The following is a 144,179-nucleotide window of genomic DNA, read 5'->3' on the forward strand; positions in this document are numbered from 1 at the left end:
ATGGCCCAGGCAGAAGGCTAACCATTGAACACAGCAGGGACACACTGGTATGAGAAAGGAAATAAAGTCAGGTGTGAAAGAAAGAGAACAGAGAACAATCAGTTGTGCTGAATGCCCTCTGACATTCCTCTGAAGTAAGATATGAGGTCATCGGTTTAGGGGGATTTGGATGAGAAGAATTGTTTGATGCTTGAGGAGGAAGAAGGTTTGGAATAGACATTGCAGGAACTCAATTGAGAGTAGACAACAGCAATCTCTCTCTATGCAGTGAGTGAGAAACGTCTGCGACCTCTGTTTTAGTCTGTTTGCTGTTACTGTAATGAAATGCTCGAGGCAGCCTACTTTGGAAGGAAAGAGGTTTATTTAACTCAGTTCTGGAGATTCAAGGGTATGGGACCAGCATCAGCTTGGTTCTACTGAGGACTTCATGGCGGATCATCATGGCGGGAGAGTGAGAGGGAGGATCACATAGCCAATTAGGAAGCAGGAGAGATATTCTGGAGTCAGGATTGGGCTCTCAGGACCTCTGGGGTTCCACAAGAACTATCTTAAAGAACTTCCAGAAATAGCACTACCAATGACCTAAAATACTTCACATTAGGCCCCATCTCTTAAAGGTTCTGCACCATGTTCCACAACCACAGTGGGAATCAAGCTTCTAGTACATAAGCCTTTGGGTACTGTATTTATTTATTTATTTATTTATTTATTTATTTATTTATTTATTTTTATTTATTGGGGGTACCGGGGTACTGGGGATGGTAACCAGGGGCTTTCTACCCCCGGGCTACCTCCCAGACCTATTTTATATTTTATTTGGAAACAGGGTCTCACTAAGTTGCTGAGAACCTCACTAAGTAGTTGAGGCTGACTTCGAACTTGTGGAACACTCCTGTCTCAGCCTCCCAAGTACTGGGATTACAAGTGTGTGTCACCATGGCCGGCTTAGCATCCTCCTTTAGCAGTCCTTAGTGATCAGAAGGCAAGGACGAGGGATTCAGTAGAAATGACCTGTGCACCCAGGTTGGTGTGAAGTCTTTAGCAGTAGGTTAAGAGTGTTGTGGTAGATTTAAGTGTTTCAGAGTGGCATTCAGGAAGGGATTCTAGAGGAGCCAGAAGGACCTTAGTGTGTTGAGTGGGGCTGAAGGGTTAGTTAGGTTCATGGTGTGGGGAGGATGCTGGGTAACTTTTGTTGCAGCATGATGACGTGGAAGTGTCACCCACAAGCCAGTGGCAGCCGCAGGAACACTGGGAGTCTGTTCGAAATGTGGAAGGAGGTTCGGCATACAGCTCAGTGGTACAGTACCTGCCTAGTGGGCATGAGGCCCTGGTCTCAACTCTAGAAAAAATGTAGACGCAGAGGTCTCAACCCAAAAATCCATCCAACTTGCATTTTAACTAGTTCCCGAGGCAACACAGTACACAGGTAAAGTTCTCGATACGCTGCTCTAGGGAACGAGGCTTTTGAAGGTTAAGCGTGTTTTGAAACCAGAACTGTCTATTTCTGCTGACGACCAGATCTTTTAGATTTATTTGATATATTTTTACTTTTAAACATATCTTTATGGTTTCCTGATTTTGTAAAAGAGCAACTTGCTTTAGAAGTGGAAAATAAAGACATTCATGAATAAGAGGTTAATTTTCAGTCATATTCTTAGGGTGTGTTACAAAACCAGCAGGAACAGCCTCCCAGAAGTTTAGTCTCTTCCAAGGAGTTATCACTGAGGCAGTTTGGCCACAGAGTAGTTCTTTGCTGAGCCAGTTACTTAACCTAGGCTCTGCTTCCTTCCTTCCTTCCTGTTGTGCTGGGGATTGGACCCAGGGGTATTCTATCTCTGAGTCACATCCCCAGCTCTATTTTAACTTTCTTTTGATACAAGGTCTCACTAGTTTGCTCAGGGCCTTGCTAGGTTGCTGAGGCTGGCCTTGAACCTGTGATTCTCCTGTGTCAGCCTCCCAAGTACTGGGATTACAGGCATGCACCAGAACTCCTGGCTGTGCTTCTTTATCAGGAAAACAGGCATTTAAATAATAATAGTTAGGGTTAATGTAATAATGGTGTTAATAATCCATGTAAATAGAACTATCCTGGCACATGATAAAATGTCAAAAATGCTCCTATTTATATTAGGATAGTATCAGGGTGAGGAAGTTCTAAGGAGGCAAACTTTTTTTTTTTTGGTACTCTTTTTTTGGTACTGGGGAATGAATGCAGGGGCATTCTACCTTTTAGCTATACCCTCAGGCTTGTTTGTTTATTTATTTATTTATTTATTTATTTATTTATTTATTTATTCTTTGTTTGTTTTGAGGTATTGGGATTGAACCCAGGGACATTCTACCTCCCAACTACACCCCCAGTCCTATATTTATTCTTTATTTTGAAACAGGATCTCACTAAGTTACAGAGGGCCTCACTAAGTAGCTGAGGCTGGCTATGAACCTGGGATCCTCCTATCTCAGCCTCACAAATACAGAGATGACAAGCATGCCTCACCATGCCTGGCAAAGGCAAGCTTTTAACACAGTGTAACAGCTGTCCCTACTTGTGGGTCTCTGGGCCACTACTGTCGTGAAGGTATTCACCAGCCATGACAGCTCAGGACGAGAACCTTGAAGGACTGCAGAGACAAGATACAACCCTGACTGGCAGTAGCTTGTCGAGAATGGAAGCTGAGGTCTAGGTAAAGGGGAGCAAGATGTGGAGACTTTGATGTAATTAGAAGCAATAGGGCAAAAGCCAGGTCTCGGGATGCAATACAAAGTTCTCCTGGGGCCTCTTATGGATGGAGGTTTTGTCTGCAATGTGTCTCAAGGTGTGGGCAAGGCTACATTCCTTGACAGAGCTCTAAGGAAGAATCCGTTTTCATGCCTTTTTGAGCGTCTAGAGGCTGCCCACATTCCTTAGCTAGGAGACCCCCTTCCATTTTCACAGCCAGCAATGGCCAGTTGGCACCATCTCCCTGGTTCTAGTTTTTCGGCCTCCCTTTACCCCATTTGAGGACTCTTTTAATTGATTACAGTGAGCCCATCTGAATAGCCAAGGTGATTTCCCTTTTAAATCTACAAATAGATACACAAAGGCCTTTTCCCTGCTATCTTAAAGTGGAAATTCTCCCCCCACCCCTAGTTTTACTCATCATCTTAATTCTTCAACAGGTTCTCATTGATAGCTTCCTCTTGGTAAGGCTGGAAAAACAATGCAAACTTGAACCACTAATCAAACACCTCACTTAACCACAGGGATGAGTTCTCAGAAATCTATTGGTAGGTGTGCTTTTGTCATTGCATAAACTTCATATATAGTATTTACACAAATGAAGACAGCTACAATGTCACTAGGCAATATAATCTTATGGTACCACCTCGGTGTATGTGGTCCGTTATTATCCAAAATATATTTGACACATGGCGACATAACCTATACGCAATTCTGCTTCCCTCCTATTGTTCCCCTTCAGGTTGGATTTTTAATATCAGGAAAGCAAGATAATAGCGCACATTCAAATGTTTGCCTGTACATTTTACCCACACTCCCTTGACTATCATTACACATTCATGCGTCTGTTGTGGTCATTCTCTCCCTACGCAGAGGTTTTCTCAGGGTCTGCTGTCTTGTCAGAAATTGGAAATTACCATAAAAACAGCTCTCTTCCCATTCTCTCCATCTTCCCTCTTTATTTGCATTTGCCTATGAAATTCTCATGTCAGCAAAGTTGTGAGTGTCCTTTTCTTTGGCTAGGTTTATATGTCTCAATGGCATACTGAACAAATGGATGCTGTTCCAAAGTCCATGGTCTCTGTGCATCAGGAAGGCACATGTGAGGGTGCACTTTTTATCTCTTCTACTCAATGTGGACACCTTCAGGTTGGCTACAAATGCTAATTTGTTGGGTGCTTTGGATACTTTCTCTTATAATGCCTGGGGATGTTTTTTTTTGTTTTTTTTTTTTTTTTGGTGGTACTGGGGTGGAACCCAGAGGCTTTCTACCTCCAGGCTATACTCCCAGACCTATTTTATACTTTATTTGGAAACAGGGTCTCACTAAGTTGCTGAGATCCTCACTAAGTAGCTGAGGCTGGCTTTGAACCTGTGTGATCTTCCTGTCTCAGGCTCCCAAGCCCAGGGATTACAAGTATGTGCCACCATGCCTGGCTGGGGATGTTTTATTTTTTATTTATTTTTCTTTCTTTATTTATTCTTTATTCTTTTGGTGTTATTGGGGTTCCTGGAAGCCCTTCTACCTCTGGGCTCCACTCCCAGACCTATTTTTATATTTTTATTTGGAAACAGGGTCTCTTAAGCCAGCAAGGCTGGCTTCCAACCTGTGTGATCCTCCTGTCTCCTCCACCTCCCAAGCACAGGGATTACAAGCATGAACCACCACGCCCAGCAAGCATGGGGGTGTTTTAAACCTGACATTTCTTAAATCAGTAAAACAATTTTAAAGCAAAGCTAAAAGATAAAATGAGATATACAGCATTGCTTGAGTGTATAACTAAAAAGATAACATTAAACATATTAAAATTTGAAGTAAATTTAGGCATTAGCATTATATTCCATTAATTATGATATATAAAAGGCTTTTTATATATCATAATTTTTATTTGGAAACAGGGTCTCTTAAGCCAGCGCAGCTGGCTTTGAACCTGCACGATCATCCTGTTTCCGCCTCCCAAGTGTGGCAATTACAAGCATGTGCCACCACGCGTGGCTAGCATATATATTTTTAATTCATTAAAAAATGAATCAATTGTTGGAAACTTTAGAAAGTTGTCACCGAAGGATATTTAGAAAATAAGATAAATATAGAAGCATATATGCTCCGATAATAGTTAATGTTAATTATGGACTCATTAGAAAACTCAAATTCTAAAACAGAATGTTCTGCAAGGATACAATATATAAAGGGCTTATTAAAGAATCACCAGGTGTACTCTGTTCTTATAAAGAATACTAAGGATATATACTGTACACTACATATAGCCCCATTGCTTAATTACCAGACAGTTTTACACTCTGCTTCTAGACTGGCTGTACAATGTCATACAGCAACTGAATAAATTAGTTGTACAAAGTGTTTAAGAGGTTTTATGAAAAAATTCAACTTAAAAAAATCAACTTGATTTATGCCATTTCGTTAGATAACAAGTAAGATTGAACCAAAGACTTGGTCTATTGATTGACATCTTAGTTTATCACATTTTAAATACACCCTCTACATGGTCATTCATAGGTAGTTATATAAATATGTTACATAATCTACTTATTCCTAGTGAAATTGTGTCTTGATGATACTGAACTGGCAACTAATAATCTGACCCACTTTGCTACACTGAAATGAGAATCCAAAAATAGAAATGATGATATGAGGTGTAATTGTGATCCTAAGGTCTCAACTTGAAAAAGTTCTCTGATCCTGAACTTTATGAAAACTTTTACCATGTAACTTGATAGCATAGAAAAAATGCTACAAATGGAAGTTACTAAAGTTCAACAAGATCATGACTAAAGAAGTAGGATTATTTTGGAAGAACAGAATTTTGTAAATATCTTAGTAATTGATTAGGGTAGATATAAAAACCAATGTGCAAAGATTGTGCCCATATTTGGAAGCACCAATATTTGTGAACAGCTGTTACCATTATAAATAAAAATAAATATCTCTCCTATGTAAAGGATTTAAGGATAATTTCTGTTGCAAACAGAAATATAACAAGAAATATAGGACCTGACAGTTACATTTTAGCAAGAGAGAAAATATGTGAGATTTTGGATCCAAATTAAAGAAGTAACACATTAAAAAAAGAAAATGTAACATAACAGAGAAGTGTCATTTTGCCTTTCTAAGTACATGACCACCTCCCTAGCCTCAAAGGAGATTTGGATCTGTTACAGAGACAATGTGGGAGTGAGAATAAGGTAATATTCCAATACTGACATTCTTTGACATTGGCAGCAAAACAATAGGTTTAAAATCCAGTCATTGGTGAGAAAGGGTTTTATTTTGGCCTGAAAACTCAGATTGTAGAGTCACTATAAAAAAAGACATTCCTTCTTCTGTGAGGGCTAGAGCACAGAGAGGGTGGAAATATACCCAGTCAAGTTCTGAGGTTGTGGGAAATTTGGAGAGAAAGAATCAGGAGAGACAGAAGAGAAAGGCACACCTGTGGAGACTGAGAAGAGTTGGACAAATGGAAGGGTAGTGGCTTTTCCTACTCACAGTTTGAGTTTATGGAGAAGGTTCTGCAGAGGCTCCATGCCAATGTGGGGTAAATCTGCACAGTTAGGAAGAGAGTTGAGCCTCACCTGGAAGAGAGTAGCTATTATTCTAGACTCCTAGCCTATCTCTATTTCATACTGAAAGCTAGAGGGCTTAGCATCTTGTAGTAACAGTTTGCTTCACAGTAGATCGTGGAGGAAGGCTGACTATCTATGGGACTGTGTGGACATATAAAGACCCAGGTTAATAGCAGGTAATCCCTAAGGATAGGCCTGATTAGCATGACAGTCCTCTCCCTGCCCATCCCCTCCCAAACTGCTGTGCCATTGAGAAGGGGCCATATACCTTAACAGTAGATGCCAGCAGAGAGCCCATACAGACCAGACAACCAGGCCTCAGCAGATGTAGAACCCTCAGATGCTCTGCTGCCTCAGACAGCAATGATCCAAGAACAGATGACTCATGACTTCTGGCACAAAATCACATGAGTCTTTCTGCCTCTTTTTGTCTGTTTATTTTTGGCAGTACTAGTGATTAAACCCAGGGCATCCTACCTCTGAGCTACACCATCTGCCCAATTTTATATTTTATTTTGAAACAGGGTCTTTCTAAGTTGCTGAGGTTTGTATTGAACCTGTATCCTCTTGTTTCAGCCTCTCAAGTACTGGGATTACAGGTGTGCACCACCACACCCAGCTGCCAAGGGCCATTTTGAATGGGAACAGGTTAAAATGCAGCAGAAATACAAGGCAATAAAAATCTTTTCTCAGCCAGTGGTGGTGGCGCATGCTTGTAATCCCAGCATTTGGGAAGCTGAGACAGGAGGATCGCGGTTTGTGGACAGCCTCAGCTAACTATTTAGTGACTTAGTGGGGCTCTTTGCAACTCAGTGAGACCCTGTTTCAAAGTAAGGAATAAAAAAATAGGGGCTGGGAGTGTAGTTTGGAGGTAGAATGCCCCTGGGTTCTATCCCTAATAACACCAAGGAAATATTTTCTCAAAAGTCTGATTTAATAGTACTTTATTATTGGATTTGTCTAAGATTTGAAATGAATTGCATAGTAAATCTTTTTTTCCTTTACTGAAACCCAGAGTTTGGTTCTTAGGAGGAACACCAGATAACTCAGATCAGCTAATAATACTTTCCTATGCATATTTAAGTTATGTAAGAAAACCTATCACAGTATTCAGGACAATAAATATTTATATTTTTTCAATTTGTGTCTCACTTCATTTCCAATATTATACAAGTATATATGAGGTTATACATTTATGCCATAGTTCAGTAAAAAATAAGGCAAGTTTGGATATGTCTTTGATTGGGCAATTTCTCTTACATACAGAAAGCTTCATTCCTACTACATTGCTGTTCTGGCTCCTGGAGGCATGGGGGTTATGCATTTCTGTATTTAAAGAATCAAATGATTCTTTAGGTATTCCTTGACACCGAAAACAAAAAGAGGAGAGCAAAGAAAACTCACATGCTAAACTCACATGCTAAAATAGTTTTAATTAATTCCATGAAAAATGGACACGGATCCAATAAAAATATGTAGAAGTAGGCTTGAGAAGAATGGGTTTACTACATTTTATAAGGTTTTGTGGGAAGTTTAGATATGATATGTGTGCTGTTATTGAAAAAATGCTCTGGTATAAACTCCCAATAAAAATATAAAAAGCAGGAGAAACACAGCTTTGTCTGTTACATTCCAAAATTCTCTTTCCCCTCTGCCCTTTACTATAATGTTAACCCATAGTAAGAGTGAAGAGACAATTAAACCCCTTGCCTTAGAAATAGTACAAGAAATTAAAGTTTTGAAGCCCTGCAAATATATAAAAACAAGTAAAAGTCCTAGAATCACAGTGACTCTGCCTGGCACATTTTACAGCCATAAAGATAGCAAAGGCCTTGTGCCTTCTTAAAGATTACACACAGCTACACTGGCTGTAATTAGTGCCTTTATTTTTCTCCTATTCTTTGGGACCCAGCCTTGGTATGGGGAATGTAAATTCCGAGTTTTACTTAAAAGGACCTATAGTTGATAGGCAAACAATACAGCTCAATACAACAGAGTTAAAACAAGATAGGTTATTAATCCTGGCACTTAGTAAGTTCATTGCCTGGAGATAAAAAGGCACCACCTGCTTAAGAAGTAAGTTACTAGCCCTTTGTCTTGGCAATGCTGTTAAGAACATACCAATAAGAAATCTGTATTTAAGGGTCAGGGCCAGAGAGGGGAGCAGAGTTCCAATTTCGGGCTCTCCAGTGTGTCTTTCACTGCTGCACTTCTTCTCTTTCCTTTCTATTTCAATCGAGGATAAGAGCCCACCTCATTGTTACGACTGTAACAATATGGTTCCTCAAAAAGTAAGTCTGAGTATTTCTTTGAGAGTATTCCCTTTTCCCTCTTTTTTCTCCTATACCTTGTGGGGAGCTATTAAGGTCATCCCCTTATCTTTACTAAAAGAATACTTCTGACTGTCCTTCTGCCCAGAGTCAACAAGGTTTGGGGTCATGGATGTTTCAAAGTAATTAAGACTCTCTCAGAACTAATGATGCTATTGTTCTGTCTGAGTTAAGATCAGGTTTGTGTTGTTTGTGTTGTACCAGAGTATTGTTTGACCTGCCCGTGGTGATGTGTGTACTTTGTACTTATCTTTCTTGTATTCCTGTACAACCCAAAGCTAGAAATGGTATAAATAACCACAGGAGAATAAACTTGGTCGTTGGCCAGTAGATATAATGACCCGGGAGTGGACTGGCAATCCTTCCATGCTTGAATTAAATTTTTTTGAATTAAATTCTTAGAATTGAATTCTTTCATCCTCACTCCTCTCTTCGGAACCCGTGCTTTTGCCAGCTGGCTCCGGCAATACCTGTCTTGTTTTCTTTCCTTCTATAAATAGGCACCAGGCCAGTACCAGGCACTGGGGATATGACGAACATGATGGCACCCCATAATACTTAAATATTAGGGAAGGAGATCAAGAGAAAACAAGTAGATAGAGACATATGGTAAAATAATTGCAATGTGTAGTAAGGCCTCCCTGTGAAGGAAACAGGATGTTGAAATGAGAGATAATGAGGGGTCTGGTGGGAAATCTCTTTGGATACAGCAGGTAAAGAATCTTACTGAGAAAATGAGACTTAAGCTGAGACTTGAAAGTAGATGATCACTTAAATCCAGTGTTCTCAAGACTTACTTTCTTGACTAAACCTCAAAGTCCTGTACCCCTAGAACCTTTTCAGTCCCAGAAAACTAAGATGGCCAGACACCCTTAGTGAAAGATGATAAAGAGCCAACATTGCAGATAGAGGAGCAGGCACCCTAGAAAGAAGAGGGAATGGCAGGTACAAAGGCTGTGAGGTGGGAAGCATGTCACAGCCAAGGAACTGGAGAGTTGGCCTGGAAGAGGAAGGGAGACAGGCAAGGGAGACAGGCAGGGCCAGGTCATACAGGGAGGCTCTTAGTCACTTGTATGCTAAAAAGCTATTGATGGTTTTTATAAAGGAGAGACCTGATCTGGTAATTTAAAAGATGATGTCAACTGCTATATAGAAATCAAAAAGAAGGGGTCAAGACTCAAAGAAAAGTTGGGATGACATCAGTAACTCAGGTAAAAGCAGTGAAATTGCTGAGAAGGAGGAAATATGGGACCAATAAGAGTCATACTTTGGGGGTAGAATGGACAGAAACTACTTGGGTGCCTCTTGGTTTCTGGTTTGATCAGTGGGCTACCTGGTTTACTTCAGTAGGGAAAAATGGAGGAAGAAGAGGCACTTTCTGCCTAAATCTCTACCTTTTGGTAAACTAGTCATATATAGTAAAGCTTTAGAATGTGTAACTCACTACAAAGAGACACTCGTTCCAGTACTAATTCAAATACGCTGCTGGTGTAAGGAGGAAGCTTACAGCCATGGGAAGCAGTTGTCAATCTTAAGTCTCCTGTATAACTAGTTATTTTTTTTTTCCTGGAGAAAAATACTGAAGGAGATGGACGTGGTGTTGCACGTGTGTAATCCCAGCATTCGAAAGGCTGAGACCTGAGGATTGCGGTTTGCGGACAGCCTCAGCTACTTAGTGAGGCCCTCTGCAACTTAGTGAGACCTTGTTTCAAAATAAGAAATAAAGAATAGGGCAGGGGGTGTAGCTCAGAGGTCAAATGCCCCTGTATTTCATCCCCAGACCTGCAAACAAACAAAGAAAAACAAACAAACAACAAAAAACACTGAAGGAGATGAATGATCTGATCTGCTAAGCAGAGCCAGAAAGGCAAATGCAGAGGGCTAGAGCAAGGCAAGTATCTAATGTTCCTATATGTGGTGTAGACTTGACTGTAGCCATGTTACTTGTTGATCCATAAGTCCTGCCCACCATTTATAGCTTGAGAGAAGAAGAAATGAAATAAGAAGAAAATATTTTGAAAAGTGCCGTGGGCAGAAGAAAGCACAATAAAAAAATGTGAAGAGAAATTTAAGTTAAAAAAAGGAACTGTAAATTACAGGAATTGAGCCAGTAACTCCAAAATTAAAGTAATAGATTTTGTTAGTAAAATAAAAAAAAATTTAAAAGAGACATGACTAGAAAGAAAAAAATACAGATTCAGGTTAAAAATTAGGGCTAAATAAAAAAGGATAAAATGTACATCATAAAGCTAAGAATAGACAAGGTGAAAAATAAAAACTGTAGATCACCCCCCAACTTGTCACAGTAAAATCATCACAAAGCTAAAATAAGCTAGAGAATAAACAAACACAGAGAACAAAAATAGAAAGGCGACAAAAGACTAAAAGAAGAAGTGCATAAAAGCAGTGTTAAAGCTTGCTGAAATTTAACTCTAAGTCCCCAAGTATTTATGGAGTGAAAGTCTGGAAAAATAGGCTGCCATAGTTAAAAAGAAATAAAGCTTTCAGGCCACCTGGGTTACTAAGCGCAATCTCTGGGCAGCACTATCGGCTCTCTTAGTGAGCTTCTTGGGAGACAGAGATGGCCTGAGATCTCTCGGCTGTCTCCTTAATGCCTGTAGTGGTCCCTCTGGTCAGCATAAGTAGTCTGCCTGAAGCATCACTACTAACTAGAGCCAACAATGTCTCTACTGATCTCTGTTTCCATTTCTTACTGCACAAAACTATGAAATACAAAAAGTATCAGAGGGAAAATGTCTCTTTAAGTATGAAAGTATTGTTAATGCCTTCTGCAAGTTTAGTGACAAAAGAGATAGACCCAGGGCGAGATTAGCAGGGAAGATGGCCTAGTCACTCAGAGTCTTTTCTTTTCTAACAGTATTCTCCCTCTTTCTTATGAAACATTCCAAAAGCTAAGGTAAGATTGAAACAAAACAAAGCAAAACGAAAACAAAAACAACTATCCTCCTGTGGTGCAGAATAGCTGAAAGAATATTATAAAAGAACACATTTAGAAGACTCTTATTTCCCCACTTTGACACCTAAGTCGGTGAGGTACTGGCATAAGGATCTGTATACCAATCAATAGAATCAAATTGAAATCCCAGAAATGACCCCACACATCTGTTGATTAGTTGATTTTTGACAAGGGTACTGAGATCATGCAAGGGGGAAAGAATGTTTTTTTTTTTTTTTCCTCCCAGGAAGTGGAGTTGGAATAACTGGAGAGCCACATGCAAAAGAAAAAAAAAATGCCTCACACCCTATATTAAATATGTACTCCAAACTAAAAATTAAATAAAGTATTCAGAATACACAAATCTATAGTAGATTAGTAATGGCTGAGGTGGGCATGTGGCGATGGGAGTAACTGCTAATCCTCACGACAGATACATTAGTAAGATACTTTTATTTATTTATTTATTTATTTATTTATTTATTTATTTATTTTTCAGGTCTGGGGATGGAACCCAGAGGCGTTCAACCTCAGAGCTACACCTCCCTGTCAAATTTTTTATTCTTTATTTTGAAACAGGGTCTCACTGAGTTGCGGAGGGCCTCACTAGGTAGCTGAGGCTGTCCACGAACCACGATCGTCAGGTCTCCACCTCCCGAATGCTGGGATTACACGCGTGCACCACCACGCCCAGCTAAGTAAGATACTTTTATAATCTTCATTTTACAGATGAAAATCTGAGGCACAGCTAATTTTCCCACACAGTTAATAATGGGCAGTTGTAAAAATGAAATCCCTCCAAGAGTTGTTGGGAGAATACCTTCGACATAACAAGCACATATGGATATTGATCTTGAATGATGACTTTTTTTTTTTTTGGTGGTGGTGGTACTGGGGTTCCTGGAAGCCCTTCTACCTCCGGGCTACACCTCCAGACCTAGTTTTACATTTTTATTTGGAAACAAGGTCTCCTAAGCCAGGTGCGGCTGGCTTCAAACCTGCGCGATCCTCCTGTCTCTGCCTCCCAAGCGCGGGGATTACAAGCGTGCGCCACCACGCCCCGCCAGAATGATGACTTTTAAATTACAGATACACTCTACTTTAGGCAGGGTCTGGAAAGTAGCATCCAAAGCTAAGTCTTACTGAAATTAAATTTTATATCATAGTTAGGCACATTTTTCTATATTGGGATATAAATGTTTAATATTTGTAGAGCATGTAATCCAGAGGATCAATTTCAAAATTTGTGACAAATTTAAGTGGAATTAAATCTTACAAGTGAGTTTTGATTATTTTGCTCAACTGGCAATGATCTTGTCCCAAGCTCATTTTTTTTTTCTGATGATCTGAGTTACAGAGAGAAAAAATAAAAACATAATTTTAAAAGAATTATTTTTATTTTCTTTTTTTGCAGTACGGGGTTTGGAACCCAAGGACACTCTGCCTCCAAGCTACAACCCCAGCCCTATTTCTTATTCTTTATTTTGAAACAGGGTCTCACTGAGTTGCAAAGGGCCTCACTAAGTAGCTAAGGCTGTCTTCGAATCATGATCCTCCTGTCTCAGCCTCCTGAATGCTGGGATTACAAGTGTGCACCACCATGCCTAGGTTTTTTTTATATTCCTTTTAATATAAGAGATTGGAATTTATCTACAATGTTGGTAAAAGAGTGAGAAATATTTTTTATATTTAAAGACTGTTAAACCAAAGATGTTGACTCTAAACCCTTGGAACTAACAACTTCAAAGTTCATATCTGTTAAGTTGATGTCATATCCTCACACTTAGAGCCCCACTTCATAAAACTAAGGAGTCAGTGGAATGAAGATTGGAGCACAAACCCATAAAATATGAAATAATACTTCCATAGAAAAACATCTGCACGGAATAATGATTTGCATTTAGGGAGGGCAAAAAAATGCAAAAACTGAATTTAAAAGTTCTTAAGTGTACCTTTGGAGATTAAAGTGGAAATCTATCCATCTTAAATCTCTAGCAAAAGAGGCTGTTTTCATTCTTGGGGTCTACCCTGTGTTCTCTTCTCGAAAATATCTCAGCACACTTTCGGTCCAACCCTCCACGCTGGGTTTCAGTTCTGTCGTTGGGACAAGTTCTGATTTTTGAGACTGTCCATGAGCAAACATGGCTGGAGTGAGGAAGCCAGTGCCCACGCAAGCGTTTTGACTGGGTTTCAATAGAAACGTTGCTCCCTCTGCTGGCAGGTGAGTAGCATTGACCAGATATCAAGGATGACGTGGCAGAGAAGGTCTCTCTTTCCTCCGTACACAAGTCATTTGACATGCTTTACTTCTATTCGTCTCCATGTTTGTATCTTTAAAATATTAATGTTAAAAATTACCTTTCAAGACTGATTCGAGTGGCAATCGTTCAGAACACAAACAACAACAAATGCTAGAGAGGATATGGAGAAGTGTTAACTCTAAAACTTTGTTGGTAGAATTGCAAATTAGTGCAACCACTTTGGAAAAGTATGGAGCATCCTCAGAAGAACAGGAACGAGCTTACCATTTGATCCAGAGGTATCTACCCAAAAGGAGGGAAACCAAACCACCAAACTAATGCATGTGTATCTATATTCATAGCTGCACAATTCACCATTGCCAAACTATGGAACCAGCCAAGATGTCCATCAACAGATGAATGGATTACAAAGTGGGATATGTACACAATGGAATTGTACTCAGCCACAAAGAAAAGCACAATTATATCATTTACAGGGAAGTGGATAGAACTGGAGGACATTATGCTAAGTGAGATTAGTCAGTCACAAAAAAATAAGAAATCGAATGCTTTCCCTAACATGCGAAAGCTAGGGAGAAATGGGCCATAGGAGGAACTCTAGATGAAGAAGGAGATTCTATAGAGGAGCAAATAAGACGACCTAACTGAGGGGATGGGAGGGGGTAAGAGGGAAACTCTCTAAAGCACACGATGTACTTAAACAAACATATCACTCTGGCCCTGACCCTGGGTGGGTGGGCAGGTGCTGGTGGGGAACCCCTAGGCAACCCCCTCCCCACCCGGAAGGACCCTGTGGTCCAGGCCTCTGGGCCTGACCCTGGGCAGGTGGGCAGGCGCTAGCGGGGCACCCCTAGGCGATCCCCTCTCCACCCGGAAAGACCCTGGGGCCCGGGCCTTTGGCCCCGACCCTGGGTGGGTGGGCAGGTGTTGGTGGGGCACCCCTAGGCGACCCTCTTTCCACCCGGAAGGACCCTGTAAAAAAGGAAAAGAAAAAGAAAAAAAGAAAATACTGGACAGGGGTCAAGGAGGCCGTGGCAGATGCCAGGATACTGGAGATGCAGACAAAACTTATGAAAATGACCTGGAATTATTGGAAAAATTCCCTGCTAAGGAGGACTGCTTCTTCTCTACATTGTTAAGAATCTTGGACATCACCTGTAAGGAGAGAGACTTTAGCGGAGACCAAGGAGAAAGGAGGTGCTGAAAGTGGTCTCTGCGTTGGCGGTGGAGACTTGTATTCAGGAGAAGCAGAAATTGGATCCTACCTACCAACCTCATTTTTTTTTTTTTTTGAGAAATTACACCAAAGGTCGAATGCTACCATCGCACATGCTCAGAAACACTGGAAAACATTCAGAGTGGAAAAAGAGCTTGGGAAAGATTTTAAATGGTGGAGGCAGTAGCAATGGCAATGGCCAGTACTCAGGGGAGGCAGAGATCTGATGCATTACACCTGGAACCTTTGAAGTAATGACCCCAGAAGCAGAATGCTACCACCACACACCCTCGAGAATGTGGGACAAATGGTTGGGCAAAGAGGGTGCTCAGATTAGAGCCTGCTGAGGGGTGAGGCTGGCGACGGACACAGCAAAGCTGGGATTGGAGCCTGTTGTGAGGCAAGGCTGGTGCTGGAGCCTCCGAGGCCAGGATCGGAGCCTGCTGAGGGGTTAGGCCGGTGCCAGGGCCAACGACCAGCATCAGAGCCTGCCATGAGGCAAGGACAGTGCTGGGGCCTCCGAGGCCAGGATCGGAGCCTGCTGAGGGGTCAGGCCAGTGCCAGGGCCAGCGTAGCTGGGATTGGAGCCTGCCGTGAGGCAAGGCCGGTGCTGGGGCCTCCGAGGCTGGGATCAAAGCCTGCTGAGGGGTTGGTTAGGCCGGTGCCGGGGCCAGCGGCTGGCATCGGAGCCTTCTGTGAGGCAAGGCCGCTATTGAGGCCTCTGAGGCTGGGATCGGAGCCTGTCGAGGGGTCAGGCTGGTGCCAGGGCCAGCGTAGCCGGGATCAGAGCCTGCCGTGAGGCAAGGCTGGTGCAGGGGCCTCCGAGGCCAGGATCAGAGCCTGCTGAGGGGTTAGCCGGTGCCGGGGCCAGCGGCCGGCATCAGAGCCTTCCGTGAAGCAAGGCCACTATTGAGGACTCCGAGGCCGGGATCGGAGCCTGCCGAGGGGTTAGGCTGGTGCTGGGGCCAGCGAGGCCGGGATCGGAGCCTGCCATGAGGCAAGGCTGGTGCTGGGGCCTCCGAGGCTGGGATCGGAGCCAGCTGAGGGGTTAGGCCAGTGTCGGGGCCAGTGAGACCAGAATTGGGGCCTCCCATGAGGCAAGGCCACTGCTTGAGCCAGCGAGGTCTGAATCAGTCCACCGGGTAGCCAGGCCATAAATGGGGCCATCAAGAGTGGAATCTGTATTTGCAACACGGCATGCACAGAGAAATATCACAGAAAATTAAAACCAGATGCTTCCCCTAATCAGCAATAACTAGGAGGAAAGAGGCAACAGAAAGTGGTCGAGCTATAGAAAGGGCCCCATAGTGAAGCAATTAAGGTGACCAATCAGAGGGTATGGAATAGGGGAGGATGGAGCCTCTTTAAAACGCAGGAGGTACATAAACATAGGTATTAAAGTTAATCACCAAACAATCATGGGATCGAGGGAGGGGGAGGGAATGGGATGGGGACTGGATGAGGGCTAATTGGATGATGTGTGCTTGTATATCCTCTCAAGTCTTGTATTCCAATGTGATATATGATTACAATCCACCAATAAAAATAAATAAAAAAAATCAAAGTCAATCACTAAGGCAAGCATAGGAAGTTGGGAGGGGAAGGGAATGGGGCAGGAATTGGGTAAGGGCTAATTAGGTGATGTGTGCATGTATGTCTACACAAGTCTTTTATCCCATTAAGAGTATAACCATATATATATATATATATATATATATATATATATATATATATATATATGACATATATATATATATGACATATATATATATATATGACAGAAAGGGAGAAAAATTGACTTTGTACAAAAAAGAGCCATATGCAATGTTTAAAAACAAGTTATAAACTGGGAGAAATAATAATTGCAATGTATATAATAGGTAAAGAGCTAATCTCTTTAACTTATAAAGCACTAAAAAATTTAGAAAAAATCTCATACACAAAACCAAAAATGTTTCTTAGTCATATTAACTTTATTTATGACAAGAGTGAATTAAACCTACAATGGGAATGTTCTTTTAATTTACCAGGTATTTGAAAAAGTTCATAAATCCTTGAAAAAACCACAATTTTATTTCTATCAGATTGGCATGCATTAAGAAGCTTGCAAAAACACTGTTGTGAAATTAATTGAGGGATAATTTTAATTTGGGGTGGGTATTAGATGGTACAATTGTTGTACAGAAGTTGTATTTCTTCTATTGTATTATGGTGCTGTGGTTATAGGCCCATATGGGTTCATGTTCTTAAGAAATACATGCATTGGTATTCAAGGATAAAATGTCATGAGGTTTGCAAAATTACTTTAAAATACTTTGGTTCAGTGAAATGTTATATAGTGGCTTTTTATTTTCTTCACTGTAGTTTAGATCAGTGGCTCTTAATGAGAATAATCCCTCAGCCCCACCCTCAGGGGACATTTGAAAAAAATCCAGAGACATTTTTGGTTGTCTTGGGAGAAAGTGCAACTGGCATGTAGTGGGTAGAAGTCGGGGATGCTCCTAAATAGTCTAAATAGTGTACAGAAGATTATGCAGCCCCCAAATGTCAATATGTGAAGGTTTAGAAGCTTGATATAGGCAGAGATAAAGCAAATATGGCTAAAGTTAACAATTAGTTAGCAGGTGAAGACATCATTATGCTATTCTTTCAACTTTTTATAAATTAAAATTGTTTTCAAGTAAAAGTTTTATGGAAAAAAGCAAATTAAGGGAGTCAGAGAGAAATAAATCTGAATTGATAAAATAGGAAAAATAATTTTTAAAGGTTCTTTTGTTTTAAACTAAAGACACTGTGCCCAGTCTATTCCTTGGGCACAATGAAATAGACAGACACAAAATAGCTGCAGAATTATATTGGAAGGTTTTCAAACATAATTTTTAGAATGCTTCTTTTATGATATTGTTATTCCTATTAAGCTTTACTATGTGATGATTAGACTGTATAATTATGTCATATTAAAACTAAATTAAAATGAGCAAATTGGGAAATGAGCAGTTGATTCCTTCTCTACAGGGCTCAGAAGACCCATAGATGAAAAACAGGCCTCAGAAAATGGTTATTAAAACTTTTTTTCCTTAACAAGTTAATGTTCATGATAACATTGCATAATTGGCATGATTTGTAAAACTCTAGTTTTATCTTATTGTTCATTCTGCCACAACCAGGCAAAGACTAGGAGGTGTTGGAAAATGAAGAATGGGTTTATTTAAAAAGCGAGTCGTATTTATAGTGGAGCTGGATACAAGGATTGCCGAGCTTTTATCAATAACCTGGCTTGCGTGCCTTGCTTAGCTTATTATATGCAGTAGTCTCATTCAGCCTCTACTATCCTTTATAGTTCTTAGTTTTTCTTCCTTTTCCAGTGTTATCGTAATTTATTATGAGTAATAATAAAATGGGTCAGTATTTTAAAATGTTTTTCACTGTATTTTTCATCCTCAGTGACTCTTATTTTTCTGTAGTTTGCCACCTGTGGGGAGGGAGAACACAGCTACACAGGAATCAGAGCTCAGTGCTGAATTTAAAGGAGAGAGAAACAAACAAACAAAGAGAACTCAGAGAAGAAACAGAAGTATTCATAGTCTGAATGAAAAGATCCAGGCACTTGAGGAAGAAGAGTCTTCCTAATTAAAAAAATTAAATCATCCAGAACAAATGCTTATTAAATGAGCAACCAAAAATAGGAAGTGGAAAAAGATAGACTAAATAGAACTACAGCAGTCCCACCCCAGTAAAAGCTGAGATGCTTGCATGTTGGGAGAAAAAAGAGGGCCAGAGGAGGCCTGAGGTGTCCCTGGGGGGTTCCTCTCTGGAACCCCCAGACATGCTTGAGGGTTTCATGACAGAACAGATGTCTGTTCTACATTTCACCTGGGACCTGGGAGAAGGAAGCCCTTCACCAGCACATCCAATTGCAGCAGAGCAGAAATAGGGAACGTTGTAGGGTGTTAGGACAGAATGGGTCTGAGAAGAGTCTGAGTTACCTTATAATGTCACCATTTTGCTCCCATTTTCTGTTCCAGGAGGAATGTGGAGTCCCGAAGAGGACACACTCTAAGATTTAACCTTGTCTGTGGGGAAAGTTCTCCTGACATTTCCATGTTGATTCACGCTCAGCACATTACTTGGTCTTGGGGGATTAGGCTTGCCAGGTAAAATACAAGATGCTCAGTTAAATTTATTTGTGGTGCTAAGGATTGAACCCAGGAGATTCCTGCCTCCAAGCTATACCCTCAGGCCTTTTTCTTAAAAAAGTATTATTATTATTATTATTATTATTAATTAATTAATTAATTAATTATTTTTTTGGTGGTACTAGGGGTGGAACCCAGAGGCTTTCTACCTCTGTGCTATACTCCCAGACCCATTTTATACTTTATTTGGAAACAGGGTCTAAGTTGCTGAGAGCCTCACCAAGTAGCTGAGGCTGGCTTCAAACCTGTGTGATCCTCCTTTCTCAGCCTCCCAAGCGTGGGAATTACAAGCGTGCACCACCACGCCCGGCATTATTATTATTTTTTGAAACAAGGTCTCACTACACTGCTGAGAGTCTAGAGTTGCTAAGGCTGGTCTTGAACCTGTGATCCTCCTGTCTCAGCCTCCAAAGTACTGGGATTACAGGTGTGTGCCACCATACACAGCACCAAATGTGTTTTACCTGAATTAAATTATGAAGAGAGACTCACACATCAATTACAGAAGATTCTATAAGATAAACTTTATTATATTATGGTTAAATATAGAATGTCCCCTGAAAGAGTGCAGGTAGATGGTCAGAACTGATATGGTTAAATCATGAGGACTATACTCCCAATTGGAGGATAAATCCATTGTAAAGCCCTTGATATCTCCAGAACCATGAACAAATAAAATCTTTCTTCTAAGTTGTGTGGTCAGGTTTATTGGGTCATAGCAATGAGAATGTTGATGGAAACATCCTTAATCTTTAAAAATTATGTATCAACATTCTGAAAAACAAAACTAAAGGCAGGAAGATGCTTCTTAAAAGAGACCAAGGAGACATAAAGAACTGAGTACATATGTAAATCTTTTTTGGCTCCTGAATTGAAGAAAGTCTGTAAGATATTTGGGGAGTTATTGAAAGAGTTACAAATGAATGATTAATTAGATGATATTGAATGTACAAACTTTTAGATGAGGTAATAATACTGCATGTAGGAGAATATAGTTAGGAGATACACACTGACATATTTAGGAGTGATGTATCACTATGCATGAAACTTACTTTCAAATGCTTAATAAAAATAAATAACAAAACAAATGTAGAAACACGTTAACAACTATGTCTAAGGTAGATGGTGTTAGTCCTACATTTTTACTTTTCTGTAGGTTTAAAAACTTGGGGGAACATTAGTTCCACTTGAATTAGCCAAAGTTTTAAAATTCACTCAGTTAACATTTACTGGGTGCCTTCTATGTATTCTATAGCCTTGCAGGTGCTGGAAAGTGGAGATTAATTAGATCCATAAGATCATTCTATTTTCAGTTTTCTTATTCATAAAATGGAGATGAAGTAAGAAAACACCCCATATAAACAATGTTTTATGCAGAGCCGGAACCCAGTGGATTTTAGCTATTATAATTAATCAATTTTTCCAGCTGTGGTGGCGCACGCTTGTAATCCCAGAACTTGGGAGGCGGAGACAGTAGGATGGTGCTGGTTCGAAACCAGCCTTGCTGGCTTAATAGACCCTATTTCCAAATAAAAAGTATAAAAAATAGGTCTGGGAGTGTAGCCCGGAGGTAGAAGGGTTTCCAGGAACCCCAGTACCACCAAAAAAAAAAAAAAAAAAAAAAAAAAAAATATATATATATATATATATATATATATAGCCATTGTTGATCTAATTTTATCCATTTGACACTTTTGGGCTTTCATATCTAATTTAAATAGAAATGCACCATATTCTGCTTTATATATTCTTCCTAAACTATTTCCTAATGTTATTGCTCATTTTATTTTTGCTATTATTAAAACTTTTTTTTTCAGTACTGGGGATAGAACCCAGGAGCATTCTACCTCTGGGCTACAAATCCAGCCCTATTTTTTATTCTTTATTTTGAAACAGGGTCTCACTGAGTTGCAAAGGGCCTCACTAAGTAGTAGCTGAGGCTGTCTGCAAATCATGATCCTCCTGTCTCAGCCTCCCAAATGCTGGGATTACAAGCATGCACCACCACGCTCAGCTTTATTATAACATTTCAAGTCTTGAAGATATATAAATTCAAAGCAAAGGTAAATTTAAAATGGTTATGAGAGTATATAATTCAGATTTGCTTATATATATGCAAGTATCTTAACATCTAATGTTTGTAATCATATAGATTTTATTGATAATTACATTCTGGTCTAATGCTGGGTCATAAACTAGAAGGCACTAAAGAAAAGTCTGTAAATTTGTTTTTAAATACTAAATCTTAAACTGATTAAAAATTTAAAAAGTTCATTACCACTAACTCCTAATGATCTTCCTTCTAACATGTTACTTTATCTAGAAATAGAGCACCCTTCCTTCCCCTCTGCTCCACCCACTCACGGTCTCAGATGCTAATGGCATGGTCTGATAAAGGCAGGATTCATCCTAAGCTTCTAACATACAACTTATCATTAAGTTCCAAGGCTTTATTTTGGTGTAAATTGTGACCATAGCTTATAATTTATTATACAAAGAGTTATTTTAAAGCATTATTACTATAAAAACCAAACCAAAAGCTATTCATCTAACTTATAAAGGTAATACTTAAAACTGACCGGATGACTCAATGCTATAAAATAATAAGTGACATTTTTGGTTAAATTCATTTTCAATTATTTATTAAAAAATAACAAAACACTTTACTTCTCTATTTTTCTCTTATACTTAGGAAAAGACTAGAACAATTATTCATATATTAACATTAATACCAAACATCTTATGTATTTTTAGAATTAAACATTACATTTTAAAACAATCTTATCCACTGACCATAGAGTAAATTTTTAACTATTATGATGCACATTTTAAATTATTTACAATGATGTAAATTTTATTATACATTCTAGGTAGGGTTATAATAAATAAATATAGAAATAAATTAACAAATCTTTATGAAGCACATATCATGTACCAGGTTTTGGAAACACAAATATAAGTTATAAATGGTCCCTGCCATTAAATTTGTCACAGTTTAAAGAAGCAGACAAATAAAACAGACAATTTAATGTTGCACAACAGCTTTGAAAGTGGTATAAACAAACAAACAAAAAAATACAGAAGTTTTATTGGGAGGGTCACTTAACCCAGGATGGTAGAAGTTAACATGGTCTCCAGGCCAAGTTTTACAAAAGATTTTGCCAAGAAAATAATTGATCATGGATGAGAAGAACAGGTAAGGTATTGCAAACTGCCTGTGGAAAGGCAGAGAACTGAGAGAATTTTCATGTTCAGGGAACTGCACACAGCTTGGAGTGACTGAAATAAAAGCTATATGATGGAAGAGTGGTATGAGAAGAGTCCCCAGAAGTAGGTGAGACCCCATCATTAAAAGCCTCACAGGCTTTGCTAAGGGATTTCGCCTCTACTTGAATGCAGTGAGACTAAACTCATGAGTGACATTCTAATTTGGGGGCTTTAGAAAGATTATACTGGTGACAGTAGAGGAAGGAACTAAAGGCAGGTGTACCAGTAAGAGGTTACTGAAGTAATTCCAGTTTCAAATAAGGACCAAAAGTAATAAAACAGAGATAAAGATGAAGAAGAGTAGGATTACTTAGACATTTGGATGATAAAGTCACTAAGCCTGGAGTCTTGACTGGACATGGAGAATGATGGCGAATATAACATTTCCCTAAGCAAGAGACTGGAGGAAGAACAACCAATTCTTTTGAGGTAATGAGTTTTGACTCAGGTATCTGAGACTTAGCTAAGACTCCAGCAGTAGCATATGTGTCTCTGGAGCATATGGACTTCAGCAGCACTAACAATGGTTAACTAACCCTGGAAGAATGGATGGTATCACCTAGAATGTCCAGAATATAAAGAGTTGAGGGTATAGTAGTCTGAACCTTAGGGAACACCAACAGGTAATGAAGGAAAAGTGAGTCTTCGAAAGAAACCGAGAAGACTCGGGGGCAGTAGGGAAAGAAAAATCCAAGAAATTCTACCCCAGACTTAGGAAGAGAGAGTTATAAGAACTGAGCATCTAGGTATGCCAAATATACCAACAACTAAAATGCATCCAATGGACTTGGCCATTAAATCACCTGTAACTTTGATAACAACACTTTCAACCATGTGCGGTGAAGGCCAGCTTATAGTGGATTGAGAAATGTATGACTGGTGAGGATATCAGAGGCAAGGCCCTATTTTTAGGAAAAAAAAAAAAGAGCAGTACTAACAATAAAGCAAGATTTGATATCCTAAAACTAAGGTACTAAAGTAAACCACAAATACCACATACTTGACAAATAGGCAAAGGATACTACATTGGGCAGGGCTTTTAGTGTGAAGGCTGAAAATCAGTAAGAATTAGTTTCGGTGAGCAGAAAGAGAATGACTAGAACCAGGGTTCTTAATACAAACAGGCCTCTCTCTCTGTAGAGTTTCTTTCTCCGGTTAGCTGCATAGTCTCTTCTGTTTCTTTGTGTGGCAGGAAACAGTTTCATCAGTAAAGAGGAAAGGGCTTCTGTCCTCCAGCTCATGAAAGAGGGTGGTTTGGGTTATGTTTACATTGCTAGACTTCCTACAGAGGGTTGGGGAGACAGGATACTGTAAATAGGAGCACGAGGAAGAAGTTAGAAGGCAAATCTCCCTATTAGGGTGCTCTCGATTAACAGACAAAAGTGAAAGACAGTAATGGGGTTGGACAAAGATAGCCTGCATCCACTACAAAAAATAAAAAACCAGATCATAATGCATTTGTACATATGTTGTTATATACTGTAAAATGCACTGCTTTAGTTTTTCCTATAATCTCAAAGTGCTTTCTTATTATCTCTTATTAAATAAGATTTGTAAGATATCTTCCTTTCTAATTACACTTTGTTAAGAGGGCGTGGCTGAAGACAATGTTGTTGGGTCTAGAAATCATATTCTCTGCCTAGCAGAGAGTACTGGCGGGGGGAGGCATAGGAAAAGACAGGTAAGCAGTCTTGAAATATTCAAGGGGCAATTAGAGAGAAGAATGAATTAGTTGAGTTCTAGAGGGCAGAACCAGGAATAGTAGGCAAATGTTATAGGCAGGTAGTATTCAGTTGAATGACAAATTCCTATGGATCAAAGCAACCCTAGAACATGACAGAACTGTTCTGATATTATAGAGATCCTATTAGTAGAAATATTTGAGCTTGGGTTGGCTGACTGACCTGGCTCAATGTAGAAAATTACTGCATACCCCTGGAAACTGGAAAGCCTAATTTCCAGGGTCTCTTCAAACTCTAAAAGTATTATAGGAGGTATCAGTCATCATTGGCTTGACCTAACAAAGGGAATTTGTACAGAGCGGGACATCTCTCTGAACGTTACCTACTTGTTAAATTCTGGTTTCCTGAGTCTAATTCTTTGTGCTATAGAACACACTTTAAGAAGAAAACCCTATACTAACTAAAATGTTTTGTAGATGCTTTTAACCATGGTGCTGACCTTACTGAATAGTCTAGTAAAGAGAGTACTATATTATCTGCTTTTATGAAAAAAAGAAACAAAAGTTGAAATAAAGTTTACTGCAAAGTTGTAAGCTTTAACAAAGTCAAATGTTCAATGGTTCTCTAGAATAATTTTTTCTTTTAAATATGGAGAAAAAAAGGAGTTTAAAGCTTTTTGTATCCATAAAGAACACACTAGATGGTGCTATAAGACTATCAGAAAGAATATATTCTAGAAACCTTCCACACATTTCAGCCCCTAAGAATAACCTTAGATTTTTAAGAAAGAAGTGAAAATTTTAATATGATGAGCTTTAGCTTTAAAATCAGATTAATTTTAAACTAGACCACAGGTTTAATATGTTTTAAAATAGTATGACTATTTGCCAATTCAATCTGATTCCACTGAAATGGAAAATTTAAAATTATTGAAGTATAAATGTATTAGTCATTTAAACATACTGATGTTATTTTCCCTTGGCTAGTCCTCCCACAAGCCAAGTTATGACTGTTCCTTTAAGTCAGTTTCTTCAAGTTGCTTTCTAAATTTTTGAGCTATCATTAAACAGAGAGTACCAATTCATGTAATATAATACAACATACTAAAGCAAACTCATGAAATAATACATATTAAATCATTCTAGCAGTATACCATTTCCTATAAGAATGACATTCCATGATTTTTTCACAGTACAATAAAACCCCAAAAAAAATTTTTACTAAAGTGCAAAATAAAAATAAAGCTTTCCTTTCCATGATATTTTCTTTTAAAATGTTAAATATTTTAAAAGTAGAGAAAAACATCCACAATAAAAATACACTTTGGGCAACCTGAGAGTCATTTTAGTTGTAAGGTCTGTTTGTTACTTTTCAACTTATCTTTCCAGTTCTGCTTCTAGAATTTCTCCCCATGTATCTGCATCCATCGGGCACATGATTTTTTCTGGAAGGCTAACAGGAGAACGTATGTTGCTATATCTGCCACTGAGCCATTCATGTTTCACTTTACTCTTCTGATAATTCCTCAGTAGTATTACCTAAAAGGGGTAAAACATCATTTGAAACATCATAACTTGAGACAAGCATAGGAGGTGGTTGGTTAGTAAGTTTGTTTAAAACTAAAGAAGCTGACTCACAAGAGTAAAGATTAAGTGCTTACATAGATCTAAACATTTATTAATAAATTAATCTGTGTGTGTTTATGTATATATGTATACACAGAGCGTGAGTCACAGAATTTAAAGGAGATTTTGGATAAGGTGAAGTGAAAAGTAGTCATCTTCCTTCCGGTTAACAGAAGAAAGTTCCTAAATTTAAGATTTGAGAAATGGCCGGGTGTGGTGGTCCATACTTTAATCCCAGCGCTTGGGAGGCTGAGACAGGAGGATTGAGCAGGTTCAAAGCCAGCCTCAGCTACTTAGTGAGGCTCTCAGCAACTTACTGAAAACCTGTTTCCAAATAAAATATAAAAATAGGTCTGGGAGTGTAGCTGAGAGGTAGAAAAGCCCCTGGGTTTCACCCCCAGTACCACTACCAAAAAAGAAAAAAAAAGGAGAGAAAATGTAAAATGGCATACAGGAGTGTGAATACTGTGTATTTAGCAGGAAAAGAATAAAAACTCAACTTTGACTCATTTTTTTTGTGGTCCACCCACTCTGTATGGTGTTCTGCATACGTAATTCCACTTCCTCCAAGCAAAAGTTGAAGTTGCCTCAAACCTGCTACTATGGCACTGTCAAAACCATGGTGGACTGCAAAGATTAAACTTACCCTCCAGGGATAACCGTTTTCTAGGTCATCGTCTATTTCTCTATGGCACACAGCTCTCAGGGCCAAGCAGTGAGGTTTCCATAAGGAGTCACTGTGTCTTATTGAATAATTCCAGCTCCTGCATGTCACCGAAGCTCTGCACAAACTCCGAATGTCCAGCTGACTGAAAATCTTAAAAGTGACTTCTAGAGGTAGCAGTTCAACAAAGTTATTTTGATGCTTGTTTTGTTGCTTGTCAGCATCCACTGAGTTCACATTAGAATTTTCCAGCATAGCTTGATGGTTTACTAAATTATCTTCATATGGAACCTAAAAGGCACAGTTAGATCATACTCAGTTTCTTCAGGTCAGACTGTAAGTCCTACTCTGAGTTAGATACTTCCTGGGGTATGATTTAAAGAGCTTTAACTGTCTTGACTTCAGCTTCTCAGTCTGTAATATGAGGTCAATGTTACGTGTCTCTGTCTCTCTCTCTCTCTCTCCCTCTTTCCAGTACTGGGGATGGAACCCAGGGACAATTTAAGATTTGAGAAATTTAAGATTCTCAAATTCTCTGAGAATTTGTAATTCTTAAACTAAATTTAAATATTTAATTTTAAATTTATAGTTCTTAAATTCAAATATTTAATCTTAAATTCAGATTTGAGAATTTAAGAGTCAAGAAGCTTAAATTTTTTTCACCCCAGCCCTATTTTTTATTCTTTTATTTTGAAACAGGGTCTCACTAAGTTGCAGAGGGCCTAAGTAGCTGAGGCTGGCTACAAACATGTATCCTCCTGTTTCAGCCTCCCAAGGACTGGGATTACAAGTGTGCGCCATCACACTCTGATGCTGCTTTTCTCTTGTATAATCTTGTAAAGACTGATGGGGGATAATATATAAAACAGGTAGCTTCACATCTGAATTGTACATGGAGGCATTCAACATATTAGTTTGCTTTATTTTTTGAACATTTTAAGTAAGTGGGTTTGTTTCTAAATGTTTTGTGTTTTATTTTGTTCGTAAAGAACATTATCTAAAAATGGGAAATGATTCTCCACATCTCAGATCATATTTATTAAGTTTCACAATAATGACTCTCAGAACACATTCAAGTATTTACTGAAAGTGTTTTTTAAACTCCTGAATATTTGTTTGTGGGAACTGTTGATTTGCCATAAGTACTTAATCTGAAATTTGTGATATAATCACGCTGCAGGACTTTCAGTGGTTTATATAAGAATTTATCTACTTGTACCTCCTGGACAAGGGAAATGGACAGGAGGGCAAGACCCAAGTTATAATGACACAAAGTGTCAAATAATCAATTCAGTTCTAAGATGAGTATTTTTAGAGATGACCCCTTGAAGATATTCTGTCTGCGGACAGGCATGGTGGCACACGCTTGTAATCCCAGTATTTGGGAGGTGGAGATCAGAAGATCACGGTTAGTGGATAGCTTCAGCTTTGCAACTCAGTGAGACTCTGTTTCAAAAAATAAAATACTAAAAAGTAGACCTGGGGGTGTGCCTCCGTGCCCCTGGGTTCCGTCCTCAGTACCGCAAAAAAAAAAAAAAAGAGAAAGATATTCTATCTGCAATTAATTATAAGCTAAGGATATGAGTCACTGAGGCCATTCAAGCAAGTGAGTAACAACTAAAAGAAAAATGTTTATAATTCATCTATGTAGAGCATGCGACTAAAGATTTAAAGCCTCATTTCAGCTACCTTGATTCAAGTACATGGTGTAAGCTTCTGAAATCAGTGGTAAACATGGAAGAGTCGATTACCATCCTTGAACTACTCTTGCATCTGTAAGACAGCTTGTATTTACCTAAAGTCAGTTTATTGGATTTTCACTTCCTTTTATAATAGGGGCAGGGATGTGGTAGGGGGAGTGTGATTTACGAACAAATACTTCTTTTAACTCAGCCAATAGCAACCCTTTTCTAGATGTGCTATGTAGCATTATGTTTCTGGATTTACCAAGATCACGGTGACTCCCATTCATTAGATTGTTTATGATCCAAATTAGTGGAGGTGGTTAATACTGCAATGCCTGCTGCATTCAACAGAGGGCTCCCTCGCGAGGATTTGGGGAAGTAAGAAACAATCTGACAAAAACAAGAGCAGTAGCCAAAGCCACCCCCCCCCGTGCACTTTCTCCTCCCCAACCATCAATATAAACCAAAGCCAAACCACGATGTTCTTAAAAATAATCTCGTAATAGGAGACTGTTACACTGCAGTTAAATGTTTGTTACTTCTCCCAGCATCTCCTGGGGGAATAAAATGTTTGCTGTCAAAGGAATTTCACAGGTGGTAGATGAAGGTTTTTATGTTTAACAGTCGGGGGTGCCTAAAATTTCACTCGGACTCTTTCTTTTCAATTCATTTTCACCCGGGTACCTGGAACACTAACCCATTTTTGCCCCCTCTCCTTGGCGAACCTAGCTTTGCTGAACCACCTCTCCAGGCACTTAAGAGCTGGTCACCCTTTCAGGTGTCACTTGGAGGGAAGGATGGGAGGGGCGGACGCTTCTCGGCTCAGACAAGGTGTCAGAGAGCCCGCACCCGGTCTGAACCCCACGATCGCGCTAACGACCGCGCGCCCCATCCGAGTCCCCCTCCTCGCGTGCTCTGCGAGGGTGCCGGTGCCCGAGTCCCAAGAACACGGAAAACTGACAAGTGAACAACAACCTCCGTCGGCACAGTCACCACGGCTCCAGGCCGCTGAGGGAAGGCTGCGCCGGCGCCAAGCGAGCAGGCCTAGCCTGAGGGAAGCAAAGGCCTCCTACCTACAGGTTCGCTGTAGCTGGTCCTCCCGCGATTTGAATCCTCCGGGATTCGGATCCTTCCCCATGGTCCTCGCACCCCGCCCACTCTGGCCCCGCCCACTCTGGGCCCGCCCCAGCCGCGCGCAGGCGCAGAAAGGCGCGCGCAGCCTTCTGGGATTAGTAGTTTTCCATGGCGCCTCAGCTCGCGAAAGGAGGCGAAGGAAGGCGCCAAGGACTACAAGGTCCAGCGTCCTCCGGGCCTGGTGGGCGGTGAGGAGGACTGCAGGGCGGGAGCGAAGCCGAGCTTTCAAACTCTCCTCCCCGCCACGGAGGTCTGCTGGGGGAATCCCCGCCTGCGTCACGGCGCGGGTGGAGGGCGGGACTCGGGAGCGGCCCTGGGCCCCACGCCCCTCGGCTGCTGTCGCTCCAGCCCAGCCTCCGTGCCCCGTCCCCGGGTGTTCTTCCCGGGCCTGGGAATGCCCCGCGAGTGTCTGTGCAAGGCGGAAACGGCTGCGGGACCCGTCTCCCCCGAAGGGGCTTAAATCCTCGTCCGCCATGTCCGGGGGCTTCGAGCTGCAGCCGCGGGACGGCGGCCCCCGGGTGGCCCTGGCGCCCGGGGAGACGGTGATCGGCCGCGGGCCGCTGCTGGGAGTAAGTGAGGGAGGGGACCCCGCGGACCCGGAGAGCCCTGCGAGGCCTTTGCTGGCCCCGGAGGCCTTCCTTCCCGCCGGGCTCCGTTCCCCAGCACGCCAGCCCTCCGGCCTGTCTGGATTGTAGAAGTTTGGGGCAGCACTCTTTTCAACCAACTTTAGTCAACTCACAAGCACTTCTTTATGTTGCCTTTAAGAAGCACAGACTGTATTGCCCTCATTATCGTCTTAACCACCATTATCGTAGGGCAGTGGGGATAAACTAAGAATAGGTCTTCAGTTTTAGTGTAAAATGTAAACAAACCAAAAACCTATTAGATTTCCAGGGTGAGTAAGATCCTTAGATCCTTAGAGCTTTAAGGATTGAGGACGTAGCTTCTTGGCCTGCAAAGCCTAAAATCTTTATGATAATGTTGTGCCTTTTACAAAAAGGTTTGTCAGTCCTCTGTGATCTTATCTTTCCTACACTATTTTTTTCTTAAGTTCTGGCGTCCTTTGTAGGGTTGGGTGGGCCTTACGTTTATTATGATAGCCCTCTTCAGTATAATATCAATAGCCAACCCTTAGGTTGTATGTGTAGTGTTCTAGTCATTGATTTAAGGAGACTATATATATCAACTAATTTAATCTTTCAAAACCCGGTGAGTTAGGTGCTTTTATCATCCTCCTAGTTCGGATAAGGGATTTGAGCCATAAATCATTTAAAGGTGTACATAAGCTTTGGGGTGCATATCGCCTCCAAGTTATATATTTATTCTATACCTTCATTGGGCAGATGAGAAAGAAAATTTGCAAATTTCATTGTGGAATTCTATAAATTACTATGTACATCTGTGATCCCCCCCCCACTTATAACATATCTTGTATAATGTCCACTGTGTGGGACATTTTTGTACCCTACCACTGTGGAACATACAAAGATGGGGCATAATTCTTGTAGGAGTTTTCTCTTGGTCTGGTGAAAGAGACTTGCCACACATCTAATACTAAGGAATAAGGAACGTTGAATATTATCTTGGTTAACTTCTGGTGTCAGAATCGAACTTTTTATGTTAGCTTTGGGGCACTTCTGGGAGTGGGAAAAGGAGTGGCAGTTTAAGGCTGTCTTGTAGAACTTGGTCCTAAAGGTGTTTGTGTGTGCATGCCTGTGTATAAATATATATGTAAGTTATTAAGAATACAGAAGTTCACATGTTTACTTTTATGGGGACAAGTGATTTAAATGTTTACATAATAACTTACTTTTCTTCATAGTTTATTATAAACACTTCAAGGCACTATCTGGGAGGATTTTTTCCCCTTTAAATATCAAGACTAGGAACTCATTTCTTTTTGTGCTTCATCTAGTTATCATATGTGTATTATTCTGAGTAAATTTTGACCTGCTTAAGGGATCAACTCACAAATACAGAATACTTTCCCCCATGTTTTATAATCTAGAACATAATCTAGAACAGATTAGAGGTTGTCAAGGGTTAAGGAAGTGAGTTGAGAAGCAGGAAGGAATTGAATATGGCTACAAAATAGCAGAGGGATTTTTGTAGTGATGGAAATGTTTTATATCCAGACTGTATCAATATCAGTGCCCTTGTTTGTTTTTGTACTATAGTTTTGTAACATGTTACTATTGGGGGAAGCTGGTTAAATGGTACAAGAGACCTTTCTGTTTTATACTTTTGTACTACATGTGAGTCTATAATTACTTAAAAAGAGTTTATATACAGTATAGCATCTAAAGCAACAGAATACTCTTAGGACAAGTTATTTGCTTTACGATTTTTCTTTAATGAAAGTTGATTATGCCCTTAAATGAAACTTACCATTTCTGGTTTTGAATTTTTCTCATTCTGTTTTGACAGCAGGGATTGGGATTACATATTTCTTTTTGATCTATTTTCCTCAAAGGGAATAGAATAACACCAAGTATGTAGTGAGGCTTTCTCAGTGCAGATGTAATTGAATTGACTACTGTGATTAAAGAGAGAAATCCTGGTTAGTAATGGGCTCCAAGCATAGATTGATTCTTCAAGTGAATCATGTCATCTGTTTTAAGAATGTTGTAAGTGTTCCATAAAGTTTACATGGATGATTGCTTCCTGGTCTTGCAGCTCTAAATCTTGTTGCAGAAGTCTAGCCCAGTGTCTTAGAATTCTAGGCCTACCTGGTCCAAGTTTCTTCCCAGCCATGTCTTTTCTTTCTGTGCTGACCAATTTTAGCTGGTCTATTTGCCTTTCCCTCATTTAATTATATACTTCAGTACCAGTGCCTGGCACATAGTAGGCCTTCAACACATGATCTCTTTCATCTTTGCATCTCAACCTCTTACTTTCTCTGCCATCAAAAAGAGCTCTACTGTGATATTGATGTAAAAAACAATATCATTGAGTTTTTGAAGTGAATTTGAACATAGTAAAGCAATACACCCAACTACTAAAGCTTCAGGAGCAACATCCTGTTAGCATTTTTCCTATTGTGTTGATAATAACTTACTGAATTCAGAAAATAGTTGATGAATATATTCCATGGTTGCTTAAGAGAGAGTATAGGAAAATTAGGATGAATGAGGGAGCATAGTGGGAGGGATTAAAGAAGAGCAATTTAAGGACAATAATAAATAGTAACAGCTCCACCTCAGGATGAGGTCACAGAGAGAAGGTTCTCTAATCAATCTCTGCTGCTCACCCTCAGTTCTACCTGGTAGCATGTTATATTGTTTTTTAAAGAGTAGTAAGCAGGGGAAAGCCCACCAAGTGCTGTGCGCATGTGTGTCACTATAACTATGAATTGCATTATGATGTGAACCTTTAATACACCAATAAAAGTATTTTTTAATTTTTTTAAATTTTTTTTTGTAGTACTGGGGTTCCTGGAAGCCCTTCTACCTCCAGGCTACACTCCCAAACCTATCCTATTTTTGGAAACAGGGTCTCTTAAGCCAGCACGGCTGGCTTCGAACCTGTGCAATCCTACTATCTCCGCCTCCCAAGTGTGGGGATTACAAGCGTGGGCCACCAAGCCAGGGAATAAAAGTATTTTTTAAAAAATAGTAAGAAATCTGGATGTTTAGATGCAATGCCTGGTTTTTTAAAGGTGATGTTTAAGAAAAAAATTCAATACCAGGAGCCCAAAAGAATGATGTTACATGGTACAGAGAAATATAAGAACTCATGATTATGATGAAGGGTCAGGGTGAACTTCCTGAACTCTGTGACATATTGAGCTAGACTTTGAAGTATTAGAACAGAATATCTGTTTGGTACACAGATAATGTGTACCAAAATTCTGGTTGTAGGGAGGGAAGAGTTCTTAAGCCAAATCAAATGTATGATTTAAGGCTGTAAGATTTGAACATGTATGGCATATTTGAAAACTGTATAAATTCTGACTAGACTTGTAGAATAATCACATTATCACTTTACCATCCTCTAACTTTTAAAAACATTGCTTTCTGATATACTAGTTTTAAAAGGTATACTTTATTGAGTAGTTTCAGATCCATAGCAAAATTGAATGAAAAGTATAGAGTTCTCACATGGCTTCCAGTCTCATGAATGCACAGCCTCCCCTACAATCATTATCTTGCACTGATACATTTACTACAATTGATGAATCTATATTGACTCATCAGTATTTCCCAAAGTCTATAGTTTACATTAGGGTTCACTTTGGGGATTGTGTACTCTGGGTTCTGACCAGTGTACCATGGCATGTATCCGCAATCATTGTAGTAGCATATGGAATAGCTTCACTGCCTTGAAAGTTCTCTGTTTCTGTTTGTCCTTCCCTCTCCCAAACTTCTAGCATCCTCTGTACTTTTGCCTTTTTCATAATGTCATATGGTTAGACTCATACACTATGTAGCCTTTTCAGATTTCACTTAATTATATGAATTTAAGGTTCCTACATGTCTTCACACACACACACACACACACACACACACACACACACACACACACACGTGTTTGTTACTGAGGATTGAACCTAAGGGTATTCTGCCTTTGAGCTATAGCTATAGCTAATTTTTAAAAAGAATTTTTTTTTGTTTGTTTACTTTTGAAATATGGTTTCCCGAGGTTGCTCTGAGAATCTTGCTATGTTGCTGAGGCTGTCCTGGAACTGTGATCTTCCTGTCTCAGCCTCCCAAATACTGAGATTACAGGCTTGCACCACCACATCTGGCTTGTCTTTTTATATCTTGATTGCTCTTTTCTTTTTAGTGATGAGTAACATCTCATTTTCTGAATGTATCACAGTTTATTCATTTACCTACTGAAGGGCATTTTGGTTGCTTCTGAGTTTTAGCAATTAGAAATAATCTAGCTATAAACATTCACTTGCAAGATTTTATGTAGTAAGGTTTTAACTTATTTGGGCAGATATTAAGGAGCATAATTGCTGGGTTGCCTTGTAAGAGAGTGTTAAGTTTTGTTAGAAACTGCCAAACCGTATTTCATAGTGGTTGTACTATTTGCATTCCCACCAGCAACCAAGGAGAGTTCCTGTTGCTCCATATCTTTGCCAGCGTTTGGTCAGTGTTTTGGATGTTGGCCATTCTAGTAAATGTGTAATACACTGCTTTTCACGTAAATATATTTCTAAATCAATGCTTCCAAATCCTTCCTTTCTTTCTACTACTCAACCTGAATATCCTATTTTCTTACATGCCTCCATATTTTTTATGAACTCCTTTCTCTGGTAATTTGATTTTGTAAGTAGTATCTGAATAATTCTATATTCAAAAGCTCTGAAGATAAATCTACTGCAAAGCCAGAATACAAAACCACTTCTAAACACACTAAGTAGGATGTTTGACACAGAATAAGTTTTTAAGAGATATCTGCTGAATCATACTGAATGAAAAAAGTAACGTTTCAGGATGTCAGTTTTTCTAAGCACCAAATGGAGATTTAATCCAGTTTCATTTTCCTAAGTTCTTCTTTTGTTTTTACTCACAGTGCAGCCTCTATCACAGTTTATTAACAATGAAGATGATGTTCTCATCCTTTTATAGCTTTCATTATGCAAGTAGCATTGCAAGCCGAACAGGTTGGGTGAGTAGAAATTTTAATGTCACCAAGTTAAACACAGTTTCATCCTATTGGCTAACATTTCAGCAAGTTTGAAATAGTAGCTCAGAAACCATTGGATTTTACTTTAAAAATCTAAGTGATTCATATTTTATAAATATTATAGATTAAAAAGGTGTTTAAGAGGCCGCCTGATAACTTGGCTACCATTTATACCATCATTCTTTTGGGAAAGTATATTCACAAGTTCCAAAGTACGTTTCACAATCAGTAAATTAATAACCTTTAAAGGAGAACTAGTTAGTAAATTGGAGAGTCTGGCCAAGATCAAGTCCATTTCTTTAGATTTACCTTTTTCTAACATCAGAAATTGGCCTTTGGTACATTTCAAGTACAATAATGTTAAACATTTTATATCAACTAACTTGTTCTGATGAAGAGTAAGACGCACTACTACTACTACTACTACTACTACTACTACTACTACTTTTTTGGGTGGTACTGGGGATTGAGCCCAGGGACATTCTACCTCTGAGCTACTAGTCCTACCTTATATTTGTTTTATTTTGAAACAGGGTCTCACTAAGATGATGAAAGTCTCACTGCTTGCTGAGGCTGTCCTTCAACCTACAATCCTCCTGTCTTCCAAGTACTGGGATTATAAGCCTGGCTAAGACCAACTTCTCATTAAATGTTATGACAAAGTCTTAGTGTTGACTGAGCTCTGGAGTCAGCAGTTACATAGAATACAAATATTCTATGGTTTGTAGACCTTTTTTACAGCAACCAGTTTGGATTCAATTTCACATTTACTTTTTAATGTTATTTACTTCTATACACCTAACACAAAAAATAAGGAAAGAATGTTATGCAAATTATGCTAAATAGCTCTCACCCATATTTCTCTTTTAGGTTTATGAATTTCTCATAATACTGGCTCAAGCCCAGTACTAGATGATTTTAGTTTTTCTCTACTAAGAAAATTTGAGTTTGTCTATATTTTACTTGTCTGTTGTTGATAGAGTAAATTAGATAATCTTCTGGGAAGGGACTGTAATTATAAAGTATTATACAAGATAATTTTTATTAATGTAGTCTTTGAAAAAACAAACACATCTTGCCTATTTTCTATTTGTATGTTTATAAGAACCAGGCTAAATGGGAATGTTACCAGTCAGCATGAAGTTCTTTTGCCCAATTCAAGATAAAATTGTGGAAAAGCAAAGAATAGCTCTTTTTATATTACTGAACTCTTTTCGGTGTCACCAGCTTTCAGTGTGACCAGTTTCCAGCTCTTGGGGTGATCGCTCACTAGAGGGTTCTTTTCAGTTTGAGGTAGATATCGGGAAGAGGGGATAATACCATTCACACTGGCTTTGCACACGCTTGAGCACAAGGGAGACATAACATGGGTTAGGGCCCCTGGACTGTTTGCTGAGCTCGAAGTGAGGAGCACAGCCTTAGACAAAGGCAGGTAGGCTCACACAGGGTTGTCGGCGGTTGCGCAGGATCTCAAGGTTTCTGTATTACCCCTCTTGTCAGTTCTTCGCTCTAGGCCCTGGGGTTTGCACTTAACATGGTGATCTGTCCGAGTTCCTTGGGTTTGTCTGTGCTTGTCCTCAAAAGATGCTAGAATGTCTCACTACTGCCACCCCAGAAGGATCAGAAGTTGGTCAAGTTCAGATCTATTGCACTTGCAAGGAGGTTACTAGAGTCAGCAGCTCCTGAAGTTGGTCATTGATGGAACAATTCTTCCAAAGCAGCTTGAATTTGATGGGAAACCTTTATGGAGGAAATAGGACCTTCACTTCCTTCCCTGTCTCAGGAACATTCAGTTCATGCAATATATATACCTGCTTATGATATTCAGGAATTTCTCTAGGAAAAGATTTTAAGAAAAACTAATGTATTGGTTTTTAATATTATATTTGTTTTCAATAAATATTGTATAAAATGAAATGAAAAGGTACTATTTTATTTATTTCAGGATCTAGTAGCTTCTCTACTTTTATTCCATTCTGCCTTGTTTTTTTACCTTTAAATTTCTGAGAATAGTAAACAGGTCAGAGATGTGATTTAGAATAGCTAAGCATTTCTGCTGGTAGCAAAAGAAAAATATTCTACTTGCTTGACTTCTGGAAATGCCAAAATAAATATTTGGAAATGAAAATATCACAAACAGTTCTTTTGTGTTTTCATTTTTGATCTTTTCTTCTAGTGCAATGTTCACATGGTAAAAATAGAGAATTTCTATGTACTTTGTAACAGATGAATCATTCAGATAAGAATCAGGAAATAAAAGGTAAGGGATTTATGTGGTATCAATATAAAAGGGATGTTAAAGCAGAGAACTCTCTTCCTTTTTAAGAAACAGTATAAAGAATTCAAAGAAAAGGGGTTTTCTGCCCCCTAAAATATCTGGAAAAAAATCACTTTTTATTTTAGCTGTTGATACCAAAGGATAGAAGTGATTTCAGCACTTCAGGTAGTGAAAAATCAGTCTGTGAATTCTTTTTCTAAACTCCTACCATATCCCGTACAATTGTTCTAACATTAGAATAAGTTCTTATATTTGAATGCTCAATTTAGTTAGCTTTTTTCTAATACTCTTTCTCTGATTATTGAACATAAATGAATTTGGATTGGGATATCTAGTATCAATATATTAATTTTTATTAATCATGATTTCTATTGGCTACATACCATGTGACAATTTAAAAAGGCATTTTTTTTTCTGTTCTGTAATGCATATGTATGTATACACATTTTCTTTTCTTCTGAACACTTTTGAAAGCACACTGAATGCATTATGGCACTTTATCCCTAAATATCTTAACATATATCACTTAAGAACAAGAGTATTTTTAAATAACTGTATACACTATATATAGTCATTACATTCTAAAAATTTTATATTTATTTAATCTAGTAAATTTAATATTTCATATTTAGTTTTATTCAGATTTTCCAATAATATTCTTTTTAACATTTTTTAAAACTCAAAATCCAGTTAAGTATTATTTTTTTTAATCTGGAATAGTGTTTTTGCCTTTCTTCTTAGTATGAATACTTTTATAAGTCCAGACCAGTTGTTTCTTAAATGTTCCCAGTTATGATTTGTTTTATTGCTTTCATTTAATTTGAAATATTTTTAGGTAGGATACTATGTAGGTGATGGTGGACTCAGAGCACCTTATCAGGATGCACATTAATCAGTTTGTCTTGCTGTTTGTAGGTAAGTGTTACCATTTGGGAGTGGTATATCTGCTATCAGTGAAGAAGATAATGTCTTCTTTGCAAATAATTTGTAGGACAATCTGAGGCTTTATCAATGTTTTTCCCAACAAGCCTCCTGAAAGTTAGTATTGCTTGATTTTTACCAAGTTAATTATGACATTGGTAGTTATAAGATTGGCAGTCATAAAATTTTTAGGTTCTATGACTTCTACTTTAGCTGGCATTTTTTGAAAAGTAAAAGAGTGCTTTTCTTTCTGACCCCACCCTTTTTCTTGAGTTGGGTATGAACTTGTAGACTATTTTGATATTCAATGTGCAATATTTTCACTATTATCATTAGTTATGTTGATGCCTAATTTTGTTCCAAAAATTTATCCAGTGAAAGTCTCATAACACTGCTGTCTCTGTCCTGTTGACATGTACCCATCAGTCTTTGAGGCATTACCTTGTCCTCTGGAACACAAGTTGTCGTAGGTCCATATTATACTTCCCTCTGGATTGGGAATGAATCTTTTCTCCGAAGTATTCTAGAATCTCTAAGTTTGGAATGGTATTTAGATGCCAAAATCTATGCAATTGGATGTATTCTCTCTTCCAAGTGTCCTCTTCTCCTGTAGAAGTGGTGTCTTTTCTGAGCTTCCTAATCCTGGTTCCACATATTTTTAAGCCTCTTCTTTTGGATTCCTTATTAGCTGGGCCTCAGAAACATTGGGTGTTTTTTAGTATGTCCTTCTCGAGGTGGGACTCACTTTTCCTGAGGTGATGGTCTCTGTTCCAGCACCCCTAGTTCCCCACTCCCTTTTGCTCTCTCCCTCCCAGTTGCCACCTGGCTTTCTGCTATAGCACACAGCATACATCTGGAGCTTCATCTGCTGGTGCTGGCATTTTTTCTCCCTCTTAGATATGATTTCAAGGCTTAAGTAGTCTTCATAGCCTAGTTGTACTTTAGATATGGGATATGGGCAGGGTTTCTTTGTTGTTGCTTTTGGTCTATTTGTTGATTTCTTTAACTGCTTGGAAAAGCGTGGGGTGTAATTAGAGTTTAGGAGGATACAATTATTCTACAGGAATGGAAATGCCTCAATTTTAACTTTTATGGCTTCCTAAAATGTGAAATATCTGGCTTTTAACTGAAACTTTAAGTGTGGTGACTTGCAGTAATCAGTATGTAAACTTGGGTATATATTCCATATATTTTGAAGTGTCTTATGACATTTGCCCCCCAAAAGCCTCTAGCCAACAGATTGTTTTTGAGTCCTTAGGTTTTTATGTTTTTAGTAGCTTTTCTAAAATGCCACAGTGACATCAGGCATTTTTTTCTCCATTGTCAATCCTCTGCCACCTAAATCCTATCTTCTTTATTTTCTAGTGTGAATAGAAAACTGGAATTTGAATAAAATCTTAACTAGATTTGTATATACCATTAGATGAAGTAGGACCAAATGGAAGCCTGAAGATCTTTTGGGGCTTTATTTAGAGCCCGAATCTTCTCAGTGTGTCTCACTGACTATCAAATAGCTATTTTTGCTTTATTTCTGGTTCTTTATTTGATTCTAGTGTAGACAGTTAAACTATGTAGATAATATTTAAAAGCAGGCGTGGTGGCACACACTTGTAATCCCAGCATTTGGGAGGCTGAGACAGGAGGATTGCGGTTCGCGGCCAGCCTCAGTTACTTAGTGAGGCCTCTTGCAACTTAGTGAGACCCTGTTTCAAAATAAAGAATAAAAAATAGGGCTGGGGGTGGAGCGCAGAGGTAGAATGCCCCTGGGTTCCATCCCCAGTACCAAAATACAAAAAACAAACAAACAAAAAAAACCCAAAACAAAAAACAACAACAAAACCAAGGGTGGCTCTGGAATCAGATTCTTTGGGTTCAAATCCTGGCCCCACTGGTTATTAGCTGTGTAATTAAGTAGTTGCCTAACCTCTCTGAACTTCCCATTTTCTCTGCACTTTCTTTAAAATGATGATGGTAGCACCTTCTCCATAGGTTTCTGGACACTGAAAGAGTTGATACATGTTATGTATAGACCAGTGCCTTGGCTATTACTGTTGGTAGAGTAATACAAAGGTATTGTATGTTCACTTTGTGCAAGGCGCAGTGAGTGGCTGATGAATAAGGCAAGTCACCAGATCTTTAGGCTAATCTAGTTACCTCATTCTCATCTCATTCCATAGCCTCAGCCTGAAGTTTAAATGTTTTAATAATAAGTTATTAAACCTTTTACATCTTTTAAAGAAAGTACAAATGGTTATAGCATACTATTTAGAGGTTTGACTTAAAGGACTAGTATAGCTAAATGTTAATGAATGATGTTAATTTCAAAGACTGTTAAAAGCACTTTTTTGGTACTCTGTATACTGGAGAAGTCCAGTTTGCAATGAAATTACACTGTTATGGAATCATGTATCCACTAGAGGTCATATTGTTCTTTTATATTATTTGAAATCTTTATCTTCCTAGTGTTAGTAAAACCTACTTCAAAGGAAGACTGAGATAGGAAAAGCCCATTATAGCCTCCTGCAAGAATAGTTTAAAAAAGGAAAAAAACAAACCTCAGATGGACTGTTACAGGAACCATTATTACATATCATGGTTTTTAAGTGGTAGTTTAATGTTGTTGGTTAGAAAATCCATTTGTATTATTGAAGTAACAATAATATCTTGGTACTCAAGTTAAAAAGTAGAATTTTTATACTATGTGCCACAGAATAATTTTCCTTTCTTTTGATTACTTTCAGATAATTATATGTAGCTATAGTTGTGTATGAATGTTCTTCTCATATATTATTTAGTTTTATTAAAAAGAATATATATTTGGAATACTTCCTACTTGAAGAGTGCCTTACTTGAGTTACTTCTTTAGATTCTCAATTTATAAGTATGTAAAATGTGAATAACCATGACAGTTTTATGTTAAATCTCAACATTTAAGTGAAAATTCTATGCAAGTGATAAAATGAGCAATCAAATAACTGCTTTGTATTTTGGCTTACTAAAGTATACTCTAAATTTCTGTCCTCTTTTTTTCTTTCAAAGTTAGATTATTAGTTTATATTTACCTTTCTGAAATATCCATTAGGGGTAATGGTAGTAGATATATTTTAAAAGGGAATGTTTAAGATATTTATTTTAGAAAAGATTTTAAAAATTAACTTTGGTTTTATGGAATGTTCATCTATGTGATACTTCTGTTGTGATGTTCATGTTACTACTTGTATATGTAGTCAGGTCTTAAGTGTAGAATTACGATCCTATTTTGAAAAAAATGAATGCTGCTGACCCTTGCAGTTTCATATTTTTGCAATATTTTGCAGAACTAATGAGCTTAACTTTATTTATGCTTCCTTGGTCCTGCTGTGGATAAAACCAGAGGTGACCAAGAGATGGGTCAATAACTGCAGTGTTTAGTGAGGTTGGTGATTAGAGTGCTTTTGATCTGTACCCACCACAAATAAAAAATGATGCTCTTAAAAAAAGGTGATCTTAATATGTTCACAGTAAAGTAGAAAAATTGATTATTTTCATCACAATGCAAATGATTTTTAACCTTTGGTTTGTAGAAATGATTGTAAGGGAAAGTAGAACACTGTTGGCTACAAATAGGAAGCAAATGTATATATGCACACCTCTTCTTCACTGCAAATGCTTTCATTTTACTATTCTGTCTCTTGCCTTCCTGTTTTCTTAACTACTCCTGATGGCCTGAGAACATAAATGCAGGTCTGCCTGACCCCAGCACGTGTGGTTACAGCCTTCACATTTACCACACTGCCTCTTTTTAAAACCTTGCTCAAGTCGGGCATGGTTGTGCAATCTTGTAATCCCAGCATTCGGGAGGTGGAAGCTGGAGGAAAGCAGTTTACAGACAACCTCAGTTACTTAGTGAGGCCCTTTGCAACTCAGTGAGATCCTGTTTCAAAAAAAAAATAAATAAAAATAAAAAGACTAAAAATACGACCGGGGGTGTAGCTCGGAGGTAGAGTGCTTCTGGGTTCCATCCCCAGTACTGCAAAAAACAAAACAAAAAAACAAAACCTTGCTCATTATAACATATATTTGCTGTTTTTGAAATGCTTTATAATACATACATACTACATATGTTTCCTCGTTTTATGAATGTCCACTCACTATCTGTCATGAATGGAAACTATTGTGTAAGGTTTTAGCATCTGTTTGATCCCAGGTTTGTCTTGGCTCTGTCATTTACTCACCTGACTTTGGGCAGGTCTGAATCTCTGAGTTGTTTCATCATCTCTTGAATGAGGGGCAGTCATTTTGATGTGCAGTTGTGAATGAATGATACATTTCATATCTAGACTACTGACTTCAGAAACACTGTTGAGGTTCTGTTTTGTTGCTTATTAAGGAGGCAGCTGTATTTGAAATTTTGATTTTCCTCCTGTAGATAACAGACAAGAGAGTATCCAGAAGACATGCTATTCTTGAGGTTGTGGGTGGACAGCTTCGAATCAAACCGGTAAGTACATTTTTCACGATTGCCTTAACCTTTTGCCTCTCACTCTTTCAGTGTATGATTAAAGGTGCTTATCTTCTGAGATTACGGAAATAGGAATTATTGTCAGAATGCATCATTTCCAGAAGGTACTTGGGAGGTAAAACTCTAAACTGTTAAACTATATATTTTCTCATAGGATAGAGCCACATTTATATAGCTAGAATTTTAATGAAAGATGACCGCCAGTTTATATACACACTAAGATTTTATCCACAAGCAGATATTCTAAATAAGAACCTGTAATAAAACCCATAACTATTTAATGGTTGTTATATTTTGGGGGATAAGGGTGGAGGTCAGATAGCCAGTGAGGTCACTTGAGTGTTATAGAGTTGTATTTTAACATGTTTATACATTGTGTATAGTTAAATATTTCTAAAATTAGAAATTGTTCAAATTCAAGGTTTTAAAAATAATTTTAATTTGATCATTTCTGTTGAGGGCTAGAATTATAATTACTTGCTTTATCATTTAAGCACCAGTGATTTGCAGGGGCAGCTAGTTTCTGAAAATATACTATGTTATTACTCCCTCTTATTTGCAGAATATCTTGTGTAGGAGAATGAAGTATGTACATGAAGGGCCATCCATTTTGGGCTAGATAGTGTCTGTGGTAAAATTATTATGGAACTAAATTAATTAATTTATCACATTTTCAAACCAATTTGTGTTTTCATCTTTTATGTAGAACTACTGGTATCATTAGTTCTTTCTTTTTACACAGAGACTGATTACTATCTTTTATTACCATATTATTAAACTGTCCCCAAATTTGAAAAGTATCTTTTTTATTCTAGTATTGGGAAAAGTTTTGAATAGAACTAAATTCACCTGATCTAAATTCTGAATAAATATTTTAAAAAATGATTTGTATTTCACTAGGCATGGTGGTGCACGCTTGTAATCTCTGCGCTTGGGAGGCTGAGACAGGAGGATCACGCAGGTTGGAAGCCAGTCTTCACTGGCTTAAGATACTCTGTTTCCAAATAAAATATAAAATAGGTCTGGGAGTGTAGCCTGGAGGTAGAAGGCTCCTGGGTTCCATCCCTAGTACTACCAAAAAAAAAAAAAAAAAAAAAAAGATTTGTATTTTATACTCATTTTGCATCATTTTAGTATCTTCAAAATTCATTAATATAGCTGGGTATGGTGGCACATGCTTGTAATCCCAGTGCTTGGGAGGCTGAGACAGGAGTATTGCATAGGTTCGAAGCCATCCTCAGCTACTTAGTGAGGATCTCAGCAACTTAGTGAGACCTTTTTCCAAATAAAGTATAAAATAGGTCTGAGGGTATATCCCGGAGGTAGATATACCCCCAGCACCACACACACACAAAATTATTTATATATATATATATATATATATATATATATATATATATATATATATATTGCACCCATTGGGAGTGTCTTTATTTACTAACAATTATTCATCTCTGAATTGTCTCCAACTGTCTTCTTTTTTTTCTTTTTATGGTATTAGAGATTGAACCTGAGAGCATTCTATCTTTTGATCTACACTCCCTGCCCTATCTTATTTTTTGTTTTGAAACAGGGTCTCACTAAGTTGCAGCGGACCTCAGGAAATGCTGAGGCTGGCCACAAACATGCAGTCCTCCTGTCTCAGCCTCTCAAGTACTGGGATTACAGGTGGGTGCCATGACACCTGGCTGGCTTATCTTATTCTTAAGCGAAATTTACTGGATCATAAAATTTTTAGTATTGGAACTCTGACCAATCTTTGGATCCCTGTACTTAGCATAATACCTAGCACATGATAGATACTTATAAAAGTAAAATTCCTACAAAATAAGTAATATATTTAGGATCATAAACACCCAGTAAAACTACAGAGAAAACAAGAAACTGATATACAAAAAAAACAAGATAATAACTACTTCTGAGAGACATGAGACTAGGGAAAGACATAGAGGACCTCAAAGGAAAGGGTGACATTGTTTTTCTTAAATGTGGTGGAGGATCTGCATACAATATTATGTCTTTTTTTGTTTGTGTTACTGGGGATTGAAGGGGATTGAACCCAGGGACATTATACCTTTGAGCTACACCCTCAGCCCTTTTTATTTTTTATTTTGAAATAGGGTTTTGCCACATTGCTGAGGGCCTCGCTAAGTTGCTGAAGCTGTCCTCAAACTTGTGATCCTTCTGTTTCAGCCTCCCAAGTATTGGAATTACAGGCATACACCACCATGACTGGCTGTATCATGTCTTTATGACATCAAGGTATAAACGATAATACAGTGTGCTACAGTTAGTTCTATAATGTTAAAATACTAAACATTGGAAAACATGAAAATATATTTATATTTAAGAAAACGTGTAACTCTAGTATTAGAATATGAGTGCTATTTAAATATTTAATTATAAATTTTAGTCCAAAAATTATATTTATTTTATTTAAAGGGAAGCTGTATCTTAGACTTAGACTTAGACTTGTAAAATCCCTACAAAATAAGTAATATATTTAGGATCATAATCATATATATTTAAACATATATCTATATATATATTTAGCATATATATGTTTAAACATATATATATATAAATATTCAACATATATATACAAATATATGTATATATCCTTTGCTTGATATAATGCTTGACTTCTTGTTTATATTAATACAGTTTCAGTAAAATGACTTTCCCCTTGAAATAGATTATTCTACTACTTTTTTAATAGCTGGACCTACAAAGTGCAATTTAGAAAAATTTTAAAACTGACTTTTATTGTTAATATAAGATAGAGTGTCTTGAAAATAATGAGAATGATATAGACAAGTGGCTACTACTTCATTTATTTTATCCTCATTTATGTTATGTCACTTATTTTTTGTCCCATAACAAATCACAAAGTCTCTGATCTCCTAAATCAAGATATATGTATCTTTTTTAAACAATTTTTTATTGAACATAAATAGTATACATTTAAACTATATTTGGTGCCCTCTCCCCCCCGCCCCCGTTTTCCCTTCCCCCCCTCCCACCAATGTTTGTCCAGGTTAACCATGTCATATTCATAATTTTACACATGTTCAGATGTAGACCCTCATTAATCAAGATCAGCCTTCCTCCTCTCCTATCTTTCCATTCAAACTTTGCTGATATTTCCCCTCCATTATCTGGAGTCCCACTGGTATCCTCTGTGTTTCCTAGTTTGGGCATATTAGAGGAAACATATGTACCTTCTCCTTCTGTGCTTGGCTGATCTCACTTAACATAATGTTCTCCAGGGCTTTCCATCTTCTTGCAAATGATATAATTTTGTTCTTCTTTATGGCTGAATAGAATTCCATTGTGTGTATTTCCTAAAGTTTTGCTATCCATTCATCTGTTGATGGAGATCTGGGTTGGTTCCATATTTTGGCTATTACAAATTGTGCTGCTATGAACATAGGTATGCATGTGTTACTGTATTTATCTGAATTCAACCCCTTTGGAAAGATACCCAGGAGTGGTATAGCTGGATCATATGGTGGATCTATTCCCACCTTTCTTAGGAATCTCCACACAGATCTCTATAGTGGCTGAACTAGTTTGCATTCCAACCAACAGTGTAAAAGAGTTCCTTTTTCCCCACATCCTCGCCAGCATTTGTTGTTGTTTGATTTCTTTATGCTTGCCACTCTGACTGGTGTTAGATGGAATCTTGGTGTAGTTTTGATTTGCATCTCCCTGATGGCCAGTGATGAAGAACATCTTTTCATGTATCTATTGGCCCTTTGTATCTCTTCTTTTGTGAAGTGTCTATTTAGTTCATTTGCCCATTTCTTGATTGGGTTGTTTGTTTTGCGAGTGTAGAGTCTTTTGAGCTCTTTGTATATTCTGGATATTAGCCCCCTATCAGAATGGTGGTTGGTAAAGATCTTTTCCCATTCTGTAGGCTTCCTCTTTAGGTTATTGATAGTTTCCATTGATGAGAAGAAACTTTTTAGTTTGATGTTATCCCACTTGTTTATTCTTGCTTTAATTTCCTGAGCTTTGGAGGTTTTGTTGAGAAAGTTACTGCCTGTGCCAATATGTTGTAGTGTTGAACCTATGCTCTCCTCTACTAACTTCACAGTCTCAGGTCTAATTTCTAAGTCTGATCCATCTTGAGTTGATTCCTGTGTTTGGTGAGATATAGGGGTTTAGATTCGTCTTTTTACAAATGGTTAGCCAGTTCTCCCAGCACCACTTGTTGAAAAGGCTGTCTTTTCTCCAGCGTATGTGTTTGGCCCCTTTGTCAAAGATTAATTGACTAAAGATGTGTGGGTTTGTTTCTGTATCTTCTATTCTAATCTACTGGTCAGTATATCTGTTATTGTGCCAGTACCATGCTGTTTTTACTACTATTGCTTTATAGTATAGTTTGAAGTCTGGGATTGTAATGCCTCCTGCATGTTTCTTATTGTTGAGAATTGCTTTGGCTATTCTGGGTCTTTTCTATCTCCATATAAAGTTCATGATTGATTTTTCTAGGTCTCTGAAGAATGTCACCGGTATTTTAATGGGAATTGCATTGAATCTATAGATCAGTTTTGGCAGAATGGCCATTTTGATGATATTTATTCTACCTATCCATGAGCACGGGAGATCTTTCCATCTTCCAAGGTCTTCTTCAATTTCCTTCCTTAATGTTTTATAGTTTTTTTTTTTTTTTTTGTGGTACCGGGGTTCCTGGAAGCCCTTCTTCCTCCGGGCTACACTCCCAGACCTATTTTATATTTTTGAAACAGGGTCTCTTACGCCAGCGCGGCTGGCTTCGAACCTGCGCGATCCTCCTGTCTCCCAAGCGCGGGGATTACAAGCGTGCGCCACCACGCCCGGCGTTAATGTTTTATAGTTTTTGTTGTAGAGGTCTTTTACATCTTGGGCTAGGTTTATTCCTAGGTATTTTATTGGTTTTGAAGTTATAGTGAATGGAATTGTTTTCTTTGTTTCTTTCATTGTGGATTCATTGTTGGCATAAAGAAAAGCCACTTATTTCTTTAGGTTGATTTTGTATCCTGCAACTTTGCTGAATTTGTCAATCAGCTCCAGAAGTTTTTTGGTTGAGTTCTTTGGGTCTTCCAGATAAAGGATCATGTCATCTGCGAATAAGGATAATTTTAATTCCTCTCTTCCTATGTGAATTTCTTTGATTTCTTTCTCTTGTCTTATTGCTACAACAAGAGTCTCAAGGACTATATTGAAAAGGAGTGGTGATAGTGGGCATCCTTGTCTTGTTCCTGACTTTAGCAGAAATTCTTGCAGTTTTTCTCCATTCAATATAATGTTGGCTTTGGGTTTACAGTATATTGCCTTAATGATGTTGAAGTACTTTCCTTCTATCCCCATTTTTTGCAGTGTTTTTAACATAAATGGGTGTTGGATTTTGTCGAATGCTTTTTCAGCATCTATTGCTATGATGATGTGGTTTTTGTTCTTGGTTCTATTTATGTGGTGATTAACATGTATTGATTTGCGTATGTTGAACCAGCCTTGTTTTTCAGAGATGAAACCGACTTGGTCATGATGCATTATTCTCTTGATATAGTTTTGAATGCGTATAGCTAGTATTTTGTTTAGAATTTTTGCATCTATGTTCATTAAGGATATTGGTCTGTAGTTTTCCTTTCTTGAGGTATCTTTATTTGGTTTGGGGATTAATGTGATACTGGCCTCATAGAAGGAATTTGGGAGAGTTCCATCTCTTTCAATTTCCCGGAACATGTTATGAAGTATTGGTATTAGTTGTTCACTGAAGGTTTTGTAGAATTCAGCTGGGAGCCTATCTGGGCCTGGGCTTTTCTTTGGTGGAAGAATTTTTATTGCCGTTTCTATTTCTTTGGTTGTTATTGGTTGGTTTAGGCTTGCTCTGTCCTCTTGGCTTAGTGTAGGAAGGTTAACTATGCTTAGAAATCTATCAATTTCTTCCAGGTTTTCAAGTCTATTGGAGTATAAATTTTTAAAGTAGTTTCTGATAATCTTTTGAATGTCTTCACTATCTGTGGTGATATCTCCTTTTTCATTTCTAATTTTGATAATTTGAGTTGTTTCTCTTTTTTTTGGTTAGGTTGGCCAGGGGTTTATCAATTCTATTAATCTTTTCAAAGAACCAACTTTTTGTTTTATTGATTCTTTGAATTGTTTTTTTGTTCTCTGTTTCATTTATTTCTGCTCTAACTTTAATGATTTCTTGCCTTCTGCTGGCTTTGGGAATAGACTGTTGCGGAATTTCTAGGTCCTTGAGTTGTGTCATTAGGTTCTTTACTTGGTGGTTCTCTGTCCTTCTTATGTGGGCACTCAATGCAATAAACTTTCCTCTTAACACTGCCTTCATTGTGTCTCATAGATTTTGGTAGGTTGTATCTCTGTTTCCATTTGTTTCCATAAATTTCTTTATTTCTTCCCTAATTTCTGCTCTTACCCATTCATCATTCAATAGTGTATCATTCATTCTCCATGAATTTGAATACTTTCTTTTCAGTTTCCTGTTGTTGATTTCTACTTTTATTCCATTGTGGTCTGAAAAGATGCAAGGAATTATATTATATTTTTTGAATTTGCTGGTATTTTCTTTGTGTCCCAGGATGTGGTCTCTTTTGGAGAAGGTTCCATGGACTGCTGAGAAGAATGTGTATTCTGTAGTTCCTGGTTGAAATAATCTGAAAATGTTTATTAGGTCCATTTGGTTTATGGTTTCCTTTAGTTCTAAAGTGTCTTTACTCATCTTTTGCCTTAAAGATCCATCCTGTGGTGTGAGAGCAGTATTAAAGTTTCCCAGAATTATTGTATTTGGGTCTACTTGGGATCTTATGTCCAGAAGGGTTTGTTTTACAAATGTGGTTGCACCCACATTTGGAGCATAAATATTTACTATCATTATATCTTCTTGGTTTATTGTTCCTTCTAATAAAAGGAAGTGCCCTAATTTGTCTCTTTTGATGTATTTTAGTTTAAAGTCTGTTTTTTTGGATATCGATATCAGGGTTGCTACCCCTGCTCTTTTTTGGTCACCGTTGGCATGGTATATCTTTTTCCATCCTTTCACTTTCAGCCTGTGAATGTCTTTGGCTGTGAGGTGAGTTTCTTGCAGACAGCATATATTTGGATTATGTTTCCTAATCCACATTGCCAGTCTATGTCTTTTAATTGGTGAGTTAAGTCCTTTGACATTAAGAGATATTATTGAAATATGATTTTTGTTTTCTGCCATTTTGTGTTCTGTCTACTCTTGGGTGGTTTGATCTTTCTTCTTTACTTAAATGGCCCACTTATTAACTTCCTCTCTTCTCTGATTCTGAAGTCTGCTTCTTTTTTCTTCCTTATGGTTTATTTCTTTAAGAATTTTCTCTAGTGTTGGCTTTGAATTCATGAATTTTTTGAGATTCTGTTTATCCTTAAAGACTTTGGTTTCACCATTGATCTTGAATAATAGTTTTGCTGGATAGATTAGTTTGGTTTGGAAGTTATTTTCTTCCAGGGTCTGAATCACGTCATACCAGTCTCTCCTAGCATTCATAACCTGGGTTGTATAGTCTGGGGTGATTCTTATTCTTTTGCCTCTATATGTCACCCATCCTTTTGTTCTCACTGCTTTTAAGATTCCTTCCTTAGCCTCTATATTGGTCATTTTGGTTATTATGTGGCATGGAGTGGTCTTTCTTTGGTCCTGTCTCAGTGGAGTTCTGTATGCCTCCTGGACATGGAGGTCCAAGTCTCTTTCCACATTTGGAAAATTCTCTGAGATTATTTCCTTGAAGATATTACAGATACCCTTGGTCTGTACCTCTATCCCTTCTTCAATGCCTATTATCCATAAATTAGGATGCTTCATATTATTCCATATTTGCTGGATGTTTAGGTTTTGTTGCTGTAAAGATTTCTGTATATTGCTGACTGTGTTTTTGGTTTGGGATGTACTGTCTTCTAATATTGATATTCTGTTTTCTATTTCATCCAATCTTCCAGAATTTCTTTCTATTGCTGTCTTCATTTCACTTATTGCCTCTTTCATTTCATTCCAGACCTATTTCTGATTCTTTTTTAGTGTTTCTAACTCACCTTTCACCTCCTGTATACTTGTTTTAAATTCTTTCATCATATTGTACATCAAGATTCTGAACTCCCCTTCTTGCATTTCTAGTAGGTCAGTTTTCGTGATTTCTGCTGTCTCTTCATAATTCCTGGTTCTCATATTTGTAGCGTTCTCTGTCCTGTTTTTCTGATTTCTACCCATCGTTTGTGAGTATTATGCTTAGTCTAATCTTAATATTAGGAGTTTAGGGGTATCGGCAAGTCAGCAGAGCTTTTCCAGTGTTGAGGGTGGGTGATGTGGGAGGAGCTGGGGTGATGGGTAAAGGAGTCGGATTAGGTAGAGGATATGTTTAGGTTGAGAAAGACTTTAAGTATGATAAGGTAATATCTTGCTAGGAATGAGAGAGAGTTAACTAGTAGGACTCTTGTCATTAGTAGAGTAAGTAAGGAGATATGAAATATTTTGAGTATTAAATAAGGAGGTATATTATGGGGAAAAGTTTTGGGGGAGAAGAGTGTATAGGTTAGTGTGGGGAAGTTTGTAAGAGGGGTAATGGAAGGAGCAGAAAAACATAAAAAAAAATCCACACAAGATACCAAGACTATTATGTAATCCAAGAAAAAGAGAGGAAAAACCAATCAAAGGAGGAGAACGAAAAAAGGAAGGAAAGAGGAAGAAAGAGGAAAAAAGGACAAGAATAAAATAAAAGGAACTAGCAGCTGTGTGAAATCAGAAAACAAGGCAAACTATCAAATATATATAAAAAAAACAAGTTAAAGTTAAAGAAGGATGGGGAAAAAAATAAAACAGCAATAACCATAACAAAACAAAAACACTGTAAAAGCAAAACAAAACAAAACATCCACAGTAACAGTAAAAAAAAACAAACAAACAAACAAAAAAAAAACAAAAAAAAACCAGACCTACTTATTTACAAATATGGGGTCAGATCCATATAATATTTGCGTATCTGATTGCTTTGATAGTTTTCAGAATACAATCCAATGTCTCTTAGTTTTCTTTGTACTCTATTTTTATCTTCTTAGGTCACTCTGAGTGTTTGGACACCTTTCTTTCCTTTAACTGCTTTGAGTTTATGTGTCAGGATGTCTGGTGTCACTGTTATTAGATTCTGTACGATTCCCAGGTTCTGCGTAATTCCAACCTGTAGTCAGTACCTCTGAACTCACCACCCTAGACTCCAGCCTGTGCTTCCCTACAGCAGGAGTGGAGGATGTCCAAAGTAGACTTGGAACCTCCCCCTGAGGTCCTGTGCAGGTATTGTGTCTCGTTGGATTTTCCTGTGTCTCTGGAAATTCTAACTGGGCTAGCCGGTGTGGTCCCAAGATGTGTCCTGGGCAAAGGGTTGCTGGTTCCTGGATGCCCACACTTACTGCCAGAGCTCTGCCAGTTCCAAGAGTGCAGGCTAGGTGCGCTGCTACTACTGGACCCAGGTGTGGGTGGGTGCAGCTGCCTAGTGCTTGCTGCTATGCTCCTCCACAGTGTGTCGGGCTGTGTTTTAGGCTAGAACTGAGTATGAGGCTGCCGGGTGGGTGGGAACTCCCAGCAGTGGGCCAGGAGCGCGGGATAGGTGCACAGGTGTCCGGGGGGCACAGGCACTGCGAGGTGTCCAGCAATGATCTCTGCCTCCCACGGGCAGTAGAAGCTGGGTGCCCGAAGAGATCTCATGGGCGCATAGAGCTTTCGCCCCCTGGAAAGCAGGCCTCTGGCAAGGTTGGTGTCTGGGCTCCAGTGGGGGGTGGGAGCTAGGCACACAAGGTAGGCTCCGATTTAGAGGTGGGGGTGGCACAGGCACTGACCACTAGCGGGAGTCCGGGGCGCAGACAGGGTGCACAAGGACAGTGCTGGGTTCTGGGGCATGGGACAGATGCCCCGGGCCCGTGCTGGGCCTAGGGCGCAAGCTAGTACCCGCACTTTCCCTGGATGCACTCAGGTACCTGGCTTCCTTGGTCAAGGCATCCGTGGGAGTCTCTGTGCCGTTGTGATCCAGTCGCTGGTGAGCACACAGAATTCTGATGTGGGTGCTGCTCGCTGCTTAAGATGAGGCTCTATTCTGTTTTCAGTCTTGGATTATCTTGCCAAGGTGATTTCAGTAAGGGCTTGGGAGTGCAGTTTGGGCGGGCTGGCAGCCCGCCGGTGGGGGTCCCGATTGTATTTGCAGTAGGTCTGGTGCCCGATCTTTGTTCTTCTTCGAGTTCAGAGTTTCTGCTGAGGTACCTGGCTCTGTTTTAGTTCCTGGGGTGTATTTATTTTGTTGATTAAGACACTGCTATCTAGGTAGTTGAACTTTGTTTCAGCTACTGAGAAGTGCTGTGTCCCTCAGTCGCCATTTTGAATCTAAACTCCTAAATCAAGATATATGTATCTTGATAAATATATGTAATAAAATTTTATGAGGGAAATTCTAGTTTTAGAACTTGGCAATATTATATAAATGAATATAGCAAATGTTTTATGATGATAATCCCTTCTGTATGTAAGTATGTTTAAATGATTACATGTTCTTTTGTTCTCCTTTGACTTGAAAATCCAAACCTATCACCAAGTCAAAAAATAGTTTTGATAATGATGCTGAATGAAATTAGGGCAATTTCTATTTTGCACTTCTAAATTGGATGAATTTCTGCCTTTTTTACCTATAATATTTCTCCTTCAAAAAATGCTTTAGCTTTTTAGAAGTTCTTGGAAATACTGCATGAGGAGATGATGTTAGCTCATGAGGAGATGATTTTAACTTTTTTATGTGTCATTTAAATTTAATCTGCAGTCTAGTATCAGCAGGGAGAAAATACATTATAAAGGCAAACCGTTGATGTTTTCTGCAAATGACTATATTACCACTGGTTAGTTATGTCCTCAGGGTGAATTCATAGCTATCAGTGTTTTTATTCCATTTTAATAAAATCTTACTCGTTTTTGGTTCTTGGATGATTTAGGTAGTATTCCTGTAACTATATATAAGCTGAAATTTTCTTTTGTCTTCTGGTGTTGATTCTCAAAATGTATGTCTTTAGGCCATTGTATTTTTTTTAATTTCACAAAATTCCTGAGTTGTGATTGTTTTCCCTCCCATAAAGTTATAAGTATTCTTGTAAAATATGTATGAAAATTTACAATAGCTTTTCCTTAACTCATTTTGCTAAAAAAAGTTTTCTAAATTAAAAAAAAAACTAAATATAAAGGAGCTTCCTTTTTGGGTATACATCAGTCTTTCTTTAATATTTAATGGTAACTCCACAAGAAAGCTGTAGAAAATTAGTGTATATTTTAGTTTCATTTTTACTGGGTTAAAGTATCCTTCACACTACTTCTTAAGTTAGAGCATAATTAAGTTAATACTTATAATCGCTGTGATAGGTAAAAAGGCATGGCACACACCAACAACATATCTCTCATATAGGTTCCTTGTATTTTTTGTTTACTATGGGCTTGGGTTTGCCAAATATTGTCTATATTTGTCTGATTTTAGAATCAAAGTTAAAACTCAATGAAGATATTGGGGATCCTCTGATCTCTTTTGGTTTCAGGAAAATTTTGAACATTAAGAAAAATTTTAAAATCTATTTGGTATGGTTTTGAGAGGGGCTAGAAAGACTTATTATTTTTATTATTGTTATTATTATTTTTGTGTGTGTGTTTGGTACTGGGAATCAAACATAGGGCCTTATCCATGGTAGGCAAGCACTCTACTACTCACCTTTACCCCCAGCCCTAATTTTTATTATTTATTGTTTATTTATTATTTATTTATTTATTTATTATTTATTATTATTTATTATTATATAATTTATTATTATTTTATAATAAGTCAAATTCAATCGTCTTTTATTTTTTACAATTAAATACTTTGTATATAAAGTTTTATATTTATTTTTATTTATTAATTTGGTCCTGGGAACTGAACCCAGATGAATTCTACCTCTGAGCTACACCCCTGGATCAATTTCATTTCTTATTTGGAAACCTAGTCTCACTAGGTTGCAGAGAACCTAAATTGCTGAGGCTGTTCTCGAACCTGTGATCCTCCTATCTTAGCCTCCTAAGTACTAGGATTACAAGTGTACCACCAAGCCCAGCTTTTATTTTTATTTTTTAAGGCAAGTATTATTTTATTGAGTTGGCATCTTTTATTTACACATCATAATAGTGTTCAGTAGAATAGAAACACACATGCACACCAAGCCACATATCCATACACATAAATATATTTTTACTATTTTTATTTAGTTTGGTGTATCTTAATTGAGGTGATTGTCCATTTTGGCCTATTTACCAGTTCATTGATATAAGGTTTTTCAGTGCTTTTTAAAGTTTTGTTTTATATATAATTATTTCATTGTTTTCATTTCTGATATTTTTGTTTGTATGCTTTCTTCTCTTTTGGTTATCAGTATTACTAGATTTTTCTTACTTTATAGCTTTTTAATAACTACCTTTATGACTTCATGCATGTGTGGCATTTTGTTTGAGAATACATAGCTTGACATAGATTTTTTTTTTAGCTTACCCAGAGAGTACTATGTGCTTAGGTTCAAGTTAAAGGATAAAACATTAAACTTTCTGGGAATATCATTTCAGCCCTAGTTCTAGGATATGAAAAGTTTAAGGAAAGGGAAAAAGATGATCATGGAACATTGGTTTGCTTTCTTTGTGGCTAGACTTGCTAACTACCTCATATTTAAACACTTATTATTTTTAATTATGAAATACTTTCAGTTAAGGAAAAATAGTCATATGGAATATTTCTTTGTCTTGATTTTGTGATGAATTTGTAAAGAAATGTTGTTTATTTCATAAGTATATATGTTTTCTATGCTTAAAATAATATTATTTAGAGACTTGTTTTTAAAATACTCATAACAAAGAACATGGTCTTAGCCTATAATGAATAAATTCTCAGTTTTTCTCCATTCAGTATGATGTCAGCTTTGAGTTTATTTTAAATTACCTATTTGATAAGTTCCTTTTATATCTATTATTTTCAGTGTTTTAATTTTTTAATTTTTTTATTGGTACATTATATATATATATATATATATATATATATATATATATATATATTAAATTTTTTTATTGGTGCACTGTATTCATACATCATAGTGGGATACAAAAAAACTTTTGTAGACATACATGCACACTTTGCCCAGTCAGCCCCCACCCGATCCCCACCCCATTCCCTCCCCATCCCTCCTTCCCATGCTTGGCTTAGTGGTTGACATCTAGTATTATAGCAGTTTATCCAAAATTAAAAATGATAATCTCACATAACAGTTTCATTTGTCTGATACCAAGGTTTTGATAACTTAAAGATAACATTTCAATATTTCTTTTTGCTTTCTTTCTTACCAGAGAATATTTTTTTTCTTTTTTTTTTTTTAGGTGAAACTATCATATATTTATATATTTATTTTTCAGAAAAAATCTATCCTAATATGAAATATGGACTCTAGATACCCAAAACGATCTCGAAAAAGAACAAAACTAGAAGATATATATTTTCTGATTTCAAACCATATAAAGCTACAATAATTGAAACAGTGTAGTACTGTTCTAAAGGCAGATATATAAACCATTGGAGTTAAATAAAAGCCTAGAGCTAAATTCTTCCCTATATTGTCAAGTTATTTTTGACAAGGTTTCCACGAACATTTGGTGGTGGAAATAATAATCTTTTAACTAAATATTGTTGAAAAATAATAATTACATGAAAAAGAATAAAATTGGACCCTTACCTAATCCCATATACAAATATTAACTCAAAATAGATAAAAGACCTAAATATAAATCTTAAGACTATAAACTTTTAGAAGAAAATCTGGGTCATAAAACCTCACAGCTTTGAAATTGGTAGTGATTTCTTGGATATGATTTCAATGGCACAGGCAACAGAAGGGTAAACAAACTACCTAAAAATAAAAAAAATATTGTATATCCAAAGACAATGCAAACAGAGTTAAAAGCTACTGACAGAATGGGATAAAATATTTCCAAATGCTATATCTGAAGGTATATTAATATTCCAACTAGAAATCCTAAAAATTAACAACAATAAACGCAAACAATACAATTTAGAGATAGGTATAAGACTAACATAAATAATGAACCTCCACAGATAGCTAATCTTAGTTGTCTGTTGGATGGAAAATCTTGTTTCTCTGGTTCTGGTGTGTGTTACCTATTTCAGTACTGGGATTTCTCCTCTGGGGCCCGCAATTTGACTCACTGTTGTTGGATATGCAGATGCAGCTGTAGTGGACTCGGTGAATTCGCTGCTGCTGCCGCAGGTGACAATTGGTGCATTATATTTATGCATCATATTGGGGTAAAAAACTTGTGTGTACATACATGTACACATCACTGATTTAGCCCCTACCCAATTCTCACCCCATTCCCTCCCCATCCCTCCTTCCCTTGCTTGGCTTAGTGGTTGACCTTGATAAGTTTAAGTATAGGTATTAGATTTGGTCAAATGTTTTTTCTGTATCCATTGAGATGGTCATGTGATTTTTTTTTTTTACTAACACCAAAAGAACAACCGAGTCAAGAAATGGGCAACTGAATTAAATAGACATCTCTCAAAAGAAGAAATACAAAAATGGCCAAGAAATCTATAAAGAAATATTTAATATCATTAGCAATTAGGGAAATGCAAATCAAAACCAAATGAAAATTTCATCTAACTCCAGGTAGAATAGCATTTATCAAGAATACAAGCAATAATAAATACTGGTGAGGATGTGGGAAAATATGAACTCTTCATACTGTTGGTGGGATATTATGTATTAGATTACTATGTACATGGTATTATTCCATAATACTATGGACTTTAGTGTGGAGGGTCTTCAAAAGACTAGGAATGGAACCTTCATTTAATCTAACTTATATTACTCCTTGGTAATTTTGCAAAGACAAAGTCAGAATGCTATAGTGATACATGCATACTCATGTTTATGGTAGCACTATTTATTCACAGTAGCCAAATTACGGAACCAACCTAGGTGTCTGTCAACAGATGAATGGGTAAGCAAAATGTGGTTTATATACACAATGGGATTTTATTCAGCCATAAACAAAAACAAAATTATATCATTCACAGGAAAATGAATGAAACAAAAGAATATCATGCTAAGTGAGACCAGCTAATCTCAGCAAGCCAAGGGTTTATGTTTTCTTTCATATGTGGAAGCAAGAGAGAAAACAGAAAATATTTATCTTAATTTATCTTGAGATAAATGAAGGCAGATACCAGTAGAATAGTGGAAGGGGATTTAGGGAGAAGGAGAGGAGGGGGGGGGGAGAACTGAGGAAGGAAACAGTTCAAATAATGTTATGTCCATATTATAAAGGTTCACCACCAGTCTCACTACGTGTACAGGAGAGAGATGATGCCAAGCGATGTGTGAATGTATGAACGTCTCACTTTGAATCTCACTATGATATGTAATTGCAGTGCACCAACAAAAGCATAAAAGAAAAGCAAACTCATTTAGAGAATACTCAGGATTCAGGCAGACCCTATGGATATTTTTTTTTTACTTTTGTTTCTTCCATGAACCTAACATTCCTGACTCTGCTGACCATAGCATACTGAAGGAAGGAAAACATTCACTTAATAGGATGAAGAATAAGAGGGAACATTCCCAAGTGTAGCAGTGTGCACAAGCTTGGAACCTGATGATGTATCATGTGCCTTAAACTTGAAAGCTCTACCTGCTATGAGCCAGAAGACCACTTTGAGAGGGATTATGAGTGGCTGATAATGCAGTGAAAGGTTTTTAAGCATTAAGTTTAAATTGTAACCTGGTTTTAAAAATATAACAATAATTCTCTGGGAATGCCATATTTCATAAATTATGCTGCATTTCCATTTTTTGCAGTCATATTTTGTAAGATGACTCTGACCAATAAAATAATGGTATAAAAAATTGGTATTGCCTCTGCTTCTAATTTCTACCTCTATCTTTTATCTCTAAGGTTTTTTTTTTTACTGCTTTTTTAGATTTAAAGGATAATAATGTTTCTAATACCAGATATATGTAGGAATGACTTAATGACCAGATATCAATGAAGTTAAATTAGCTGAACTTGGTAGTTGCATTTATTCTAGATTTAGTTATATCTTTTTGTTTTGTTTGTCAGTATATGTCCAATCCCAGTGTAGTAGTTACTTTGCTGTACTGGAGAGATTGTTGATGTCTCCAGAAAAAAGTTTCATTTAAACTGATGAAATAGAAAGATGGCAGGGAAAGTTACTCTACGTAAGATGCTATTAAATCAACGTTGTCATTGCTATAGATTTCTCTGTCATATACTAAAACTCATTTATTTTAAAAATCCAATAATATTTTGATGACAAAAAACTATCTGACCTATGAAATCACCAATATCAATGTGATTCTACTTGGTATTTTTAAAGTGCCTTTCAACAGGTCTTTTTTTCCCTGGGCAACTCATTGTTTTTGTTAACACTGAGATGATCAATGGCAGACATAATTAAAAATAGTGGATAGTGTAATAGTTTTGATTGAGATATATTTACTACTTGTTATTTGAATATGGATGATGTTTTCATAATGGGAGTTAATTCAAACAAAATAAGATCCTTTAAGGGAGTTAGAAAGAAAGCTGTGTTGTTTGCTGGAGAGATTTGATCAGCATTTCCCTTCTCATAGTTTCTTATTTTTAAATTGTATTAATTATTTATGTTTCTTATCCCAATATCCAGTTGTCTTTACTGAGAAAAATAGAAAGACCTTTTAACCAGTTAATTGATAGCTTTGCTTTCTTATTTGGTTCTGGGAGTAATGGGAGCCAGCTTTTCTCTCATTATTATTTACAAATAATAATTATGATATTTATGTGTATCAGGCTTATTAAACTTTTAAGTATACATTTACATGTAAATTGTTTTGATGCCAAAATTCTGGATTAGATAAGTGTTAATTGTACTTTTGTCATAATTTTGAGGTATAAAATTACAATTTTTATTTTACAGATACACACAAATCCATGTTTTTATCAGGCTTCTGAGATGAGTCAGCTCTTACCAATGAAGATAAATCTGTGGCGGTGGTTGAACCCTGGAGATAGTTTTTCTTTGTTAGTTGACAGATACATTTTTCGTGTTTTCTCTACACATTCAGAAACAGAAATGGAATGTACCTTAAGGTAATACTACATGATGAAATGAGAGTTAGAAATGATATTTATAATCTAATTCCTCAGCCATCACAGATACTTAAGTAGAAACCATTCTATGAGCCAGGCATGGTGTCGCGTATCTGTAATCCCAGTGCTTGGGAGGCTGAGGCAGGTTCTAGGATAGCCTCAGCAACGTTGGGCGATTCTCAGAAACCTAGCGAGATCCTTTTTCAAATAAAAAATAAAATTGGGCTGGGGTGTAGCTCAGAGGTAGAATGCCCTTGGGTTCAATCGCCAGTACCACAAACAAACAAATAAACAAACAATGTTTCTAGGATTAAAGTGTATTGGATATAGTAGTTACATAAAGTATGTATGTGTTTGTGTGTTTCTAGAAAACATTTGACTTTGGGAACTTATTATGTCTCAATCATTATTGTCTCCATGTGTATTATCTTTTACCTTTGTTTTTTTTATCCAACTACAACCAGGATAGTTAAGTTGAAATTGACTACATTATTTTTAATTTTCTAAATTTTATTAAGGTATTAGCCTCTGGCTTAGACCCCAGGTCTATAATAGGAAATAATAATAATAATAATAATAATAATAATAATAATAATAATAATAAATAATAGAATAGAGAAACTGAGGGAATGAAGTATGAGAATAAACATACGGAAATCTGGTGTGAAGTTAAAATTCACACACTTGGTTTTGAGGCACTCATTAGAAGATTATTTAGCTTTGTTTAAGATTTTAAATTACAGAGTATATAAGCCAGACCTATAGAAGTAGATTGACTTATTCTCTAATTGCAGTGATAGTAACTTATAAGTCAGTAACAATATAAAAATCTTTACATATCTTAAAATTAACATATTTATAAATAACACATGGGTCAAAGGAAGTCACAGGGAAATCAGAAAATATTTTGACCAGAGCAACATTGAAAACACATAAAAATTTGTGAGATGTAGCTGAATTAGTACTTAGAAATTTTTAGTTTATGCCTATATTAGAAGACAAGAAAGCTTAAATCCAGTGATCTATGCTTCTACTTTAAGAAGATTAAAAGGGGCAAATGAATCCCAAAGGGTAATAAAGAATTAAACAAGACTGAATTAAAAAAGACTGCAAATGAAATAGAAAATAGACAAAAAGAAAATCAATATAGCCATAATGTGGTTCTTGAGAAGAGTAATAAAATAGGTAAAATCTTAGTAGGCCTTGCCAAGAAAAACAGTAAGAAAATACAAGTTATCAATATCAGGAATGGAAGAGGAGATATCACTGATACTACAGACCTTAAATTAATGTAAAGAAATATTTAAAACTATGCAAATAAATTTGACAGTTTAAAATGAATGGATACATTTATTGAAAAACACAACTTACCAAAACTGATATGTACATATATATACATATATACATACATATATACATATATATTATACATATATATACCTATATATTATACCTATATATATTATACCTATAAATGTTTAATAGTAAATAGAAAGAAATTGTGTGAGGAAATGTTTTTAACAGTTAATTGAAAATAAGTAACTATTGCTTACTACTTTAAGGTTTTCTCTTATCATACATGAAAAATTTTTAACTAGCTATTGAAATGAGAAATGTAAAGAACTTTTTTATAACAAACTTCTGTAGTTGAATGGTATACTTTTTTGTAAATCAGAAAAATATATGTCTTTTCTTGATAGCTTATTTAATATACTAGAGGTTGAGCACCCCATCAGAAATACTTAGAATCAGAAATGTTTGAATTTTCGGAGATTTTAGAATTTTTGAATATTTGCATATTACCACTTGAGCATCCTTAATCAGAAAACTCCAAATAAAAAATGTTGGCATCTCTAATTAGATTTTCAGATTAGAAATGCTCAGAGAGTGTGAGTGTGTGTGTGTGTGTGTGTGTGTGTGTGTGTGTGTGTTTGCATTGCCAGGAATTAAATTCAAGGCCTCCTGAATGTTAGGCAAGCACTCTATCATTGAGTTATACCCCCAGCCCTTGTATATTTCAATTTAAATTTTAATTATATCTATTCAAATTATCTTATTTCTTTATTACAAAAGTCACATGTCTTTAATGCCAGTGTCATACCTTATATTAGGTTGTGGGATTAGTGGATTTTAAATTTTATTTAAATAAGTATTGGTAAAACTAAAAGTAAAACCTGCTTTAACAGCACTGTACTTTTCTCAGTTTTTTAAAATTCATATTTCTTGAAGAACAGTTTACATGCAGTAGAACTGATCTCTTTTAAATGTACAGTTCAGTGCACTTTGGCAGATATCTATAGTTGCATTAAGTTCCACCTCAAAAAGATACAGAACATTTTCATTCCCCAAAAGTTCCTCATGCCTCTTCATGGTCTCTTCACTCCACACTCAGACAGCCAACCCCTAATCTAATTTCTGTTCCTGTATCTATACCTTTTTTAGAATATCATTTAAATTGAAACATAGAGTATGCCCCCCCCCTTTTGGTATTGGGGTTTTAACCCAAAGGCATTTTATCTCTAAGCAAAACTCCCAGCCTGTTTTATTTTTAAATTTTGAAACAGGGTCTAAGTTTCTGAGGCTGGCCTCGAACTTGTAATCTTCCCGTCTCAGCCATGTACTGCAATTAGATCTATATGTGTGTGCCACCACGCCTGGCTACAGTATTCCTTTTTAGTGACCCACTTCGGATGATCCTCCTGCACTTTGCAGATAGTATGACCTGAGTGGTTTGGTATGTTCTGTATGTTACCATGGATGCTTCTGTGCCAGACCACTTAGCCTCTAGTTGTACTACAAGTTGGAGGAGATTTTACAGGTGATGGAACTGGCCAGAGCTCTTTAGTTAGCAGCTGTGTAACTTGAACTCAGGTTTTTATTCATTCTTCCCCAAGAACCTAACTAGCTTAGATAATGGTTTTGCAGTTTACTTTATCTCTTTACATATAGGGTAATGTAAACGTTTAGCTGAGTAAATAAGCCCTGAGAGAAATGACTGCCATGTGTCTCATAAATTGCTGTGGTTTTTGATTTGGAAAGATTGATGTATTTTGTGGCAATATATGTAGCAGAAGATGAAGAACATATTCTGATCTCTGTATTTTATTCTATTCTGTGTAATCTACTATTTTATTTTTGCAAATTTGGGAAAAGGAGAACAGATGCCCAGTCAGAAGTATTCAGAAGAGTAATTTTTACAATGGCACGGGTGCCAGCAGAAGTGGTTTAAATGATTAAAAATCAAATTTCTATTTTGTTATAGAAATAGTCAAATGCTTGATGAAGATAGTATATTGAACGAAGAGCCAAAATCTTCTATGATTAATTTATCTGATAAGACAACTGGTGCCTCACAGTTGGGAAGAAGCACAGAAATAACCAAGACCCAGACTACTACCACAAATAGTGTGGTAAGAAATTTAAGATCTCATCCACTCATAATGTGTTCTTGAAGTTATTTTAGGAGAGAATTGACAACTAAAATTAGGCCTATCATAACAATATTGTTAGTATTGATCTGTTTTGCTATTTTTAAGTTAAGCTCTAGAAAGTATCATCCTAGGCCAATGCTTAAGTAATAGTGATAATGAATTTTTTAAAGAAAATTAACTCAATCTACATTTGTAGATGATATTTTAGTGGTAGTGTTCTGCAAAGTAAATAAATGTGCAAATCCATTAGCAATGCATGGTTATCTTTAGGGTTCATTTGTGGATGCCTTTTTAGTCTTTCCTAGGTGATCGCAGAGACTTCAGCAAACAGCAGGCAGACCCTGCCCAGAGGAAAAGAGTCCTTCCAGCTTGGATGTTAGCAGAAAGTTTAAGTGATCAAAACCTTTCAGCACCTGTCATCAGTAGAGGTAGGTTTCTGTTTCTGCTAGTCTTGACTTTCAGGAAAATATTAAGTAAATTTCTAAAGTTTTCTGAACAAAAAAGTAGTGGTTGTGTAAGTTGGAGCTTAGCCTGAGAATTTTTAGACATTTACATGAAGTCTAATTTAAAATGTAAGCTTTTATTTTATGCCATGTATCAAACACCATCCTGTGCATTTTTTTTATTTAACAAGTGGTATTATCTTCTGTGCTAGACTTATATTACTATAGATTTTCAAATGGAACTATTTCCATGTCTAAGATAAAAGGTCAGTGCAATAAAAGCATTTAAAATTAATTAAAATTTTAAAAAGCCAAGTGCATTTGTTTGTGCTGGGAGAGTCAAAGAACCTGTTACCTCTGTCCTGGTATAACTCACTGTCATGGTAGATATCAAAATAAATTTTTTTCTTTTTTTGTGGTGCAAGAATTGAACCCAGGGGCATTCTATTTTCAAGCTACACTCCCAGCCCTATTTTATTTTTATTTTGAAACAGGGTCTCACTAAGCACTAAGTAGCTGAGGCTGTCTTTGAACCTGCACCCCTTCTGTCTCAGCCTCCGAAGTACTGGGATTACAAGTGTGTACCATCACACCCAGCTCAAAATGATTTTGATTTATGTTTTCTGATGGATATTCCCATTGCCTCAAGATTTTTAAATGTTTATTGTCCTATTTAGGCAAAATTTTATTTATTGGGAAGCAACATAATTTACCTAGGCTAATTAAAAGAGAATTTGTAAGGTTGGACAGAGTGGCTCTCCAAATCCAAGTAAAGGAAGTAACCTCATGATCAGGAGGTTGGGCAATAGGTGATCAGGAGGTAACTCCCATCTTTACTTCCCTGGACACATCACTTCTCTTCTTTGTTCCTCCTCCTTCTGCTGTCGCAGAGGTTGGTGAGTTCTGGTTACCTATGTTTTTGCACATGGCTTTTGCTTGCCTGACTTCTGACATTGGCCTAACTCTTTCTCTTTTCTCCTTAAGCCTTCACTACCAAAAAATTATTGGGCAGCTATGTTTATTTATCAGTTCTAAATTCCAGATATGAAAATCTATTTGGCCCACTTTGAGGCAGGTCTAGGTTTTTTTGTTGTTGTTTGTTTGTTTTTTTCGGTACTGGGTATAGAACCCAGGGGCACTCTACCTTCAAGTTATATCCCCAACCCTATTTTTTATTCTTCATTTTGAAACAGGGTTGCAGTGAGTTGCATAGGGCCTCACTAAGTAGCTTAGGCTCTCTGCGAACCATGATCCTCCTGTCTCAGCCTCCCAAATGCTGGGATTACAAGCATGCAAAACCATGCCTGCCCAGGTCTAGGTTTTATAAGCAAGTGTAGTCAGGGAGGAAATGATAGGGATATCTAACAGAAATATACCTACAAAAGTCAGTTAAAAAAGACATTTAAATAGCTCCAGAATCTTTCCAGTGTAGGCTGGGCACAGTGGCATCTGCTTGTAATTTCAGGACTTGGGAGGCTGAGACAGGGAGATCCCAAGTTCAAGGCTAGCTTGGGTATTATGGAACATTGTTGGTAGAAGCATATATTAGTACAGCCTTTTAAAGTCATTTGCCAATATCTCTTGTTTTTAACCATAATATAAACCTTGACCCAGAAATTGAAGTTCTAGATATTTATCCCACAGAAAGAACAGCATTTGTACTTTTAGTCCTATATATGTTTACATATATGTATTTGTGAATATAGTTGCTTAAACTTAGGAAAAAGTTAAGGATATATAAAATTATTTATATGGTGTTACAACTGGCTTCTCTGGAGGATGAGTGAATGGATGTATTTTTTTAACTTTTTTATTGGTGCATTGTAGTCATACATCTTAATGGGGTACAAGATGGTAGAGGCATTTATGCACATATCACTCGTTTAGCCCTTCCCTAATTCCCACCCCATTCCCTTTCCCTTCCTTCTTCTCATGTTTGGCTTACTGATTGACTTTGATATGTTTGTGAAGGTGCATCAGGGAAGTTTCCTTTCTCCTCCTCCCATTGCTCCCTTAGTTAGGTTGCCTTACTTGATCATCTGTGGTTTTTCCTTTCTTGCCTAGTGTTCCTCCTATGACCCTTTCTCCCTAGCTTCTGCATATTAGGGAGAGCATCCAATTTCTTACTTTTTGTGAGTGACTAATCTCAGTTAGTATAATGTTCTCCAGTTCCTCCCATTTTCCCGCAAATGACATAATTTTTGTTCTTCTTTATGGCTGAGTAAAATTCCATTATGTACATATCCCATAGTTTTGTAATCCATTCATCTATTGATGGACATCTTGGCTGGTTTCATAGTTTGGCAATTGTGAATTGTGTGGCTATGAACATAGATACACATGCATTATTTTGGTAGTTTGGTTTCCATTCTTTTGGGTAGATACCTAGAAGTGGTAAGGCTGGATCTTATGGTAGATTCATTTCCATTCTTCTGAGAATCCTCCTTACTGTTTTCCATAGTGGTTGCACTAATTTGCAATCTCACCAACAATGTATTAGATCTCCCACTTCTCTACATCCTCACCAGCATTCGTTGTTGTTTGTATTTTGAATGATTGCCATTCTAGTTGGAGTTAGGTGAAATCTCAGGGTAGTTTTTATTTGCATCTCTCTGATTGCTAATGATGTTGAACATTTTTTCAATCATATATTGGCCATTTGAATTTCTTCTTTTATGAAGTGTCTATTTAGTTCACTAGCCCATTTTTTATTGGGTTATTTGTTTTCTTAGCTGTGAGTTTTATAATTTTATTTGTATATTCTAAATATTAGTCCTCTATTGGAGGAATAGTTGGCAAACATATTCTCCTATTCTGTTGGCTCTCTGCTGAGGTTCTTGATAGTTCCCTTTGATATACAGAAGCTATTTAGTTTTATGCAATCCCACATTTTGATCTTCTTTTTTATTTCTTATGCTTTGGGGTCTTGTGCCTTTGGGGTCTTGAAAAACTTGAGAAAGTTTTTACCTGTGTCTTTGTGTTGAAGTGTTGGACCTATGCCCTAGGGGTGGATTTATTTTTAATGATACACATGCATATAATTGAGCTATCATTCACACAGCTCATAGCTATAATTTATAACAGTTCATATATGCAATTAGTAATAGTTAAAATATAATACATTCATTTGCATTAATAATTAACCTCTCATATTTCTTTGGTTTAACTCGACCTATTCTGGATTCAAAAAACTATTTGATATGCTGGATATAAAGATTGCTGTGATCCATTTAAGCTATTCATTTTACACACTGTACATTTTAGCAATATCAAATGGTACCTTCCTACAGAAGAAGAAATTACCCTTGACTCTTAAATGGAATGCTTGTAGTAGAGAATTTGAAATTTTCAATAATTGGCTAATTTAAATATGTATATTAAATTTTAGAATTTTATTTATATGTATGATACTTGGAATGTAGTAAATTACCATTTAGACAGAGCTGGGTCTTATTTAGTTGCATTTTATAGTTCTAAGCATAGTAAGCAATACTACAAGTTCATTATTTCACTTTGTTTCATTCATTCTTAACTGTTGTTATTGATGTTGATTAAGCTGTCTAGACTTATTATGTTTGATTCCTGAAAGTTTCTAAAAAGGCTATTAAATACTTTCTAATTTAGATTTTGGATGAATATTTAAGTAGTTTAGGCAAAATCTAGTTATTGGGATAGTTTATTCATATTTTCAAAGCCGATCAATGTTGAACACAGGAAGATAGGGAGGGAAAAGGAGTGGGGTAAGATCTGGGGGAGGGCTGAATGAATTCTATGTGTATGTATACCTTTATCACCCTGTACTTTATTAAGATATATGATCACAATACATTAATAAAATAAATAATTAAAATATAGTAGGTTCCTCTTGTCTTTGGGGGATATACTCCAAGACCCCAGTGGATGTCTGAAACCACAGATAGTACCAAATCCTATATTTACTACATTTTCCTATACATGCATACCTATGATAAACCTTACTATATCAATTAGGTACAGTAAGAGATTAGCAACAATAACAAGTGATAAAATAGAACAGTTATGACAGTATGTTGTCATACAAGGTAAGTGAATGTAGTATCTCCAAATATCTTGTACTTTCACCTTTTCACTTAAAGAAAGTACTTTGTGGCTTCTCGTTGGCAGGTATAAACTGCCAGTATGACTACTCTGTGCCTTGGGGCTATTATTAAGTAAAGTAAGGGTTAATTGCAATAAGCAGTGTGATACCTCAATAATTGAACTAATGGTCAGTGCAGCTATTAAGTGACTAACAATATACAGTGTGGCTATGTGGAAAAAGGATGATTCATGTTGAAGTGGGAGGGTGCAGAATGGTGCAAGATTTTGTCATGCTACTCAGAACACCATGCAATTTAAAATGCATGAATTATTTATTTCTGGAATTTTCCATGGTTGACCATGGTTAAGCAAACTGTGGGGAGGGAAACTTTGGATAAAGGGGTCAACTGTACATTATTTTTATATTAGTTCAATTTTCTATTAGATGATTTATGAAATTGTTAACAAAATATCTGATTTACTTTACCAACTGTATTGATCTCTGGCTAAGTATTATATGAAACATGATATATATTGTTATTGAGATATTTTCTTCATTGGCAAAGTCTGTAGAGGTCATTTTTATTTTGGGTTTTTATCTGTATTTAAGATAGGTTGGATTCCTCTCGAGGATGTTAGGGGCTCAATAAGCATATGCATTGTTCATTGGGTTGCTCTTAGTACAATTAAAAATATGTAACTAATTTGGGCCAGGACTCTAGAAGATAGTTTACATATCTTACCTAATTTACTTCTCCTAAAAATTCTGTAAAATATTATTATAATTACTATTTTTGAAGACAGAGTTAATAGAGGTGAGATGAAATAGTTAAGGTATGGAACTCCCATTGGCATCTTGGCCTGGCAGACTGCAGAGGTAGATTTCTTGACTATTCTGCTACTTAATGTTTTTTGAGATTTTCAAATAAATATTTTCAAGTTGGTATTATTATAAATGTAACTTTAATTTCACTTACTATTTTATTACTTTTTCTGCATGAAACATTGACATATGAAAATATAGGAAATATTTTTTCTTAATATGTTTGGTTTATGTGTGTTTAAGATAATGTAATCCAGAGATGTGGAAAAGAAGGAAACTATAAAGATGAAGCTGAAGTAACCGTAACACAAGAAAGAAAGCGACTAATTTCATTAGAAAATTCCGAAAGTATATCAGCAGAACAAGATGCAGGAAAAAAGTGCAAAAATATTGATGAAGAAGAGTTTGTCACTTCATCTAAGGTGATTTGAAAATAATTCAATTCATGATTATTAATTTCCTTTGTCAAGTTTTCTAACTAAGAATTAATTACACGCTCTATACATCAAGAAAAAACCCAAACTGCTCTTATTGTTGAATTTTTGCAAATAGTTTTATTAGCCCCATTTTTAATTTACTAAAACTAATCTTTAATATATGTATAGTATTAGCATTGTAGAAAACAAAGCATTAAATTTAGAAAATTTCAGATTGAAAGAAAATGAAGACCACTTGAGTAATTATTTGGCACCTCCATTCTGAAAATACAGAGTATTTTATAATACAGATGGAGTCTTCTGACCTTTCTCTGGGGCAGGTCTTTTGATATGGAAATTCTTCCCTGTAGACCTGCACCATCTCTGGCACAGACCCTATGCCTTTTGTAACACTCCAAAATGTGTTAAGTTGCTTATTAGGAATCTGGGATTCCCCTACATCCTTGAGGAAGTTCACTTCTCTTAGAAATGTAAAAATACCCTAGGCTTTTGGGCTCCTTCTATTTTCTCGCTAATTATCCTTGGCTCCTGGAAATCTCCAACCCTTTCCTTGAAGTTCTTGACTTTTTTTTTTTTTTTTTTTTTTTTTTTTTACTACTGAAGATATATTTTGAAAATTGAAAATATTTCCCAACACTGATACATTAATACATTTTGACGCCTCTTTCCAATACTGGTATAATTCTATACTTTAAATTCAACCTATCCATTGTATTTGTCCTTTTTTTGCAAGAAGAAAAATTATTTTACTCAAAATAAAATGAATAGTATACATATTTTACTATCCTAACTCATAAAGTTTGATAATCCAAAGAAAAAATTTTAAGGAACATCTTCCTAATGGATAGAGAAGAGTAGTAAGGAGGTCCAATATGTTCAAGGTAAAGGTGAGGATCTGATGATATTAAGAGACTATTACTGCCGGGTCTCAGAATGGCCTGAACTCTGGTTGGCTAATTGCCCTTCTTCCCTTAGGGCTTCTAAGGCCCCACGTATTTTGGATAAGGGATATTCACCCTATAATAGGCTGGAAATTATTGTTCTTAGAAGTCTTAATGGAAGGGAAGAGAGGACATCAGTGTGAGATGGGAGTGAAACCTTTGTAGAGACCTTTGTAGAGGTCTTTGTAGAGGGAAGACCTTGAGATATTTTGAGCCACAGAGGTAATCCTTGTCTCTCTCTAGAAAAAAGATTGAAAGAGAACGAGTAAAAGATTTGGAAATGAGGCAAAAGATTATGGTATTAAACAGCCAAGAAATAAAGAGAATCAGAGCCAGGATAGTAACTTTAAGGATGGTGAGGATATTGCATAAGAAGGGTTGATTCTGTGATGTCTGAAGTTCTCAGTGGAGAACAGAAAGGAACCCAATTCAGGAAATATGGGGTCTTTGGCTTACATGACAGAAAAGGATTTCAGCATGAGCCAGTCAAGACATAGATACTTATTTAGGATAGCAAGAAGTACACACTACAGAGAGAATGTGGGCCATCTCAGGAGTGAGAGTCACTTTAAGGGCTCATGACTCTTCTTTTATGAGACTTTCGTGAGGAGGTAAGTCAGGATGAAATTAGTCTTGTAGTCACAAGGTGATTTATGGCATTTGGGTCATCTGTAGGGTCCTGATGGGGCCTTCACTATCTTCTCAATAATTATATCTTTTGCTTAGAATATCCAGTGATAGTGACAGTGCCCAAGTAGATTGCTCTTTTGTGTGTCCTCTCTCCTTTGACAAATCTTTCTTACTTAATTATTATTCCTGGGATGGATAATTAAGAATTTAAGGTTTTATTATGAGTGAATTTCTAATATGGTGTCTGCCACTTTTCAGGACCTTTTGCATTGTCTATCTTGTCTGATCAATAGATACCTCTTTGAAGATAGTCAAAAGTGCTCAGGTAATTCATAAAGATTTGTAAATCCTCCAACATTTGAACAGTCATAGGATGTGGGGAAGATGGAAGGCCTGGCCTGAGGAGTAAGGGCATTGGAGAATTTTGCCAGAGGCTTCCATAGTAAAGTCACATTTTTCTTGATTTTCCTTTGTGTCTCTTTTCTACCTTTTTCTTTTATCCTACCTCAAGGAGGCATTGGATTAGGAAAATATCTGGAAGCAAAATGCAGGACTTGTGTGGATCTGGGCAAAGTAAGAGAAAGAAGGAGTAAAAGACTTCAAAATTTCTTGCTAGGATGAATGGATATATAGTATATTGGCAGATATTATGGTAAAGAATGCAGAGGCATTAAGTTTTGACTTAAGTTTTGACATTGTGAGTTTTAGGTGCATAGAATATTGGGGCAGAAATGTAGCTAGTGGTTGGGTACAGGGATGTGAAACTGAGGCATGAAGTTGGGCCTGGAGGTTGGGATTGTTTAGTCATTAGTATGTGGATGCTAATGGAATTGATGCAGGACTTTTAAGGCAACTTATCAGCACAAACATTCTTGCCAAGGGCAGCTTGGAAACAACAAATTACCTTACTGAATTTGTCTTAGAGGGTAGTTTATTATCCTGTCCCTTATACATTAAAACTTCCCATTGTTGAGAGACAGGAGTGGACTTGTTAAGCAATATAAGAGACTATTTTAATAGACTTAAAAATACAATTTAGCCACCTCCAAGTACCAAGGTCACCTTCTACCAGCGTCTTGCTCTTTGGTCCCTGCAGTCTCTAACAAGTATTTTTTATGTCATAGGGAATCTAGCCATTCTCACATAAATCTTGAGCCTTTTACATTTAATGCTTCATGTTTCATCTAATCTTAAAAGATAATTAATGTGGGATGTTTAGAAAAATGAAGCTCTCTGTCTCCCTCCTACCTTCCATGCAGAACATCTTCCATCTTTCCTGTTGCCTTACCAGTTTAGTGACTTGCCCTAGCTCAGGAGCTTTGTAATTGGCACAGTACAAATTTATGTCTCAGCAAACTTATAAAGTACTGCATGTAATGGATTTTGGGATCATTTATAAATAATTGAAGCCATGAATGTTAAATTTTTGAATGCCAAGGGTCTATTGTATATCAATATTTCATGGAGTTCCATAAAGAGTATTAAAAATTCCAGCTTTTCTGCTTTACAGTATATTTGAGAACTCCTGGTCTATAGTATTGATATTTGTGACTTCAACATTCCATTTTTTTTGGAATAAATTAACATGTTAAATGTACTCCTTGTGAAGATTTAAAGGATTTTTTCTCCAACAAAGAAAATTCTTCTTTGTATTTCATGGAACTAGAGTGAATTGAATGATGATTCTATATATTTTATTTTTATACTTTATTATTATTATTATTATTATTATTATTATTATTATTATTATTATTTGCAGTACTAGGGATGGAACCCAGGGGTATTATATATCTGAGCTACACCCATAGCCCTATTTTTAAGTCCTTATTATGTTTAAAACAGGGTCTCCCTGAGTTGCCAAGGCCCTCACTAAGTAGTAGCTGAGGCTGTCTACAAACCGTGATCCTCTTGTCTTTACCTTCCAAATACTGGGATTATAAGCATGCACCACCATGCCCAGCATTTATACTTTATTTTTAAATAGCAAAATGATACATGCTTCTTCAGGTGCATGTGGAGTAAAAAGTAAAAGCTTGAATTTGCCTCATCCTTCAATTCCATTCTTATTATATAGTAGCATTCTATACCTTTTCATTGGATTTACACAAGTAAAAACACACATAAGGGATTAATTAAAAACATCTTTATTTATGCCATTATTAATTTAAAATCTATAAAATGTATTTCATAAAATATATCCCAGTATTTTATCACTTTTTATACCTGTCTCCTTTTTCTTTTCTGTAATAAATGTGACAAGATATGTGTAGGATTCCCCCCCCCCCCAATTCTCCCACACTGCTGCTAAGGCTTTAGCTGGGGACAAGGTACTAAGTATAGCTATCCCATGTTGAAGGGAGCCTCTGGCAGTGACAACCAATACTTTTCCTGTGGGCTGGTTGAAAGGTTTGAGAATGTACACCATCCCACACTCAGGCTTTATACGAAGAAAACTGAACGGTCATGTTTGTGTGAAGTTACTTCCTCCCTTTCTAAAATCAAGAACAGTAGCAGTATAAGAGACTTACTTAGATAGTTTAAAATGCCAACAGTAACAAGTGACTGGCATTTTATTGGATATCTACTAACTAGTAGAATCGCTGACCTATCCTGTTGCTGAATAGGGAAGAAGAAAACTGGGCAGCACTGATTTACTGGGGGACTGTTGAGTGGTGAAGGGTGGAGAGATCATGATTGCCCCATTTTTGTCCTAGAGTTTCTATTGCTGGCATGTCCTAGTTGGTTCTGTAGTGGAAGTGGATGAGATTGAGGTAAAGTTGAGCAGCTTGGAAGCAGAATATATGGTTTAGAGTATTGGTTTCCAAATGTACTGACTTACCAACCCCTTTTCAGAAAAAAATTACTCAGCAACCCTACTGGGTCCTTCCACTGCCCCCTATTTTTATTCAGCACTCCCCAACTGCACCCAAGACACTACCACCCCTCTGGATTTCTCCAGAGTTCATCCCCAATAGGGGTGAATCACTGACTTTGTGAGTCTCTGGTTTATAGGGATGTAGGATGTTAGCCACTTTACCAAGGTTTGGCTCTAAGAGCTAGCCACGTTGCTTACTTTTGACATACATGCTGTTTGCAAGGTGATTAGTTTGTTTAAACAGTATTTTGAAATTACATACTCTATTACTTTTTAAAATATTTTTATTGGTGCATTGTAATTATACATCACAGTAAGGTTCAAAGTGATACAAACCTAAATGCACACAATTCTTGGTGTGTTTCCCTTCATATCCAATCCTGATACCCACCCTCTCTGTCCATATTATTGAAGTTAGTAGTGATGCCTTCACATATGGACATAGAATCATTTGAACTATTCCACCTGTTCTTTTTCTCTTCACAATCTCCCTCCCCCTGTCCCCTTCTGTTATTCTACTGGCTGTATCATCAATTATCTAAAGTACTTTTGGTTTCCTATTTTCTCTCTAGTTTAAAATGAAAGAAAACATTTGATCCTTGACTTTCTGAAATTAGCTGATCTCATTTATTTCTTTAAAAATATTAAACTAGGCACTTGGGAGGCTGAGACACGATCGCATAGGTTCGAAGCCAGCCTCAGCTACTTAGTGAGACCCTGTTTCCAAATAAAATATAAAATAGGTCTGGGAGTATAGCCCAGAGGTAGAAAAGCCCCTGGGTTTTACCCCGAGTAACACAATAAAATAAAATAAAATATAAATAAATAAATAAAAATATTAAACTAGTCCAAAAGAAGTCATGTTAATAATTCCAGAAATTTGAGCTATTAGATATTAAGTAGTATCAAAACAGCTTTTTCTAGGTGGCGGCCAACACACATGAGTTCTTACTTTTAAATGAAGGCTAGAATTCATGTGTATCTGGTACCTTTTCATATCTTGGAAATGGTTACCAGATGACTTGTATTTATCTGAGCAATGTTTCTACCCTACACGGAATATAATTAAGAAGTCATTTTAAATAAGATTAGGCTTACTCTTCCTGCTGCTGATGAGGACAGATTTTAAAGCTTCTACAGTGCTAATGAGAATATTTACTTGGTACAAGGCATCTTTAGATTCGTTAAACTGAAATTTTTATTTAGACCGTTTCAGAGGAAACTTTTTTTTTCTTGAATTGGTCATAACATACCCTTGTGCAAATTTTTCTTTGAGCATATCATTCATCTACAGAAAAAAATTACAATTGTATTAAGGAGTTAGAAATAAAGTCTTGGAGTAATTTATAAGAAATGATAAGTACAGTGCATGGTTAAGAGCATAACATGGTTTTTAACCATGGCATATAAAAGCTGTTTTTGAGAGATATATTCAAATGAAAATAAAAAGTTTTTATGCTTCATTTGTATTTTTCTGATTATTTTTCACAGAATGTTTGACATTGTGAAAATTTATTACAACTATAAATTTATTTCCTAATAATTGCAAATTATTTAAAGTTTTTAAACTAAAGACAAAAATGGTATTTTTAGTAATTTTAAAATATGAACTTGTAAGTTTTTAAATTATCTATTTCATAGATATTATAGTTATATCCTTTTAGATTAAATATATATATTTTAAAATATTTCATTTATTTCTGATTTGTTTTTATAGGAAATGCCAGAATCATTTTCTGCAAGCACACTAAGTAACACAAATATAAATAATATGAAGACTACTACACAGAGAGGTGAAATGCCAAGAGAGAAGCTTCGTAAGGTTTCTGAACATAAAATCATGACCAAAGGAACAAGTAAAGAGGAAGAGACAGTGAGCTGTTTTGAGAGTGTCCGAGGCACGTCATTCTGCAAGGAATCTCAAGGTTCTCATCCTGAGTCTAACTCTGATCCCTCCAGTCCTGAAACTTTGCCTGCAAAAGCAAGTGGTTCAGTTCTAGGAGGATCAGAAAAAAACAAGGTGAAGAGGACATCCTGCATGTATGGAGCAAACTGTTATAGGTAAAGTGAAATTACAGGTAGCATATAAATCTATTATCTCAACAGCATGCAGCTATATAGATAGATGCCGTAGTATACTAACAACCTAATAAAACCCATTAGTCGAGAGTCAGGAGCTTTACCATGTTTTTACTGGTTTGCATTTTCTCAGTATGCATTCTAGCAAATCCTGCCAGAAGCTCTTAAGGTACAATGGGGAATTAAATGTTTTATATGTAGACATGCTGACTAATGCAAGGATCTGCATACTGGAGAATCCAGACTTGAAAATTGAATCACCCAGACTTAAATACTGGCTTATTTAATGTCAGTGTTAGAGAAATAGCTTCATAAGTAGTTGTATATAGTCTAACTATTAAGATTATTTTAGGTTGTGTTGAGGCATCATATTGTATTTGTGTATTTTCCGTAACCGGGCTTTAAATCAAATCACTGTGTACCTTTTTTTGTTTGTTTGTTTTCAGTACTGGAGATTTAACTCAGGGGGCATTCTTCCTCCAAGGTACACCCCTGGCCCTATTTTTTATTCTTTATTTTCAAACAAGTTCTCACTAAGTTGTGGAGGACCTCCCTAAGTTGCTGAGGCTGGCCACAAACCTGCAATCCACCTGTCTCAACCTCCCAAGTACTGGGACTTACAAGCCTGTGCCACCCAGCACCATGTACCTTTTAAAACAATTGAATATATTTCCTGGATTGATTGTTTTTATATTTACTTAATTACATTGTATTATATTTTCTTTTCTTTCTTTTTTTTTTTTTTTTGGTGGTACTGGGGTTTTTCTGGAAGCCCTTCTGCCTCCAGGCTACACTCCCACGGGCTACACTCCCAGACCTATTTTTTAACATTTGTTATGTAGAAACAGAATATCTTAAGCCAGCAAGGCTGGCTTTGAACCAGCGCGATCCTCCTGTCTCCGCCTCCCAAGCGCGGGGATTACAAGCGTGCACCACCACGTCCGGCCTGTATTATATTTTCTAAATAGAGATCATAGGGAGTATGATAAGGGGAGAAAAGAAATAACTAATATGTATTGAAAAGGAAGATATCAACTTGTAATTATTAACAAATGATATAAGAATAATCTTCAGAAAAATCATTTGAACTAATAAATGAATTTAGCATGGTTAATAGATTCATAATGAACATTACAAATAAATATATTTCTATGTCTTAGCAACAAATATTGGAGGTTTTAAAATTAGAACATTTACAATCGAAACCTTAACAAGCTAGGACTAAATTTAATAAAAGATACAAAACATATATGGTGATTATGGTAAAATTTTAAATAATAATCAAATGAGTATATTATGAACATAAGTTATAAAACTCAGTATTGTAAAAAATATATTTTCCTAAAATTTATCTATATGTTTAAAATCTCAGTAAGGTAGGTGTGTGTGTGTGTGTGTGTGTGTGTGTGTGTTTGTACATGTACATGTGTAAGTTGACAAATTGACTCCACAGTGGACTAGCAAAAGACTTAAAATACTCAGTCTTCCAGTGCACATATGAAAGACTTTTTGCCACCAGATAGCAAGCCTTATTATAAACTCTAGTCTATAATGTTGTACAATATTGGCACAAGGATAGATAAATAGTGTAAAAGAATACAGAGTTCAAAACCAAATTTACATGGCTCTCTCTGTGATAAAGATACCAGAGCTGATCCATGGATTAAACACAAAGTTTTGATCAGTGGTATTTGTTAAATGGATATTCATATGAGAAATACTAATTATAATTTCTGCCTCATATATTACAAAAATATATTTCAGATGGCTTTAAAAACTTAAGTGTTAAACATATAATAAAGTTAGCTGCTGGGGTCCAGCCCTAGCAGGAGTCAGGGCTCGTGTGTTGGTGAGAGAAGAGTCGAGGTCGAGTGAGAGACGACTCTGACACACAGACCAGATGCAAGCTTCTCCAACTTTATTCAAAATTTGTTACAATCTTTATAATTTCTTTCTTGGCAGAATAGACAAAACCACAGTCATGCAAGCAGGAAATTTCAAGGACAGAAAAAGTCTTTAGCAGACTTCAGGACAGGGTGCCAGACATTTAATAAATCACAGAAAGTATGCTTTGTCTCATATCATAAGGTCAGCTTGAACTTAATCTTATATGTTGGCCCAAACTAAGGTCAGCTTGAGCTTAATCTTTGGCCCAAACTTTATACTTGGGGAAAAACAGATCTTTGCTGACTCAATCTCTCAGACACTGCTGCCCATTAGTTATAATGCTTATTCATAAAATTTCAATTACACATATCAATTCGAATAGTTTTAAAATAATTCTTTTGAAGGAGGAAGGGCTAGTTTTTTCTCACGGGGGACTCCAGCCTTTGCAGGTCCCCGGGCCAAGCTTTTGCTCAAGGCCTACACGAGATGCTGTAGCAGTTAGCAAAGGATAAAATAGTAGAATATATACATGTCATAGGGCAGTTAAAAATTTCCTAAGCATGCTAAAAATAATTATAATCAGGTAATTAAATAGATTAATTAACTGTGTTAAATTACCATTTTTTCCCAGTACTGGGGATTGCACCCAGGGCCATTCTACCTATGAGCTACACCCCTAGCCCTACTTTTTATTCTTCATCTTCAAACTGGATCTCACTGAGTTGCAAAGGACCTCACTAAGTAGGTGAAGCTGTCTGTGAAGCATGATCCTCTTGTCTCAGCCTCCCAATTCTGGGATTACAAGCATGTGCCACCACATTTGGCTCTTAAATTACCATTTTTTTTTATTGGTACACTAGTTTCACATCATAATGTGCATCATATTGACAGTGGCATACATTCACATACTTCTTGGTGTCCCCCTGCTTTCCCTCCCCCACCTCCCAACAATGAGTGTCCAGGTTAACCATGCTACATTCACACTTATACACATATTCAAATGTAGATCCTCCATTAATCAAACTCAGCCTTTTTCCTCTCCCACCCTTCCTTTCTAGTTTTGCTGAAGTTTCTCCTTCATTATCTGGAGTCCCTCTGGTATCCCTAATACTCCCTAGTTTGGGCATATTAGAGAAAACTTATCTCCCTTCCCTGTCCGTGCTTGGCTGATCTCACTTAACATAATGTTCTCCAAGTCTTTATGTCTTCTTGCGAATGACATGATTTTGTTCTTCTTTATTGCTGAGTAGAATTCCATTGTGTGTATTTCCCATAATTTTGCAATCCATTCATTTGTTGATGGAGACCTAGGTTGGTTCCATATTTTGGCTATTGCAAATTGTGATGCTATGAACATGGGTACATACATACAGCAACATGCATATGTTACTATAGTTCTCTGATTTCAGCCCCTTTGGAGAGATACCCAGGAGTGGTATAGCCAGATCATATGGTGGGTCCATTCCCAGTTTTCTTAGGAATCTCCACACTGATCTGGTCTCCATAGCGGCTCAACTAGTTTGCACTCCCACCATCAGTGTAAAAGAGTTCCTATTTTCCAACATCCTCACCAGCATTTGTTGTTATTTGACTTCTTTATGCTTCACACTTTGATTTGGGTTAGATGGAATCTCAGTGTAGTTTTGATTTGCACTTCCCTGATGGCTAATGATGTTGAAAATTTTTTCATGTATCAATTGTTCATTTGTATCTCTTCTTTTGTGAGGTGTCTGTTCAATTCAATTGCCTATTCTTGATTGGGCTGTTTTGCTAGTGGAGAGTTTTGAGCTCTCTGTATATTCTGGATATTAGCCCTCTATCAGAGTGGTGGCTGGTAAAGATCTCCCATTCTGTAGGCTTTCTCTTTAGGTTCTTGATGATTTCCTTTGATGAGCAGAAACATTTTAGTTTGATGCTATCTTACTTATTAATTCTTGCTTTAATTTCCTGTGCTTTGGAGGTCTTGTTGAGAAAGTTACTACCTGTGTGTATATGTTAGAGTGTTGAACCTATGCCCTCCTCTAATAGCTTCACAGTCTCTGGTCTAATTTCCAAGTCTTTTATCCATCTTGAATTGATTCCTGTGCGTGGTGAGAGGTAAAGATTTAGTGCCATCTTTCTACAAATGGATAGCCAGTTCTCCCAGCACCATTTGTTGAAAAGGCTGTCTTTTCTCCAGCACATGAGTTTGGCCCCTTTGTCAAAGATCAATTGACTATAAGTATGTGGGTTTGTTTCTCTATCTTCTATTCTGTTCCATTGGTCTCTATGCCTGTTGTTTTGCCAATACCATGCTATTTTAACTACCATTGCTCTGTAGTATAATTTGAAGTCAGGGACTGTGATGCCTACTGCATGATTCTTATTGCTGAGAATTGCTTTGGCTATTCTGGGTCTTTTCTTTCTCCATGTAAGATTTATGACTAACCAACCAATAACAATCAAAGAGTTTGAAACAGCAATAAAGAGCTTACCATCAAAGAAAACCATAGAACCAGATGGTTTCCTAAGTGAATTCTATAAAATCATTATAAGAGAGCCGATCCAAATACTCCTCAATCTATTTCATGAAATAGAAAAACACAGGACTCTCCCAAATACATTCCATGGAATCAACATCACATTAATACCAAAACCAAATAAAAACAGTTCAAGGAAGGAAAACTACAGGTCTGTATCTTTGATGAATTTGAATACAAAACTGCTAAACAAAATACTAGCAACATGCATTCAAAACCACATAATGAAAATCAAACACCATGAACAGGTAGGGTTCATCCTATGGATGCAAAGCTGGTTCAACATACGAAAAGCAATCCATGTAATTCATCATATAAACAGAACCAAAGACAAAATTACATGATCATTTCAATAGATGATGAAAAAGCATTCGATAAAATCCAACCTTCATTTATGATAAAAGAACTGCAGAGAATAAGAATAGAAGGAACATATCTCAACATCATAAGGCAATCTACACTAAGCCCACAGCCAACATCATATTAAATGGGGAAAAACTTTGAGAATTTCCCCTAAAAACAGGAACAAGACAAGGATGTCCATTATCACCACTTCTCTTCAATATAGTACCTGAGACTCTAGCCAGAGCAATAAGGCAAGAAAAGGAAACCAAAGGAGTACAAATAGGAAAAGAAGACCTCAAACTTTCACTATTTGCAGATGACATGATACTATATTTAGAAAACCCAGCAAATTCAACCAAAAGGCTCATAGAACTGATCAACACATTCAGCAAAGTGTCTGGATACAAAATCAATCTTAAAAAATCAGAAGCTTTTCTGTACACCAACCATAAATCCACTGAAAAAGAAATTCATAAAACTATTCTACTTAGGATTTCCCACAAAAAATAAAATACTTAGGAATGAACTTAACTAAGGAGATAAAAGACCCTTAAAAAGAAAATTATAACACATTGAAAAAAGAAATCAAAGAAGATCTTAGAAGATGGAAAGTACTCCCATGTTCATGGATAGGCAGAATAAATATTAAAATGGCCATACTTCTAAAAGTGATCTACAGATTCAACACAATGCCCATAAATTACCAAGATCATTCCTCACAGATATAAAAAATCAGTCCTTAAATTCATTTGGAACAACAAAAAAAACCAGAATAGTCAAAGTAGTTTTCAGAAACAAAAGCCATGCAGGAGGAATCACAATACCTGACTTTAAACTATACTACAAAGCCATTGTAATAAAAACAGCATGGTACTGGCACAAAACAGATACATAGACCAGTGGAGCAGAATAGAAGACCCAGAAACAAATCCACACACTTTCAGCCAATTGATTTTTGACAAAGGGGCCAAAAACACACACTGGAAAAAAGATAGCCTGTTCAACAAATGGTATTGGCAAAACTGGTTAACCATATGCAGAAAATTGTAAATTAATCCCACTTTCTCACTCTGCACAAGTGTCAAATCAAGATGGTCAAAGACTTGGAAATTAGACCAGAGACCTTGAGGCTCCTCGAAGAGGGGATAGGTCTAACACTGCAACACATAAGCACAGGTAAAAACTTTCTCAACAAGACCCCAAAGGCACAACAAATTAAAGGGTGAGTCAATATGTGGGATTGCATGAAACTAAAGAGCTTCTGTACAGCAAAGGAAACTGTCAAGAGCCTCAATTGAGAGCCAACAGAATGGGAGAAGATTTTTGCCACTTACTGCTCTGATAGAGGACTAATACCTAGAATATACAGAGAACTCAAGAAACTCAACACTAAAAAAAATAATTCAATCAAAAAATGGGTAAGTGAACTAAATAGACATGTCATGAAAAAAGAAATTCAAATCCCCAATAAATGCATGAAAAAATGCTCAATGCTCAATATCATTGGCAATCAGAGAGATGCAAATCAAAACAACCTTGAGATTTCACCTTTTTGGTCCTTAGCTCTGTGCTTTCTGGGCCTGAGCTCTGCACCTTCCTGCCCTGAGTCTGTGCTTCCTTACCTGCACTGGTGGAGGGTGTCCACTGTAATCTTAGAGCTACCTGTGCCCTGTGCAGGTACCATGCCTTGAGCACTATGGTCCTTTCCTGTGTTTCTGGAGGTTCTAACTGTACTACCTCTGGGATAGGCCACCAGGCCTTAGCCCACTGGGATCCCTACAGCTGCTTTGGGCAGTTGTCTGCCAAGTAATGCAGTGCATTTACTTTGCTGTCCTGTGGGCCAGGTCTCTGGAGGGCATAGTGCACAGCTGCAGGTGCCTGCCTCTGGTGTGTGCACAGGCTTTTGCATCTTTTTCTGTGTCCCTGAAGTGTGGTGCTGGTCGCTTTAGATGTTGGAACTTTGCTGCTGCTTTCTGCACTTCAAGTTCTTGAATACTTGTCGGGATTTTTGGGGGCTGCAGCACCAGAGCCGGCAGCCGTGCTTTGGGATAGCGGCACATTATGGCACCGGCCGCCACGCCAGGTCAGTCCTGCACTCAGGCTCTTTGCAGTGGATCTTGTGTTCAGAGTATTGTATTTTCTTCCGCCATGGTTTCCATTTGTGTTTTTGTTCATAAATATCTTCTGCTGCTTTTGTTAGTTTGTTTTTTTGTCAAGACGCTGCCTTCTCAGTAGTTGAATTTTATTTGTTACAGCTGAGATGTGCTGCATCCCACAGTTGCCATTTTGAATCCCTCCTTAAATTACTATTTTAATTAAATTGAAATACAATTAGAAGGGTGTAAAGGCAAGCCAGGAAATATATTATCTATTTGTTACACATATATCAAAGGAATCGTATCCAAAATAAATAACTAGCAGTAGATAAGAAAATGATTGACAATTCAGTAAACACACACACACATACCTACACCCCCCTCAAAATCTTATCTTTCAAAAAAGGATACCCAAATGGCTATAAAGCATTTAAGAATGTTTTAAAGCTTATTAGTCAATAGAAAAATATGAAAACACAGTGCTGAATATTAGGGGTTACCAAACTGTTTAAAGGGCCTGACAGTAAATATTTTTTACTTCTCTGGTCATATGGTCTCTGTTATAGCTAAATAACCTTGTTGTAGTACACAAGGAAGCAGTCATAGATAACAATAACAGTGAAGATGTCAGTTTAATTCAATCCTAGTTGTGTGTATATATATATATATTTTCAGAAGTAGAAAAATCCTAAAATTAATATATATTCTTAGTAGATCCTGAATAGCCAAAACAGTCTTGAAAAGAACAAAGTTAGGGGTCTCACACTTGCTGATGTCAAAATTTATTACAAAGTTATAGTAATAGCAAAATAGCATATTACTGGCATAAATTGGGAAATTCATGCTAGTAGAATACAGTTGAGAATCCAGAAATATACTCTAATATACAATCAAATGATTTGCAACAACCACGTCAAGACGGTTCAATGGGAAAAGGATTTTTTTAAACAAACAATACTAGGAAAAACTAGATACCCTTTATTGTTTATCTTATACCAAATTAAAAAATTAACTTAGGTTGGATCAAAGATCTGAGCATCAGATATAAAAATATAAAGCTCTTAAGAGGGAAAGTTTGCCATTGAATTTAAGAAAGATTTCTTGAATTGGTACTAAAGCATAGACAATAAAAATAAAAGTAGATAAATAAGACTACATCGAAATAGAAAACCTCTATGCATCAAAGGATATAATCAATAGAATAAAAAGATAAACTGTGGAATAGTAGAAAATATTTTCAAACAATGAGATTGAAGTAGTAATAAAAAGCCTTTAAAAAAAAGAAAAACTCAGGATTAGATGGATTTACAGTTGAATTTTATCAGACCTTTAAAGAACTAATGTTGATGAACCCAAATTATTTCATAGAAAGGGAAGAGCTGGCCATGGTGGCTCATGCCTGTAATCCCAGTGCTTGGGAGGCTAAGACAGGATGATTGCAGTTTTGAAGCCAGCTTCAGCAACTTAGTGAGGCCCCTAGCAACTTAGTGAGACCCTGTTTCAGAATAAAAATAAAATAGGGCTGGCTGTATACCTCAGAGGTAGGATGCCAAAACACACACACACACACACACACACACACACACACACACACACACATGCGCCAAAAAATTAAAAGAAAATAGAAAGAAAAGAAAGAAAGAAGGAAAGAAAGAAAGAAAATTAGAGGGAACACTTACCATACAAAGTCAATATTAGCCTGTTAACCAAAAGTAGGTAAGGGCACTTCAAGGAAAGAAAACTACAGACCAGTATCCTTGACAAACACAGATGCAAAAATACTTAATAAAATATTAACAGAATCCAACAATACATTATAAAGGTTATACATTATAACCAAGTTGGTTTTGTTCCAGGGATAAAAGGATGGCTCAACATATGCAAATCGATAAATGTAATACAGCACATAAATAAAATTAAAGGCAAAAATCACATGATCATCTCAATAGATATAGAAAAAGCCTTCAATAAAATGCAGCAGACATACTTGATGAAAACCTTGAAGATACTAGGGGTAGAAAAGAACTTACTTCAACATCATAAGGGCTATATATGACAAAAACAATGCTATCAACATAAGAATGGAGGAAAACTGAAATCATTTCCTCTAAAGTCAAGAACAAGACTAGGATGCCAACTCTCACCACTCCTTTTGAATATATTGGAAACTTCAGCCAGAGCAACTAAACAAGAGAAGGAAATAAAAATGATCCAAATAGGAAAGGAAGTAAAATTGTCCCTGTTTGCAGATGATATGACCCTATACTTATAAGATTAGAAAAGGTTAACCATGAGACTTCTAGACTGATTAACAGGTGAACATTAAAAAAACTTTTTGCGCCGGGCGTGGTGGCGCATGCTTGTAATCCCCACGCTTGGGAGGCGGAGACAGGAGGATCGCGCAGGTTCGAAGCCAGCTGCGCTGGCATAAGAGACCCTGTTCCAAAAATATTAAATAGGTCTGGGAGTGTAGCCCGGGGGTAGAAGGGCTTCCAGGAACCCCAGTACCACACACACAAAAAAAAGATGAAAAAAAAAAACTTTTTTGCATACCAGTAAAGGGTCCTCTTAGAAAGAACCAGGAAAAAATTTCATTCACTCTACCTTCCAAAAACAAACAACAACTTAGGAGTAAATATAACCAAAGAGATGAAAAAATAAGGAAAATTATGAAATGCTGGGAAAAAAAGACATCAGAAAATGGAAAACCCCCCTATGTTTATATATAAGCAGAATTATTGTTAAAATGGCTACATTACCAAAAGTGATATACATATTTGTTGCAATCTCCATCAGAACACCAATAATATTCTTCTTAGAATTAGAAAACATAGTCCTAAGATTTTTATGGAAGAACAAAAGATCCAGAAAAGCCAAAGCAATTATGAGCAAAGAGTAACGTAGAAGGCATCACAATCCCTGACTTCAAATTTTACTGCAGAGCTATAGTAATAAAAACTGTAGTTCTGGCATAAAAATAGACATGTAGACCAAATAGAATAGAAGCTACAGAGACAAAGCTACACAGCTATAGCCATCTGATTTTTGACAGAGGTTCCAAAAGATTATGTTAGAGGAAAGACAGCCTATTTTTCTAAATTTTCTGGAAATACTGGATATCATATATAAACGATTGAAAATAGATTCCTGTCTCTCAACCTGGACAAAAGTCAAGTCAAAATGGATCAAATACCTAGAAATAAAGCTGGAAACATTACAACTGCTTGGAGAGAACATAGGGGGAATGCTCTAGCTTATAGGCTTGTAAGCAACTTTCTAGGATTCCTATAGGTCAGGGAATAATACAGAGAATGAATAAATAGGAGGGTGTGGAGCGAAAAAGCTTCTGCACAGTGAAGGAAACAATAGTGGGAAAAAGAGAACTTAAGAATGGAAGAAAATCTTTGCTACTTACTCTTCTGACAGAGGATCTCTAGTATATATAAACTCAGTACTTTTAGAAGACAAGATCATTGGCTTTGTATAGTAAGATGGGTTTGATGATGGAGCAGGGCAAATGGGAACTTTTTAGAATGTTGGTAATGTTCTGTGTTTATATTAGCAGAGGGTGCACAGATGTGTTCACTTTATTAGAAATCTTTAAATGCTACATATGCTTATGATATTTGTTATATAAATTTATATACACGTATGTATGCTATGTCAAGTAATATTTGCAGATCATCCTCTAGTACTTATGACTTATCACATGACACCAGAAGTTTATTATGTTTTCATGACGGTCCTGAACTGATTAGATATCATCGTTTTTATGTCATCAAAGTAGTATGCCAGTGCTATCTATGTTTATGTTGTCAGTTAGCAAGTTGGTTCATGTTTGGGAATCAGATATGTATTGCTTGGTTTCTGCTATATCCACTAAAAATCTAGACTATCCTATTAATTATTTTTGACAGTACATTTATCACCTTTGTAGGAAGAATCCTGTCCACTTTCAACACTTCAGCCACCCTGGTGATAGTGATTATGGAGATGTACAAGTCACTGAGCAAGACGAGACTGATGATCGGCCCGAATGTCCCTATGGGGCATCTTGTTATAGGTATGTGAGCTCTCTTACTCAGGCAAACTGAGCAGCTTCTTATCTCAAGCCTTTAACTTTCAGTTTTTGAACTTCCATTGATTATAGATTTTCATTTTGTTAATAGGTAGGATTATGTTTCTTTTAGGTAATTAGAAATAATTAACATTATAAATCATGTTAAGTACTTGGAAATTTTTTTCATTTTCAACTTTCTGAAATGCAAATTAGATAATTTAAAAGCTTCTGATGCTGTCACAACATATACTGTCTTGAGACTTTTAGGTGTGGTATGTAAATCCATTTGGGATGTTGCCTCTCCTCTCCTCTCCTCTCCTCTCCTCTCCTCTCCTCTCCTCTCCTCTCTTCTCCTCTCCTCTCCTCTCCTCTCCTCGAGTTAAATCAGGGCCTCATGTCTCCTCCCTCTGCTAACTTCTACTACTTCACCATTTTTGCCAAAACATAAAACTCAATCAGAAAAGTGAGAGTACTTCTCCTCTGTGCTTCTATAGCATCTTCTTCTCTATATTAAGCACAGAGTAGAACTCATCTGTTGAGACTGTGCTTTGTTTCTTTACCAGAACGTCTCATCCTCCAGGCAGTAAGTATCTTGATACAAGACTCTTATTATTGTTATCCTGAAACTTTAATGAGTGAGTGTACATCAATTGAATCAAACTATCAAAGAAAGGAGTAGTGATTCCAACCTAAGAGGCTTTAATATCAGACAACCCTCTTTCTTAGGTAATTTTGAATACACATTGCTGAACCTGTTGGCCTCCCTGAAGTTGTTGCTTTTTTAATGATTGTGATTAAATAAGATGGCTAAATAACCTTCTGAGATTGGAAAGAGAAATCAAAAGGTTTACACCTTATCATTTGAAAAGTGAGTGTTCACCGGGTGTGGTGGTGCAGGCTTGTAATCCCTGCGCTTGGGAGGCGGAAACAGGAGGATTGCACTGGTTCGAAGCCAGCCTCACTGGCTTAATAGACCGTGTTTCCAAATAAAAGTATAAAATAGGTCTGGGAGTGTAGTCCGGAGGTAGAAGGGTTTCCAGGAACCCCAGTACCACCAAAAAAAGAAAAAAAAAGTGAGTGTTCAATTTCAGTAGAAAAAACATCCTGCAAATAAAATGTTACGATTAACTTTGCCAATAAAGTTGAAGACTTAAAGCATTCAAAAGGCTATTACTGTATACATAGAAATAGAAATTAGCCTACCAATGAATTATAAATATTAAAAAGTACTTAGCAAGACTTTTAGATACAAAAACCAGTATATAAAATCAATTGTATTTCTATATTGCAATGCCAACCAGTAAGAAAATAAAATTTTTAAAACATAATATTTCTTACAATGTCAAAAAGGATCAAATTCTTTTGAATAAATATGATGTGTGGAAATCTTTATGGAGAAAACTATAAAACTTTATTGAGAAAACAATTTTCAGAAAGACATAGTAATTGTAAAGATGAAAATGTTCCTGGTTCAAAGATCAAATAATGTTAAAATGCCATTTTCCTCAAATTGATTTTTAAGCATATCCATTCAAAATAACAGTATCTTTTATGTAGAAATTTATAATGTGATTCTCATATTTATGAGGATATGTACAAGGCTCCAAAATAGCATGATGATCTTAAATAATGAAAAATAAGTGGCAATTTTTTTCTTTTATCTTATAGTAATTAAAACAATGTGGTGTGGCCTTAAAGGAACAAGACTGAAACAGTAGAACCCAGAAACAAACATAAGAGTAAAGCTTTAAAGATAAATAAAAGGGAATTGTTTCATGATTCCAGAGTAGAGATTATTTTCTGAAATGATATAAAGAGCAGTAATTAAAATTGAAAACGTTTAATTATTTGACTACATTTAAATTAAGATTATTAAAAATTCATCAGTACATTCTATTAAGAGTGAAAACAAACCAGAATGGTAAAAATATTAACAACTCATATTCCTGATATTAGCATATAATCAGAACATGTGAAAGATTATTTCAAATTGCTATTGCTTGTTGCTTAGTGACAGACACAGCTTTTTCCTCAAAAAGAAATCCAAATGATGAATTAACATATGGAAAGATGCTGTGTCATTAGTAATCAGGGAAATTACATAAACATGTACACACACAAACACACTACCTTGAAGTAAGTAATTCGTTTTTACTATTTATTTAACAAATATTTAAAAAAATAAACAAATGAAAAGTACTAACAAAAGTATCGAAATGTGTTTGTATAACACATATTTATATATAGTTATATTTTATTTTGGAAACAAAACTTTTTCATAGCTTATGCTATAATTCATGGCACTATGGTAATATGGTTTTCATTAAAAAACTTTTGTAATAGAGAATTTTATACATATATACAAGTGGAGAGAACGTAGAATAAGTTCAAAATTGAATTTGGCTATTATTTCATCTCTTACTGCCCAATTGCTTTCTATCCTTACCTTTGTATTATTTTGAAGGAAATCTCTAAGATTATATCTTCTCATCCCATTTTATCCATGGATATTTCAGCATGTATTTATAAAACAATTGACTATCCAAAAACATAGTATAGTACCATTATTGACCTTATAGTGATACACACATAGACACACACAATGTATATATATGATGTATATATAAGATTATATATATATATATATATATATATATCTTATACATTTGTTCTTTGAATCAGTAACCATTTAAGGTCTATGTATAACAAAAATTGCTGTCTTTTAAATTATTTAATAAGTTCTTAATTATTCCCTGAAATATATTTGTTGAAGAAAGTTAGAATATTCTATAGTCTGGGTTTTTCTTATTGTATTACAAGATGATCATCATTCATTATGTTTTTCTGTATTTCCTAGTAATTTACAGTTACAGTTAGAAGCCTGACTACATATCAGTTCTAAAATATTGTAAAAATTTTCTGTCCCTATGAATGTGCACCTCTTCGTTCCTAAAATACTTTTGCCTTATTATCTGATATTTTAAAATGTTTGGGGATTGTTCTAATATTGAATTATTATTGCTTGATATTTTAAAATGGTTGGGGTTTGCTCTAGCATTGAATTATTATTATTGATTTGTAATTTAATTCTATTTGATGATATAACATACTCTTGAATTTAAGTCTTTGAAAATTTATTGAGATTTGTTTAGGTTTAGAATATGACCATTTTTGCTGAACATACTAGGGACATTTAAATGTGCATTTTGCAATAGCTAGAAGTAAGATTCTATAAATGTTAGTTTATTCAGCTTGGTTATAGTTTTTGGATGTTTTTTATATCCTTGCTGGTTTTTTTTTTTCCTATAGTTGTTTTGTTAGTTACTATGAGAGTTAATGTTAAAATGCCCACTTTGATTCTAGGCTTGTTTTATTTCTTCCCTTGATTTTTCTCATTTTTGCCTTCTGTTTTTTTCTTTTTCCATTTTTCTTTTTCATTTATTTTTTGATTTTTTTTATTGGTTCATTGTAGTCATACATCTTAATGGGGTACAAGATGGTAGAGTTATACATACACCACTCCTTTAGTGCTTCCCTAATTCTCTCCCCATTCCCAGCCTCCTTACTTTCTTCTCATGTTTGGCTTAGTGATTAGCTTTGATGTGTTTGTGAATGTACATCATGTACATTAGGGAATTTCCCTCTTCCAGCCTCCCATCGTCCTCAGTTAGGTTGCCTTATTTGCTCATCTATAGATTCTACTTCTTCATCTAGTGCGATGGACCAGCTCGGCCAGAGCACTGGGACTATTGGGACAGGGTTCTTGGAAGGTGGGGCAAGGTTTTGGCTCTTTTCTGCAGTGGCTTTTTCTGCAGCAATTTCTCCCTCTTATCAAATAAACTCCTTCAAGTCCCTGTTCACGGCGCTAAATGTGGAGATTCCTCTCCTGAACTTGGAGGGAGAAACCTGAAATGACTGACCCAGACAATTGCTTCTCGTGCAATTGACAAAGTTTATTTTCCAAAACCAAGATTCTTATACTCTTCTCCAATGAAATTCCCAGTAGAAAAGTGTAAACATCAAAGAACAATAGTGAGTTATTAAGTGAAGGACATGTAAATAAGACAAAAGGAAGATCTGTGACATTATTGGTCTTGTGATTAAGATCAGCCCCTTGGCCAGGTGGGTGGCCTTAGAGGGCGAATTCTGGAAAGGACAGGAGTCTCACCCAGAGTTTTGGAGAATTCAACCTCTCATAGGATCTCCTTTAACTCTTTCAGAACCTTCCATTCCTTAGGCTTTGTCCATGTCCTCCTCTGTCTAGTAACTTCCTGACACCCCTTAGCAAAGGAATAAGGGTGCCGAGTCTTTGAGCTGGATGGGGATGAGGTTGGGGGCCCCAGCTTTAGGGAACAGGCATGCAGGTGGGTGGTGAGGGAGTCAGATGGGTGAGTATGTCTCTATGGCCGTCCAGAGGGCTTTGATAGATGTTCCTTCTGTTTGCACCACCATCTGAAGTCTGAAAGCTTCAAGCCTATGAGACAACACTCACAATACATTTTTGTAGACATGGCCCAAAAAGCAACATGTCAAGAAGACACAGGCGAGTTGATTCCTGTAACTGTTCTTTGATAAATAACCTTGAAGCCAGTTTTAAAGAATTATTTCTCCCCAATATATCTGATGGAGAGTTTTAAGCATTTATCATTGCAGACTTTGGAGTCTCTAGATTTAATTGTCAGATGTACTCCTCTGGCCACTACTATCCATAGTACACTCCTGCTGAGCTCTTTCCTCTTGGGAATACACAAGCGGTAGGCTTCTTAGAAACCTACTCCTCTTTTAATAATCCATCTTCATCACATATGCAAACAAACATACCACAAACCTTTTGTAACTTGCTTTAACCTTCTTGTTTTTATTCTGGTCCTTTCTTTCCCATTTGGGACAATCTTAGGATAAACCTGACTTCATACAAAATGCTTTCTTATTCTCCCAAGATTTTCTTTCTTTATAACCATCAAAACTTTATACCTGTACACTTATTATATCTGTTTTTTGTTCTGACATACTTATTCCTTAGCCAGGTGGTGCCTCTCTGTCTCTGGACAGTGCACGTACTAAGTGCAAGGGTCAAGAATCTACCTGGCCCTCGGCTCCATTGTATTGGACAGTATTGGTTGCTCATCAACTAGGGTGCTTTGAAGCCACACACAAAGTTTACCTTTCCTATATCCAGGCCGGATCCCAGAGGAGAGAGGTAAACAGAGGCACCGGTTGCCTCTGTTGTAGTTTTAGGGCTAATGGCTTCAGTTGACTCTAAGGCTTTTACTATAGGTTAATGATTAGAATGAAGGGCAAAGACAGAGAGGAACTCTGCATTGTAATTGCTGCAGTCCCCTCCATGCCTAAGTACTTGCACAGCACCTGAGCTCTGACTAGATTTTACATTGTGGAAATTATCAAAGCTGTTTTCCAATACAAGCACATTAATACATTTTGATGCCTCTTTCCAATAGTGGTACATTTCCCCCCTCTGTCTTCTCTAGCCAATTTTATTATAGCTTGGAGCAAGGCAGGGGGAGTCTGAGGGCCCAGACATATATTACCAGAAAATTTATCTTACACGGAATCAGTTTCTCCCACAGTCCTGATTCTGGGACCTCGTTTTACATCACCGGAGCCATTTGTGTGAAAAGTTAACAGAATCATTACCAAAAGAACAATAGCTATGAAAGAACATCCAAGAGCAAGGAGTAGTCTGACCAGGAACCACGTTCCCTCAGGGCTTGCCTCCTTGAGGTTTGTGCCACATCATGCGTGCAGGGTCAACGCAGACTCCAAGAGAGGCAGGGCCATGGCAATCTAGAGTTCCTCCTATGACCCATTTTCCTTGTAGTTTCTACGTCTTAGAGAAAGTATCTGATTTCTTACTTTTTGTGACTGACAAATCTCACTTAGTATAATATTCTCAAGTTCAATTCATTTCCCTGTAAGTGACATAATTTTCTTCTTCTTTATGGCTGAGTAAAATTACATTGTATACTTATCTCATAGTTTTGTAATCCATTTATCTGTTGATGGACATCTTGGCTGTTTCCATAGTTTGGCAGTTGTGAATTGTGCAGCTATGAACATAGATATGCATACATTAGCCTCGTAGTTTGGTTTCCATTCTTTTTGGTAGATACCCAAAAGTGTTACTGCTGGATCATATGGTAGATTTGTTCCCATTCGTCTGAGGATGCTCCATACTATTTTCCAAAGTGGTTGCGCTAATTTGCAATCCCACCAACAGTGTATTAGAGTTCCCACTTCTTCACATCCTCGCCAGCATTTCTTGTTTTTTATATTTTGAATGATTGCCATTCTAGTTGGAGTTAGGTGAAATCTCAGGGTAGTTTTTATTTGCCTCTGATTGCTAATGATGTTGAACATTTTTCATACATTTATTGGCCATTTGAATTTCTCCTTTTGTGAAGTGTCTATTTAGTTCACTTGCCCATTTTTGGATTGGGTTATTTGTTTTTTTAGCTGTATCATAATTTCTTTGCATATTCTAGATATTAGTCCTCTATCAGAGAAATAGTTGGATACAGGTGTACTGATACAGGTGTGTGCTGCTACTCTTTCTTTCTTTCTTTCTTTCTTTCTTTCTTTCTTTCTTTCTTTCTTCCTTTCTTTCTTTCTCTTTTTGTGGCACTGGGGTTCCTGGAAACCCTTCTACCTCAGGGATACACTACTAGACCTATTTTTTTATGTTTTTATTTGGAAACAGGGTCTCTTAAGCCAGCGAGGCTGGCTTAGAGCCGGGGCGATCCTCCTGCCTCTGCCTGCCAAGCGCGGGGATCACAGGCAGGCGCCACCACACCCGGCCCTCCCATTTTTCTTAATGTGCCAAAGGAAGTTTATCTTCATAGGAAAGGCCAAAAAAATGGAAAGTTAACTCAGAGATATTTCTCTCTTCTATATATTGACTCTCCAGTTTCTACTGCGCTTTGTAGCTGAATAGTGTCTTCCAATTCCTGTTGTTTTTTTGTTTTGTTTTTGCATATTTTTTTAGGGTATAATTGAGGGTGTGTGGCCTGATACGACATTCTCTGTCACTATTGGAAGTGGATCTCCTGTTTTGTCTGCTATAATATAACTACCTCAGATTTCATTGTTCAGGTTTTTAATACTTTTCTCATTCTTTAACTTTTAATTTGTTTCCTTGTATTTAAAATGCATATCTTTGCCAGGCTTGGTGGCGCACGCTTGTAATCCCTGCGCTTGGGAGGCTGAGACAGGAGGATCCCATGGGTTCAAAGCCAGCCTCGGCTACTTAGTGAGGCTCTCGGCAACTTAGTGAGACCCTGTTTCCAAATAAAATATTTTAAAAAAGGGGTCTGGGAGTATAGCCCGGAGGTAGAAAGCCTCTTGATTCCACCCCTAGTACCACCAAAAAAAAAAAAATGCATATCTTAAAATAGCATATAGTTGGTGCATTAGTTTTGATTTTAGTCTTTTTTAGATGGAATACTTAGTCCAATTCACTTAATACAATTTCTGATATATTTTAATTTTGATTTTTTGTTTATTTTCTATTTGTCCCATATATTCTGTGTTCCCTCTTCCTCCTCCTCCTCCTTCCCCCTCCCCCTCCCTCTCCTCCTCCTCTTTTTTGAGGTTCTCCAGATAGAACACAGGGACATTCTACCTCTGAGCCATACCCCCGGTCCTATTTTTTTATTTTTTGTTCTGAAACAGGGTCTCACTGAGTTGCAAAGGGCCTCAGTAGTAGCTGAGGCTGTCTTTCAACTGTGATCCTCCTGTCTCAGCCTCCCAAATGCTGGGATTATAAGTGTGTGCCACCACGCCTGGCTTTTATTTTTCTTTTCTTTACTTATGAAGTATTTTTAATTCAGTTTTTCTCCTGTGTTGACTATTTAGTTATATATTCTTTTGTTATCAATATTTATGCCAGATTTCAATAGATAGCTATGACTCACTACATTTTACCTCACTAGGGTACTTTAATTCTTCCCAGTATAGGAACCTTATGTCATATGTCATTTTAACTTTGTTCTTTCCTCTCCTGCCATATTTCTGTTTTCACATCTCCACACTAACTCAAAAGACATTGGTATTATAATTTTAGGCAACAGAATTCTTTTATACTTACACACATGTTTTTCCTTTTGTGTTCCCCTCATTTCTCCGTGGGTTTTTATCCTTTCATCTGGAATCATTTTCTTTTAGTATTAAGAACTTTTTGGAGTGAAACTCTGATGGGACATAGTTCTTTTAGTTTATGTGTGTCTAAAATGTTCTTATGATTGTTTCTTGAAGGCTTTTTTCATTTGGGTATGGAATTCTAGTTTAGCACATTTTGTTTCCTTTTATCATGTTGAAAATATCATTCCATTGACTCTTACATCCATAATTTCAGTTGAAAGTTATTTGTCTCTCATTGTTGCTCCTTGAACTTAAAATATTATTTCTTTGGCTACTTTTAATACTCCAGTTTTTGGGGGTAGTGCTAAGGATTGAACCCAGGGTCATTCTACCTCCGAGCTACAACCCCAGAACCATTTATTATTCTTTATTTTTTAAATTTATTTTTATTGGTGCATTGTAATCATGCATCACATTGGAATATAAGACTTGAGAGGATATACAAGCACACATCATCCAATTAGCCCTCATCCAGTCCCCATCCCATTCCCTCCCCCTCCCTCGATCCCAAGCTTGTTTGGTGATTAACTTTGATAATATGTTTATGTACCTCCTGCTTTTTAAAGAGGCTCCATCCTCCCCTATTCCATACCCTCTGATTGGTCACATTAATTTTTTTTTATAATCTCACATAAAAGTTTCATTTGTCTGATACCAAGCTTTTGATGACTTAAAGATAACATTTTAATATTTCTTTTTACTTTCTTTCTTACCAGATAATATTTTTTTTCTATTTTTTAGGTGAAACTATCATATATTTATATATTTATTTTTCAGAAAAAAATCTATCCTAATATGGAATATGGATTCTAGATACCCAAAACGATCTTGAAAAAGAACAAAGCTAGAAGATATATATTTTCTGATTTCAAACCATATAAAGCTACAATAATTGAAACAGTGTAGTACTATTCTAAAGGCAGATATATATAAACCATTGGAGTTAAATAAAAGCCTAGAGCTAAATTCTTCCCTACATTGTCAAGTTATTTTTGACAAGGTTTCCATGAACATTTGGTGGTGGAAATAATAATCTTTTAACTAAATATTGTTGAAACATAATAATTACATGGAAAAGAATAAAGTTGGACCCTTACCTAATCCCATACACAAATATTAACTCAAAATAGATAAAAGACCTAAATATAAATCTTAAGACTATAAACTTTTAGGAGAAAATCTGGGTCATAAAACCTCACAACATTGAAATTGGCAGTGATTTCTTGGATATGATTTCAATGGCACAGGCAACAGAAGAGTATACAAACTCCCTAAAAAAAAAAATTTGTATATCCAAAGACAATGTAAACAGAGTTAAAAGTTACTAATAGAATGGGATAAAATATTTCCAAATGCTATATCTGAAGGTATATTAATATTCCAACTAGAAATCCTAAAAATTAACAACAATAAAGGCAAACAATACCATTTAGAGATAGGTAAAAGACTAACGTAAATAATGAATCTCCACAGATAACCAATCTTAGTTGTCTGTTGGATGGAAAATCTTGTTTCTCTGGTTCTGGTGTGTGTTACCTATTTCTTCTTTGTAGTTAATCTCTTTGAGTATTTTCTCTAGCCCTGGTTTTGAAGACATAAATTCCTTCAGTTTCTGTTTGTCATGGAAGCTTCTTATTTCTCCATCTAATTTGATAGAACGTTTTGCTGGGTAGGAAATTTTTGGCTGGAAGTTGTTTTCTTTCAGAATTGGGAATATGTTACTCCAAGCCCTTCTGGCTCTCATGTCTTGGTTTGGGAAGTCTGGAGTGATTCTAATTGGTTTTCCTCTGAATGTCACTTGGCCCTTTGTTTTTTTTGCCTTTAAGATTCTCTGCTTGGCTTCCACATTGGTCATTTTGACAATTATGTGGCATGGGGATCCTCTTCTCCGATCCTGTCTAAAGGGAGTTCTATAAGTTTCCTGGACCTGTGTATCAACCTCTTGCTCTATTTTTGGAAAATTTTCTGCTATTACTTCCTTGAAGAGATTGTTGATCCCTTTGGTTTCACTTTCTTTTCCCTCCTCTATTCCAATTATTCTTAGGTTAGCTCTCTTAAAATGGGCCCATATTTCTTCAATATCAGATTCCTGCTGTCGGATATTTTTTCCTAGATTAGAAACTATGCGTTGATTTTTGGAATGATCATCTTCTAAGAGCGAGATTCTATTCTCCATGTGGTCTAATCGGTTGTTTGTGCTTTGAATTGAGGCCTTTACTTCATTAATTGCATCCTTTATCTCTTTTTGGCTCTCTCTGAGTTCTTTTCGAAGCACCTCTATTATTTCTACAGTTATTTTCCTGATTTGATCTTCTAGAAATCTCTGATTTTCTGTTTTATCGGGTTCTGATGTTGTGGGATTGTGGGCATTCATTGCTCCAGTATTATTCCTCTTTCCCATGATTTTGGAAGTTTGTGCCTTCTCTGGGTTCTTCCCTTGGGTCACTATGACTTCACTTAAGGTGTTCTGGATCTCGAGTCAGTAGTATCTCAGACCCCACTACTCCTTTACTGGGTTGTATCACAGAGTCTCCGACCCAGAGAGTCGATAGAGGCTGCTTTAGACTGTGGGGGGTGCCAGGTTACACGTTCTCCTATGGTGTGATATCTCTGCCACCGCCACTCCCCCACTGGGTCAAGTCCCAGGGAGTACAGTACTGGGATTTCTCCTCTGTGGCCCGCAATTTGACTCACTGTTCTTGAGTACGCAGATGTAGCTGTACTGGATTCGGTGAATTCTCTACTGCTGCCGCCGGTGGCAATATGGCGCCGCTGCTACGCCCTCGGCTGTGAGGCTGGCGTATTTCTTCTTGGTTTTGATTTCCACTCTGAATCCCTGCAGCGTGTGCTGAGCTCAGCCACTGGGAGCTTTAGATTTTACCTGCGGCGAGAAATCCCACCTGGCAGTTCCGCAGCGGCTCACCTCGGCTTGCTGTAGCCGTCCGGTGAATTCGCTGCTGCCGCTGGCAGTAGGGCGCTGCTGCCGCGTCCTCGGGCATGAGGCCGGTGTATCTCCTCTGTGGCTCTGAGCTCTGTTTTCAGTCCGCTTTCTCTCTGGAGCCTGGTGATTTTTTTGTTTCTCTGGTGATGGTGTTTTCTGGCTATGAAAGGCGCTGATTTTGTGGTAATGGAGATTGGTTGTTAGCGGGGCTCTTAAGCCCCGCTTTTCTCAGTTGCCATCTTCCCGGAAGTCCTATTCTTTATTTTGAAATAGGGTCTTCCTTAGTTGCAGAGTGCCTCACTAAGTACCTGAGGCGGGCCTTAAACCTGCGATCCTCCTCTCTCAGTCTCCCAAGTACTAGGATTACAAGCTTGTGCCACTATGACCAGTGACTTCTATTTTTGCTTTTAATTTTCAACAATTTAACAAGCATGTGCCTTACATATATTTTTTTGTATTCATGATATTTGGAATTCACTGAGCTTTTTTCCATATTAATGTTTTTCATTAGTTTGGGGAGATTTGATGGCTAATATATCATCAGATATTGCTTCTGTCCCATTCTATTTGTTCTGTCTTTTTTTATAATCCAACTAAATATATATGATACTTTTTTACTATCTTTTATGTATTGTTTTCTTCCTCTTCTTCCTTTTCTTCTTCTTCTTAGAATGATTTGCTTTAGATTTGATATTTGCTACTTAGAGTTTACTTATTCCATCTTCTCTTTGGCTAATCTGCTTTTAACACATTCAAAGAATTCTTAATTTTAGACATGGCATTTTCTAGCTCTATGGTATCCAACTGGTTTCTTTTTTATTTAGATTCTAATTTTTTGTGAAATTATCCAGCTGTTCATTGGTTTTCCTTAATTTTTTTCAATTTTTAACATTCTTAACATATTAGTTATAATTATTTTAAAGTTCTTAATTACTAATCAGCATTTCTAGATCTGCTTCTTTTGTTGTTGTTTTATGTGTGGGACTGGGGAGATAGTGGGGATTGAACCCAGGGGTGTTATACCTCTGAGTTATATCGCCAGCCCTATTTTATTTTTTATTTATAAGAAAGAACTTACTGAGGGGCTGAGGTTCTCACTAAGTTGTTCAAACCTTCAGTCCTCCTATCTCAGCCTCCCAAGTACTGGTATTATAGTCCTGCACCAGGTAGATTTTTTTTTTATTCTTGATTGTTGATTTCATTGTTTTTATGTCTAGTAATTTTTAAATTATAATCTAAAATTTTTTTCAAAATAATTGTAGGGACTCCAAATGTTAGCCTATATTAGTAAGAAGATCTTTTTGTCTCCTCTTTGTAGTCAGAGATTTAGGTAGAAAATAGGTCATAATTTTAGTAAAACTAAATCTCCCTTTAATTTGTCATTGTTCCTTCAGTGTGGCTTTGCTAGGCTTTTGTTTGAGTCCCGAGGCTGTTTTCTTAGCTCTGAAGCTTCCATTTGGATATTGCAAGCTTACTCCATTGCCTGTTCATGCGTGCATTTTAACATCTGGCACAGTTTTTTGAGGAGAGACTACTTATGTGTTTGTTACTGTTAATCTCTACCATATAGTTGGATTTGTTTTCAAAACACTACATGAATGGGAGAATTCACACTGCCATTTGCAGTTTCAGGCCCAGACCTTAAGCTTCTCACATCTCCCAGGTACTCAACAGATGCTTCTTAGGAAAAAGTCATTTTGTGCTTGGGGCTTCTTTAGTTTACAAACGGTCATGACAACCCCTTGAGAGCATGGAAAATTCTCCTAGTTTCTTTCTTCAAATAGAGTTCCAATGCTTGGCTCAAATCTTATCCTGAACACACACCAAGAGTTCACAACTGCCTTTAGGGAAGAAAACAAGCGGTGATTATCATGGAAAGAAATTAACATGGAAATTAAGATTAACATGAGAAGAAAATTTTCATCTGTAGAATTTTATGTAATCTAAAATTTTTATTGCTCCCACAATTCATATAAGTAAAATTTACAGTGTGTCAGGTTTTTTCTAGTTGTTAAACAAGAGTATTGGTCCACTATGGTACCTACATCTTTTCCAGAAACAGAATCCAAAATGCCTGTTTTTGAAAAAAATAAAAATAAAGCAAAGAGACTTTATAAGAATAATGACATCAAAATTACCATCTCTATGTCATCAATCTTCAGAGCAGGGAGTAGTCAAAAGAAATTGTTCCAAGGCCAGTAGCCTACAAATGCTAATAAAATTTTTTATATCTGTACCTTAGTGTGTCAAATACAGAGATGGTGTCTCTTTCATCTATTCAGCTGCTTTGCATCTTGTTTCTCATTCAGAGAGACTTTTAGAGAGTGTGAGATACGCTCACTTATTCTGCCTTCTGTTTCAAAAACTAGGAAATGAAGACTACAAAAGATTTAGTTGACTAAAACCCAAAGCTCCTGAAATCACAACTAAGTCTCTCTCTTTTAATCCAGAATTTCTCCATGATTTTACCTGACTCTTCCACGATTAGTTGTGGCATTCTAAAATATTAATGGTTGTTGTCCTTTTTTTTTTTTTTTTCTTCATGGTACTAGGGATGGAACCCAGGGACATTCTACCTCTGAGCAAGACCCCCAGCCCTATTTTTTATTTTTTATTTTGAAAGAAGGTCTCCCTGAGTTGCAAAGGGCCTCACTAAGTGGTAGCTGAGGCTGCCCTCCAACAGCTATCCTTTTGTCTCAGCCTCCCAAATGCTGGGATTACAGGCTTGCCTCACCACGCCCAGCTGGTGGTTGTCTTTTAACCAAATGACAAAACAATATTTTGTGCTTAAAAGGAAGAACAACATCAAAAAACTCAATATAAAGTAATTTGAACAAATAATGAGTTTTCCAGGCCAACAAAATAACAGAAGCACTATTTTCAGAAGTATAATGTATATGTACATACCCTTGTCACATTATCATTAGTAAGGCAAATAACATACCTAGTGGATCTATTTTATGTCATTGCTAAAGTAAGCCAATGTTATGTTCAATTTACTCTCTTAACAATCTTGAGAATATTTTATTAGCCATATTCTATTTTATGTAAGAAAAGTAGCTTACTATATGATAATGATGAAAAATATTTTAGTCTGCTTAAAAGCAAGTTTTCACATATTTGTATGCCAGCCTTTTCCTTTGCTACAGAAGAAAAATATTGAAGTTTTACAGATTATAAAGTAAGCCCGCCAAATCATCAACAAATTATATTTAGAAACATAGAAAAATACATATTCCAAAAGTATAGTTATGATAAACTCATTTCCATGGTGGGTGACACACTTGAGAAGGGGATAAAATCATGAGTTGTGACACATTTATTGCTTTTTTTTATCCTTAAAAATGATTTTTCAAAACAAGTAAGAGGTATTCTCAAGTGAAAATAATTATTTTCTCAAGTGAAATTATAGGTTGATTTCTATTTTTATTTTTTGCTTCCTAATCTTATTTTTAATCCCCTGAATGTGTACAAGTCTGTTTCTGATTTTATATCTAGGTGATCTCAGATTTCCTATACTATGTAAATAATCCTAGTCTTGATTTATATGATATATAATTGTATTGTCATTTAAGATCAAAGTTTTGTTACTGTAGAGAAAATATGTAAACAATAACTGTACATTTATGGGTATACTTCATTTTCAGCCCTTCAATTCCATTAGTAAAACAGAAAAATACTGATTACATATGTAAACACATATTGTAGTAAAAATATAGACTTCCACAGCTCTACTAATATATGACTGATGTTTAAAAAAGGATATATAATCATTAAATTTTACCTTTTTCAGACTACAGGTATTGTTAACATTTTCTCTGACTTGTACTTTTTAATCTAACAGAATTAAATTTTGCTAGAAAAAATAAGTACAAACCACTAGCTAGGTGTTGTCATTATCTTGCCCACTTAATTAATTTCTTTTGTGCTATACACTTCTGTGTGGCAAAAAAACTCACTTGATTTAATGAATTTGATTAGTTTGAGGCACTTGTCTGAATTAGAACATTAGATACGTAATGTCCAGCTTAACCCAGTGATGGCTGTCTGACTCATTTACTTACTTTGGTGAGTAATAGGAATTTATGCACTGCATTATTCCTGTTTTTACTTGGCAAATTACACACTAAACATATTATGCACACAAAAAATAGATTGAAACTGTGTTCCACTAACTTAGTGTAAGAATGTAAAGTGAAACTTGAATCTATTGCCCCAGATTTACAAAATCTTAGGCAGTCACATCTTTTGCAAATGAAAATGTTCTTGATGCTTTTCAGAAGCTAGTGCTATACTTTTCTTAGTTTATAATGTTTTCTTAAATTACAATGTTTTCTAAGAGGTAGGATGAAAGGAGGTATATCAATTATCAACTAAAAGTACTCTCTTATCTCATCAACATGGCATATGTAGTGAGAAAGAACAGTTTTGTTACAAGCATAGTTTCATTTTTTCAAAAATATATTTGATAGTAAATCTGCTCATTATTTCTTGTTAGTTGTTGATCTAGATTCATAACTATGATGTAATTTTCACTATTTTCTCCTTTAATTTTTTAAAAGATTTTTTGTGTGTGTGGTACTGGGTTTCCTGGGAGCCCTTCTACAGACCTCCGGGCTACACTCCCAGACCTATTTTTTATTTTTATTTTTATTTTTATTTTTATTTTTATTTTTATTTTTATTTTTATTTGGAAAGAGGGTCTCATAAGCCAGCGCGGCTGACTTCAAACCTGTGCGATTCTCCTGTCTCTGCCTCCCAAGCGCGGGGATTACAAGTGTGCGCCACGACGCCCTGCTTAAAAGTTTTTTAAGCTAATAAACTATTGTCTTAATTGATCGCATGTGCAGATATTCATTTTAAACTACAGGATCATCATTATTAGAAGCTACTAATAAGAAAAAGATCGTGTGTATTTAATGTAAATCTAGATGATACTATTAAAGCAAAAATAAATCGATCTTTGTAAGGAGACTCTAGTTGTCAGGTAGTAGAGATGCCCAAAATCAGTCTTGTGAAGCTGGCCATAGTTTAGGTATGTCCCCCAGAATTCATGTGTTAGAAATGGGTCTTTGGGGAGTAATTAGGATTAGTTAAGATCCTCAGGGTTGGGCCCCCATGTGGCATTAGTGGCATTATAAGAAAAGGAAGACAGATTTCATCCCTGCCCCAATCTTAGATTTTTCATCCTTCAGGACCATGAACTAAACAAACCTCTATTCTTTACATTCAACAGAAAATGGAAGCTGGGCGTGGTGGCACTTGCCTATAATCCCAGTATTTGGGAGACTGAAACAGGAGGATTACGTATTCAAAGCCAGCATCAGTAATTTAGCAAGGTGCTCAGCAACTTAGTGAGACTTGTTTTCAAATTAAAATAGGGTTGGGGGTGTAGCTTGAAGGTAGAATGCCTCTGGTTTTCAATCCTGAGAACCAAGAAGAGAAAAAGGAAGAGAAGGGAAGGAAAGGGAAGGGAAAGGAGGAAGGAAGGAAGGAAGGAAGGAAATGAGCAACTAAAGGGCTATCAGTAACATTATCTGTAATTAAATAATCATTGTTAGTAACATCTTAATCCATTTTCATAAGTTCTTTTCTCCCTTCAGATATGCATATGATCTACCTCCTCTTATGTAAACCTTCCAGTGCTTCCCATAGCAGACTACTGTGGCTGACAAGCTCTGTTTTGACTCCATTTCCTCCTTTCTTATTCCCCTTGAGCTATATCAGTCTTTGTTTCCACCCCTGAGCTCTGAGTCTTAGTGATATAAAAACATTTGCTGTTTCTTCTGGCTGGAGCGTTCTCCTTTCAGATGTGCATGTGACACACCTCCTCAGAAGCACCTTCTCTGACCTCTGCCTGAAACTCGACTCCACATCTCTATGCTCTTCACTCCTGTACACTTTGCTTTGTTTTGCTTCCTGGCTGAAATAATAAAAATTCACTTGTTTACCCATCTCAGCCCATGAAAGCAAAGAGCACTTGTTCACTGCTGCTCGTGCCTCAGGATCCTAGAGCAGTGCTTGTTGCACAGTAGGTATGCAGTGGGTTTTTGTTGATGGACAGTATGAGCGAAATAGGTAGCAGTAGGACCTGTTAAATCTATTCCTATTCAAACTTCGTTCAAATAGTAGAAAGGATCAAACTTTTCATTTACTGTGTTTGTCAAAATGGAAAAAATATATATTACATTATGTTTTATAATTTTTGAATACACTCTTACCTTAATTTTTTGTTATTCATGCACCTGTATTATGAAAATCAGAATAACATTTTAGAAAATGTACATTTTTATTTTTATTTTCGGGTCTGGTGATGGAACCCAAGAGCATTTGACCTCTGAGCTACACCTCCTGCCCTATTTTTTATTCTTTATTTTGAACCATGGTCTCACTAAGTTGCGTAGGGCCTCACCAAATAGCTGAAACTGTCCGCGAACCGCAATTCTCTCGTCTCAGCCTCCTGAATGCTGGGATTAAAAGTGTGCGCCACCACGCCCAGCTAGAAAATGTACATTTTAAAATAAAACAGCTCACAAAAACCTGGTGTGGTTATGAGTATATAGCTTTATCTTTAAAACTCAAAGATTATTATTAATAAATACCATCAGTGTTAAAAGCAGAAGGTATTTTGAGTTGGGAGAGGTGGCACATGTCTGTCTGTAGTTGCTGTATTTGGGAGTCTGAGACAGGAGGATTTCAGATTTGTTGCTAGTCTCAACAACCTCATGAGGCCCTCCACAATTTACGGAGATCCTGTTTTAGCTCAGAGGTACAATGCCACTGAGTTCAGTCCCCAGTATACCCCCTCTCCACACACACACAGCAGAAAGTATTTTGACATCTGCCGAGTTATAGAAAATTTTGTGAAAAAGTTTGACATGAATCGTGTGTGTGTGTGTGTTACTAGGGATTGAACCCTCCTGTCTCAATTTCCTTAGTATTGGGATTATAAGGGTGTGCCACCATACCCAGCTGATATAAATCTTTTACCAGTGAACTTTAATTAAGAAATTTCAGTCATTATTTAGAAAAATGCCTGAGAGGAATTTAGTATTGCCCCTAATAAGTATTTCAAAGCTGATACACCTTCAAAGTGCTGTGCATGCCATTTACTGGGTTATATGAAAAGACATTTGCCTTATTTTGATATAGGTGATTTTTAAAAATAGAATATATTTTAAAAAATATTAGAAATGATATAAATACATAAAACATAAGGGAAATATTCAGCCAGGATTGTATGTATCACTGAATGAAAAATATAGCCATTTGAAATTAATTGCCAATTGCTTTTAGTGGCACATAGGATATTGTTGGATATCTTAAAGTGAAATTGATTTTTTATCTGTAAAAATAGGTAATATCTGTAAAAAGCTAATAGGCTACAAATTTGTATATACATTAATTAATCCTTAGAACAACTCCATGTGAGGTAGCTAGTGTTGGTTGTCTTTACTTTTCAGACAAAGAGAGACTTGGTTCAAAGGACTTGCCCTAAGTCACACAACCAGTAAATGATGTAGTTTGAATTCAGGCTCGGCTCCTCTGATCCTTTTACCTGAGCCCCTTACATATCATATTGCTAGTTACCTAATGCTTAAACTGCCAGATGAGAACAGGTTCAAGGCACAGAGACGTTCCTTACGCATTTGTGAAAGGTGCTCCATGTCCTAGTTGACTTGAGTGATCGATTGACTACAGGTAAGTGTCTTACAATGCTGAGCAGCTCGTGTTTCAGAAATCTGACTGCAATGGACTCTGATTAATATGTTTGTCAGGGTTTCATTATTTCTTGGGAAAGTAATATGAATTGTTAATGGCAGAAAATGCTAACACATTTCAGTCTTAGGTTTATGTAAAAAGATCCAATGGACACTTTGACTATTAGCTTTATAAGGGTGAGTACAAAGCAATTTCAGCACATTGATGATTTTTTCGACTTAAGGAAAATAGGCATTCTTGGTTATAGCCAATAGAAAAACTGCTTTCCAAAGGGTTGATTTCTGGAACTGTCAGAATCCATGAATCAGGGTTTACTGTGTGTGTGTGTGTGTGTGTGTGTGTGTGTGTGTGTGTGTGTGTAACTTAGTACTAGCATTAACTCAAAAATTCATTTTCAGTCCAAAAATTATTAGAAATTGTTTTGTATTTCATACAGTGAGATTTTATCCAAATTTAATGCATAAACTGTACTTGAATTTAAATGATAACTCCCTTCTTTCCATTTCTTTACTTGTTGAAATCTGACATTTATTTGAGGGTTTCTAAAGCAGTTTTTGAAGGAGCCTCTAGTAGCAAACAATTAATGCCACATTTAATTTTTCTATAATCCTACTTCAGCTTTTATGGGCAAATTGGGAAAAGATAAGAACTGGTTGGTACCTGAAGCAAGCATATTTAAAAGGAAGCAGAAAGAGCTTTCGTATCTCAAGTCTCTTTAGAAAATAATAAACATCCATACAGAATGTTAACACTTGAAGAATCTTGATAAAAGTATATGAAATTTCAGCTCATTATTCTTGTACATATTTTAGTAAGTTTTACTTTTTAAAAAAATATAGGTAATTTTTTTGTGTGTGTGGTACTGGGTTTGGAACCCAGGGACATTCTATCTCTGAGGTACAACCCTAGCCCCATTTTTTTAAATCTTTATTTTGAAACAGGGTCTCACTGAGTTGCAAAGGGCCTCACTAAGTAGCTGAGGCTGACCATGAACCATGATCCTCCTGTCTCAGACTCCCAAATGCTGGGATTACAAGCGTGCGCCACCATGCCTGGCTAGTAGTTATCAAAACAAAATCTCAGATGACTAGTAGTCATTTTTCTAGATTAAACCTGAAGAACACCTTTGGCATTTATGTCCCCGTTTTTCTGTTCCTCCTTCCCTGATGTCCAGCATTAACTATACTTTAATAAACAATGAACTTAGTAAGTCACTGACATGTACCAGCATGTTCAGGAAAGAAAGATCGTTTCAGAAATCATCACTCTGGCTTTGTTCATTTGCAGCTGTCTTCATCTCATCTCAGTTGTCCAGTTTATTTTCCTCAAGATTAAAGTTTTCTTTTTCCATCAAAGGTTAGATTTCAGCTAATTACTCCAACCACACATCTTGCATAGAATCTGTTTTCCATTTTTCAAAACTGTTGAGTTATGACCCTCATTAACTGCAGATGCACTCTTGCACTATTTAATTCTCACATTATAAGAAAAATTATGAAAAAAGAGATACTAGCAATGAAGAATGTCACTGACACCTGACACAGGGCTTGGCATATAATGAGCATTCTGAATGTCTCTTGAACTAATGATGAATGAGTCAGGGGCTGACATTAATTATTCACCACCTACCAAGCCCTTAGACTAAGAACATCTTATGTGTTGTCTCATAGAGTCTCAGAACAGCTTCATGTGTCTACAGGTTCTGCTCTTATCCCCCTTCTACACATGGAGTCTGTAAGGGGGTGGCTAAACCAGATTCTACTTGGATCTTTCTCATTTTGGGCTATGACCTCATCTGATATTAGTTACTATCCTCCTACTTTATATAATAGCATTTCTACCTATAGAATTTTCACTTTTTTTGAGGGTCACTTCATAGGAAAGAGAATGTTTTGTGGGGTTTGGGGGTTGCTAAATTTCCTCATCCCAGAAAGTTATATTAGTGTTCTAGAGTGTATTAGAGAAAGATTCTAGGGTTTTTAGTGACAACTCCTAAAAGTAATACTTGTCATGAGAAATATATTTCATGATCCCTAGAGCTTTCAAACAATAACACTTTCCTTTTCTGGGTTTTATCAATTACTTGAAAGTTATGTTTTTATAGTTACTCCCTATTGCCCAGTAAACTTTGATGAATATAATAAAAATTAACATTTAGAGAAAATGTAAAGTAGTAGGCACTATTGGAACTAGAAAGAATTTTTTATAAAGCAGATGGTTCAGTATGATTAGAAATTATTTTACTTTGTTCACCAATATCATAGTAGTGTCAATATACAGAAGAGAATACTACAGTACTTTTAAAGTAGTTTTTATTATAAAGTATCTTAAACACAAAATGGATACTTTAAAAAAGTGATAATAAAAGTGACATTTTTCATAGTAGCCTCATAAAGAAATTTATGAATGGAACATTTAATTACTTGATTATTACAGAAAAAAACCTTAATATAGTTCATAAATTTGCCTGGACTTCTGTTTTATTATGGTCATTACCAAAATTGGAAAGCACAGAGCCTGAATGAGAACTTTTCTTCCTGAGGCTCACATTCTTCAGCTACCATCTGGGCAGGTAGACCAGCCTGTCAGAGGTCATCCTTAGTATTTACAGCCTAGACTTGTTAGACTAGGTCTGAGGTGAGAAATTTGCTTTTTTGAGACTCGCCATTTTAATCTATTTGGAAAAATATGGAAATATAAAGTTGAGTGGGAGGGCTTACAAAAAATAAATCCATATATAAACCAAGTTATATAGTTTTTTTTAAGTTACCTTATTTGCTGAACTGAAAACAAAACAAAAAAAGAATAACAAGGGTTATTTAGTCTGAGAAATAGAAGGCCTAAGTCTTGTTTTCTAAAAAACATGATAAGGGGTATTTTCTATCTTTGCAGAAGTTGTTCTTGTTTTTCAGTTAAGAGAATGCTTATGATCTAATGTCTGTCTCTCTGCAGCCCCTGAACTCTGTCTTAAGAATGTGTATCTTGTTAATTAGCCTCAGTGCCAGCTTAGAGCCAAAATATAGTGATAGATTCAGCCAGTACTTGCTGAATTAATAAATGAGTGACATTCCATCATGTGTTAGACACCAGTATATTAGATTGTTGTATACCTCGGCACATATTTATTGCTAGTTTATGTCAGTCCTCCATTGTCTTCTCTTAAAGAAGGGCTGCCAGTCAGGTGGGTCATGATGAGGCAGTTGCTTTAGATTTTTTCTTCTGGCACCAGTTTTCATTATCTGGAGAATGTCTTAGATATATGTAGGCCACCCAACATTTGCTTAACTAATAAAATTATAAAGGAGATGGATCATAAGTACATGTAATAAAAAGATGTTTAAGTAATAGTTTAACTACTATGATTTTAGTACTATTTTTAATAGTAAACTCTTTTTACTTCAGAATATTATACAAATATCTCAACAAAATTGACTCCTGTTTTCTCATAAAAAATTATTACTATTCTTTTGGAGATTCAAGGACAGCCTTAGACTTTCTAGACATTATATGTGTGTATAGATATATAAATGTACATGTACACATTTGATATTTGTGTTGTATTATACACTATTTTACATCATGTTTTTGTGTGTATGGCATATGACTTTTTAGAAATACAATATACCTTTGAAACATTATATTTTGTGTTTTTTGGTCTCATCTTTGTCTTTCTAGAGTATAGTATGACATTATCTTGTTCACTATTCTGTCTTTGCATATTGAAACGTGCCTGGGCACTCAGAAAGTACTAGCATTAAAAAGCAAATGGCTTTTAATAAGAGACCTATTAGGGTCTAGTATTACTTGTAAACTATTTTTATCATTTAGTTTAGTTTAAATAGTATTAATTTTTAGTAAATGGAAAACCAGATTTTATTTTTGCTTTCTTTTTTTCAGAAAAAATCCCCAGCACAAGATAGAGTATAGACATAGTACACTTCCAGGTAAGTAATATAACTTCAGAAAACTCAAAATGAAATCTTTGAATGTTCCTCCCCTTAAACTTAGATATGGTTTCTAGTTATTATAAATAATTTATTTTGCTTGTGTGAATTTTTTGAATTATTGATTTTAATCATTTTTCTTAGGTTAAGACATTGTGAGCCTTTTATAGAACAATTATTTTCCTGAATCATTGTCCAACAATATAAACGTTTTCTTGTATCTAGAATTTTTTTGTTTGTAAGTAAATTTAAAGTGGCCTAAATAATAATGTAACTCAATGACTTCTGTAACTGAAAAGTCTAGAGTTAGGAATGGATTTAGGCAAGATTTACTGTTTAAGCTCATTGATAATGTTAATTACATCCCTAAGTACTCAAATCATTCTGTCTTTAGAGGAGTATTATCATTCTGAGGTATTCTCTTCCACCTAAAGGACTAAATGAAGCCTTATTCAGCTGAGACTTAAGCGTCTATGTTTGCATATTTGGAGAGTGAGAATGAACAACGTTGCCTCTCATAATTCCTAGGAAAATATGAGGTGCATTCTTATTACTGACTTTACCTTTAAAACTGATTAGTTTCAGCCAGGGTAGAGTCACCTTCTTCAGCACTACAGGAATTCCATTAGAAATGGAAACGTTGGGGATGGAGGAGAGGAGACAAATAGCAAATGTCCATCTATTCTTTCTACATCAATCCATTTGCCTTGTTTTGGAACTCTAATATTTTTTCCTTGAACAGAGTTTGGCTTCTGTGTAATGTATTTATGTGATGCAGATAACCAGTTCAGTAAACAATATTTCTACCCACCAAGTGAGAGAATAAAACATGTACCATGTGGGCTTGCATGTGGGTGTGCAAAAGCAACTTGTGACAAAGTGATGAGTGATGAAGTAATTTCACAGTAAGAGATGCCACTCACTGTCTATAACACTTTCCTCCTCCAGATGTATAGAGAGACTCCATTAACTTCAGCCACAGATTCTGGAGTTTGTATGTTATACTTTCTTGACTGGGCTGTATCCAATGATGTAGCATTTGTGGCGGATAAAGTAGCTTCTTTTCCAGCAATAGTGTAATAACATTTGATGAAAACTATATTTTATTGACAAGTTGTAGCATTGTTTCATGAAAGGCCATTTGTATATCTTTATAGAAATTGGGTCTAGTTGCCTAAAAGTTATCAATATGCATCATATAGCATAGTTTAAATTTTTCTTTGAAAAGTTTCTTGGGTTTATTATGGAAGTATGTTCTAAATAAAGAATATACTTTAGAACAATTAACTGTTTTAAAAAAGCATTTTATCGTACTGGAAAGTCAGGTGAGGTGCTGTGAAATCTTGGAGGAAAGAAAAGCACACTCACTGATAGGCTTGATCAGGGTAAACTCATATGGAAACTTAGTTGGTCTTTAAGTGGCAAGATTTCAGTCATCTTTCTTTGTTTCATAGGCTTTGTAGTGAGTGAATACAGGACATCCCAGACAAAGTGAATAATAGACTAGTCAAGGACACTGAAAACAGGATGCGCTTAGAGTTAGCGCGCCCGTCAGTTTAACTGATGCGAGAGACTCTGTCCTTCATAGTTACATATCAGTTTACTATGTTACTATCATCAGTTTGCTGTGTCCCTGGCTTGTATATTAGTAGATACTATGTTAGGATCAGTTTAACTGATGCTGAGAGTCTATCATTTATAGTTACTGTGAATGATAACAATGTGGCATATTGATATCAGATTATAGAAGCTCTCAGAGACCAAACCAAAGATATAAGTGTTTTGGCAAATAATTATAAACCAGTATTTTATGAAAATGAGGCTAGTGATGAAGAACAGTCTGAATGAGAGCCAGGGAAGGCTTCTGGAGACCAGTTAGGTAGTTGACTAAGGGGGCCAAAACTAGGTTGGCCACCATGAGAGTGGAAAGGTGGAATTGGATACAAGGGAGATTTTGGAGGAAGAATCAATAGGATTTTCCAACTTATGGGCTGTGGGATGGTCTCTGGGATGAAGTAAAGGAAATAAAATTATGGATTATGATGTAATTATCAGGAGACTAGAGATGACATTTACACATAAGCGAGATTAGGAGGAAGAACTAGGCAGAGTTTTGCTTCATTATTTAAAATTAAATGTTAAATTTGGGGTGGAATATCATAACTACATACAAGATTTAATATAGTGCCAAAATAAGATAATCACATTAAATGTTTACTATTTAATTTATGATTTGAAACACTACTGATTCACTTTAGTCAATGAAGTGTTTCTATTCCCCAAACAGCTTACATAGAGCATTGCTTTTTTTGTAGGTTTGACTGCTTAAGTTTCTTGAATATCTGATTGGTTAAAGATTTCACTAATTTTCCATACATTTTCAGAGTGCTGTAGTTTTGGCACAAGATAATGAGTGGAAGAGTAGTCAGTGCCAGGAAAAAATATGTTCTATACTTTCTTAGCTACCTACCCTGTTGACAGCATTTAAAAGAAACTATCATCAGTGTTTTATCATCTGATCATTGGAGTCATTCTCTGGCCTTTGTTCTTATGTAGTATATATTCTTCTGGCAATTGGTACAATTCATGATTGAAAATATAGCATGTTCTATGGCTCACTACTTTAGTACTTATATAATTCTAGAATGGTATACACACATGTTTGTGTATATATGCCTCCTCTCCCACCCCAGAAATTAAAAACAACAACAACAAAAAAAAAAACTAGAAAGAAAACTACTAAGGAAAGTTAGTCCAACTTAAATGAAATTCTATAAACTGCTTAGTTTGGGGAAAGTTAAAAAAATATAAGAAAGCCTGGTATACTGATTTATAAAAAGAAATAAACTTTGCTTATAATATTATAATAAAGTAGATCAGAAATATACAAACTGCTTTTCCAAAATATGAATACATACTAGTAGATTGGTCCATGAAAAATTTGATAGTAAAATTTTGAACTGTAAAGAAACATTGGGTACAAATTTTTGAATTGTTTTTCTGATAATGTAAGTTCATCTGCAAAAGTAGAAAATTCAGCCGGGTGTGGTGGCGCACGCTTGTAATCCCCGTGTGCCTGGGAGGTGGAGACAGGAGGATCGCGCAGGTTCAAAGCCAGCCTCGCTGGCTTAAGAGACCTTGTTTCCAAATAAAAATATAAAATAGGTCTGGGAGTGTAGCCCAGAGGTAGACGGGCTTCCAAGAACCCCAGTACCACCACCAAAAAAAAAAAAAAAGTAGAAAATTCAGAGCTTATCATATCCTAATACCAAAATATAATTAATAATGTTCTAACTGTGTTGAGTTTATTACTTTCTCTAAAAGTTATTTTTTGTAATCACTGTAGTTGTGTTACCCATCAGTTTTTAAAAATAAATGACAGCCTATTTCTCTTATTCTGCCTCCAAGTAGTCAAGCTTTCTGTCAGTCTATTTTCACATTTCTTATTACTTCATTGATTTGAAGAGAAAGTGAAGATTTTTACATTGGCCCTATTTTTTTAATTTTGGAGTTATAAAGGATCTTTGAGACCATTTAATCATTTTCTTTATAGATTGAAGAAATCCATTAAATTGTTCATTGACTGGTTCATTTTTGTGGCCTTATTTATGATGTAGCTACTGGACACCTCTCCCTAGTTTAGTTCTCTTTCTCTTGTTGAGTAAGAAAGATGAATAAACAAATAAGAATAACAAACCATAGTGGTGCACACCTGTCATCTCAGTACTTGGGAGGCTGGGACAGAATAGCAGGTTTGAGACCAGCCTCAGCAACTTAGTGAGACCCTCAACAACTTAGTGAGACCCTGTCTCCAAGTAAAAAAAAAATAGGGGTAGGAGTGTAGCTCAGAGGTAGAATGTCCCTGGGTTTAATTTCTAGTACAACAAAACAGAACAAAACTTTATTTAGGAGTATCTATGTGACAGCCCTAGCAAAGGGCACAGAACTGAATTCAGAGCTGCCTGTGCCCCCACACCATGACTTTGCTCTTTCATTTGAAGCACAAAGTACCTGCTTCTGTGAAATAAAGTAGAAAAAAAATTGCCAACTGGTTCCAATGAGTTCTGTTACACATGGTTTGCTAAGACTCTGGACTTCCTATTGAAGGAACATGAATATGTAAACACAAAATCAGATGTGAATGATGAGTGGAATAGAATGATTTTTGAGGAAACACATTCTTCTGGCTAATAGGCTTTACTGCCTCAGCAAATGAGCCTGCTCAGTAACTTGCTAAAGATTTCCAGGGGTCATTGAGGCTTAAAGTCCATGTTAAGAACAGTAAATCTGTGTGAGAGTACAACCAAAATGGCAAGCATGTGGGGGTGTGCAGTTTCAAATAAGATGGTAAAAAAATAACTCTCTGCTATTTTGATATTATAACAAAGGCCTGAAAGAGGGCAGATCCCAGGTAATGGGAACAGCAAACTTCAAAGCCCTAATGGCAATCATGGTTGGGTTGTTCTAGGAGCAGCAAAGGGCGGGCAGAAGTGGAATAAAGAGAGTAGTCAGAGTGGCACAGCAGGAGATTAGAAAAGCTAGCTGTGGGCTCCTTGTAGGGTCTTGGAAGCCAAGATCTACAAGTCAGGGCCTCAGATTTTATTCTGAGTGAGAGAAAACTATTGGAAGGTTTCTGGATTCTTTGAGGAGAATATATTAGATTAGAAGCAAAGCCAGTTAAAAGAAGACTTTGCATCCAGGAAGAAGGTGATAATATATGAGTAGACTTAGTGAAAAGTAAGGGCATACTTTGAAGGCAGAGCCAGTAAGGTCTCTGGACATATTGGGGTTGGGTTTTTAGTGAGGGCATTCAGATAACTCCAGCTAGAATGTTGGGAGGTTAGAGGAGTCAGAGTCGCATTCTGGGACTGTCATGTTCCAGGTGCCTGTTACCCATCCAAATCCAGATCACACATGGGCAGTCAGATGAATGAGTCTGGAATTCAGGGTAATGGGCCCGGGCTCAAGATATAAACTTGGCTATTTAGAAGACTGAATGGACTCATCTCAGCAGTGGGTTAGGAGAGAAGTCCCAGCCTAAAATATGGGTTACTCTAAATGTAGAGATTGGTAAGACACGGAAGACCCAGCCAAGGAGATGAAGAAGGAGCAGCCAGTGAAGTGGGAGAAGAACTTAAAGTTGTTTCAGCTCTACATTATCTTTTTTTTTAATCCCCTAAGATACTTTCTTAAAATGCAAGGAAGCAATTTATTGTAATATCATTGGCACATACTATGTGGTAATGTGCATTCACATCTTACACACAAGGGTTTATACAGGAGGTACTTCTAAGAGAAAAACAGATAAGAATAAGATAGACCTTCTTCTTCCTTACTCCCTTCCTCAGCTTCCAACCATCTTGCAGTCCCATGTATTTCTTAAATGTATTTTGTCATTTAAAAAAATTGAGATTAGCTAGACATAAAACATTCCCTCAAGATGTTCACCAGGAGGTATTTCCCTGTATACATATTATACAGGATTTCCCTTAAGAAACTGGTATGCTTTCTATGTTATGCTAAAAAAGAATTGTGTAAATTAGCCAGGCCTGTTGGTGTATGCCTGTAATCCTGGTACTTGGAAGGATCACAGGTTCAAGGACAACCTCAGCAACTTAGTGATGCCCTCAGCAAATTAGCAAAACCCCATTTAAAGAAAAGAATTGGGTTGAGGTGTGTAGCTCAAAGGAGAATGCCCCTTGGCAGAATCCCCAGGAAAACACACACACACACACACACACACACACACACACACACACACACAAATTGAGGTTGACATTTGTATATACTGGTTTTTATGTTGTTGTTTCTTCATTTGCATTTGTTATTAAATTATCAGTAATAGTATTAATATAAGCTATCTCAAATATTCTCTGGAATAAATAGTGATATTAAATGGGCTTTTGGAGTTAAATGACAGATATATTACTACTTTTATCGTAATTTTTATTTTTCCCCATGAAATTACTTGGCTTTTCTTTAAGTTATATCTATATATTGTATGTAAATATTTTATGAAGATTTCTACCAAAACATATATAAAAATTTAGAAATTATATTTTTAAAGCTTACCAAAACATTTAAAATGATATTATTAAAAGCAAAAGTAAATAAAAGTCAAGAATCTAGAGAAGTAAACAAGCCTGAAGCTACTTTCCCCTGGAAGCCTAGCCAATCCCAGAAAATCAGAGTCTCCATTTGATAGCCTTTTTGGGCATATAAGAAAACAAAACAAAAACTCTAGGTTCCTATATAAGTTGGGGAGTCTGACAAGAGACCTTCCCCTATAACAGTCTGAGATCCAAGATCTCAGAGTTCTTGTCCAGGTGAGGTGAACAGGAATTAGAACAATCTGAGGAGAGTTAAAATATGGCAGGACTTTCTTGAGCTGTCCTGTAGACTTCAATATTTTTAACCTACACACTCTCTGTTCATTAGGGACTGTCCTCTGCCAATGAGAAGACTTCAGGTGAAATCTTCCTAGTTGTTTCTTGAAGGTTCCACATCACCCTTTAGTCCCTCACTGCATACTTTCTTTTTACTGACTAATGTGGAAAGAATATAAAACAGATTTGAATAGGACTAAATGAATTTGGAGACAGAAGAATTTTTTATTATATTATTTAGAAAATCTTTAAATTCTAGTGGCTATTACCATAGCAATCATACTGAAACATGAACTGTAAGAATATCTTAAGCCAAGCAAAGTGGCACACACCTTTATCCCCACCTACCTGAGAGTTTGAGATAGGAAGATCACAGGTTTGAGACCAGCCTGGGGCAACTTAGCTAGATCTCGTCTCAATGTTCAAAAGGGGCTGGGGATGCAGCTCAGTGGTAAGGTGCTTCTAGTCATGCACAAGCCTCTGGGTTCAGTCCTCATTAGCACACACACACATGCGTGTATGCCCATGCTATTTTAGTCACAGGAATCTTATGGTGGGGCAAGCTAGAATAATGGCAGATGGCCATTTTAATGTCCTTTCTAGAACTGTGTAGTGGTAAGCTATGTATTAATAAGATTAATTCCTCTTGATGCAGAAGGAAATTTTACAGTGAGACATCTGCAATCCCAGGTGAGCGGTGATTGATGTGCTGTGTACCCATATTTTATTTGTCAGGGGGAAGCGTTTTAGATGAAGATGATGATGTTGGGCAACTCAATGAAAACGATGACTTTATAGATGATGAGGATGAAGAATATGAGCCGACAGATGAGGATTCTGACTGGGAACCAGGAAAAGAAGACCAAGAGGGGGAAGACGTGGAGGAGCTTCTGAAAGAAGCAAAGAAGTTTATGAAAAGAAGAAAGTAACCCTTTCTTGCAACTATACAGGGCTCACATTTACTTTTTCTCTAGGGAAAATATTCAGGAAATAAGGGGTACTTAAGTGATCATTATTTTCTTTCTTTTGATAGTTACACTTTTATAGTTGACTCTGCAAGTAAAATGTTGAAATGTCAGCCTTCAGTATAGCAGGTAGCATTTATTTTGTTGCCTTACCTTTCCTTTGCTATTTAAAGCATCTGAGGATAGAAGCAAAGAGGTCAAAGAGTAATAATATGTTTTATGTACTTTGTGTATTGGTAATAAAAAGTAAAAGCTATAAAACTTTGCTCTTTTTTCCCAGAGATCCTGCCTTTTGTATTGTACTATGCAAGTATAACCAGTCAAATTACCAGATGGGTGGGAAAGCATACGTCTTCCATTTTATCAAAACCATTCTTGAAGCAAAACCAGGCTTTTAAAGATGAAAGCCATCACATAATGGCTATTACTTTTCTAGTACCCCAGGTGTGAGCTTTACAATTTAATATGCTACTTTTGTCCTTTGAAACTTGGGGAAATGATTACCAAATGGATTCTTAAAATAGATTCAGCTAGGCTAGAGAAGAGAATGTTCACCTTGCAGGGAAGGTTATTTTGTGTCCTATAACTGCAGTTTACATTATGTCTGAGTTAAAGGTAGAAGAACTGAAAGAATTTGACAGTGTTTTTCAAACTGAAGTCCCACTGTCCCCTATCTACATTAAGAATATAAAAATGATTTTAACTATAATTTTCTCAAATAACATTAGTTCTTTGGACCACCAAGTTCTTTGCCAGTGTTTAAGATTTTGATTTCTTATATCAAAGAAGAAACTCCTTCTTCAGTTTTATGAAGTATATTTCTCTTTTCTTAAACAACTTTACAACTACAAATACACTTCATTTTAGGAATACTAAAATTGTAAACTGATGTTTTTTTAAAATATGGTTTAGAATTTTTAATATAAGTTGTGTATATGTACTCAGAGATAAAAGGCATATTTTAATCATAAATCACTAAACTGAAAACATCCTTATTAAGCACTAATATTTTCTACTGTAAGAGAACTTAATAATTTCTGTCTTAAAATACCAAAGCAGGCTGGGCATGGTGATGCACACTTGTAATCTCACTACTTGGGAGGCTGGGATATGAGGATCAGGGGTCTCACTGAGGTGTTATTCTTAATAGCCAAAAACTAGAAACACCAAAATATCAACTGATAAATGGACAAACAAAATGTGATTTTTATTTTTTTATTTTTTATTTTTTTGCGGAATTGGGGATCGAAACCAGGGACATTCATTCTATCTCCGAGGTACACCTCCAGGCCTATTGTTTTTTTATTCTTTCTTTCTTTATTTTTATACAAAATTGCACCACTTTCATTAAGGCTTTTAGTTTACATTTGGCCACCTTGAAGTAGTTGTAACATTAGGTTGGTCAATTTAAATACTGTGGCTCCCTGTTGGATAGACACACAATCTTTACACCCAAACATTAATGCATACAAAGCAACAAGGCATTGTTAAATAAAACAGCAAGAGTTACTGCAAATTAGGCCTTGTGACCAATTACAAATGATTAACATTACCTCCCACATTCACATCCACAGTACTTGTCGACCATTTAACATCTCAACCAATTATTCTTTATTTTGAAACAGGGTCTCACTAAGTTGTGGAGAGTCTCACAATTTGCTTAGGCTGGCCACAAACCCATGATCCTCCTGTCTCAGCCTCCCCAAATACTGGGATTACATGCATGCGCTACCACACTCTGCTAAAATGTGATATTTCTGTGCAGTATAGTATTATTTAGCCATAAAAAGGAATGACATACTGAAACATGCTACAGCATGGATGAACCTTGCAAACATTATGCTAAGTGAAAGAAGCTAGACACAAAAGACCACCTATCATATATAAACTCGTTTATACGAAATGTCCCAAATAGGCAAATCCATACAGACAGAAAATAGATTGGTGGTTGCTGGACCTGGGCAGGGAATATGGAGAGAGACTGTTAATGAAAATAAGGTTTCTTTTTGAGTGATAAACATGTTCTAAAATTAGATACAAGCCGGGCGTGGTGGCGCACGCTTGTAATCCCCACGCTTGGGAGGCAGAGACAGGAGGATCGCGCAGGTTCCAAGCCAGCCGTGCGTGCTGGCTTAGGAGACCCTGTTTCCAAATAAAAATGTAAAAATAGGTCTGGGAGTGTAGCCCGGAGGTAGTAGGGCTTCCAGGAACCCCAGTACCACCAAAAAAAAAAAAATAGATACAGGTAATAGTTACAAATATACTCAAGACCAATGGATTATATACTTTTGAAGGATAAATTTTATGGTATATATGTAATATATTTCAATAAACTTTATCTTAAAAGAATGCAAAGGCTAACACTAGTCTTTTAGAAGTGAAAAAGCATTTAATATCAAAAGATATTCTTAATAGTAGAGTTATATTATAGTTTATGGTAGCTTGTTTTTAAGGATAGTTTGATGCAACTTTTATTTATTATTTATCTTATTTTTGTAGTTCTGGGGATTGAACCCAGGAAAATTTTTCCTCTGAGCTATATCCCCAACCCTATTTTTTTATTTTTTTATTTGAAAAAGGGTCTTACTAGGTCACTGAGAGTCTCACTAAATTGCTGAGGCTGGCTATGAACCTGTGATCCTCCTGTCTCACCCTCCCAAGTACTGAGATTACAAGTGTGTGCCACCATGCCCATCTTGATACAGCTTCTATAATCATCTTGAAGACACTTGAGTAACACTAATGTATAAATATATATGTTAATTGATTGTAAAGATTGTAATGAAAATTTGCCACTTATGATTAGACAGTGCTCAACTGTAATTTCCAAAAAGGGAAACTGCTGACCTCAGGGTATTGGTGGTCTCAAGAGCAGTATTAACAAAAATGTGATTTCTTAATTTGTTGCTATCCCGAACAGTGGAGAAGAGTCAATTCTCCCAATTATGGTGCCCATGGAATTTAAACTAAATCCCGGCTTCCTCCATCATAGTAGAGATTACAACAGATATTTTTCTTATCCGTATGCTTAATTCTGAAGCAAATATGTTTGGTTGATCTTTGAGAGAAGGAGGATTTCCTACAACCCTGAGAAACTAGAGACATGAAGATGTGGGACGAAGACTTGAGGCACCCACTCTGCTTTTCCACCAGATTGGGGATTATCTTGTTAATACGATTTGCTTCTAAATCTATACAATTCTAGTGGTTATACACATTAATTGTAATGGAGGCAGACAGACTTTAAGCATAATTCTTCCAGAATGGAGATGTAAAGCTGAGAATAAATGGGTAATGACTTTCTGGCAACTAAGCGTGAAGAGTTCAGTATCACTGATAAACTCCAGGGAGGGGGGACCGAGCATCGACAGGCTGCATCCAGCCCTGCTCTCCTAGAGTGCCTCCTTCACAAGGAGATCAATTTGTTGGTCATGAATCTCTAATGGTGTGTGTGTGTGTGTCTGTCTGTCTGTCTGTCTGTCTTCTATACCCCATGATAGACTCCTACCAGTCTGTAAAATGAACCTCCAAAGCTACATCTCTGTGAAACATATCAAAACAAAAGTGATACTAATTATGGCTGACAGTATTATCTGCCATACTAATACAATGGTGCCTAGTAAAGTTTATTATTTTAGTGCACCACAGCAGTACTCTGTTGTGTTTTAGACCCTGTTTCAGGTGCTAACAATTCACAAAAGAACAGAGTCTCCATTTGCAATGTGCTTGCAATCTATTTGAGTTGACACAATATTTATCCATATCTTTTAAGAATTTGTGCAGATGTCTAAGGCCAGCCCAGACCATCCTATTAAACATTTCAGCTTCTTCCATTTCCAGCAAATATGATCCACTAAACCCAGTTCTATTTTTCCACAACACTGTTTCTTAATGTTCTGTGTAATTTTTCTGGGTCTAATTTTCTTGCTTCATCATAATGTAAGTGCCACAGGGGGTTCTGTCTACATTTTTCACTGCTATTTTGTAGTTACAAGAATATTAGTTGGAACATAGCTGGTGTGGATATATGACTCTTTGGCTATGAAATATTATGAAAAAGAGCAATGTAGCATGGGCAGAAGCAAGATCACAGAGTTTTCATGAAGAAATGGTGGGGAAATATAAAATATTGGTTGCAGTCACTTCAGAGATGTTCAGATATGAATAAGAGTGGCAGAGGTTTGCCTTATCATTACTACAGTGAGAACACAGAGCACGTTTTATAGGCACATGAATCTGTTGAGAGAGAGGTTGAGAAAGTTTGAATGTGAAAGAATGGATATTTGTACTTCTATTAACATTATTCAACTTAATCAAATTTATTAAAACAGTGACTCAGATTTTCTGTGCATCAGGATCCCTTGTGAAGCTCTTTAAAAAGTCAAGCACTTTATCGAAGATCTACTGGGTCAGAGTCTCAGGGCACACATACTGGTATTAAACACACTGTCTGATGGGACGCTGTGAAGGAGAGCACTGGGGAGAGGCAGTGTGAGCCCATTTCCATGGATCCTGTGAGCAATCCAGTCCAACCCCAACAACGAGAGTCAAGCACAGTCAGAGGCACCTGAGAAGAAAGTTGATTATTTTAGAGTTTGGGATTACCCTGTGAGACTTTCATTTTCATGATGCATAAAAGATGGAATGCCAGGTGTGGTGGCGCACGCTTGTAATCCCCGCGCTTGGGAGGCGGAGATGGGAGGTTCGCGCAGGTTCGAAGCCAGCCGCGCTGGCTTAAGAGACCCTGTTTCCAAATAAAATATAAAAAATAGATCTTGGAGTGTAGCCCGGAGGTAAAAGGGTTCCATCCCCAGTACCACCAAAAAAAAAAAAAAAAAAAAAAAATGGAAAGCCGTGAGTAGAAGTAGCCAATGTTGACCAATGTTGACCCAGCATGGTGGTGCATGCCGGTAAAGGCGGAGATAGGAGGATCACAGGTTTGAGACCAGCCTCAACAACTCAGCAAGGACCCTCAGCAATTGAGCAAGACCTCATTTCAATAAAATAAAACAGGGTTAGGAGGATAGCTCAGAGATAGGTATCAATACCACTGAGTGAAAACCTCCAATATAAAAAAAAGTAGCAAATACTCTTTGAAACCAAAAATTCTAACTACAGGACTTCTAGAAGCGTCGAGGATACATCATTCTTGAGAGTTTGCACTTCAGTGCATGTGAACTTAGCAGCTTACTCTGACGCCACCTAGACCACCAGAGATCTTCCTGGGACGATGTGCAGTGAGCAACATTGCATCTGTGGAGTCACAGTGAATTCGGCCTGTGGTGTAATGAAATCAGAAGCAAACAGCCAAGGCCTTGCTAAGTTTCTGCGGCTGGCTGTGAACCTGTGATCCTTCTGTCTCAGCCTTCCAAGTACTGGCTTTACAAGCCAAGGACATGGAGAATAAAGCACAGGAAAAATAAGTGTAACCAATGCAAATAGATTAAAACTTATTCTTTGTGAAAAAAGAGATCAGGGGGAAATTGTGAACCATTTAGAAATAAGCAACTGTGAAGATCTTGTTTTGCATATCAGGTATAAAGTACTTGAAGGAGAATAACTTTAAGTCTTAAATGTATAAGGAAGAAGATTAAAAATAAATGAACTGAGTATCTTACTCGAAGAGTTAGGCAAAACCATCAAACCCAAGGAAAGGATAGAGTTAATAAAATCTCAAGATAAACTGGAAAAAGCATCAGACTTGATCAATAAAACAAAACAAAGTCTTTGAAATGATCAGTAAGATAGACAACACTTAGCTAAAAAAGAAAAAATATAAGAAATAGAAGGATTAGAATTATAAATGTGGGTGTATGGGGATATATATAACTTCATGTCAATATACTTGTAAATCTAGATGAATACATGACTTTCTAAAAGAACATAATTTTCTAAAATTTACTTGAAAGCTATTTTAAAATATGAATAGATCAAAGCTGCAGAGGAAGTTGAAAGTTCTTAAAGGTCTACACCTAGTATAGCACTAGGTCCTGCGTATGCAAGTGAATTCTATCAAACCTTTATTCAACAAATAATTCTCCTGTTACAACTATTACAGGTGAAGAAGACCATGGCAACCTCCCAATTTTTTAGCTGAAGACAGCATTGAAAAGCTCACAAACTAATTTCAGTATGAACATAGAAAAGTCCTAAATAATTTTTCATCTGATTCATTAAAACATCCCAACCTGGAAGGATCGGTCCTGAGAGCCCAAGGGTAGTTCAGTGTCAGTAAATCTACTAATGCACTTCATCACATTAACAAATTAAAGAAGGAGCAACTTAGCATGATTTCATGACAGGCCAAGATCTGTACTAATAATCCAATACTGTTCCCTTGAAAAACTAATACAAGAATTCCTGGTAGGCTCGCAGTAGAATGAAACTGCTTTGACTTGATGAAAGTATTCAATAATTTTCCAGAGTCAATGTTTGAATGCATAGAGAAGTACTACAAATGTTCCCAGTGTTCCCTGAAACAAGGATGTCCATTATCACCTATACTTTTATATTCCTCTGGGCATTCTTCCTTGGATAGTAGAAATAAAAAGAAGTAATAGTTTTATATATTATATGCAACATGTTTGGCTATTAGAAAACACAAGACTATCTACTGAAAAATATGAAAACTAAACAGGATTTTTAAAAAAGTAATTGGCTAAGTATAATATCACCAGAAATTAACAGCTTCCTGGTATATCAACAGTTACCTAGTTAGAAAAGTGTAACTAATAAGCATCTTATTTAAAAGATCAATAGATGATGCCGGGCATGGCGGCACACGCTTGTAATCCCCGCGCTTTTGAGGCGGAGACAGGAGGATTGCGCAGGTTCGAAGCCAGCCGCGCTGGCTTAAGAGACCCTGTTTCCAAATAAAAAGTATAAAATAGGTCTGGGAGTGTAGCCCGGAGGTAGAAGGGCTTTCAGGAACCCCAGTACCACACACACAAAAAATCAATAGATGAATAGATTGCAAAATTATGGGAAATTCACAAGGTAGAATGTCCGTCCCTAGGGCTCCGGCCCACAGAGCCCCAGGAAAGAAGACACAAACGCCGAGTCTGTTGATGATGCTTCCTCTTTAATGCTTCCCCGGTGTCCCCCTGAGTTCCCCGGCGTTCCCCCTCAATGCGCACAGCAGGCAAATATATCAGTCTCATAACCCCTCCCTCATCACTCCACCAACCCCAAGCTTCCCACAGCTAGGGCATGCGCATTTCTAACCCTCTCATAGGCGGGCTGGTGGTAGCACGAGGCGCTGCATCACTAATCATCCGTAGGACGCCTGATAGGGCTCACTGCGCAGGCTCAGGGCACCGCCAGCCTCGTGAGCCTCGTGACTTGGCAACATGCCTAGGCGCCATCTTGAGTCCACACTGGCAACAAGCCTGGGTGCCATCTCGGTCCAGCCGAGTGGGCCCCGACAGTAGAATTCTACTCAGCAATAAAGAAGAACAAAATCATGTCATTAGCAAGAAGATGGAAAGACCTGGAGAGCATTATGTTAAGTGAGATCAGCCAAGCACAGAAAGAGAAGGGACATATGTTTTCTCTAATATGCCCAAACTAGGGAGCATTGGGGATACCAGAGGAACTCCAGATAATGGAGGGGAAACCTCAGCAAAGCCAGATAGGAAGGGGAGGGGAGGAAGAAGGCTGAGGTTGATTAATGGAAAAGCTACATTCGAATATGTGTATACATGTGAACATAATAGTTAACCTGGACACTCAGTTTGCACCAAGTACTGTGTGAATATATGCCATTGTCAACATGATCCACACTATGATGTGAGACTATAGTGCACCAATAAAATTAAAAAGTAAGTAAAAGATTGACAAAACCCAAAATGTTTGGTAATAAACCTAACATAATTGTGCAAGATCTTTACAATTAAAACTTCAGAGGATATGAAGCTTTTATAAAAGGATATGGACATCATGTTTCTAGGTAGAACAATAGGGTGTTAAAAGATGCAATTTTTTCCCTGAATATAAGTTTAGTCTAATTTTACTCAGAATTTCAAATGGACTATTTATAGTTTTACACTCTGATTCTAACTTTTTTGTTAATTTTTCTTGTTTATTTTGGTGGTGGTACTGGATATTGAACCCAGGGGGGTTCTATATTTTAGCGACAATCCCAGCCCTATTTATTTTTTGCAAAAGAGTCTTACTAAGTTGTTGAGGGCCTTGCTAAGTTGCCGAAACTGGCTTGGAACCTGTGATCCTCCTGAGTGAGCCTTCCAAGTACTGGGTTTACACACATGTACGACTTTATTCCAGGTCTAAAGTTATTTTTAAAGAAAAAAGCTCTAGACAAATCAGAAATTTTTGAATAAGAGCAATGAGGAGACTTAATTACCTTGTTAAATGTTTATATCTAAACAGTAGAGCTATACATACTTCAAAAATGGCATTGGTGCAGGAAAAGACAAATAGATCAATAAAACAGAATAGAGACTCTGGAAACAGACCCAGGTGTCTGTGTATATATGTGAAGACTTTTAAAACTCTATGATAAGAGTATATTTTTAAGTCTACAGAATTTGAAAAACTGAAAATATATTCTTGCCCCAGATTCTAGAAGTAAAATTCATGTAGATTAAAAAGCAAACAAGGAGTCATTCTTCATAGACCTAGGAAAAATAAGTCATAAACTTAATATGGAGAAACAAAAGAATAGTCAAAGCAATTCTCAATAATAAGAACCATGCAGGAGGTCTCACAATTATACTTCAAATTATACTACAGAGCTATAATAATCAAAACAGCACGGTATTGGCACAAAAACAGTCACACAAACCAAGGGAAAAGAAGATACAGAAACTAACCCAAGCACTTATAGTCAACTGATCTTTGACAAAGGGGCCAAATACATACCCTGGAGAAAAAACAGCCTTTTCAATAAATGATGCTGGAAAATAAACTGGCTATCAACTTGCCAAAAAAAAAAAAAAAGGAACTAAATTCTCACCTTTCTCCTTGAACAGAAATCAAGTTGAACCTGGCGTGGTGGCGCACGCCTGTCATCCTAGCGCTTGGGAGGCTGAGACAGGAGGATCGAGGCCAGCGGAGACCTTCAGCAACTTAACAAGACCCTTGCCAGGCATGGTGGCACATGCCCGTAATCCCCGCGCTTGGGAGGCAGAGACAGGAGAATCACTCAGGTTCGAAGCCAGCCGTGCTGGCTTAAGAAACCCTGTTTCCAAAAATAAAAAAGTATAAAATAGGTCTGGGAGTGTAGCCCGGAGGTAGAAGGGCTTCCAGGAACCCCAGTACCAGCAAAAAAAAAAAAAAGAAAGAAAAGAAAAGAAAAAAAAGAAAAGAAAAAAAGGAAGGAAGGAAAAGAAAAGAAAAGAAAAGAAAAGAAAAGAAAAGAAAAGAAAAGAAAAGAAAAGAAATAAAGTTGACATGAATAAAAGACCTGGAAGCTGTTAGCGGAGGGCATAGGTTCAACACTCCAACATTTAGACACAGGTAGAAACTTCTTCAACAAGACACCCAAAGCTCAGAAAATTAAAACAAGAATTAATAAGTGGGATGGCATCAAACTAAAAAGTTTTTGCTCATCAAAGGAAATCAAGAGTCTAAAGAGAAAGCCTACAGAATGGGAGAAGATCTTTACCAGCTATCCCTCTGACAGAGGTCTAATATCTAGAATATACAAAGAACTTCAAAGACTTTACATCAAAAAACAAATAACCCAATCAAGAAATGGCCAACTTAATAGACTAGACATTTCACAAAAAAGGGGATAGAAATGGCCAATAGATACATGAAAACATGTTCAAAATTATTAGCAGAGTGATGCAAATTCTATCTAACCCCAATCAGAATGGCAATCATAAGAAGTTCAATAACAATAATGTTGGCGAGGGTGTGGAAAAATAGGCACTCTTCTACATTGTTGGTGGGATTGCAAACTAGTCCAGCCACTAAGGAGATCAGTGTGGAGAGTCCTTAGAAAACTGGGACTGGATCCACGAAATGATCTGGTCATACCACTACTGGGTATCTTTCCAAAGGAGTCGAAACCAGTGAACTACAGTAATATATGCATACCCATGTTCATAGCAGCACAATGCACAATAGCCAAACTATGGAACCAAACTAGGTGTCCATCGACAGATGAATGGATTACAAAATTATAGGAAACACACACAATGGAATTTTACTCAGCAATAAAGAAAAATAAAATTACGTCATTTACAAGAAAATAGAAGGACCTGGAGAACATTATGTTCAGTGAGATTAACCAATCACAAAGAGCGAAAGGTCATATGTTTTCTTTAATAGGTATAGGATAGGGAGTAATTGGGATACAAGAGGGATCCCAGATGATGAGGAGAAATGTCAGGGGAGCCAGGGAGGAGATATAAGGGTAGGGGTGGAGGAAGTGTGAAGTTCATTAATAGATTTAAACTACCATAGACTATGTGTATACATGTGAATATAAACCAATGTCAATCTGGGTACTGTGTATTAAGAAGGAGGGACATAGGGAGGGGGAACACCAAGAGTGTGTGCAGGTATGTCATTGTCAACGTGATTGACATTATGATGTGAGGCTACAATGAACCAATAAAAGCACAGAAAAAAATACATGGATATATATATATTTTTTTTTTTTTTTGGTGGTTCTGGGAATGTCCCCAGGGGCATTTGACCTCTGAGCTACACTCCCCTGTCCATTTTTAATTCTTTATTTTGAAACAGGGTCTCACTAAGTTGCGGAAGGCCTCACTAAGTAGCTGAGGCTGTCTGTGAACGGTGATCCTCTGGTCTCAGCCTCCTGAATGCTGGGATTATAAGCGTGCACCACCACGCCCAGTTTAAAAAACATGGAGAAAATTTAAATAAAAAATTATAAAGTATCCTCTAATCTAATGTTGAGGAAAGCCCTTTTAAGTAAAAACTCATACCTCAGAATCTATAAAGGAAATAATTGACATATTTCACTTATGAAAATTAAGAAGTCTTTGTTTCAGTGAAGCAACAGGCTGAGAGAAAATATTTTACAGCACAGATAATATGTACATTTTAAAAGCTCCTACAAATTATGTAAAAGAAAAATGGACAAGAGATGTAAAAAATTCAATAGAAGATAGTTTGCTAATGTACATGTGAAAGCATATTCAGGCCTTTGAATAGCTAAAATGAAGAAATAGTTCTTTACCATCAAGTTTTCAAATGTAGGGTAGTTATAATTTTCAGTGATAACAAGGAAGTTCTAATTAGTCGGGTCTTTCTGAAAGGCAATTCAGCCATGGCTATCAATACTGAAATAATCAACTCAGCTGTTCTTATTTTAGGACCCCATCTTACAGAAACCTATGAGTCTCAATATAAAGATGAATATACCAGGAAGTCCAGTTCTCTATATAGTAAGAGATGAAAACAAGCAAACAAAAGATAATAGCAAAGTGGTTATAAATTAATGTCTATACTATGGAATATTAGCCATCATTAAGAAAGATGAGTGACTCATGTACTGATACAGAAAGATCTCTGAAAAAAAGTGTTTTCTTTAAAAGGACATTATTGAAAAATGAACCCAGTATGATTCTATGCAAAAAGTATATCTGTGTATATTTATTTTCCTAAGAATAGAAAAATGATCAAGAGGATACACAGATAACTGCTTTAGCACTTACCCCTGAGAACAAGAATAGATATGGGGAGGGGAGGTGTGCAGGGGTGGACTGTCAAAGTCAATCTACATATTAAGGTATTACCTTGAGTCTTATAATAAGGTAAGTCAGGTACCACTTGTGTCCAATATATGTGTTTACATATACATATATAATGTATGTTGCTGAGAATACCAATAGAATCTGAAAGTATGTGTGTGTGCATGCATGCATACAATGTACACATATGTATATATACATATAATATATATATACATATGTAATAATTATTGCTGGAGATACCAAGTCTGGGAGTATGTATGTATATACATATGTGTGTGTGTGTGTGTGTGTGTGTGTAATATATTTCTACCAGTTGAGTCTGGGAGTGTATGTATGATATATTGCTGGGAATACCAACTGAGTCTGGGAGAGAAAGCACACATTCTCTAGATAAAGCCCTCAGAGACCTGGTAAGTGATCCTTGTGTTATTTCTGTTGCTACAATAACATTTCTATCAGTGAAAACTATTTTGGAAACCAGGACTAATTTTCTTGAACCTCTGGCCCATGAGGTCTTGCCAAAACATAGAACAAAAACTATTTAGCTGGTAGAATCCTAGGCAGTCATATGGACTCAAGACATACCCCATGTCATGTGTGTTAAGCAATGAATGTCTCCATCCAAATCTGATAGCGGAGTTTCCCCAGCATCCTCCAAATTCCAGGGATTTGCTACTATAACCCTGCATGGCAGTGTTGGGTGGAGGCTGGAGGTGGAAGAGTGTTATAAGGTAAACTAGGATGAGCCTGCTGGGGCTACAGTTTCACCCTTTATGCCTGAAGGAACCTCGCCTTCTTCTGGGGATCCCCTGGCCTTCTGTGATCACTGAATGATCTGGCTTCTCCTGGACGTCTTAGTCCTCGAGCTCCTCCACTGGTCAGCAAGGGAACACCAGGATGCTTCTGTTCTATGTATTAAACTATGGATGGGTGAAAGGCCAGAAGGACAAGGACATACAGGTTGAAGAACATGAGCTAATTATGACTCCAAATACCCTCTACCTCACCTCAGCAATTAGGTAGGGAATCCTGAATATTCCCCAATTGTGTCAGTGCCTGTTTAATGAAAGGATATCATTGGAATCCATCTCTTGTGCTTTAAAAAAGACATTTGTTGTTTCATAATTGAGATTAAGCTGTTTGCCCAGCACTCTTGATTACATGCTGGAGAAATTTACCTACCTTTGACAGTGTTGATAGGCAAGTGCTAATTGATGATAAGATCACATTACTTGGTAGGTCTGCCTGATTTTTCTTAGATACAGCACTTGTTATTTCTAAATAATGGCTGACATCCCAAGATGGCACTAATCACCCATGCCTAAATATTTATCATGCCACCTGAGTGTGGTGGTGAGCGCATGGCACGTGCCGCCATGCTCAGCTTGCTTTGAAAAACTTTTGAGAGCTGGCACATGTTTGTAATCTCAGTACCTGTGAGGCTGAGACAGGAGGATTGAAAGTTCAAAGCCAGCCTCAGAACTTTAGTAAGGCCTTCTGCAACTTAGACCCTGTTTCAAAATTTAAAAAATATATGTAAAATAAGGCTGAGAATATAGCTGGGAGGTAGAAGTTCTCTGGCTTCCATCCCCAGTACCACACGCAAAAAAGATAAATATGAATTTTTTTTAAAAAAAAGAACTTTTGAAAGTTCCTTCAGGGAGCTCCTGGGAGAGGCTGCCCCAGCCCAGGACTCTTCCTCTCCGAGAACAAAAGGAGAGGACTCAGATGGTGACTTGACCTGGCCTTTCTGTCCTCAGCAACTGATCCCTGATCCTGGTCAAATCAATCAGGTTCTCCTTCCAAAGAATTTGTCCTGGATGAGGACAGAGATGAGTCAGAGCTGGGCCACTTTACGCTAAAGATTCTGGAAAGCAGGTTCTCGAGCTGCCACTGCAGTCTTTAAAGCTGCCCAGTTTCTTGGCTGGCCAACATTTCCTTTCTTGATTTATTTTCCTTAGCTACCCAGAATTGATGTGGATTGCATATAGCAAAGGAGAAGGAGGTAATTGTATGTTAAGACATCAATTATAACTAAGCTGTATAATCAACACTATGGTTGTCATTTAGTTGAGAAAATTTTAGTCATCAATTGTTATGATCTTTCTTTTCCTGATCTCTCTCCAAAAGTTAGTAATGAAGGAGGCAGACTGAAGTAGAAACGTTGGAAAGTTAACATTTGTCTTTTAAAACATCTGACAGCCCTGTAATGTGGAGTTCTGATGCTTTGCCAAGTAAGGTGTCTCTGCGTTTATTTGGTTATACAGGTTCTAGGTCAGTGCTCCCTGAGCTCCAATATACAAGGACGTCTTAAAGGAGAAAAGCTCTTTGGATCTTCAGCCCTCAGTGTGCCACAGCAAGGCAGAGGAGCTTATTATTAGAGTTATGCATAACCTTACACTACATCCGTTGGGAAGGAAATTTTAGGTAAAACATGCATTGTAGGTAAAGAAGTAACGACTCCAATGCTGGGAAGCCCAGCAAGGCCACACAGGTTACACCACCTGACAGGCTGGGCAGCCTTTCCTTGAGATTGTCCTGGATGGTTCCCAGGAGGCCTGTGTGGGGCAGGCTGAGATGGAGCATCCCGGTACCCCCCAGAAAGAGGACCTTCCTGGGGGCTGGGAGCCCTACCTGCCATCTGCCCACACCAGCTGCATCCAGGAGAAACAAGAGGGAAGATTGGGTCCGAGGCAATTTTGTAGAGAAGTCACTATCTCAGGGCAGGAGAAGGAAGCAGAGAAAGGCAATTCAAGCTCGATCCTACTCCAGGTGGTGGAGTAAAAACCAAGTACTCAGGGGCTGCTTGTACTAGTGGGAAGGACCAGGACCTCTCCCACTCTGACTTCGCCACTTAAAGGCTCCCAATGCTACAAAGGAAGGAAAGCAAAGATCTGATGTTTGGGCCAAAATAGAGCAACGGAGAGGATCTAGAGGGAGGTGGTAGGGATGGGGAGAGGGAATTAATGAATTGATGTTTGTAACATTGATGTTTGTAACAGTTGTGGGATGGAGCTGCAGGTTCTTATTCTTAGCTACTTTTAGAAAAGAATATCCAGAACTGTTGCAAGCTTAAGCAATTTTTATTATCCCAAAAGTAGAAAGAAGGGACAGGAATAAAGCACCACATCAGAGAAAACGTGGAGTGTGTTGAAAGTAAGACACTGAAGTTTTTGAATATCGAACAATTTTTATAAAGATTATTATCTGTCATCTTTGCTTTACCCAATAGTCTTCCTGACCAGACTAGGTGTAGATCTTCCCATTAGCTCTACAGCAAGCCTTCTGGTATGATTGTGACAATTCACTTATCTTACATCCTGTTTATTCCTTCCATTTGCTCCTGACCTGATGCAGGTGTAGGCCCAGGTCTTTGTTAAGACTAGAATGTGTTATTTGAGTACCAAAGTCAGGGGTCACATGGTATCTATTCCCTTCGACAAAGACCTGTACCATCCTCCCACATCCTTGGGGAATTTTAGCCTATTCTATTAGAAGTTATTTATTACGTAAATCTGTCTTTATTTTTTAATTTTTTAATTTTTATGTGGAACATATTGAAAATGGCATACATTCAGACTGTGCTTGGTGCCCTCTTTCCTCCACCCTGCTTCCCCTCCCCCTTCACAACAATGAGTGTCCAGGTTAACTATGCTATATTCATACTTTTACACATATTCGGATATAGTTCCTCCATTAATCAACCTCAGCCTTCTTCCTCTCCTACCCTTTCTTTCTAGCTTTGCTGAGGTTACCCCTCTATTATCTGGAGTCCCTCTGGTATCCCCAATGCTCCCTAGTTTGGGCATATTAGAGGAAACATATGTCCCTTCTCTTTCTGTGCCTGGCTGATCTCAACATAATGTTCTCCAGGTCTTTCCATCTTCTTGCTAATGACATAATTTTGTTCTTCTTTATAGCTGAGTAGAATTCCATTGTGTGGAAATATGAAGACCCTGGGCTATAACTCTTTTGTGTCTTTGCTAATCACTTTTGGTACAGGGGAACTCTGCAGGGTAACAGCTGCTTCCTTTTCCTGCCTGAGTGCCTGCTCTGACTACTTATACATTTTTAAACTAATGCCAAAGCATTTGAAATCAATACATTTTAAAATGAGTACCAAAGACATTTCCCAATACCGGCACAATGTTATGTACTTATGCGGACTTACCCTTGCCAATCTCAATTTCACGTATGGGGAAGGGGAGTGGGGAGGGGGTCGGGAGAAGCTCACCGAGTGCTTGTGCATGCCTCTCCCTATCACTCTGAACTTCACTATGATGTAAGACTACAATGCACCAATAAAAGTATAAAAAAGGAATCGGGGTTCAGAAGCTCTGGACATTTTAAGGGGACAGGTCATTTCAACACAGGATCTGTGCTTTTGTGATCTCTCATCAGTAACTACTACTGTATAAAGTGCTGACCAGTGTAACATTCATTCATTCGTTAATTCATTCATTCAGTAGATATTTACTGAGTTCCAACTAAATGCCAAGCTCTGTTAGGGGCACTGGAGTGACAAAATTCCTGGTTGCCTGGAGCTTCCCCTCCAGTATATAAAATGGCTGCACACCTCACACTCCTTGGTTTGTTCTAAACTAGATCTAAAGTAAGGTTTGTGAGAGGGTGGGTAGGTATCTTTTCTGCTGCATGGCAACTGTTGCTTTTTTAACCTTGCCACATATACAAATGCATTAACTAATCTCCTGGGCACAGAGCCCAGGCTTAGCATACCCCGGCTGGGTTTTCTCGGAGTACAAAGCTCAAAGGGAGGGAGAAATGAAGCTCCCAGGCAGTGGAGATAAATGGGCACAGAAGACAAGGTCAATAGGCTCTGTGAGCAGGTGCCAGTTCTTGTCTTCCCATATTTCTTCACCTGCCACAGCCTGATAAAGCCTGGAGCTGAACAAGAGTCTGCTGGGAACTCAGTCAGCTAGAAAAGGCACCATTAGCTCCTCCCTGCTTGAGATGTATTTCTTTTAAGTATCAAATGCCAAGTGTCTGGCACTCATTTCTTACTTCTTCTTTTACCTTGTCCCCAACTTTAAACAAGTTAGGGAAAGCTATGACTCCCCGCTCCCCACAGTAGTGTGTGGGGTCCTTCTCAGGACCTGCTACCCTGAGGCACGTTCTCTACTCCAGAGCTCAGATCTCAGTTCTTATGGAAATCCGCCCTTCTTCTCCTGAAGAACAAACAGGAGAATGGAAATCAGATGAATCTGAGCAGAACTAAGCTCATACTAAGCTCATGCTTAGCCTCTAAGGTGATTTACACGGTTCCCATCTCATTGTTTTTGTGTGTGTGGCCTTAGGGGTTGAGCCCTGGGGCATTCTACCTTCAAGCTACACCCCCAGCCCTATTTTTTAATTTGGAAACAGAGTCTCACTAAGTTGCTGAGGGCCTCACCAAGTTGCTAAGGCTGGCCAAGAACCCACAATCCTCCTGTCTCAGCCTCTCAAGCACTGAGATTACAGGTATGTGCCATCACACCTAGCCCAAATCGTCTTTAATTTAAAAAGCTGGATTTGTACAAAAACAAAAACAAAAACAAACCCAAGGCATCTCTACCCTCTAGAACAATGGCCACAGCACAGTGAAATGCACTTTACCATTAAATGCCAATTTAAATGACATTTCATCGCCCAGCAGGGACTCGTGACCTTCAACTTTGCTGACTAAACTTTTCAAGACAGGCAAATATGTAAACTCCCACCAGCCTCTTCCTCTGCCTACATAACCCCTGCTGCTCTGCGGGGGCATCATGGATTAATATCCTGCCTTATTTCATTAAGGAACCAACAGAGAAAAGAGAATAGGTCAAAGCAGGCTAGAAAGCTGGGTCCCCTCCCCCTTTGAGGGATTTTGAAAATTCCAGAAAACTCATTCACTCGTTCATTCAACAGATACTCACTGAGTAGCCACAACCGTGGCAAACCTTGTTCTTGGTGCTGCAGACGCAGCGGGGACTGAGACAGTGATCTCCCCAGGAGGTCGGCCTCTGGCGGGCCGAGCTGGAAGTGTCACCAAGAGTCCAGTTGTCTTGAGGGTGAGGTTTGTGTTTTCTTTTCCTCATATAATTCTTAGCCCGGTACAATATTCATAGCTGATTCTCTTTAAATGTTTGTTTCAGTGAATTGCATTTAGATCTTTGGATTTTGAGAAATGAATACTCTAGAAGAAAAAGTTACACTTGAGCCAACAAAATCTAAGTCCGTATCAGCTGAGAAACAGATAAATCCATAACACAGGAAACATGATGAATATTTCTATAATAGCCATTAATAGTATTCCAACAATTAAATATTATAAACTTCAAGTAGACATGATGAAGAACTTTTATGCATAATAATTAAAAATATGTTATTGCATACGCTAATACGTGTGTAAGAGAGAGACACTGAAGTCATAAATAAGACCTCCGCTGGTGTTAAGTACTCATTTGGATCTTTGTTCCCATTTTAAAGTTTTATAATTTTTATCTAATTCAGTCTAATTTGAAAAAGTTGTTTTTTCCTCTATGATCACCATCTTACTTAGTGAGGTCCTTTGCAACTCCATGAGACCCCTTTTTTTTGTGGTACTGGGGTTTCTGGAAACCCTTCTACCTCTGGGCTATACTCCCAGACCTATTTAATACATTTTTTTTTTTTTTGAAACAGGGTCTCTTAAGCCAGCATGGCTGGCTTCGAACCTGCAGGATCCTACTATCTCTGCCTCCCAAGCATGGGGATTACAAGTGTGCGCCACCACGCCCAGCCCATGTGACCCTTTTTAAAAATAATAAAGAATTTAAAAATGGGGCTGTGGGTGTCGCTTGGAGGCAGAATGCCCCTGGGTTCCATCCCCAGTGCTGTAAAATAAATAAATAAAATAAAAAATAAAGTACTTCTAGAAACACAGAAGAATATTCACCCAGTAGGTAGGTTATGACTGAATCTTCAGGAAATTATGGTAATATTCAAAGAATATTTAAATATTAAAATATGCTTCTAATTTTATTTTTAAAAAACAGAGAAGCTGGACCTGGTGGCGCAGGCTTGTAATCCCAGTACTTGGGAGCCTGAGACAGGAGGATTGCAGGTTCTTGGCCAGCTACTTAGTGAGGCCCTCTGCAACTTAGTGACACCCTGTTTCAAAATAAAGAATAAAAATTAAGGCTGAGGGGTGTAGCTCGGAGGTAGAATGCCCCTGGGTTCCATCCCCAATACTAGAAAACAAAAACCAGAGGAAACAAAGCAAACAATATAAAAAGCATCAAAAAAGTACCACCACCTTCAGTCCATCACTAGCAACTTCCTTTTTGGCTATCCTACTTCCATTCTGCAATTGGTAAAATAACCACAGAAAGTTTGAGTTCACCAGTGTTACAGAGAAAATATGGTGGCAGTGGTGCAGCGGTGGTTCTGAGAGGGGATGGCGGTCGATTTAGACCTCTTCCTCATTCACTCCAGAGCAGGAGTTCAAGTACTCTCGTCCAGTCAGCCAACCTTGACTGCTCCCCGTAAGTCCCTTTTAATTCTTGAAGCTGCCCCCAGATGGTAGTGGTGGTTTTAGGGATAGGACCAGTCTGCCTGCCTGGGCCAGTGCAGTGTCTCATGCCTAAACTTATAAACTGAACCAAGTGCCCTGAGGTCCGGTTTTTAGCTTATGCTTTGATCTTGTCCTCTAAAAAATGGATAAATAATAACTGATCAATAACCTTATTGGTCCTAACCGAAATCCACCATCTTAATGAACTAAGGACTTGTATGCTGGATTTGCTACTTATAAGAATTAGATACAGTAAAGGACTAAAACAGGCGCCAACCTGGTGCTCCTGCTTTGGTGATGAATGAAGTGGTTCTGAGAGAGGAGATCCTGATTAGAGATGCAGGGACCCCATCACGCTAATTGCAGCTGGTTTCCTGCCCTGGGATGTCTTCCTGGCTCTGTAATGGCCGGTGACTGACAGCTGGCTTGCTAATCAAATCCAAGCACTGTTTGCTTTTTCTTGACCTTTACTGAGAAATGGATTTTCAAGCTCTGGACATGAATAGAGCGTTTTAATTTGGGGAGAATAATGTGTTTGCATCATCCGAGCAGCCTGTGGATCTGATTATCCATGTCATTTCTACGTTCCACTTCAAAGTGGACTTCTGGAGGGCGGCTGGTCGTTGAAGCCATTTCGTAATTAATCACCACCTTCGGCTCTCCACACACACGTCACCCTAAAGAGGGAATATTTGTTTCTGGCTGAATTAATGAGGGCTCTATCAAACCATTGCTTTCAAGTGCCCCCCAAACCAATCTATTTTGATCATCTAGATTTTTTTTAATATATGATGATAAAGTCTTTTTTATTTTTTCCCCTGCTGGTTTCAAAGAACAGTTTTCTCAACAAGTAGCCAGAATTTTCTTGCCTTTAACTTTTGCTGTTTCCAGTGCGCTCTCCGCTGCCCTCTACGGGGAAGATCTGATAACGCGGCAGCGCAGAGCTCCCAGACCCGGGTGAGCTTGTTTCCATCCCTAAAGTGGGAATAGCAAACCCACCTCCCAGTCCTAAAAGGGTGAGGCAAAAGACGTATGCAGTGTGCCCAGCATGTGCCCGGCATGTGTAACTGCTGAGATTTTGTTCTTATCTAACCCAAGTCTTCTTTATGACCCTTTTCCCACCTGCTGTGTGGTCCTTGGGCGCTGTCCTCTTAAATTCCAGAACATTTCCCTCAAATCCATCCTTCCTTCCTTCCTTTCTTTCTTCCTTCCTTCCTTTCTTTCTTTCTTTCTTTCTTTCTTTCTTTCTTTCTTTCTTTCTTTCTTCCCTTTTCTTTTTTTTTCTTTTTTCTTTTTGGCGGGTCTGGAGATGGAACCCAGGGGCATTTGACCTCTGAGCTACACCCCTTGCCCTATTTTTGTATTCTTTATTTTGAAACAGAGTCTCACTGAGTTGCGGAGGGCCTCACTAAGTAGCAGAGGCTGTCCACGAACCACGATCCTCTAGTTTCAGCCTCCCGAATGCTGGGATTTCAAGCGTGCGCCACCACGCCTGGTTTCAAATCCTTCATTTCTTGGGAGAAAAATGTCCCTCCTTAATAGGGTCAGTCTGGCTATCCTGTGGCATTCTAGGGTTCTGTGTTTGCCGGGTTGGTATTTCCCTGGGGATTTCTCCAGCCTTGTCAGGTTAGGGGGATGGGGCCCCTGGGCCTCAGCTGGCTACCAGCGACAGCCTCACTCATGAGCAAAATGGTCCACATTTCTGATCCTAAAAATAAGTAAGATCAAGCCCACCAGCGTTGAAGCCTATGTTTAGGAGCTGAGGATATTCAGTTATATTATGGATAGCCAAGGTGACTATGTGAATAAATAGAAAAATCCATCCTAAAATTTATAGAGAAAATTGTAGTTTCAATCTACAGAATAGAATAGAGAGCCCAGAAATAACCCCTAACCTATATGGTCAAATAATTTTCAGCAGCAATATCAAGAAAATTCAGTGGGGGAGGGAGAGTTTTTTGTTTGTTTAGTTTTTCAAAATAAAATGGTACTGGAGAAACTGGATACCACAAAGGACGTTCTTATGCAGTCATTCTTTTGGAAAGCAAAATCTTACCTTATTCCATATTTTAAAAGTAACTTAAATATATCAAAGACCTAAATATAAGGCCTAAAACTCTTAGAAGGGAACATTAGAAAAAATATTTTTAGCCTTGGATTTGACAAAGATTTACTGGCTATGGCTCCAAAGCACAGGCAACAAAAGTAAAACAGAGATGTAAAGTTACTCTGAATTAAAACTTCTGTCCAGCTGGGCATGGTGGTGCATGCTTGTAATCCCAGTGCTTGGGAGGCTGAGACAGGAGGATCACACAGATTCGAATACAGCCTCAGCAACTTAGTGAGACCTTGTTTCCAAATAAGATATACAAGAAGTCTGGGAGTATAGTCCAGAGGTAGAAAAGTCCCTGGGTTCCACCCCCCCCATACCACACACACACACACACACACACACACACACACACACAAAATCTTCTGTCCATCAAACTATACAGTCGAGCAGGCGTGGTGGCACATGCCTTTAAGCCCAGTACCTGAGAGGCTGAAACAGGAGGATCACAGGTTCCAGTCCAGCTTCAGTGAGTAGTGAGATTCTCATCAACCAAGTGAGACCCTGTTTAAAAATAAAAGTAAAATAGGGCTGGAGATGGAGCTCGGAGGTAAAATGTCCCTGGGTTCAATACCCAGTACCAAAAAAAAAAAAAAAAAGATATAATCAAGAGAATAAAAAGGCAACTCACAACTCACAGAATGAGAGAAAATATTATGTATTTGATAAAGAACTAATATTCAAAGTACATAAAGAAATCCTACAACCCAACAAGCAAAAAAACAACCTGGTTCAAAAATAGGAATAGAACTTGCATAGCAATTATCCTAAAGAAGATATATGGACAAGCTTCTAAAAAGATGTTCAACATGACTAGTTATTAGAGAAAAGCATATCAAAACTATAATCATACTTATTAGGATGGCTACAATGAGAAACAAAACAACAGAAAGCTGGGTGTAGTGGCACATGCCTGTAATCTCAATACTTGGGAAGCTGAGACAGGATGATTGCCAAGTTTTGAGGCCGGCCTTAGCAACATAGTGAGATCCCATTTCAAAATAAAAAAAATAAATAAAATCACATTGGGGGTTGTAGCTCAGGGATAGTATTTCCTTGGATTCAAACACCAGCACCATGAAAGAAACAAGCAAACAATCAGGAAGTAACAAGTGTTGGTGAGGATGTGAACGTAGTGGAACCCTTGTGCATCATTCGTGGGGATGTTAAATGGTGCAGCCATTGTGCCAAATAGTAGAGCAGTTATTAAAACAATAAAAGTAGAACTACTGCACCAATATCTCTTTTTAATTTATTTTTTTATTGGTGCACTGTAGTTATACATCTTAATGGGGTACAAGATGGTGGAAACATACAGGTGCACATCACCCAATTAGCCCTTACCCAGTGCCCACCCATTTCCCTCCCCCTCTCTCCCCTTCCTCCTTCTCATGTTTGGCTTAGTGATTGACATTGATATGTTTGTTAAAGTACATCATGTGCATTAGAGAATTTCCCTCTTCCGCCTCCCATCCCCTCAATTATGTCACCTTTTTTGCTCATCTATAGTATCTCCTTCTTTGTCTAGTGTTCCTCACCAATACCTCTTCCGGGTATATAGCCGAAAAAATTGAAAGCAGTGTCTCAAACATGTGTTTGTACACTCATGTTCATAATAGCATCATACACAGTAGCCCTAAAGTGGAATCAGCTCACTCACATGTCTGTTGCACATGATTGGATAAAAAATGTGGTATATACATTCAGTAGCATATTTTTCAGCTTTTTAAAAGAGAAAATTTTGACACAAGCTACAGCCTAATGCAACTTGAGGACATTACACTCATTAAGTAGGCTAGTCACAAAAAGACAAGTGCTGCATAATTTCACTTACAGGAAGTAGCTAGAGTAGTCAAATTCACAGAGACAGGAAACAGAGTGGTGGTTGCCAGGCGCTGGGGATAGAAAGAAAATGGGGAATTGTTTAATGAGTGTGGAGTTTTGATTTTGCAAAATGAAAAGGTTCTGGAAACTAGATGCAAAACAATGTGAATTATACACTTAAAAATAATCACGATGAAGCCAGGCATGGTGGTACACGCTTGTAATCCCAGCATTTGGGAGGCTGAGACCAGAGAATTGTGGTTCAAGGACATCCTCAGCTACTTAGTGAGGCCCTTTGCAACTCAGTGAGACCCTGTTTCAAAATAAAGAATAAAAAATAATGCTGGGGATGTAGCACAGAGGTAGAATGTCCCCGAGTTCTGTTTCCAGTAACACACACACACACACACACACAAAAAAAAAAAAAAAAAATCAAGATGATAAATTCGTGTAACATGCTTTTATCCCATTTTATAAAAATTTCTTCTCACAAATAGAGATATTCCAAAAGTACTATCAGAGTTAAAATCATTTTTATTGCCTCCAGCTTTTATAGTAGTAAATTTCAATGTTTCTATTGAGAAGCTTTGTTTCCAATAACTAATTTTTCAAAAGCTTCAAATTTAAGTTGTTTTATTGTGACTATAAAGTCATTCAATAATTAAAGAATTTAAATTGTATAAGCTCAAAAGGCAACCAAAATTTAAAGGAACTATTAAAATTTTAATACGATTATGACACATTGATTGACAAATTGCTCTTCAAAGGCACAAACATTTCTAAACTCTGACTGACAGTAAGAAACAAGTAATTTCATCTTCAACGTTGAACTTAAAACTTGAATTTGTAATATCATTTATGATCATGTCCAATATTTTTTCTCTGCCAAGATCAACTTCAAAAAATTTTATTATGACTCTGAGTGTTGAAAAACATCATCAAATCTTTATTAGAACCAGCTCAACTGAGTTTCAGAACCATTTTGATGATATCAAAATGAAACATTCTTGTGAAAATTTCCTTTTATAAATGGAGCCAATACATTAATAACTATTGCTTCATTCACTGGAACATACCAAAAATAGTGAATTAAAGCAGGATTTAACTTAGAAGAATGGTCATTTTTTATCAAAATTAAGTCATTAAGAAAAAAGCAAATTAAAACTATAATCACCTATCAAGGTGGCCACAATAAAACAAAACAATAGAAAGCTGGGTGTGGTGGCACATGCCTCTAGTCCTAGTACTGCAGAAGCTGAGTCAGGAGGATCACAAGTGTGAGGCCAGCCTTGGCAAGCTCAGTGGTAGCGTGCTTACCTAGCATGCATGGTGCCCTGGGTTGGATCACCAGCATCAATAAATAAATAATAAAAATCACATGGCATGGGGAAATACATAAATGCACCTTCTGCGGTTGAACATGGCACATCGGGCACGGCCTCATTAAAACAGCTTCTCACTCTTATAGTAGATGTTCATGCTTACATAGCAGATTTGTATCTTGTTTTCACGTGATGTCACTGTAGCCCCTATAGTAGACCATTATCATCAAGTCCCTTAAGTTGCTTGAAGCATCTCGCAGGCCACAGAATGGGCCACGGCACAGCTGGCTGGCTGGCTTTCCTAGACTCCAAAATGGAAGACTTTCTCCTCTTGCCAGAAGACCTGAAGGGTCAGATGATCCTCCGGTCCACTTCAATCTACCACTTTTGGCTTCACCTATTTACATTGACTTCCCAGCAGAAATTGGAGACCTTTGGTTCTAAATTTTTTTTTTTTTTTTTTTTTTTTGCCATTCATCCTTGGTAGAGTGAACTTTTGTTTTGAATCCTTGGATTTCTCTAGGCAATTTCAAATACCTTTAATATGCACCCACATTTTCTCAACTACTCGAGACAAAAGAAAAGTGCCGCTCCCCTCCTTGCAGTGGAAGCTGGACATACAGCACAGGAATCTGGACCTGGATTTGTCTGATGCTCAGGCTCATGCTCTGGCCAAGGCTCGGTGCCACCTCCTCTCATAGCTAAGTCCTGGTGAGAACTCAGATGATGGATGCTAATAGGAGTTGCTGCAGGTTGAGAGCTGCCAGCTCCTGCAGTAAGCATTTTAGGTTCAGAAGCACTCTAGAGTTTCAAAGTGGCTGTTTTAAGCTGCTACATCTGGATAGTTTTTATGCAGCAATTGATAATTAATACATCTATAGACATTCCTTCAACCAAGCCCTCAAACCCATTGCTGCCTGAAAACCTGTAGGGAGAAAACAGACCAGGGAGTTGGATCTGGGACTTTGCTGCTGCCAGGCTGTGCGGGATTTAGCTCCAGGTCAACTCCCTGTGTCTTCTCATTGAGAAACCAAAAGCAGTCACTTCTAACACATGTTCTCCAGCCGAAGGCAGGGATTCAGAAGGTTAAGCCAAACCATACAAGTGGTCACAGAGAGTATGCATGCACACTTTCCATGGGTCAAAGTGAATCACATGGTCAAGCCCAAAGTCGGCCAAGGAAGGATGTGGCTAGTGGAATAGAAAAGCACACACCACCCATAGACAAGTGTGAACAAAGAACTACTGACAAATGACATTACCTACACATATGTGTGTGTGTTTACAAGACACTTATGCATTGAATAAATAATTGATCACATATATAATAATCAAAATCTAGCACAAGTTTTCTGAGGAATTATTTGCTTTTCTGCAGTAGTTTTAGATGAGCTAGTCTTTTCCCCTGAAATCTCCTCCCCATTTCTGTCTCACTTTTCCTCCTTCAAAACTACCATTGCCTAGCATGGGCTTTTATATATACAAACATCCTTTGGTATCCATAGGGGATTGGTTCCAGTACTCTCCACCAGCCAAGAATACCAAAATATGAGGGTACCAATTTCCTTACATACCTTACATACAATGACATGGTATTTGCACATGACCTATGCAATCCTCCCCATACTTTATTATCTCGAGGTCATTTATAGTATCTAATACAATGTAAATGTGATATCAATAGCTGTTAGGCTGTATTATCTTGAGAGTAGTGACAAGAAAGATATCTATACATGTCCGTAGGGATACAATGTGTGTGTGTGTGTGTGTGTGTGTGTGTGTGTGTGTGTGTGTGATATTGGGGATGGAGCTCAGGAGCATTCTGCCTCTGAGCCACACCTGCAGCTCTTTTTAATTTTTTTATCTTGAAACATGGTCTCCCTAAGTTGCTCAAAGTCTCACTAAATTTCTGAGACTGGTCTTGATCCTACAATCCTTCTCTCTCAGTCTCCTAAGCACTAGGATTACAAGTATGTGCTGCCATGCCCGACAGGATGCAAATTTTAAACATATTTTTGATTTGCAGTTTGGTTGAATTCACAAATGTGTAACCATACACAGACACAGGAATGCAGGGGCCAACTGTGTCAAGTAGTCAATGTTAAATTTTTTTATTGAATTTAGCCTTTTCTTCTTGAGGTGACTCTTCTTTTTTAAAATGCAGCCTTTCAAAAAGCAGACATTCAAAAGAGTGTCTGAATTGAATTGAGGACAGGAAAAAGAACAGCTCTTTGAATACAGCTGTTGACCCAGCCAACCTTTCCTGATTCCAGGGATCACAAACAAGAAAACAAAATGCCATCCTACTGAGATTTTCTGATGTCGTCAGGAGCCAATAGCTTAGCCCTAAATTCACTAGGGTCTATTTTTTAATATAATATATTGATTTTCAACTTAATTAATCCTCCTGCATGTTGTTTTTACTTGGCATTTTTTCTAGAAACTAAAGAGAAGCTTAACACATTTTATTCTCCTGCTAAGCACATCTTCCAGGAGGTGAATCCCAGGTGAGTATACAATGAAATGTTTCTCGGCCGATTCTGATGCACAACTCTTATTAAAAAGGATATTTATAGAGGTAACAAAATAAAACCTAAGGAAGCCTCTTCATCCTTCCAAAACAAAACTGGGGGTTGGGAGGCCTCATTCCGTCCCAAATCTGATCCTGTTCTCCAGATCCATTCACTTCACTTAAATGGGAAGGGCGTGTGTTTCTAGGACTGGGAACATGAGTTTGAACCACTTATGTGACTATGGGACTTTATTCTTCTTATTTTTAAGTATGAGATGGAGCTGATGACAGGATGGTTGTGAGGGGGATGGAGGATGTGTGTACAGTGTTGGAACATAGCGGGTGCTCATGGGACATTGGCTCCCATCCGTGGGAGGGAATAGCTTCTGCACCAGAGAGTACCTGGGCTGTGGAGGCAGAGAACCCTGGAGAAGAAGCTGGGTTCATGGAGTCAGGCTTCTCTGGAGACAGAAGTAACTTGTTCACCTCTGTCAAAACCACAGCACACAGGGAAATCTTGCCCATGGTAGTTCCTGGTTCCCTTGAATGCTGACTTTAAGATC

At 37.2% G+C, this 144,179-nt stretch overlaps 2 protein-coding genes across 2 annotated transcripts; one reads left to right on the forward strand and one right to left on the reverse strand.

Moving 5' to 3' along the window:
• Nucleotides 1–25,585: 25,585 nt before the first annotated feature.
• Nucleotides 25,586–26,753, reverse strand: FBXO48 (F-box protein 48; the record flags this gene model as incomplete). Its single annotated transcript, XM_080711382.1, has 2 exons — nucleotides 25,586–25,747; nucleotides 26,481–26,753. The coding sequence occupies 2 exons, from the start codon at nucleotides 26,751–26,753 to the stop codon at nucleotides 25,586–25,588; spliced, it is 435 nt and encodes a 144-aa protein (XP_080567508.1).
• A 3,037-nt stretch (nucleotides 26,754–29,790) lies between these two features.
• On the forward strand, nucleotides 29,791–116,585 carry APLF (aprataxin and PNKP like factor; the record flags this gene model as incomplete). Its single annotated transcript, XM_080711941.1, has 10 exons — nucleotides 29,791–29,886; nucleotides 42,562–42,633; nucleotides 59,709–59,881; nucleotides 63,144–63,291; nucleotides 63,608–63,740; nucleotides 68,881–69,059; nucleotides 75,238–75,581; nucleotides 86,384–86,509; nucleotides 109,224–109,270; nucleotides 116,407–116,585. 10 exons carry the CDS (start codon nucleotides 29,791–29,793, stop codon nucleotides 116,583–116,585), a joined length of 1,497 nt encoding a protein of 498 aa, XP_080568067.1.
• Nucleotides 116,586–144,179: the final 27,594 nt, after the last annotated feature.

Source organism: Muscardinus avellanarius, assembly GCF_963383645.1.
Source record: "Muscardinus avellanarius genome assembly, chromosome: 15".
NCBI classification, from domain to species: domain Eukaryota; kingdom Metazoa; phylum Chordata; class Mammalia; order Rodentia; family Gliridae; genus Muscardinus; species Muscardinus avellanarius.